General features: G+C 38.6%; 2 protein-coding genes across 2 annotated transcripts; one reads left to right on the plus strand and one right to left on the minus strand.

The window, feature by feature from the left end:
* The first annotated feature begins 18234 nt into the window (after positions 1–18234).
* On the plus strand, positions 18235–93684 carry LOC149256198 (aspartate--tRNA ligase 1, cytoplasmic-like). The gene is made up of 10 exons (XM_089460677.1): positions 18235–19301; positions 23536–23646; positions 24029–24142; positions 63230–63520; positions 63667–63777; positions 64056–64109; positions 77940–78019; positions 78117–78232; positions 92780–92894; positions 93043–93684. The coding sequence occupies exons 1-10, from the start codon at positions 18681–18683 to the stop codon at positions 93167–93169; spliced, it is 1740 nt and encodes a 579-aa protein (XP_089316803.1). The 5' UTR covers positions 18235–18680; the 3' UTR covers positions 93170–93684.
* LOC149256199 (uncharacterized) lies at positions 51529–54570 on the minus strand. Its single transcript, XM_089460927.1, has 4 exons — positions 54258–54570; positions 53115–54125; positions 52305–53021; positions 51529–52187 (listed from the first exon to the last, which is right to left on the minus strand). Exons 2-4 carry the CDS (start codon positions 54103–54105, stop codon positions 51529–51531), a joined length of 2367 nt encoding a protein of 788 aa, XP_089317053.1. The 5' UTR covers positions 54106–54125; positions 54258–54570.
* Positions 93685–143918: the final 50234 nt, after the last annotated feature.

The raw sequence follows: 143918 nt of genomic DNA on the forward strand, positions 1-143918 counted from the left end.
ATCATAGGTTGAAAAACACCTTATGATCGGCAAAAATGATAAGTACAAAAAACAAAAATGTCACATGTGCCCACAATAGGCGATCATCCTATCACTGGTGATGATCTCTATAAGAAACCACTGCACGGGCCACCTTGCAAAGGAACCTCCTAAAAGGTCCAGGGACCCTAATCACATAGCGCTGAAGTCGACGAGGAATGTCGTCTATAGTGGTCTCAGGAATATCTCCCCCAGAATCAAGACGACGAGCTGAGCACGGTGGTACCATTCACTTCTTAGTGAAAAAAATTTAGGCGGTCCCAATTTTAAAAAAACCTGGTTTGTGTATGGTAGAAACTAGAGCTCAAGCGATGGCCAATGAAAGGATGGACAAATTTGAAGAATCAATACACAACCTCCACCTTCAGCTTACCGGACTATGTAAAATGGTCGAGAAAATAGTCCCGAAGGGCAAGGAGCCAGACCACGAGGAGGAGTATAATGACACTGAACACAATGAGGGTGAGTCTAGCCACTCTCCTCACGTCTGGCACACCCACCCACCACCCAGTCAGCGACCTCCCAAGTTGGATATGCATAAATTTGACGGCTCTCACCCGTTGGCATGGATAGCACAAATGGAGCAGTATTTCAAACTGAATCGCATCTTCGATGATGAGACTCAGCTTATGTTGGGGAGCATGTACTTGGACAATGAAAGGTGGCAATGGTGGGAATGGCATCAACGTTGCAGTGGACCTTCTAAGACTTGGACCAAATTCACCAAAGCTCTTCAAGACCACTTTGACCAGGAATCATCTTTTTTGGGTCGTCTTACTAAGCTCCGACAGACTGGTACAATGGATGAATATATTACAGCTTTTGAAGCCTTAGCCTTCCGCACTTGGGGTCTCGCAGATGTGTTCTACACGGAATGTTTTATCAGTGGTCGTAAAGAAGCTATCAAAGCCCAAGTCCTACTGCACCACCCTCCCACATGGACGGAGGCTTGCAAGGTCGCTCGTAACGTGGAACGTGCATTAGCAGCCCAATACAGTCGCCCAAATTTCTCCGCTAAAGGTCGCATCCCACAGGCTCACAACACGACTCAAACACTTAAGGTCCAAAAGGTGTCACCTGCGGAAATGGCCGAAATAAGAAAGCAAGGCCTATGTTACTACTGTGATGAAAAATACTCCCCAGGTCATAAATGCAAGGAGCCCAAATTTTTTCAAATTGATGCCACTGACTACAGCTCAACAGAGGAAGATCCACCACTAGAGGAACATGAGCCGCTAGAAGAAGACAACCAAAAGGACAATGTCTCTGATGAACCAGTTATTTCGTTGCATGCTTTGGTAGGGATTTCTTCCCCTCAAACTCTCAAAATCAGAGGTTTTATTAAACATCGCCCAGTAGTAGTCTTGATTGATAGTGGAAGTACACATAATTTCGTCCATCAAAAAGTCACAAAAGCAGTGCATTGTTTTGTACGAGCAGTTTCTAACTTCCAAGTTCAAATTGCGGATGGAGGCACAATGAAATGTGAAGGCCTCTATGAAAATGTCGAAATTCAAATGGGGGATTATCAGTTGAAAACTCACATGTTTGCCATACACATGGGGGGTTGCGACATTGTCCTCGGCGCTGAATGGCTCCGCACTCTTGGGCCAATCACAATGGATTTCCAGGAGTTATATATGAGTTTTAAGCAGAACAACTACACACATACCCTTCATGGACTCCAGGCGGGAGCCCCCTCTATCATCAGCTCGCATAGGATGGAAAAATTGTTAAAAAAGGGCAATCATGGAGTTGTAGCTCAATTTAATGCCATCCAGGCAGTTGAAACCAAGCCTTTGCCAATTCATCCGGAGATGCAACAGATTTTAAATAACCATCTGCCGGTCTTTGACAAGCCTCATGAGCTTCCACCCTCGCAAGGGGAACATGATCATAGCATCACCTTGGTTCCAGGGGGCCAACCCCCAAATGTGCGCCCATACAGATATCCGTTCACCCAAAAGAATGAAATAGAAAAAATCATCAAGGAACTTTTGGAAGCAGGTGTCATTCGTCCCAACATTAGTCCTTATTCATCCCTAGTGGTCATGGTGCTCAAGAAAGATGGGGAGTGGCGGATGTGTCCCGACTTCAGGGCCCTCAATAAGTTGACAGTCAAAGATAAATTTCCCATCCCGGTGGTTGATGATTTGCTGGATGAACTCAATGGGGCTCAATTCTTCACTAAGTTGGATCTTCGCTCAGGCTACCACCCAATTTGCATGAAGGAAGTCGACATCCCCAAGACTGCTTTCCAAACTCATGAAGGCCATTATGAATTCCTGGTCATTCCATTTGGTCTTTGTAATGCCCCCTCTACTTTTCAGAGCCTTATGAACCACATTCTCAAACCATATCTCAGGAAATTTGTCCTTGTCTTTTTCGATGACATCCTCATCTATAGTTGCACTTGGGTCGCACATCTTCAACATGTAGATCTACTCTTGCATCTGCTCCGCAAGCATAAATTATTTGTCAAGATGTCCAAGTGTTCGTTTGGCATGGCAGAAGTAGAGTATTTGGGCCACATTGTGGGGCGTGAAGGTGTCAAGGTGGACCTCAAAAAGATCCAGGCAATGCAGGAATGGCCTCAACCTAAGACCTTGAAGAGCTTGAGAGGATTTTTGGGTCTCATAGGCTATTATCGTAAATTTGTCCGCAACTATGGTCGCATAGCGAAGCCCCTCACCCAACTCCTAAAGAAAAATTCATTCTTCTAGAATGAGGAAGCACAACAGGCCTTTAAAGCTCTAAAAAATGCCATGTGTTCCACTCCAGTCTTAGCACTGCCTGACTTCACCAAATATTTTGTCATTGAATGTGATGCTTCGGGTACAGGTATTGGGGCGGTCTTAATGCAGGAAGGGTGACTGTTGGCCTCCACAAGCCAACAACTCAGTGGGAGGAATCTGGGCCAATCTACCTATGAGAAGGAAATGATGGCCATCTTACATGCAGTCGAGACCTGGCGACCTTACTTATTGGGGTGACGTTTCCAAATCCGCACAGATCGTCACAGTCTTAAATATTTTTTGGAGCAACGCCTATCCTCCCCACAACAAAATAAATGGCTAGCCAAAATGCTGGGATATGATTATGAGATCATTCACAAAAAAGGGAAAGATAATAGTGTAGCAGATGCATTATCTCGCCAAATTGAGGAGGAAAGTACTCTGCTAGCAATTTCCCTCCCCATTCCAGAATGGATTGAAGAGGCTCGCAGGGAATGGTTTTCACACTCCGGGCTCTCCCAACTCATTTCTCAATTGCAGGTAGATCCTAATTCCACCAAGGGCTACTCATGGCAGGATGATATTCTTCGCTACAAGGACAGAGTCGTAATATCACCAACATCCACCCTCAAAAGTCGCATTTTGGCAGAATTGCACTCATCTCCCATTGCAGGACATTCGGGATTTCAGAAGACGTATGCTCGCACCAGAAGATCATTTTTTTGGACAGGCATGAAAAAGGACATCCTTAATTTCGTAGCAGAATGCGATGTCTGTCAACGCCACAAAGGGGAAACCGTCAACAAACCAGGCACATTACAACCATTGCCCATTCCGGCATCAATTTGGATGGAGGTTTCTATGGATTTCATTACAGGTCTTCCAAAGTCAGGGAACAAGTCAGTCATCATGGTGGTTGTGGACCGACTGTCGAAGTATGCTCATTTTTGCGCCCTACCCCACCCATTTACACCAACTTTGGCTGCCCAATCTTTCATGGATCAGATCTTCAAATTGCATGGCATGCCCACTTCTATTGTGTCCGACCGCGACCCGATCTTCACCAGTAATTTTTGGCAGGAACTCTTCAGAATACAAGGCACTCAACTAAAACTCAGTACTTCCTATCATCCGCAAACAGATGGTCAAACCGAAGCCGTCAACAAATGTCTAGAAACCTACCTTAGGTGTTTCACTTCAGAAAAGCAACACCTTTGGGTACAGTGGCTACCTCTAGCTGAATGGTGGTATAACACCAACTATCATGCCACCACCAAAATGACTCCCTATGAAGCAGTATATTGTCAACTCCCGCCTTCACCTACTTCGTATCTCAAGGGATGCTCAAAAGTACAAGCAGTGGATCAACTCCTACAACACCGCACAACCATGCTCGCCCATCTTCGAGAGAATCTTCATCAAGCTCAGAACCGCATGAAGCAACAGGTAGACCAGCATCGCTCAGAGCGCCAATTTCAAGGAGGGGATCAGGTCTTTTTACGGCTCCAACCATATAAGCAAACATCACTCAAAGACAAGGGGTGTCAAAAACTCTCTCCCAAATTCTACGGACCATATCAAGTACTTCAGCGCATTGGAGAAGTGGCCTACAAGTTGGCCTTGCCACCTACTGCAAAAATCCATCCAGTTTTCCATGTCTCATGCCTCAAAAAAGTGATTGGGAACAATTGCAGAATTCAGACCAGTCTACCAGAATTGGACGAAGAAGGGTCCATCTGGCTTCAACCCGAACAGGTCCTAAACACACGAGACAAGCAACTGCGCGGCCGCATGATTAAGGAAGTCCTCGTCAAATGGAAAGACACCTCTCCGGAAGATGCAACTTGGGAACCAGCCACTATTCTTCAGCAGTTTCCGCATCTTCAGCCTTGAGGACAAGGCTAGTCTTAAGGGGGAGGGCATGTTAGGGTCCCACCCTAACCCCCTTATTTATGTAATGGGATCACGTCATAGTCAAGAGTCAATAAAGCCCATATTAATAATTGTAAGTGGTTAATCCGCAATTAATGACGGAACCACAGTTAGTTGCAAATGGGCCGTAGTATTAGATAGATGGTATTAATAAAACCCACGGTATTGGCCCATGGTATTGCATGTATGAGTCATATATAAAGGATAGAGACTCCCTGCGAGGAGCATCGTGTCTTATTTTGTAGTCGAGCTTTGCTCTATTGGAGGTTGCTCCCTCGAAGAGGAAAGTGAACATTACTCTCTAAATAATAAAATCATTGCTATTCTGTGTTCTGGGTATCTTTTCTTCGCATATTCTGTATTTGGGTATCATTTTGCAGGTTAAGATCATAACACAAACAGAGTCAAGTCTTCGCCTCTCTTAGGCAAACCAGTCAAGAAATATATGTCCGCTGGCTCGATTTCGAGCTGGTGGCCACCAATGAAGAAACACTGGTCCTGTATGCTCCATCTGTCAACCAACCACTGTAAGAAATCCACCTGAGCCCTCATGCCAGGAATGGCCCAGTATTTGTACAGACCGCACGCCCTCAAAGCATCAAGTGAAGGCTGATGATTCCATGCGGCAGCATCCACGTCCTCATGCTCTCGTTCACGCCAATCTAGCATGATGTACTCTCTGCATCAAGTATAAAGACAAATTAAAATGCTAGAAAATATTTTGTGTGGTCCATTTTTGAGAATTTTTGGGTTAAAAACCCTTGCGACGGGGACTGCACCCTCCACGTTAGACACAGTGCGTGGGACCGCACTTTGTCTACATGGAAGGTGCGGACCCCGAGCTTTTTCCCAATGGAGAAAAAGTCGGGGTCCGCAGGCCCGCAATGGTAAACCTGCGGGCCCCCGCGCGCGGGTTTTGTGCCTAAAAACCCTCCCAAAAATGAAATAAATGACTAAAACAAGAAATTAAACGGTTAAAAATGAAGAGTGGGATGATGTGGATTACCTGGAGAAGATGACGTTCGATTCCGACGGTTGGATTTTCCGCAATCTTCACGAGAAGTTTTCTGAGCAAAAGCACTATTTTCTCACCCAAACTCAAACGGTAAAAATGAATTGACAAAGGCCCTTTTTATAAGTTTTTTGAGTAAATAAATTGCAAATTTGTTTATGTTTCACTTTGAGAAGGTATTTTTGCGACATTTTTATCTATTTCAAACAGGTATGAGTAATGTTTGTGTTTTTGTGCATAGTGAAGGATTATTCAGGCGAAACCTATCATTTTCGACGAAAAAACATGTAGAGTCATCTTTAAGCTCTTTTCTGACTCCTAAAACATGAAAATATTGCCGAGTGTTTCTTTTAAACTCGTTAAAACGGAATTAAAATACAGTCCACTTACAGCTCTTTTCCGACCGTAAAAAACATGAAAAGATTGCCAGATTTTTGTCGTTTCAAATTCGATATCGGTCATAAAATGACGTGTCGCTGATCACTTTTTTACTTTTTCGGGTCAAAGGCACTAATGACGAAAAGTACTCCTTGGTCGTAAAAGATCAAGCGGTTCTCTCAAGTATTATTTTATACCTTTTCAGGCTTGGGAGACACAAATTTACGAAAAAGGTCAACCCTGGAGTCTTCTTAAGTTTTTCAGACTCTCTAAAATTGAAAAACGCCAAGTTTCTCCTATACTGGACTCATTAAAATTTCACAGTAAAGGACCTGTTCAATTACAAACAGGAACGAACCACTCCTTCTTAGGGTTCGAATTTAAACTAAGTTGGACTCATCCGAAGGATGACTTATAATCAAGCAAATGTTATCCTCCTCAAGCTTGTCAAAAATAAAGAGGTACTTGCCAGAAATGGTGGGGGAAAAGAGAGAAAAATGAGCCTGTTTGTCATACTTTGTAACCACTCTTGAACACGACACTTTTATTCACCTGGGTTGGGAAATCCTTTGCCTAACAGTTGATCAAACCACATTGAAAGTCTTCAGCCGGTTTCTGGGTATTAACTTTGGGTCAATTGTCACCAAGCCATCTGTCGTGTCGTTATGTGTTCAAGAGGTCACTGCCAATAAGCCATTCATTTGCAAAATATCTGTCATCCATCTTGACCATCCCTGAGTCAGTCCTTGCAACTAAATTTCTTCAACTTGATCTATGATTTCGTGTTGTGGGCTTGCCTACGACGGATCGCTTTCTATCGACATCAGCTCATTATCTAGAAAGATGATCTAGAAATCGTCAGTACCTTGAGATCTGCATGCCTCAATGGCAGGTTTCTCGCCTTTGACGACAATTTACATCATTGACTTTCGATCAAAGGATTCCATGACATGTTCGACATCAATACATTTATTCGCATCTCATGGATTGTACTGGGTACTTTGAGAGCCATTGACATCACTAGTGGTTTCTCTCACACTTGTTAGCAGTTTACATCATTGACTGGTAATCAAGTGGTTTCTACCATGTTCGACATCAACACATTCATTCGCATGGATAGAATCGTACTGTTTCGGGAAGTAGAAATGAAGACCCTGGATCTAGTTTCCACAATCCACGCTGCGAGGAATTTTGTATTCATTATATAATGGACTATTCATAAACAGATGGCTGCGTCCATACTGTGTCCACACGAGTCTATACTTGTGATGTTATACAAGATCATTCCTGTATCAGAGCAGTAGTTAGTTTTTCTAGTCAGTTTTGATCTGAGTATGGGAATGCCTACCTCAATGATGATATGATCTCATATATATATCTTGCATTGAATGTTTTTACAGGTTCCAACCGGGCTCTCCACAAGATGATCCTCGAAATGATAAAGTGCTTCACTCTTCCTAAATGATAAGAAATCCTCATCTACTACAGACTTCGCACTTTAGGGGGAAATCTGTTACACAAAAATATCGTCACCATGATTATTTGCAGTCAGTATGGGTCTATCATCACTTGTACTGTCCTCCTAAGCAAGTCTCAGACCTTAGCTCTTCAAATCAAGCTTTGGAAATGAGAGAAAGACATTAAAAATCAATGTAACTCTAGTTCCACACTTTCTCTCATGGTCACCTGCGGTCTCGCACCTTCTGTGTACAAAAACTGCGGACCTGCCCGCTCTGTCCCTAACGGTGTAGGTGCAGACCCCTGTGAAAGTCAAAAGGTGCAAGTTTTATCTTAAAAAACTCACTTTGGGTTAATTCTAGAGGTTTCTAGAAGGAATTTTGACGTGGATTGTTCGCTCTGAGGTGGTTCATGCATTCCAAAAGAGAAGGAGTTAATCCCTTGATGAGAGGAGCTATTCCTTTGAAGGAGGGCTTTATCCCTTTGAAGGAGGACCTAGTGACCTCCCTCCATTGCACTATAAATACAGGCATTGGGCTGGTTGCTAGAGAGGTTAGAAGCTGAACATTTTTTAGGGTAAATGCTGGTGAAATCAAGACTTCCTAGTTGAGCTTAAGAGGAGATATCACACATCTTTTTTGCTTTATTGGGGAGTGAGTGAAACTTGTCAAAGTAGAGGAGACTTCTTGCTAGACCCTGGGAGGAGCTTGTACATCGTCAAGGCAAAGGTTGTAAAGTTCTTCTTCTTTTGAATTAATACAATCAAACTCATTTTTCTCAACAAGTATCTTATGTTATTTGTTTCATGGACTCCTTGACTTTCATGTTAAATATGTTTTATGCAATTGGCTTTTTAGGTGCTATTTAATTTGTTTGCCTTGTTTGTGTTTGCAGATTCGCGAAAAGGAGCTCATTTGGATCAAAGGAGCGAGGGCATCCACAAGCTTGCGTTGGACCTAAGGTAGGCCCTAAAAACACTTGTTTGCTATTGTTTATCAAAGCATATTTAGAGAAAGATAGTGTCTGGTTGGTTTGCTTGTCATTAGGTCTTCTTTAGATTCTAGGAAGGTCTATCTTGTCCGCAAGATCGACTCATTCCGTGTGACAACTACGAAAGAGATTTCAAGGCCAATAAATTGCATACATTTCTTCAATACCTCATAAAGATTCTTGAGCTCTCAAGCTCTCTAGACAAAAGCTTACCAACTCAAAACTCTAAAATCTCTCCAAACAGTCTCCAACTAGCTCTCCTTCAAAGAGTACATAAGATGGATTTATAGCTTTCAAAGATCCCTAAACAAAGGAGAAAATAACTCTTTAGATCCACTAAAAGAAGATGCATGATATTCTTGAGGAATAAATCTCTCAACTCCACCAAACTTGGACCTTATCCAAAACTTAAGGGATATGAAGAAATCCCATGAGACTCTCAATTACACCTTCATTTTCAAAATTAAAATGCTCATAACCTAGGATTCAATGAACTTTCCTTAGTCATGGCACTGTTTGGAAAATTGTGTCAAGATCCTCCTAGATCATACCTCCCCATGGAAGAAAGCTTTTGGCCCACCAATAACCCTAGGAGTTGAAATTGATTTTGATATAACGAACACTGATTTTCTGCATAATTAGGTACAATTCAATTCGAGAGACGAAGAATCTTCTCTTCCTACTTACGACTACATGAACAATGACCTGCAACTTTGTTCTTTGTTTGCAACTTTCTCCAATAAAAATGTCACTATGTTTGAAATTGAATTAAATTCAGCTATCTGATAACTCCCTGGATAATTTGATTGATGCATCATATACATCTGAAAGCTTCATAATGATGTGGCACAACATAAGCCTAGATTCTTTTTGTCCACTACTTTGTGGAAAGATGAAGGGTAGGAGTGAGTCTTGCCAATCTTGGCTTCGGTCTTCATAAACAATAATATATGAGTATTCATAATTCCAAACTCCAAGCCCAAATCAATTGTTTCCGATGTTGGCCTCAGAACGGGTTGTAATGTGTCGATTCATCCAAAACATGATACACAACATCCAAAACAAAGCCTCAATAAATTTTTCTTTTGGCATGGAAAAATTGGAAAGCTGGTGATTTTCCATGCTTGAAACGAAGCACTTGTATGATTCTTGCCTCCAATAATTTGCTCACAAACCTAATAAAATGAATTTCCTCCATCACATGGACCCTTACGAAAGGTAATCTAAACAAAATATTGTTCTTTGTACAATTCCACTTACAACACTGTTGAGGAATGTAAAAGGTATTGCTACGATTAAAATGCATACCTTTTCATTATATAGATAAGCCCGCTCCTCTAGTTGCAGGGAACGTATCACCCGAAGCAACCTGATGATGCAGGAGCATCGGAATAGGCCAGCAATGTGGAAAATCTGTTCACATGTTGTGGCTTGATGGAGTGAATTTCATTTACTGTTGGTCCATTTTAGTTACTGTTGAAGTCGATTTATTAATAGTTTGTTGTTATTGAAATAAATGCGATTGTTTTATTTGAGATTTAGTGATAAGATTTGTTACATAGGTGTAACCGTGAGTGAGAAGATAGGTGATTTTGCTGAAAATAGAAGATTATGTTATCTATTTGTTAGAAGGATTAGTGGAAGAAATATAGAAAAAAAAAATTGTAATAAGTGAGGGGGATTCTTCAGAGAGAATTAGTGAGGTTTGTAGTGTGGAGCGAAAGCTCAAAATGGAGTGAGGATTGTGTTTTGTAACAAAGATTTTCTTTTGTAAACTTGCCAAGGGTGAACTCTGTTTTCTTGTATTATGAATAAAATCGTTGTTATATCCATCGCTGTATTGCGAGTATAAATGATTGATTCAGTTGTCTTCTTTTGAAGTTGTTGAAGTAGGTTGATCTGTGTTTTATTTGCAAAGATTGTTGTGTTGAAACAAATCTGAAATAGTTGAGTCTGTGCGTATGAAAGTCATCAACAAAGAAAAATTGTGAAATAAACCCCTTCAGAACTTTGGAACGGATTTATAATGTATTTTGATTGTTTTATGATCCATCGGGTCCGGTAAGACCATCACATTGGATTAGACGGATGCGATCAGTTATAGAACAGTTTTAAAGGAGGTCGAGTCTGGATATCGCATCGCAGATTTGGAGAATCAAAGGCAAAAGTGAAAAGTGCGATTTGTGAAGTCCACAGTTGAAATTGCGATCTGCGATCTCCAATAACCATCGCATCGCATTGTGGAACGGGTGTTAGTCAAGCGATTTGCGATCAATCAGATCTAAGGTTGCGGCATGCATATATATATATATATATATATATATATATTATATCAGTATTGAAAGGAGAATTGAATTTTTTTTGTAATTCATTTAAGGGCTTCGGTTCCGATATATTTATAAAAGGTGATTATGGATTGTGAAATTTCCGGTGTGGGTTTTGTATGATACCATTGCTGCTGCTGCGTCAAATTTTTGGTATCAGAGCTAAAGAGACAGGTGTTTGCAGTAAAAAAAAAATGCCGCCAAGAAGGGGAATCGGTCGAGGAAGACCAGAGCCAAATGCCATTCTGTTGGAAGAAGTGTGGAACTTGCGTGCACGAATGGAGACAATGGAGACAGCCCAAAGAAGAGCGCCTGATGAGGGAGCTGAGAGTTCTTCAGAAGAATCTGATGCAGATGTGGAAGCAGAAGAAGAGAATGACAATGTCAAATTCATCAAGATGCTGGCAAAGGTTGGAAGCAAACCCAAAATGGAGATTCCTATGTATGAAGGGAGTCTGAATGCCGAGGAGCTTATGGATTGGATCAGATCCATAGATCAGTATTTCGATTATGAAGAGGTTGAGGAGAATAAGAGAGTGAAGTTTGCAGTCACTAGATTGAAGGGTCATGCAGCCATCTGGTGGGACGAGGTACAGACATCAAGAACGAGGAAAGGGAAATCTAAGATCAAGCAGTGGGATAAAATGGTAAGTAAACTGAAAGCCAAGTTTTTGCCTAAAGATTATCATTTGAACCTTTTTAAGTAGATGCAAAATCTGAAGCAGAAAGGAATGTCTATTAAAGAGTATACAGAAGAATTCTACAGGTTAAGCATCAGAACAGGGCATGTAGAAGATGATTTGGAGAAAGTAGCTGGATATGTTAATGGGCTAAGGTATGAGATCCAAGATGAGATTAGCCTGTTAAGTCTGAAAACTGTTGAGGATGCCTATTAAGCACATTTGAAAGCAGAGGAAAAAATGTTTAGGAAACAAAGTCAAAGGAGCAGAGGGAAGAGCTCAGTGAGAGGTGAAGGAGCTGGCAGATTTAGAGGAACACAGCATCAGTTTGAAGCAGGAAGTTCAGTGGCAGATTACCACAGACGAGTGAATCTAGTAGAGGAAGATTCACGCCTAGAGAAAGAGGGCGAGGAAGAGATGTTAGATGTTATGCTTGTGGAGAATGGGGACACATGTCGAGGGACTGTCCTCATAACAAATTAGCAAGCCAGAGGGGTGCAAATGTGGCTGAGGCAGAGCCAGAACCACCTCGACTTATGGAGAAGGAGGAACCACATGAAGAAGGTGAATCATTGCTGCTTAGAAGAACTTTGCTGAGATCAGAAAAGGAGATTGGAGAACCTGCGCAAAGGAAGAATTTGTTCAGGACTACATGCAAATCAAAGGGTAAGTGTTGTAAGGTTATAATTGATAGTGGGAGTACTGACAATCTTGTGTCTACAGAGATGGTGGAAAAGCTCGGGTTAACAAGGAAAGCACATCCTGCACCTTACAAAGTATCTTGGCTTCAGAAGGGTCATCAAGTTATCGTGACAGAACAATGTAATGTGGAAATGCAGATCGGCACATACAAAGACGTGATCTTATGTGACATAATGCCCATGGATGTTTGTCACGTGTTATTGGGAAGACCATGGCAATTTGATCGGAAGGCGATTCATGATGGGAGAAGGAATACATATACCATAGAGAAGGACGAAATTAGACACATGTTGCTGCCAGTGAAGGATGATGGTGATAAAGGATTGCTAGAGAATAATATTATGCTGATAAGTGGCAAAGAACTGCTACAGGAGGTCGATAAAAGCGAGGAAGTGCGTTTTGCTATCGTGGGAAGACCAAAGGTAATTTTAACCTCCATAAATTTAAATGATTTGCCTGAACAAATTCAAGCTGTGTTAAATAATTTCATGGACATCATTGTGGATGAATTGCCAAATGAATTACCGCCGATTAGAAGCATAAGTCACCATATCGACTTAATACCAGGAGCAAGTTTGCCTAATAAAGTTGCGTATAGATTAACTCCTCAGGAAAACGCAGAAGTCGCAAGACAAGTTCAGGAGCTGATGGACAAGGGGCTGATTCGAGAAAGTCTGAGTCCGTGCGCTGTGCCAACGGTGCTTAGTCTGAAGAAGGGAGGAGAATGGCGCATGTGCACCGATTCCAGAGCTATCAACAAGATAACAGTCAGGTACAGATTTCCTTTGCCCAGAATGGATGATTTAATGGACTGTTTAAGTGGATCCAGGTATTTTACGAAGATAGATTTAAAAAGCGGATATCATCAGATCAGAATTCGGGAAGGCGATGAATGGAAGACAACATTCAAAACAAATAGTGGACTGTATGAATGGTTAGTGATGCCTTTTGGGCTCACTAATGCGCCCAGTACATTCATGAGATTAATGAACGAAGTCTTGAAGGAATATACAGGTAAATTTGTTGTTGTTTACCTTGATGATATTCTGGTTTTTAGCAAAAGTAAAGAGGAGCATTTGGAACATCTGAAGTTAGTCCTGAAAACTCTGCAGAAGGAAAAACTACTAATTAATTTAAAGAAATGTAGTTTCATGAAAGAAGAGCTGGTATACTTGGGATTTGTGATTTCCAGAGAAGGTTTAAAAATGGATCCGGAAAAGGTACAAGTAATCAGAAACTGGCCTACTCCCAGAAGTGTATTCGAGGTAAGGAGTTTCCATGGACTTGCTAGGTTTTACAAGAAGTTTATAAAAGGGTTCAGTCAAGTTTGTGCACAAATCCTTGAGACAATTAAGGAGGTCAATCAACCATTTCAATGGACAGAGGCAGCTGATAAGAGTTTTTAATTTGCTGAAAAAGAAGATAACAAAGAAGCCAATTCTAGCATTGCCAAATTTCGAGAAAGTCTTTCAAGTGGAAACTGATGCAAGTGGAGAAGCAGTTGGTGCGGTGCTGAGCTAGGAGCAAAGACCGATAGCGTATTTCAACGAAAAGTTAAATGATGTCAAAATGAGATATTCTTCATATGATAAAGAATTCTACGCTATTGTGCAAGCCTTAAAAAAATGGAGGCATTACTTACTGCCAAAGGAATTCATTTTATTTTCAGACAACCACGCTTTGCAGTTTATTAATAATCAGCCAAAGTTAAATCAGAAGCATGCCAAGTGGGTGGAATTTCTGCAAAGTTTCACTTTTGTAATAAAGCATAAAAGTGGTAAGTCAAATAAAGTGGCAGATGCATTGAGCAGGGTAAGTTTTCTTTTACAAGAATTTAAAGTGGGTGTTGTAGGTTTTGATGAAATGATAGAAATGTACAAGGATGATGAGGATTTTAGAGACATCTACACAACAGTGCAGAATCCAGTGAGCCATAACAGAAGTCAGTGGATGGACTACCTTATTCAAGGAGGCCTGTTATTTAAAAGCAACAAATTATGTATTCCCAAATGTTCCATGCGGGAGAACATAATTAAAGAAAAGCACAGTGGAGGATTGTCTGGTCATTTTGGACAAGATAAAACTTTCGCTCAGGTGAATGCTTTTTATTATTGGCCTAAAATGCAAATTGATGTTAAAAAGTTTGTTGAGAAATGCAGGGTATGTCAATATGCCAAAGGAAGAAGTCAGAATACAGGACTATATCAACCATTGACCATACCAAATCGACCATGGGATGCAGTGAGTATGGACTTTGTTTTGGGTTTACCAAAAATTCAGAGAGGAAATGATTCTATTTATGTTGTTGTAGACAGATTTTCAAAAATGGCTCATTTTATTGCTTGTAAGAAGACTAATGATGCCACACACATAGCAAATTTATTCTTTTTAGAGATTGTAAGATTGCATGGTTTACCTGTGAGCATTGTATCAGATCGAGATACTAAATTTGTAGGGCATTTCTGGAGGACACTTTGGAAGAAGCTGGGAACTAAACTCAATTTTAGTTCAGCATACCATCCTCAAACAGATGGACAAACTGAAGTAGTGAATAGAAGCTTGGGAAATATATTAAGAAGTTTGGTACATCAGAATCCCAAACAGTGGGATTTGGCATTAGCTCAAGCTGAATTCGCTTACAATGATACACCAAATCGAAGCACTGGAATGAGTCCATTTCAGATTGTCTTTGGAATGCATCCGAGAGGAGTATATGAGCTTAGAGACTTGGGAAAACAGGAATCCAGGAGTGCAAGTGCTGAAGATTTTGTTGAACAAATGCAGAAGCTACAGGAAGAAGTTAAAGGTAAATTGCAGGAAAGCAGCAAAAGATACAAGCAGAGAGCAGATCTGAAAAGAAAGGAAAAGGAGTTTCAGGTAGGAGATTTGGTCATGGCATATTTGAGGAAAGAGAGATTTCCTACAAAGACTTATAATAAGCTGAAACTGAAGAAAATAGGACCCTGTAAAATCAAAAGGAAGTTTTCAGCCAATGCATATGAGATTGAGTTGCCGGAAGGGATCGGAATATCCCCCATTTTTAATGTTGCAGACTTATATCCATTCAAAGAAGCAAAGACTGAGTTGCAAACTGAAGTTACAGGTGATGAAGTTCAAACTGTAGACTGGGAGGAACAGGTACCAAAAGCATCTAAAAAGGAAGTTGAAGATATCTTGGATCAAAGAATATCCAAGAAAACTCGAGGGCAGACATATTTCCAGTATCTTGTCAAGTGGAAGGAGCAGCCAATGGAAGATTCCAGTTGGTTGACAACAGCTGAATTGCAGAGATACGGAATAAATCTTAAAAGTTTAAAGAACAAATCTTTTCTTCCCCGGGAGTCTGATGCAGGAGCATCGGAATAGGCCAACAATGTGGAAAATCTGTTCACATGTTGTGGCTTGATGGAGTGAATTTCATTTACTGTTGGTCCATTTTAGTTATTGTGGAAGTCGATTTATTAATAGTTTGTTGTTATTGAAATAAATGCAACTGTTCTATTTGAGATTTAGTGATAAGATTTGTTACATAGGTGTAACCGTGAGTGAGAAGATAGGAGATTTTGTTGAAAATAGAAGATTATGTTATCTATTTGTTAGAAGGATTAGTGGAAGAAATATAGAAAAAAAATTGTAATAAGCGAGGGGGATTCTTCAGAGAGAATTAGTGAGGTTTGTAGTGTGGAGCGAAAGCTCAGAATGGAGTGAGGATTGTGTTTCGTAACAGAGATTTTCTTTTGTAAACTCGCCAAGGGCGAACTCTGTTTTCTTGTATTATGAATAAAATCATTGTTATATCCATCGCTGTATTGCGAGTATAAATGATTGATTCAGTTGTCTTCTTTTGAAGTTGTTGAAGTAGGTTGATCTGCGTTTTATTTGCAAAGATTGCTATGTTGAAACAAATCTGAAATAGTTATAAGAAGAGCTTCGGCGTAAATCACATATAGAAAGACCTCTGTCGACGCGTTTCGAACCAACAAGTGTGGTTCATCGTCAGGACAAGTTGAAGAAACAGATCCAGCTTAGCATGTTAAATAGTCTGAGCAGAGACTCCAACGGCTAAATCGAACAACGACTACTTTTGACCTTAAGACCCAGGTCAAATTATTATTCATTAATTTAATATTATTATTATTTTTAATATTAATACATAAAATATTTTTAATGGTTAGTTTTAAAAAATTAATTAATTAATTAATAATTATTAATATATATATATATATATATTAAAGTTATAATATTAGGTTAAAATAAAAAAATAAAAAAAAATTAAATAAATAAAATGCTTTTAGAGTTTAGTTTAAGAAGATAATTTACTTATTTATTTAAATTATTTAATAATATAATACATATATAATAATAGGTTGTTAAAAACGAGAATAACTACAATGGTTAGCTTAAAAAGTAATTAATTAATTAATTTATATATATATATATAAAGTTAGGGTTAAAAATATAAATAAATAATTTAAAGGTTAGTTAGAATAGGTAATTAATTTAATTATTTATTATTATATATTAATTTTTTAATTAAATTATTTATTAAATATAATTAATATTATATTGATGATGATGATGATGGTTAACGTCCGCTCAGACCAAATAATGGTCTATCGGACCTAAAGAAACAAATTATCTATTTTGACTTAAGATTTTATTCCTATGCTCAAAAAGCTTGGAGAGAAGCCTCCCGAGCTCACTATAATTTTGACATTGTAAAAGGCTAGGAAGGTCAATATTGTAACAAAGATTGTGAAACTGAGATCTAATGTGGTTATACGCGGGGCACTCTAAGAGGAAGTGGTTTTCATCCTCGATGTTCCTATTCTTACATATATGGCAGATCCTTTCCGTCCATGGTGTTTTAGGAACTGCCCAACGACCTGTTTCACTATGGAGCTCATGAGAATTCGTTCTAATCTTTGCTATATTAATTTTCCTCTTTGAGCTAGTTAAAATAGAGAGATACTTTTGATCTTCTAGGGTGGGGTTGATGACCTTCTTATAATAACTTAATTTTCTTTTAGCCGCTAAGTCTTTCTCACACCACATTTTTTCTTTGAACTTAGAAGTAACAATATCTTTAATGTTATTTATGTTTTGCAATGCATCATTTTCGTTGATCTCCCAATAGTTTAACCAGGCCCTTGTGTCTTTATGCCACCCTCGATTGAGCCTTAGGTGGTTTTGGCTAGAATTTAAAGCTAGCTTAGGAAGTCTATGATCGTTTATGTTACTGATTTTGTGCTTGTACAACAGAAACCTAAGCATAGCTAGGCTCTCAATAGGGGAAAGACCTGCTTCTATAAGGAGAATAGGATAGGGTGTATTACTTTTAATTTTCAGGTTATAAGTTATAAAACGCTTCTGGATTTTCTCAATCTTTCTCCATGATTCTCTGAAGATGCTGCAACCCCAAACCTCACAGCCATATAAGATAACAGGAGTGACTAAAGTTTCAAAGAGGAACTTCTTTTTATCCCACATTACAAGGTTTGCAATTTTACAATTATTTTCAAGACCATAGTAAACTTTCCACCCCCCATTAATCCTTTTCTCAATGCTATGGTTCCAGTTGAGCTTATGATGAATATCAATTCCTAGGTATTAGTAATATAATCTTGATATTAATATAAAAATATTAATAGTCAAATTATTATTTATTAATTTAATAATAATATTATTATTATTCTTATTTATAGAAATAAGTTAAATTAGGTAGAAATATCTAGGTAGATAAAATAATTCAATTCAACAAATCTGAAATAGTTGAGCCTGTGCATATGAAATTCATCAAAAAAAAAAAATAAATAAATTGTGAAATAAACCCTTTCAAAACTTTGGAACGGATTAAAGAAAAATTGTGAAATAAACCCCTTCACAACTTTGGAACGGATTTATAATGTATTTTGATTGTTTTATGATCCATCGGGTCCAGTAAGACCATCACATTGGATTATTCGGATGCCATCAGTTATAGAACAATTTTAAAGGAGGTCGAGTTCCTATATCGCATCGCAGATTTGGAGAATCAAAGGCAAAAGTGAAAAGTGCGATTTGTGAAGTCCACAGTTGAAATTGCGATCTGCGATCTCCAATAACCATCGCATCGCATTGTGGAACGGGTGTTAGTCAAGCGATATTACAGTTTTGCGATTTGCGATCAATCAGATCTAAGGTTGCGGCATATATATGTATATATATATGAAACTGTTTTAAAAAGCATCAAACGCTTTTATAAAAGGGGTTAATGTTTTAAAAGAATTATATAGTATTGAAAGGAGAATTGAATTTTTTGTAATTCATTTAAGGGCTTCCGTTCCGATATATTTATAAAAGGTGATTCTGGATTGTGAAATTTCCGGTGTGGGTTTTGTATGATACCATTGCTGCTGCTGCGTCACCTGGAAGGTTAATAACGCTAGAAATGGCGTCGGAGGGTACAGAAAAGAGCAATCCTTCTCAAAGCGCAGAAGGGAGCGCCTTTGAAAACATAAAAAATGGCGTCGAAAGCATTACTATTGGCGCAGAAGGCACTGAATATGATTTGAAAGAAGCCGAATCCGCCGAAAATGTCTCGAATCCTCAAGATGAGAAGTCTTTGAGCAAAAAAGCTGCAAAGAAGGAAGCTGCGAAGGCAGAAAGGTTGCAAAAGCGTCAGATGGCCGCGGCGGCGGCTGCTGCAGCAGTCGTGGAGGAATCCGACCCTTTGGTTGGAAACTACGGCGATTTGCCATTAGAAGCCGTTCAATCGAAAGAAATTAGCGGCCGGAAATGGACCAGGGTAGGCTCCTTAACCCATGAACTTAAAGACCAGCAGGTATTGGTGAGAGGTCGTGCACATGCTGTCAGAGGAGTTAGTAGTAAAATGGCGTTTTTGGTGGTGAGAGAGGCAGGGTATACTGTACAGTGTGTGTTGAATGTAAGTCCTGGGGTTGTAAGCAAAGGAATGGTTAAATTTGTAACCGGCTTGAGCAAAGAGTCCATTGTTGATGTGGAAGGAATCGTGATCGTGCCTAATATTGCCATTACAGGCGCATCTCAACAGGTTTAGTTTCTTACTTTTCCGCTACGGTACTGTATTTACTTTGCATAGATGGGCATCGTGTAACTTTGTCAAATTGGATTCCCTTTTTTGTGCAAACGAAAAGCTAATATATACAGCATCGAGAATCAGGAATTTGTGGATTAAATGTTTAAAATCACAATCTGCCTTACAATTTAAGTTTTCAGATTTTTGTATTGCATATTATAGCGAGTTAAACAAAGGCCTCACATCGATAAACATTAACATTTTTTTTCCACCATGACGGTTATGTGACTGATCCGCGATTACCAAGCCTAGTCACATTCATGGGCCGTCATTTTTTTCTAGGACTTGCACCTAGTCTTGAATACAACGAGTCTGTAGCGTGTCTAGCGATGTTGAGACTTGAACCTGGGCCATCATTACCGTAAGCGCCCCAACTTGCTGCTAGACCACAGCCCAACGGATGCATTGATAGAGATAGTGACCTTGTTTGAAAATTTTGGTAAGTTTTGACAGGGCAAGGTTCTCTCAAGTTTGGGCTTCGATTTTTTGTTTTTTGTTTTTGTTTTTGGTACAGGTTGAAAATTAGGGAATTCCTTTTTTTGGTCAAGGAAAATTTTTGGAATCCTTTCCTTTTCCCTCGACATCTAGATGTTGGGTCGCTCAACTGGCAGCCACGATAGCTGCTGGTAACCCTGATTTTACTAGGTTTTAACCTGTGTGACCTCTCGCCTCCGTGTCAGCAATATGTATCGGGTTGATGGTTCAACTGATTGATCTAACCCTCAGGACTTGGAAAATATGGAACACATAAATTGTACTCCAGACTAAATTATACGTATTACTGAGAAATTCATATAATCGCAGAAAAACATATTGAAATTGTTGGCAGGGAAAGGTTTGGAAAAGCTCTATATTCCAAATCTTTTTTTGTTAAGGTTGGGAAATATGAAACATATAAAACTATACTGAAAATTATACATATTACTGCAAATTTCAAATAATCACAAGAAAATACATAAAATAAACAAAAAAATATTTAAAAGTATGACATTGGGAGCAGTGGGGCTTTAATGTTCCTTTTGTGTTTTTAAGGCTGAAGCTTCAGAGGTTTGGTCTGGACTGGTTCAACACGTCAGAAAGGTTTAGGATATGGCCAAACTTCCATATCTGGTAGCTATGCTGATAAATAAAGGAAGGTAATTTCCTCTTTTGTGCAGATCTAGTTAACTAGTTTTGCTTTGAAGAAATATTGAAAGAGCTGTGCCATGCCACCATCTGTAAGTAGAATAAAACACAAATTAAAGGTCAGAATGATTAGGTTTAATATTTGAAAATGGCTATTTTTAATTAAACCTGAGTGGGCTTAACGGTCCTTCAAATAAACCTGATAACAACTTTCCACTTACAACACTGTTGAGGAATTCCACAGAAGTGAAAGCTTAAGTGGAGTTAGCCTCCTAAAATTTAGGAGGATCCAGTTAACTAGTTCTGTAACCTGTTGACTTTTGTTAACTAGAAAAGCTCCAGGTCAATTCCTTAATTAGAAATTCACTAATTTTAACAATTCGAATTGCCTTTAAAAGGAGGAACTAAGGCACAAGTTTAATCATTGTTTTGGTGAGCACGAGTTGGTGAGACCAAGCAATAAGAAGTACAAGTTTGTGCGTGGAGCTTGTGTGAGGAAGAGTGTGCAAGAGAAACTTGTGCACAGGTCGGTAGAGGGCAGCATAGATCAACAATCTTGCAAGGGTTTCAAGCTTAGAACAAGCAGGAAAACAAGTGTTCTTTCAGATTGAAACAATTATTTTGTAAGAGATCTATTGGTCAGTTTTCCTATCAATAAAATTCTCATCAAGCAGAGGGTTTTCCCAATTGGGTTCCGTAGTAAAAAAATTGTCTTGAATTGTGTGACTGTATTTTATTTCTGTTCCTATTCTGCTGCATCTAGTAGAGAAATTTTGTGTTTATGTGAGAAGAAATTTTATTTCAGAGATCTCATATTAGCAAATCAGAATTTCATGGAAATTCTACAGGGAGCTACCAAAATGACCCCATATGAAGTTTTTTAATGGCCAAATCCATTGTCACTCACTTCATATTTTCTAAGCACTTCCAAGGTTTAGGCAATGGATCACACACTCCACATCAGAGAAGCCATTCTTTGCATTTTAAAGGATAATTTGATTATGGCTCAAAATAGAATGAAGCAACAAGAGGATCAATATTTCTCAAAATGTTATTTTGCAGTGGGGGATTAGATGCTTCTACACTTGTATCCCTATAAACAAACATCACTCAAAGACAAAACACTTTAGAAATTAGCAACAAAATTCTATGGACCCCATTAGAACATTCAATGCATTGGACATGTGGCTTACAAATTGGTTCTTCTATCCCTCTCCAAGATTCATCCAATATTTCATGTGTCTTGTCTAACCAAGGTTGTGGGATCAAAGTGCAAGGTGGAAAATGGCTTACTAGAACTTGATGGAAAAGGGGTCCATTGGGCTTCAATTGGAAGCAATATTGGATACCAAAGCATCAATTTCACATGATCAATGAATGGTTTAGTGGAAGGCTATGTCACATAACACGAGTACACGAGACATGGAGGACACAAAAATATGAGTATTTGACATGTGATATGAGGACCCTCCAGAACATATATTGAAAATATAACAAATTAGTGAATTACACGTAAAATATGAAATATATAAAACATAATACATGATGATGATAAAATTCAATCATCCAACTAATACATATAACCAAAATAGCCGAGTGCAATCCATCTCTGAACCAATAGTGCATCAACAAGGAGGCCCTAAATGGCCTGTAGAGTCCAAAAAATATCTTGCTACAACAAATAACTTGTACTACGTATTATCATATTATAGAAAAAGCTTAACATAGATAAGATAGAAAAGGATTAAAATTTCAATTCGAGATTCTGTTTGAGTGATGAGTACATTTTTACTAGGGTCATGAGAGGAGTTCAACAATCAATGCCACCAACATCAAGGTACATAGAGGGCTTGGTCCTCGTAATTAAATGCTACCTCACACATGACAGACACCATTGAAACCATTGCAATCCCCCGTCCTAAGATCCTAAAAATTGTTAAGTTTGCTAGATTTTGAGTGGGAACGAAAAGTTTACTTTCTCCATATGATATCCAATGAAGTCAGAACCACTCTCAAACATCCCAAGTCAATTAATGGTAATGCTAAAAATTTAATTTGACATCCTCCTTTATCTTTCATTTTCATCCTCTTACTTTAAGAATTTAATATTACCGTTAATTGCATAGCATTAGTAGGGCATGTACAAATCCACTTCTCAACAGTTGGAATCCCTTCTAACATTGCTTAATCACCCTTAGATGCACTCCAAAACTTTTGAGAGCTCCAAACCTGTGATTGAATTGTGTGAAAATGAGGCAATAAATCAATTTTAAGATGTTTTTTCATTGGACACATGTTTAAATTTCAGGACACTAGTAGGGCTCATGTTTGACACTAGTGAAACTCGTGTCCTGGGAATAGGACATGAGTCAAACTCATGTTGGACACGTGAAATGCGTGACAGCGGTGGGGGAGGACGTGTCACATTACTTAGGTGGAAAGACATGCCACCCAAGGATTCTACATGGGAATCAAACGCGATTCTGCAGCAATTTCGTCATCGTAGCCTTGATGACAACATTGCTTTTGAAGGGGGAGGGCATGGTAAGGTCTTACCTATTCTCCCCGCTTTAGGCAAAATGCAAGTTAGTTAATTGTTGTATGTGGCTATTCTTTTTGAATAAGGCCCGTTGGATAGTAGTGGATATCTGATAGTTAATTAATGTGAAAAGGTCCAATTTATAAGGCCTACTGGGTTGTAATGGATAGTTAATTAATGTAAAAGGGTCCACTTTAGTAGGCCTACTAGGTAGTTGGTACCCATTAGTGATGGGACCACAAGTAGTTAGGGTTTTTATTATTGAAAGTCTATGTAACGAGATAGGAGTCTCTTAATACAAGGGTATCTTCTATATCTTTCATCTTATTGTCTTTTGTATGTGATTATTGCAACTATATTCTGTGTCTTATTTTGTTGTGTTTCAAGTTTAAGGATTAATCAACAATATGAAAACCGCAAATTCTACTTTCACTTACACTGAAAAATGTGGAAATTTTGAGACTTTAGGAATCTAAAGCTCTTAAAATCTATGTAGCTCTCATGCACGTGGGCTTCTGAATTCAGGTGGAAATTCATGTCAGGAAAGTGTACTGTGTCAGCAAATCTCAACCAACTTTGCCCATCAATCTTGAAGATGCTGCTCGCAGTGAAAAGGATTTTGAGAAAGCAGAGCAGGTTTGGTTTCTATAAGACACTCTGTTTGCATTTGATCTCGTTAGCATTTTTCTAATATGAAGTATGATTATCTACATTATTTGGGAATTTCTTGCCAATGTCACTATTTGCCTTGCTTCCTCTAATCTCCCTGATTCTTGGAAATGTGCTTATTCACATGTATAACTTGAAGTATCTCTCTCTGAAATGGTGGCAAATATTAACAGATCTTTCTCTTCATTTTATTTTGATTATCACAGTTGGCAAATGTCAGAATGACACAATAATAATTTGTTGTTATACATTTCTAGGTGAAGTTCAGGTCACATAATTCTTTTTTCTTTTTCTTTTTGTGAATACATATAAGATAAATTTACACTGTTTGTTATGGTAGTAACTGCAGACCGGAGAACATGTTGTGAGAGTGGGTCAGGACACTCGACTGAATCACAGAGTTCTTGACTTACGCACACCTGCTAATCAGGGGATCTTTCGTGTTCAGTCTTATGTTTCAATGGTAAATCTTTATCTCTGCGACTTTTATGATATTTGAAACATATTTAAATCTTAAAAAGAAATTTTCTTGTTAATGTGGCAGTCATAGTCATTCTGTTTCATTTGTGGTGTTATCCATATTCTTATGCATTGAGGCAGAATTGATTACTAATATAGTTTTCTCGTTAAGAAACATCCTTTTTCTTTTAATACATATTTTTGTTATTATTGCCTTGCGTAATTGTAAAATGTTGGAAAATTTTAGACACAGCCATTCTGGAAGATGAGCGAGATAGTAAATATCTTATTACTCTAGTGTAAAGTTTGAGAAGATGGCAAGCTATCTTTTTTTTTTTTCCAAAGAAATTTCCAAAGAAAAAAATTGAAAACCTTTTATTTATCTCAGAGGATTAGATGCAAGATCTCGGCCATTTAGGCTCAATCCGGATAACAGGCAGGTTTCCTATCTGGAAGTGCCTTTCCACATGCAGAGGAATCAATCAGCATTTACAAAGGTGTTTCAACCTGTAAAAAAGAAGAGAACATGGGCATCTTGAGGGCTGCTCTGTTTTCAAGGTAGGAGAATCCACAAACTGATATCAGCAAAAAATGTTCGTCTACGTTTGCATTCAATGCCGGAAGAGATTTCATATCAGAAGTTGATATGCCTTGGTGGAAGTGTTTCCTCCCTACTATCTGTTGAAACTTTGAGTTGCAGAGAACCAGGTTCTCTTCTACATGCCTGCTTGATATGGTGTCCACCTCTTGGTTGTACTCACTATAGATGTGATCTATATCACAAGGTTCTCCAAACTTCAACCTTGAGGTTTAAATTCAGTGAACCTAAAAAGATTTGAGGTTCTTTGAATCTCATGGCCACAGCTCAAGCTTGTAACCTCATGTTACATCTCAAGCACGTAATCTATACTTAGAGTTGCTATGTCCATCATAAATTTTTTGTGTTTATTGATGTTGATGGCTTACTATTTTATGCTATATTTCATTTTAAAGTACTTTCTTGTAATTGAAGGCTCCTCTGACTTTTGGACCCCTGCATCAACTGGATGACCAATTTGGAATATATAAACTTCTAAACCCTTCTTCTCTTGTCAAAGTCATCGAAATAGTGGCAGCCTTTACTTCTGTGAAGTTCCTGGTTGCTGCCTGGATTTGGTGTCTGCCTCTTGGTTCTACTCTCTGTAGATGTGATGGAATGAGACAGAAGTGAAGAGTCTTTGTAATTGAATGCTTCTTTGATTTTTGGATCCTTGCATCCACTTAATGACCAATTTGGAATCCCCATAAATATATAAATTTCTCAACCCTTCTCCTACCAAACTCATCAAAAATAGTGCGGCCTTTATTTCTGCACTGCACCTAATCCATATTCAAAAGAAATATGGTTAGAGTTTATGATGATCAGGATTAACCTGGTCAGTTTGAGTGGTATCGCTTTTAATGCACGGTCAAGGAAACCGTGTGGTGAACTTGTAGAGATTTCTGGTTTTGTTGGATTCCCTAAGGCCCCATCCTTCTTTGGCAGTGCAAATCTCCTCATGCTTACTAATTGCCCATATGTATTTGAACACTACTTTCCGTATCTAATCCATAATTCCTCCTTTTGGGATGTAAGACATTGAGAGTGGGGAAGTTTCTATCACACTCTTGATCAAGGTTAATCTTCCACCCATGGAATTTTATTTTATACTAAAAGATGATTTTCTTCTCAATTTTTAAAATAGCCACAACCACTCTTCATAAGAATAGTTGTTTGTCTTCAAATGGATTACAAGGTTTATTGTACTATATGAGATGTCCTTGACTTCAAAAGGGAGGTGTAGCGGTGTCCTAAAGAAATTTTGCCTTAGGTTTCTTTCTTAAATAATTAGGGTTTTACAACAAAATTTCTTTTGCTTGGTTCAACAATGAAGAAAATAATTCATTAACACACCATATGAATGAGCAATATAAAATCCAATAAATAGCACTGTCCTCTCATCAACAATATTCCTTTCAACACAATACCATGATTCAACAAATCCACAGATTTAGCAACAGTCCCATTATAAACTCCAAATTCAACAGAGCTTGATCAATAAACAATTGTACCCTAAATGATCTGAGATACATTACACTGATCTGCAGACTATGCAACTGGTAATGTCTTGCAAAATGTCTGAATAGTCTTAGGAATGAAACCCTAATTTTGCTACATGGAATGCCCACGAGGTTTTGGATTGACGGTGAATGGGTGTACTGTTAAGGCACTCCTTGCGATAGATCACCGGTTCAAATCCCCGTGGGTGCTTATGTAGTATTATATAGGAAAAAAGATTTTGCTACATGGAATTAATAGAGTTCCACTGGACTTTAGGGCCGAATTACCTCAGGATGGTGAGCTAGCTGTTTGAAAGGATGATCGAACTTTGTCTTAAATCTGCCTCCGAAATCAACTCAGAACTCTTTCAAAACTGTCTCAGGGTCATTGTGTTGTCGCAGGGAGTTGCGGGTCTGCCATGTCTAACCAGACCATCAAAAATCCCTAGGAAAGTTCAATTTTCTACTTGAATGACTTCTATTTATGCTCAGAAACTCTCGGACTGTTTCAGGAAGAATGATGCTGGTCTGCCTTCGGAAATTTTTAAATAAGTTCAGCCTCAGAGGGGTTTCAGGCTCCTGCCTGCCACAGAAGATTTGGCTTGTTTGCCAGAGGATTTTCGGGTGCCACAGAAGTTTCCGCCTGCTAGCTTCTGAAGATTTTCGACTAGCTCAGGAATGTCCTCCTTTTGCCTCAGAGGAATTTCAGCCTACTTCAGAGACTTTGTCTAGCCTTAGATGACTCCTATTTGTCTTGCCTCAGATTTCCCATCACAGAATTCGTTGTCTTCAGATAGATGATTTCCCTGTTTTGCAGAACTGACTGGAAAAGATAAAAAAGTAAATTTACTAACTAGGATGGAATCTTTCTTAGAACCCTCAGAGCCACAACTCAAGAAAACAGATGTTTTTGATCTACAATTGATGATGCCAAATTGATTTCAACTCTCTTCTATTTATAGATTTCTCCACGGGCTCCCAAATGTGAGGGGTTGTGAGTGCAACCCCCAATTTTGGGTGTTTTTGCCCCAGTCAACCCAACTTTTGCACAATGTTGCCCCACCATTGGAAAAATTGGGTTTTACGGTTTACCTCTTTATCAAGACTATAGCCTATGGGGTCAGATACGCTATTTCGTCCTCTTCAACACATCAATTTCGAGAGGACATTACAGTCCCCCCTTCCTAAAATTGCTTGCCCTGAAGCAATTGTAAATTTGGGTGCTGTAAAATTTGTTCTCCTTCCCATGTGGTGTCTTCTTCTTGTAGGTATTTCCATCTAATAAGTTACTCTGGAATTACTCTGCCCCTTAGTTTCTTTTCTCGTACTGCTGTGATTGCTTTTGGGATTAGTCCCAATTGTCCCTCTACATCCAAAGGGGCCAGTTCAATAGAAGTAGTAACTTGCTGCCCGACTGCCTTCTTGAGGCAGGATACAAGGAAGACGTTATGAATTCTACTCTTCTCTGGCAGTTCTAGTTCATACACCACTTCATCAACCTTCCGGAGAACTTTGTAAGGTCCATAAAATCTTGGTTTCAGCTTTTCTGCACTGCTTTTCTTCAGTGTAGATTGCTTGTATGGTTGCATTCTCAAGAAAACAAGGTTTCCTACCTCAAACCTATGTTCTGTTTGGTGTTGGTCTGCATACATCTTTTGTTGATTTTGGGCAGCCTGCATGTTTTCTTTGAGTAACCCGAGAATGTCTTGACTTTCTTGTATCTAGTCTTCAGCTAATGGGGCTTTACTATCTCCAAAAACCATGTCAACAAAAGACAATGCGTCATACCCATATAGTGCTTTCAAAGGTGTCATCCCAATAGACAAATGATAAGTGTTGTAACAATGTCCCCTAAGGTACAACCATTTGATTAATGCTTTTTGCTGACCAATCACATAGTTACGGAAGTATCCCTCAATACACTTGTTCATGATCTCAGTCTGACCATTTGTTTGTGGGTGGTAGCTAGTGCTAGGGGTTAATTTTGTTCCCACTAGCCTGAAGAGTTTTTGCCAAAATGCACCCATAAATCTATTATCTTGATCACAAACTATATAACTCTGCTACCTACTTGGTTGAGTAATTAGTTGGAATGGAAAAAAATGTGCAAATTTAGTAAACCTATCAATCATTGTGTAGATGCAATTTTTGCCTTGTGCTTTGGGTAGTCCTGAGATGAAGTCCATCAAGATGCTTTCTCATTTTTTGCTCTCGAATTGGTAGAGGTTGGAGCAAACCTACAAGATGTGTGTGCACGACCTTATTTTGTTAACATGTTACACATTCCTTGATGTATTTTAATACCTCATTATTGAGACCTTTCCATGAAAACCGTTCACTGATCAGTGGATAAGTTTTGAAGAATCCCTGATGTCCTGCTAGCCTTCAAGATTTTCTCCTTAAGCATGGATTTAGGGACCAAATATATCCTGTCTTTATAGAAAATAATATCATTGATTATCTTGTACCTATCATCTTGAATGAGTTCGTCCATCCGGGCATAAGCAAACTTGTTTTTGGAGTATTCCACCACGTGAAGAGCCTTCTAGCCTTCTATGAGCTCTATGAAGGAATGTGTTGCTAGTTTTCTGGAGAGGGCATCGGTCACAACATTCTTTTTAACCTTTACATATTTAATATCAAAATCATAAGCTTGAATCTTACCTCCCACTTATGTTGTCTCTCATTTAGGTCTTTTTGCTCCAAGAAATGTCATAAGTTGTTGTGGTCTATCTTGACCACGAACCTGTTTCCCAACAAGTATTGTTTGGACTTTGCTGAGGGGTGCATAATAGCGAGCATATCTTTGACATATATGGAGTAAAGTCTCTTGGAATCTTGGAGCTTTCGACTTTTGAATGTGATTGAATGTCCCTTATGCATTAGTACTTCTCTTATTCCTTCTCTTGATGCATCACATTCTAATTCAAAGGGTTAACCAGAATTGGGAAGTGCCAATATTGGACATGAGCTCATTACCTCCTTGAGCTTATTTAATGTCTTGTTTGATTCTTCTGTCCACCTGAATGCTCCTTTCTTGGTCAAATCTGTTAGCGATGCATTGAGATGTGAGAATCCTTTGACAAACGTCACTAGTAGTTGCAAATTCTGAAAAATTCTCATTGCCTTATCAAATTCTTGGGGTTAGGCCAAATCTAATATTGCTCGAATCTTCTCTTGATGTATCTGCACTCCTTGCTCATTGATTATATGTCCCAAATAAAGAATTAACGTCATCTTGAATTCTCATTTGATGCCTTAGCATAGAGTGACTGTTATGTCATCATGCCCAAAATTTCGTCTAGATGCGTTTAATGGTCTTCCCATGCCTTATTGTATATGAGGAGGTCGTCAAAAAATACTAGTAAGAATTTTCTTAGCTACTTTTTGAAGATGTTGTTCATACAAGACTGGAGTGTGGTAGGAGCATTTGCTAGCCCAAAAACTCAAGTGCTCATAGTGGCATCGATATGTTGTTTTTGGCACATCTTGCTCTCGAACCTTGTTAATTTATGGTATGTTTTATGCTTAGTGCAGTTTACTTCGATTTCTTCTTATTAGCTACTGTTTAGCAATCACATAAACATAAAGTAAAAATGCTGATAGAACATTAATAGATCGACTGAAAACAGGCCAAGACAAGAGACACTAGATGTGGCGGCTAGCCAGGGACAAACCCCAATGTGGGGAAACCCTTTGATCAATTCTTCTTTAGTCTTCAATAGTTCAGCAGATAGAAATAGTACAAATACATAAATCTGTAATTTTATGACAACAACAACAAACCCTAACCAGCAAAGTCAAATCTGGTCAAACAAGATGAAATTGACCTTCAATATGCTTGGTCAATTTCCTAGTCGTCCAGTCCTCCAACAACAAGAAGCAGCCCATAAACAACCCCAAAACACAGTCAAATTGCAGTCAACTGAAGTCAACCTGCTGCCCCAAACTAGGGCAGTCAACGCTGGTCAAACCAGAGGTCAGATTGCCTTGGTTTGTGTGCCAAAAATTGCGGTCTTCCTAGGAGAGGCTGCCACACCAAAATCGCACTTCTGAAAAGTCAACGCTGTGCAAAGCGACTTGCTACAACTTTTGTGTCCTCCTGCGTCCTCCTTCCTTGCCCTTCTGCGTCCTCCTTCTTCCCACGTGTGAGCTTCTCTTCCTTGTGTAAACCTAATCAGTTAAGGAGAGAAGAATGTGTGAGAGATGAGATGAGTGAATAATGACTCAACCTCACTTGTATTTATATGATATGCTAGGCATGTATGCCACACATTTCGCTGCTGGCCGACCTTGACAATTTGTCAAGTAAATACAAATAAATTCATATCTCCATAAATACTTGTTGGAATTGGATGATCGTTAGATCAATCCTACACCTCTCGATGAGAGGAATCAAGGAAAAATATTAGCCTGCCATAAATAAGATGACCCACATGGAGTTTGGCCCTAGTTGCCAATTTTAACACTCTCTCTCAACTAGGGAGAACTCCATCTGTTAATTCATCTGACTGTCGGTACTATCTCAGCCATCAAATGCACTGCCCTGCACTACTCGTCTATGCTCTGCTGAACTATGAAGAAGAAGAAATGATTAAGGATGTATCATACCATCCTCCACTGACCCGAAGTCAGTCTCAGAGAGTGTGTCATACCACTCTCACTGATCCTAGACTAGTTTCATTGATCCCAGACCAATGGAGGTCATCTTAGCATAGGGAGTACAATAGATACAATGATGCATCCATCGATAGTACTACTATGGACCCTAACCCCATTTCCTTGCTCATTGATTAGATGAGAGGTACTTCCCATGAGTCCTAGATTGTATGGGTAGGATGCCTCGATAGGAGAACTAATCATCCTGTCCCTAAAAATTCGCCATGGGGTATCACAGGGGAAGGTTGAACCTTTCACCTTGTACATAACACACCACTAGGGGAGGGTGAGTCGCCATGTGGTCGCATGTCGCTACAAGAAGTACCCCAAGCCCCCTGGAGCTCCCAGAGCTCAATGTATGCATCATGCACGACCCTCATAAGAGGGTCTCTCAACGACACCAAGCCGTTCTCCGAAAGTCAAGAATTTGACCTTTCCTAGGGGCTTCGTCAAAATTTCGGTGACCTGCTCATCTGTACCGATATGTTGGAGCCTTATTGCTCCCCGCTGCACCATATCCCGGATATAGTGGTACTTGATATCGATATTCTTGGAGCGATCATGAAATACAAGATTCTCTGATAAATGAATCCCGTTCTGGTTATCACACAGGACCACGGTAGTATCCAATGTAAATCCAAACAACTCACTGAAGAGCTTTCGCAACTAGATCACCTCACAAGAGGCCATACTCCCAACAATGTACTCTGCCTCAGCGGTGCTTAAAGTCACTGACCTTTGCTTCTTGCTCATCTAGGATATTGAGGCAGATCCCAAAGAGAAACAACACCCGGAAGTGCTCTTTCGGTCCACCACACTGCCTGCCCAATCAACATCGGTATATCCATGTAGTCTCACATCTCGGGCAGTGTATCTCAACCCATGAGTGATTCTGCCATGAAGATATCTCAACAGATTCTTGGCACCAATCCAATGTGTGCGATGAGGCTCAACCATATGTTGACTCAACGTGTTGACTGCAAAACATATATCTGGACGAGAGTTCACCAAGAACATCAATGCTCTGATGAGTTGACAATACTCGGTAGCATTTTGTAAAATAGGTCTGGCAACACTACCACTTAACTTCTTGAAGTCAAGTTCCATTGGGGTAGTCATGGGCTTAAAGTAAAGGTTAGGGTGGACTTCACTCCTAGTGAATCCCAACTTCATCAAGTAGCTATCGATCCTCTCATACGTTTACCATCTTCAACCTTGGGGTGCTTGCTTAAGCCCATAGAGGGCTTTCTTCAATCTGCACACGTGAGATTCTCGATCATGAATCTCAAATCCTTCGGGTTGTTCCACATAGACTTCCTCTTTGATTGAACCGTGCAAGAACGCGGTCTTGACATCCATCTGATGTAGATTCCATCCTTGTGAAGCAACAAGGCTATGATCGAGTGGATGGTGGTATATCGAGCAATAGGTGCAAACATCTTGTCATAGTCTATACCTTTCTTTTGAGAGAAGCCACAAGCGAAAAAACGAGCCTTATACTTTTCAACACTTCCATCAGCTCCATGCTTTATCTTGTAAAGCCATTTCGAAGTGACAACTGCTTTGTCCTGGGGTCTGGGGACCACATCCCAGACACCATTCTTCATGATGGACTCATATTCCTCAGCCATAACATCCTTCCATACTTGATGCTTGACAACTTCTGTGAACGATGAAGGCTCATTTTGAATGATCGTGCTCATGATGGTTAAGTATCCCTGATACTTGGCCGACTTTTTACTTTCACGGAAAGTTCCTTTGGGTGTAATGTGTCCTTCGACATCATCAAGTGTTCTCCTGAGCCATGAAGGCCTCTTCCTAGAAGAGGAAGGTTCCTGCAGAGGGGGATCAATAGGATCCATAGGTTCTTCTACATCGGCCATCGTCTCATCTTCCTTTTCCTCTGGTTTCCTGGTGTCAACTTCACCAGATTTCCTTAGTAAAGGAAGATTGTCAACTTTGCTATGAGCCATATCTTCATCAAAGGTGACATCATGGCTCATCTCGACATCCCTTTGACCAACCACATAGATTCTATAGCCCTTGGTATTTTCGCTATAGTCCACGGAGATTCCTTTCTTTCCAGATGCACCCAATTTATTCCTTTTCTCTTTCGGCACATGAAAATATACAGGACTTCCAAAAATTCTAAAATGAGATATGTCAGGTTTCTTACTAGTGAACATTTCTTCGGGAGTCTTGGAACCCAATGCTTGATGAGGGCATCGATTTTGAACATATACGACGGTATTCGCAGCTTCGACCCATAAAAACTTTGGAAGTCCTTGATCATGGAGCATAGCACGGACAACTTCCACAATCGTACGATTCATCCTTTCTGCCACACCATTCTACTCAGGAGTATATGGTGTTGTAGTCTCCCTCTTAATGCTAGTCTCTTTGCAAAAGTCACGAAACTCATTGGATTCATACTCAGTCCCATTACTAGTCCTTAAGATCTTGATCTTCTTTTCTGTTTGATTCTCGATCAAGGCTTTGAAGTGACGAAACCAGGAGAACACTTCATCCTTCTTTTTTCAAGAAGTATATCCAAGTCTTGCGAGAATAATCATCTGTAAAAGTGAGGTAATATAAATATCCTCCTAAAGAATTCACAAGCATCATACCAAATATGTCGGAGTGAACCGACTGCAATATATCAGAGGTCTTGCTATGGCTTGAGGGGAATGGTCCCCTTTTTAGCTTTCCTTCGACACATCTAGGACATACACCTTCTTGCTCTAATTTGAACTCGGGCATCCCGGTCACCATTTGTCTCACATCGGGTAGAGCTTTATAATGAAGGTGGGCAAAACTTCGGTGCCATAGTTTGTATTGAGGAGATGTGTCACAAGTTATGACACCCAACGGACTTCCTCCGACATGATATAAAGAGAACCCGAAAACCAAGAGTGAAACCATATTTGAAATTCTTTTTCCATACAAGTACCTTGCCATCAATGAAGGTCACCTTGTAGCCTTTGTTTTCCATTGTCGAAAGGGATACCAGGTTCTTTTTGAGATCAGGTACATATAGGGCTTCTTGCAAGTGAATTGTATTACCCTGATTCAATTGAAGAGAGACATTCCCTACGCCTTTCACGGGATATTTGGAGTTTTCCCCAAGAACAATTTCCAGGTTCGTCTCCTTCTCTTAGAGAGAGCTTCTTTGTAACTAGTGAAGTGCCTTGAGGCACCACTATCAATAAGCCAATTTCCCAACGAGTCCGGGGGAGTAGTAGTAGAGAGGGCCGCTGGTAGATAATATTCCTCTTGCTTATTGTTAACAACGTTAGATTCATACTTGGAGTTTGTTGCCTTCTTGGAGGGTTGACTATTTACCTGATTTCCGTCATTCCTCTTTCCTTTGCCATTGAACTTGCCCTTCCTTTGATTGTTGTTGGAATTGCCTCGGGAGTGATTTTGATCATCGTCATTAGATGTGTCTTTTCTATCAGGGCACTCCCTCGCATAGTGGCCAATTTTGTTGGAAATGTAACATCTACATTTCCTTCCACCTTTCGGTCTGACTTTTCCCTTAGATTTTGCCCCAGAATTATTTCTACTTTTAGCATGAGAGGAGAATGCAGCGGGATTGCCTCTAAGTGCAAGCATTTCCTGCTCTTCCATCCTTGTTTCTTCTTGAATGCATCTCGCCATTAGTTCCTCAAATCCTGGGATTACATTATTGTTGAGAAGAGTAGTTCTGAATATATACCATTCAGATGGGAGCCCTCCGAAAGTTGTGATGGTCAGTTCCCTGTCAGGAACGACTTCCCCAATCGATAGGAGATCATTCTTGATCGCGGTGATCCTTAAGTAGTAGGTTTGCATACTCTCATCTTTGCCCTTTTTAATTTCCTTAAGCTTATTTCTAAGGAACAAAACTTGATTTGAATCACTAACTTTAAATAGGCTTACCAGTCTATTGTAGATTTCCTTGGAGGTGGTCAGTTCAGAAATGTAGGCCACCAAGCGCTTGTCGATAGAGTCCCGGATGATCTTCTTTGCTTTGACTTCTCCCCTGGTCCACTTGTTCCTGGTAGCAATAGATGCATTTGATGGAGGCTCAACGATTCTGCCTCTCACATGGTCCAACACTTCCTGCTCTTCCAATGTTAGATCGAGAGACATCTTCCATCCGTGATAGTCAGACTTCTCACGGAGCTTGTCTTCAGCGGGGAAGTGTGATGAGGACCCCATGAAGCTTTTAAGATTGCTTCAACAACCTTCGGTGATTTCTCTTGCTCTTGCTTGGGCTTTGTCTTCACCTTAGCTCTGATACCATGTTAATTTATGGTATGTTCTATGCTTAGTGCCAGTTTACTTTCTGAGGGATGAAAGGCTTGGATGAGAATTTCTTCCCTAAATGATATTTGCTAATTGAAAGAAGGTCAATGTGGAATTTTAAAGGTCGACCTCCATCCTTGTGGCAGTATAGTGTAGGTTTAAGCTTTGTCGCAAATCTCTTTCTTCTATGCAGCTTCTAGCTCCAAATAAAAGCACGTCATATGCAAATAAGAAGTGAGAAATATTAACCTCCCTTGAGATTTGAATTCCTTTAAGCTTGGTTGCTTCCTTCAAATTCATGTTGATTTTGCTTAGAGCTTCCACATTTCTCTAAAATGTTAGAGGTGACAATGGGCACCCTTGTTTCAACTCACTCGACAAAAAATAAAGTAGTGGGTGAACCATTTACCCAACTACATAAATCATGTTTGGAAAGTAGTCATCAATGCCTGTATTGAGGGTGTTAAATCTTAGGTGAATCATTAAGAGTTTGAGGAATGGCCAGCCTACTCCGTCAAAGGTCTTGGAGAGTTCTAGCTTACTGATTAGTGAGGGGATTTTTTGATTTTAATGGAGTGTAACATCGCTTTGGCCACCCCTCTTACATAGTGTCGTTGTGTTGCTTCTAGGAGAACAATTTTTTCTTTAAAGATTAGCCTTGAAAGAGTGGGTTTAATGGTAGGCAATGGATTAAGCAAAATAGTTGTAAGTGGTGTTGGATAGGGACATAAGCTCATAGGATTCAAAGGAGATGGGATTTTCAGTCTTAAGGACAGTGATAATAAAGGTGGTGTTTAGTAGTCCAAAGACTTTCCTAGAGACTCTAAACTCCTCTATGGCATACAAAATCTCCTTCGCTATTATTAGGTTATAGAAACTATTGAAAATGCTTGTGGGCCAACAATCTAGCCTAGGGAACTTCTTCTAGTTCTTTAGTAAAAGGGAACTTTCAAATAATCATTTTATTCTTTCAAAATTGAAAGATGGTAAAGGCAAATGATTTTTTGTATTTTAAGGATAAGTTGTTTCCCTAGGTCCTTGAAGATGATTTTGCAATACTCTAGAGCAACCTTTAAGATCTCGTGCATGGAGTGGGCATCTCCTTGCTTATCAATGATCTTCCATGTGGTGTTCTATGCCTTTCTTGCCTGAGTTTGACAATGGAAAAAAGTTTGGTACATTTTTCGCCCTCCTTCATCCGTGCTTATGCTTCTTTTTTTTTTTTGTCTCGAAGACGCCTCTTTCCATGCTAGGATTTTGTTTCGTTCTCCTTCTAGATTCTCTATTAGATTGGTAGCTTCATTTGAGAGATTGTTCTTCTCTATCTCCTTATATGCTATTTGTAACAAATCCTCTACTTCTATTAACGTTTGTTGTTTTTGGAGAGACCTTTGTTTTGTCCAAATTGTTGTAGTGATCTTGTGCTTTTTAATATTTTCATGCAACTATGAAATTGCTTTCCTTATTTTTGTTGATCATAAAGGTTACATTCTTTGGCAATCAATTTTTTGAAACCCTCATTCTTCAACCAATGTGGATTGAATTTGAATGGAGAGTTTTTTTTAAGCTCCACCGGTGTCCTGCCCCGGAACTGAAACAGAGAGCAAGCTCCTTAGGAAATCACTCTCATTATATATGTCATTACGGCAGCATCTGAATCTCTATTTTATTCACTTTCCCAACTGCTTTCTGATGCCGTTTAAAGGACCTTTAGGTGCTCGACCGTTTTACGGCTACTTTAAACGCCCAAGCTGGCCCTGGAGCTGGGGACCTAAGAAATAGCCTAATTTGGCCATTTGGGGGATGCGCAAAATGACATATCTCGAATGACGTAATTACGCATTTTCTTATTCCTTGTATTTATGTATGTATGCCTACTTTGATTTATGCCCAATCGAACCTTCTCTTTATCTATGCAATTAGCCAACCGAAATCAATATCACTAATAAAGATCCTCCCCCGATGCGGGGAAGTGGGGGGCCTCCTTCCTTTAGCTTTACGGCGAATTAATGCAGGATGGGAGGTGGTTAGATGTGATTTTTATCCCAACCCAAGCCTTGTCGCATTGAAAATGGAGTTTGAGAATAGAAACTTGTTTGGTCTTTTTGTAATTGCTGCTTAACTCTTCTCTCATTTCTCCAAGTGGGTTTGGGTTTACATGGGTTGACATCAACCAGGTTTTTCTCCAAAAAAGTATGTTTGAAAAAAAAACCTGTCATGGGATGTGCTCTATGTTCCTTACCCCATACTGCATCTCTGCTTAATGTTAAGTTGAGAGACTCCTCTCTCACTATGGGATTGTAGGGAGTCTTCATTATGTAGGAATTTACAGGGTAAGTTCCTTAGATAGAACTCCAAGGTACATCGCTCACAAACAGATCACAAATCACTACACCAGTATTCTTGACGTGGTTAAAACCCTCAAAGAGAGAAGCAGTGCACGGCCTGAGCCAACGCGACCACTTTAAGCAATTTATTAATGTAAAACAAAGAAAATTTACATAAGCTTCTCTCATGAACGGTCGCCTTACAAATGACCCTCCATGCTTTTTAAATAGAGATCATGGACCAATCGGGTGTTAAGCCATAGATCAAGTGTCGGTAATATCGGGGAGAGAATGAATTGTCAGATCACTTCATGTCTAGAACATATCGTGATCGTCAGATTGTAAGTTACAAAATTACATAGTAAAGAAACACACTTTACCTAACTCTACACTAGTCCAAGATATACTTAACTATTTCCTATGTGTTGGAATATCCTAACATCCCCCCTTAAGAACAACTTGGGATAGGATTGAAGGATGTACAGATATGACACAATAGGAGAAGGAAGGATGCATTAGAGCCTATCCCCCCTTAGTGACAACTCCAACCATAAATCGAAGTTTAGTAAACTTCGCCTCGGTGAGAGCCTTTGTAAAGATGTCCGCAATTTGATCTTCAGTTGAACATGATCATGGATGAGCTTTCTGATGAAGTGCATGTGTAGTTCAATGTGTTTGCTGCGCTCATGTTGGATTGGATCTTTGCATAGTTGAATGGCACTTTTATTATCCCACCAAAGTGTAGTCGGATGCTGCTGCTGAAAGCCAAACTTTGACAGGATCTGATGAAGCCACAAGGCTTCCTTACTAGCTTCTACGATGCCACGATACTCTGCTTTTGTTGAAGAAAGAGAAATGGCACTTTTTTTCTTGCAAGCGCATGTAATATGTCTAGAACCAAGAGTGAGGACATAACTTGTAGTAGACTTCTGATCATTAGGGTCACCAGCCCAATTGGAATCAGTGAAACCAACCAATAGAGGAGATGCTTCTGCACTGTAATGAATCCCAAACTGAACTGTACCTCGAACATAATGAAGTATTCTTTTAGCTGCTTTCCAATGATTTTCATGTGGGGTTTGCATAAATCGAGCAATAAGGCCAACAACAAAGGAAAGGTTAGGACAAGTATGGGTCAGATACAAAATTTTTCCTACAAGTTGACCATTTAAGGTAACATCAACATCAGGGGAAGTACAAGTGACTGAAAGTTTGGCTCTAGACTGAAAGGGAGAAGGGGCTGGCTTACAGTCTTCCATGTGAAAGTGGCGTAGAAGATCACAGACATACTTGGAATGGGAAAGGGAAATACCTTCCTTGGATTGCAAGACTTGAAGACCAAGAAAATAATGCAAGTTTCCTAAGTCTGCCATTTCAAACTACTTTTTAAGGCTGGACTTCACATAGTTTATAAGGTTGGGATCACTACCAGTAAGGATAAGATCATCGACATAAAGAACAAGAATGATAAAAGACTTACCCACTTTCTTGGTGTAGACAGTATTGTCAGAATGACACCTAGAAAAGCCAGTATCTAAAAGAAAGCTATCCATTTTGGCATTCCAAGCTCGAGGGGCTTGCTTGAGACCATAAAGGGATTTCTTAAGCCGACATACAAGGTTGGAGTCTGTTTGTATAAAGCCAGGAGGTTGTTCCATATAGATTTCTTCATGCAAGTCCCCATGCAAGAAGGCAGATTTAACATCCATCTGATGGACTTCCCATTTGAAAGAGGCAGCAAGGGAAAGAACAAGGCATATAGAGTTCATTTTGGCATCAAGGGAGAAGGTTTCAGTATAGTCAATGCCTTCAACTTGTTAAAAACCCTTAGCAACAAAATGAGCTTTATGTTTATCAACTTTTCCATCTGGTCCAAACTTGGTTCTGTAAACCCATTTGCATCTAACAAGTTTTCGTCCCTTTGGAAGAGGAACAAGATCCCATGTATCATTTTGCCTATAATGAACAATATTCTTCATTCATAGCTGCGTCCCAATTTGGATGGCCTGAACCTTGAGCCAGTAAAAAAGAGGCTCTATCGAACTGAGAACATGTACGTCGTTGATTTGTAGGATCACCTGCAAGAGCACTTGCTTCATCCCGTGTAGCACGAACCCATTTTGGAAGCTGAGGCGTTGAAGGAGGATCATGAGAAGGTGGGGGAGGATTGCCATCCTCGCTATCATCATCTGAAAAAGAAATATTTTCAAAAGTAGAAGGGATAGAGAGAGGTGGCACATCCGCCGAACTAGGTTCGTAGGTCGATATATTTTCAACAAACTTTACATCTCTTCTAATGATAACATTTTTGGATTTAGGTGGAAGAAGTCTATATCCTTTGACATCTTCAGAATATCCAAAAAAATAACATTTTTCACTCTTAGGTTCTAAGGCTTTATGTTTCTCATCTAGAATATGGGCCCATGCTTCACTTCCAAAAACACGAAAGTGACTTACATCTGGTTTAATTGAGCTCCATGCTTCTTCTGGAGTGATATTCTTTAAAACCTTAGTAGGAGTGTGATTTACTATGTAATTTGCACAGTTATTTGCTTTCGCCCAAAAATTAAGAAAAAGACCTTTAGATTGAAGCATACAATTAGCCATTTCCTTTAAGGTGCGATTCTTCCTTTTAGCTACACCATTTTGTTGTGGAGTATATAGAATAGTATGTTGCATTTGAATTCCATGCTCAGTGCAAAAGTTGATGAATTTGTTGTTAATATATTCTCTGCCATTATCAGATCTTAGCTTAAGAATTTGATGTCCAGATTGTTTCTCAACAAAGGCATTAAAGGCCAAGATCATGTTAAATACTTCACTCTTGAGTTTTAAGAAGTACACCCAAGTGCGTTTGGAGAAATCATCAATGAAAGTTAAGAAATACTTGTAGCCAAAGAATGAAACAACTGGAAGTGGACCACATAAATCACTATGCACAAGCTGTAAAGGGGCTAAGGCATGCCAAGAGGCACATTTTCCAAAACTATCCCGATGATGTTTTTTGAGTACACATCCAGAAAAAACACCATCTTTGCAGGATACCATAGGAAGACTTGTCACCATATTTCCTTTACATAGATTTTGAAGGGAGTGATAGTTTAAGTGACCAAATCGCTCATGCCAAAGTTTGCCCACTTCATCATTATGAGCAACAAATACTGAGGGAAGAGTTGATGACCCAAAGTTGTTAAACTTATACAACCTTGTAGAATCATCAGCATTTCTAGTAGCTAAAATTTGTCTAGGATCTCTTAGGTCCTTGATTACAACATCGTGAGGTGAAAATTCAACGATTTTACTTTGACTTGAATGAGTTATCTGATATACAAATAGAAGGCTGCAGGATAAGGTTGGAACACATAATACATCATTAAATTGACCATTGTCTAGATGAATAGTTCCAGTCCCTACAACACTAAGAGATTTATCATCACCAACATATATAATTCTGGTGTTACAAACATTTAAAGAAGAAAACATGGCTTTGTTTTTTTCCATGTGATAAGAAGCTCCAGAATCAATGAGCCACTCATGAGAATGAGAAGAAGAAGATACATTTAGTGCATAACTAGACCGAGATGCTTGACAACCACATGCAGAAAGTGTTATTCCTGAAGATGAAGTTGAAATTGTAGAGTGCTTCGAATGGATGTTATGCTTCTTCATTCCAGGGCTTCCATCTTCTTAAAGCATTAGGATTCTAAGTGGCCATCTCGATTATCAAAGTTGCAATGTCTATCAGTCTTCTTCCTTTTGTTTTTATTTGCCTTATCATTTTGTTGAATTGATTTTTCATTTTGTTGAGACTGAAAGTGCTTAGGACCCTTGTTTGGTTTAGGACCATTCTTTTTAGGATACTACTTAGGATTCTTTGAATTTGGTTGCTGTTGGGCTGTTAAGGCTTTCTTAGAAGAGTTTCTAGTATTAAGAAGACCAAGATGAAAGAGTTTTTCTTGTTCTCTTATTAAAGAATCACAAAAAGCATCAAAAGAGGGGGACTTGTAGGCTTGTCCTTGAGAAATAAAGGCTTCTCTAGTAGAATGGAAGGTGGAAACAAACATAGAGTAGGCTGGTCCTAACTTAGTAAGAATGGAATAGATAAGGCTACCATCTTTTTTTCTTAACCTTAACACCTTCCAAGGGAAGTCTAAGGGTCTTGAATTTGGACAAAAAAATTTCAATGGAAGAAAAATTATTGGGGTCCAACGTAAGAAATTCATTTTCGAGTTGATGGGCTCTAATTTCATTTTTAATTCCAAGAACTTTATTGAGTTGTTTCATTGCTTTATCAGGGGTATCATGTTCTGCGATATGAAATCTAAGGTCTAGAGAAATAGACATCCCTATCAACTCATGTGCTTGATCTTGCTTATTTTCCCATTTGATTGCCTTATTTTCATCTTTAGGTTTAGACTCTTGGCTTGAGGCAATTCTATAAAGACCTTTACTTCTAAATAAATCCTCCATGTAGGACACGCATTGGAAGTAGTTGGTGTTGTCAAGAATAACTTGGCATGGACTTTAACAGAAACTGAAGTTGTAGATGCTGAAACTAATTGTTCCAAAGGAAAGATCTCGAAAAATTAGGTCGATAAAAAAAAACGGCTTTTTGAAGAAAAGTTGTTGAAGATGTTGACGAAGTACGTGAATGTGCAGAAGTGAATGGTAATGTTATATTTAAAAAAAATCTCCTTCTTTCCTAACTTAATCTAATTAGCTCACTTTTAAAAAAAAATCTATGTGACCCACTTTTATAAATAAGTTAAAGTCACTTTTACAATGGTACTTTATGAGCTACCCACTAAATTGTAACTTAAATAAAAGATGAATAGACTTAAGAATTATAGTTGACTCACTTTTTATACTGGGTGAGAATACTTTTACATAAAGTAACTTTAAAACATAAGTTACATGTGCTTTTTGAAAAAGTAACTCAACAAAAGGAAAAACTTGAACCCAAGACCTCTATTCTCATAAAGTAACTTTGGACCAAGTGAGCTAGCTTAAAAGTTTAGTAATTTTTGGAAAAGAGGTTTTTTTAGTCACCAAAGCTTTGGAGTGCGTGCTTACTTGAGAAAGCCCTTTTTGCCTACAAAATAAAAAACCAAACAACCTAAAACGGACATGCAAAAAAAATCAAACCTTACGGTTTGAAGTTAGATTTCATCGGAAACTAAATATTTTCCTCAATGTTTCTGATTTTCTGAGATCACACTAAGGCGCAAGGGAAAAGAGCATACGCATGAGAAAAATCCTTCCTTTCTGTTTTGATTTGCCCAAATCGCACAGAATTGCGGGGCAAAGAACATACACAGAGATAAAAGGCATAGATGCGGTAATAAAAAACAGAGAGATAAATAAACCGAAATAAACAGAGAGATAAATAACTAAAACTACAAATAAAGATTGTATACCTCCAGATCTTAAAAATGACGTAGCTAGGGCTACCGGAAACCTTTTTGCGTGAAATGAAAAGGGATTCCTCACTGGAACAGATGCTCCTAACACAATAGAGCAGTCATCTCGGCCCGAAAGCGGTCAGAAACAATAGATCTAGGAAATGACAGTCAGATGCAGTTGTATCGGCTTCGGATTTGGATCACCAACGGATGCGGCCCTCAAATAGCTCTGATACCATGTAGGAATTTATAGGGTAAGTTCCTTAGATAGAACACCAAGGGACATAGCTTACAAACAGATCATAGATCAGTACACCAATATTTTTGACGTGGTTAAAACCCTCAAAGAGGGAAACAATCCACGACGTGAGCCAACATGGCCACTTCAAGCAATCTATTAATGTAAAAGAAAGAAAATTTACAAATGACCCTCCATGCTCTTTAAATAGAGATCATGGACCAATCGGGTGTTAAGCCACAAATCAAATGTCGGTAATATCGAGGAGAGAATGAATCGTCGGATCACTTCCTGTCTAAAACATATCATGACTGTCGGATTGTAAGTTACAAAAGTACATAGTAAAGAAACACACTTTACTTAACTCTACACTAGACCAAGCTATACTTAACTATTTCCTATGTGTCGGAATATCAAATATATTTCTTATCATGACAAGGATTGTAGAAGTTCACAAGTGTAAGATCCCTATTCAAATCTTTCACAAAAAATGCAACACAAAATTATCGAGTAGAAAATTTCATGGCGAATTAGCTTGGGTGCTTCAACCATTTGCTAGTTCTCTAGATCTACATCTTGCCTTTTAATAAACTTGATAATGAATTTGAGGCTTCTTCATCACTCATCAAGGTTTCTTATTAGATGAGGACGTTTGAGGAGAAATTTTTGATAATCCTCTTAAGGAAATTTTGTTTTAGGGGAGTCCCTAATCTGTTTATGTTCTTGCTTATTTGCCTTTGACATCTTCCTTGCTTTAAGGGCCTCTTGATAGGGTTTTTAGCTTCACTCATTTCTTCCTTTGCATTTTCTTTTCCCCATTGAATTAAAGATTTTTTTTAACTAGTATCTTTTGAAAGATGATCCTTCATCTTCCTCTAAGCCATGGGATATGCTTTTTCAATTTATTGGTCCTCAAAGGATATCTTTGATTTCCACTTTGAGAGGATTGCTCACCTTGTTTAGAGGAGGATTAACTTATGGTGATTCCTAAGAGTCTGGCCTTCTTTATCTTCTTTTTTCCTTTTGCATGAAGCTTTTCTCTTTTGAGTTACTTTAGATCCTCAATGGTGAACCCTTTGGGGATTTCAAAGATACAAAACTACCTATCATATGCCACAATATCACATATATGATTCAATTGTTGTGGTTAAATGTTTTCTATAGTCCCTATTAATTTAATGCTTTGGAGTTTTAATGAAACTTTGTCCCAGTGTGCTCAAATTGTGTCTTATAACTTGTAATTTACACTTTTGTACTCTGTACATTAATATTTAACCTTTTGTACCTTTGGATGACTTTGGTCCAAATTGATCACTCACATGCTTTATTGTAATATATTGGGAGTTGGGACATGGTCAACTTTGATAACTCTCTTAAAAGGAGCGATTGTACAATTTTGTAGTCTATATATATAGTATTAAACGTGAGTGCACATAATATGTGTATGTTGTGGCAAAAACTTTTCCAAGTGCATGCTTACTCGACTTTTGGGTTTCAATTTTGTGTGTATTCATTTTTTTCTAACCTCATTTGGGAATTTATTTGGTCAATTTTGGTCACTCTCGCCACAATTTTGCCCTTCAATGTTGGTATGATAGGGTCTTGGAGTTTTAACATTTGTTGGCATTATGGTGGATGAACTCCCTCCATTTAGATATTTCCTTGATTTATTTGGCCTGTTTTTACCTACATGATAGGAGATGAACACAACCATTAGAGAGGACATCTATATATAGTTTGTGCAAGTTGCTTGGATAAAGCCTCACCGTGGTTTGTGTTGGAAGATGGCCTTCTATGTTGAGCACTTCATGGTTATGAGGGATGGACTCATTACTTAATCCCCTTGTACACTTTGTCATTGGATGCATGCTCTTCAAATCCCCTTGCACTAGTTTAGAGCTAAATCTCATAGGTTATGATTGAGACTGATCACCCAATTAGCTGATCAAACATAATGTGCTAATTTTGTTGTCTCCATGATGTTGAGATCGAGGAGCACTCCATTTTTTTGTGAGAGTCACAAACACTTGGCCTTACACTTATAGGTGGCTCCTCATCTCCACACTTCTATCCTCTAACCATATCTTATCTTGGGACTAGCCCCTACCAAGCAACAGATGGACAAAGATGATTCTAGATTCATGAGGACATAGAGTTCTATTCCCACCTTTGTGAGATCCCAATGATGCCACTGGACCAAAGCAGTTGTGAGATGATATCTTCTAGACCATAGTGAAGGGTCCTTCCTTCCAGGCAGTTACACTACACTCATTAGAGGTCCTTGCTTGATTATACTTTGAGACTCCCGCGTTCTTCTAAATAGACATCTATGTCGAGTTTTCTCCATTCGGACTTGGGATGTTAGGAGAGAGGGCTCTAACAAACCAGGATCATGCCTTATAGCTAGTTCCAGAGGCTAAAGAGCCACCCTCATCTTGTACATATTTCTCATATATCGCCTCTTCATTCTTTCGAGTTGGTTGTCTAGGTTTTTAGATTGGACTACTATTTTACTTTATTTCTTGCTTTTATATAGGAGTCACTTTAACACTCTCACTTTGTGTAGATATCTTTGTACTTAAATACAATTCCATTAGTTCAAAGATCATTTTTTGGACATTAATACATTTATCTTATCTTATCTTCATATGGTTTTCAAATGAGTGTATAATGGAACTGATAAAACTTAGTCCCTGTTACCCCTCCTTTCAGCAAGGGTATGCCTCGTAAAATTTTGCATTAGGATGAGTAGAGCACTTTGGTGGCATGGCTTGTTGTATTTTGATTTTGGGTCAGTTTCATGTTTCCCAAGGTAGTTCACATGCTTTAAGGCACTTCATGTATATCAAGACATTGGTCACACCTCCTGAGGCACTTTTAGGGTTGTTTCGCACATGTGGATGCCTTCTTGATATGCCACATGGAAGAATTGAAATTGTTGTCTTGTTTGGTCAATTTTTAGAGCATTACTATTGTTTGTAAAGGAAGATTTTGCAAACATGGCAGCTATGGGGATTATAGCTTGTAGCGTTTGATGACATGAGTGCTGATATGGCATGCACTTGGAACTGCCTTGATGATATGGACTTACCTTGAAGCTTCATGAACTGGAAATGAAGGTCAAATTCATTATCTTTGATGTCACTTGGTTGGCTAGGGTTTTAATGACCAAATTTATTGGCTTGAAAGCAACAACCCCACAATTCATGGAGGCTCCCTAACCCAAGGCATGACCATGGGCCTTCATTTGAGATACTATTAGTGGGCGTTGGATTGTTATATTGCATGATTTATGGAGTTGTTATCATTGATGCGCCCCAATCATTGACTTCTTCTTAAGGCAGTTGCATTACATGAGGCTTGGACCACACGTTCATTGGATGCCTTTTGAATGAGGAGGTTACTTCAACATGTTTGGAGCACAGGACCACCATATTTCATGTAGGATGTTGACTATCTACAACAACCTTAGAGCTTTGGGAGGCTAGATATGGCACCATGGACCATTTCTTCTCTTCATAGATGGATCGACCCCTATTGTGGGGATTTAACTCATTTTTTCATTGTACATATGGTTTGACAATTTTATTTTAATGACGTGTTAAATTAGTTGATTTTAGGAAGTTAGATTTGGCTTTCTTAGACTAGATCTAAGGAATTGAATAAAACACTATTATTTTATTGTAAGGGAAGTTAGATCTCACTCTATAAAAGGAAGATAACTTCCTCATTTGTACTCATGGTTGAATTATGAGAGCATTCTTCTCCTTGGAGCTTAATGGATATATATTTTTGGGAGCATTTTTGATGTTAAGGGCTTTATCTATTTGGTGAATGTTTTCGTCTTTAAAGGCTTGTCTTTTTAAGTTATCTCTATATATTTCCTAAGTCACTGCGTTCGCGTTTGTGTTCTAGTTCAGTGATTTTGAACTTCTAATAAAATTCGACAGTTAAAATTTTGACAATAAAATTTGGCATTAAATTCAGCATACTAGAAATTTGAGTGTGTGTGTGTGTGTGTGTATATATACCTTCGTAGACTCACTGTGCGAAGTTGGATCCCTTGTCCTACAAACAAGGGGTTCTCATAACCAATGTGGTGTCTGGGTTGGCCATGTTCTTAAAATTAAATAATAATAATAATCAATGTTTCATTAATCGTTATCGGGATAATATCGGGGCGAGGAAAAAATAAAAAAAAATCGTAATTATCGGGAAATAATCAGAAATAATCGGGAAATAATCAGAAATAATCGGGAAATAATCATTTGGTACAAAAATATTCATTTTTTTTCATTTCTTCAATTTTTTTAATATCTAAACCATCTACAACATAAAATAAATACATTGACACATAAATATGATAAAAGAACTAATATATAAGATGTTTAAGATCATTTTTAGTGCTAAAATCACACATAACATTGAATCATGTCCTGAATAGTAAGTACTGACTTGAGTCCCAACTCAGCCTCAAAATATCAACAAAAAATATAATAATGTATCTCATCATGTCATCATGTCATATACAATAAAATGAAGAAAATAACTAAAGTATAATCCTATTGATTTCCTTTGCCCCTCTTGTGAGAAAATGCCACAGCTTTCCCTTTCCCTCTAGATGTAGATGCTGGTGCCCGTGCTGGTGGAGATGGCAGTGGAGTCTGATGTGCTCTACAAGCTGAAGAACTAGAAGTAGGAGCTATAGGAGGTAGACCACGTCTTCTACTAGTGGCAGGGGTAGCTCGGGCAGGTGGTGTCACCTCCTCCTCCTGTTCCTGTCGTTCTTCGTACTCCTCCTGCTTCTCCTCCCCCTCCACTACATCTTGCACTAACCAATCATCAACAGAGTCCATGAGAGGCCTCTCGGCCTCAACCCTCCATGCAACAGTGGTGTCAAGCCCATCCAATGAGATGGCATCCCCATCAGGTGTCCTCTCAAGTTGCCTCACCCACAATCAAATATTGTAGTAGACGTAGACCATGTCATTAAGTCGCTGGGACTCCAATCTGTACAAAGATCATGACATAATAATTAATAATTATAAAGAAAAACATTGTTTAATGAATTCAAAAATTTATTTGGAAATTTGCAATATTTTAAATGTTTAAGTGTTAACCTGTTGCGCTTCTTGTTGTGTATTTTTTCAAATACACTCCAGTTGTGCTCACATCCTGAGGAGCTACATGTTTGGCTGAGGATGCGAATGGCAAGCTTTTGCAGAAGGGGTACCCTGCCACCATACATTTTCCACCATGCATCTACAACAAAATTACAAATAAAATTTTAAATAAACATAAGAAAAAAATGGAATTTGAAGAGACAATGAAATTTGAAACAAAGTTGCAAACTAAAAAGTACCTGGCATTTTAATCATCCTATCAGTGACAACCATCTCAAAGCCAAATGTGCCACTTGCCATCCTATATATCTCAATTTGTTTAGATATCTCTATATGTTGTTCTGGAGATCGCACCATCTTCTGGACACAGGATAAGAATCCATCCATGATCTCAGCATCAAAATCAAACCCACATGCGTAAGAAAATGCAGGGTTCAGGAAAAGCCTAGCAGCATGAATGGGACGATGGAGTGTGTTGTTCCATCGCTCATCAATCACTCCCCATAGGAGGAGTTGTCTCTGAAACCCATCATCTCCCTTACCATCATAGTAGGCCCGAATGGCTTCTTTGGCCCTGTCCATGGCCTCATACAAATAACCCATTGTGGACTTCTCACCATCAACCAACCGAAGAACCTTTACCAAAGGTTCAGTAATGACGCACACCTCTTGCACTCTTGCCCAGAAGTCTTCCTGGTATGAAACTAGTCTGCATACGGTCTCTCCCTCTAGTTTGCGGCTCATTGGCAAAGCACGCCACTCCTCTGAAAGAAACATTCTCCTCACATCCCACATAGAATTCAAGAGGGGATTGAAGAGATATGAAACTGGTGGCAAACCGTGTAATGGCGGGGCGCACCAACTCTTTGTTGTTGGTGAATCTTCTCATCAAGCTAAGCACAGATGTATGGTTATATATAAATTTTGTAATGCTTTTGGATGAATCAACAATATCTTTGACAAAGGGAATTTTCCCTATGTCCTCCAACATCAAATCAATACAGTGTGCAGCACAAGGTGTCCAAAACAAAGTAGGATCCCTGTCCATAAGCATCCTGCCGGCAGCAGCATAATTTGTAGCATTGTCCGTTATGACTTGGACAACATTTTCTGCACCCACCTTCAAAATAAACACATCTAGCAAATCACATAAAGTTCTTGCATCTTTGATTTGTGTAGATGCATCAACAGATTTGATAAACATAGTCCCCTTGGGACAACTAACCAAGAAGTTTATAAGGGTTCTCCCCTTTTCGTCAGTCCAACCATCTGACCTCACAGTGCATCCTGTTTGTGCCCATGATGCCCTAAAAACCTCCAATCTTTGAGTGTAGTCACGCTTTTTATTTTGAAGAATCCGGCCTCTGAAATCATGATAAGAAGGGACTTTGTAACCTGGGCCAACACTTGCAATAGCATCAACAGCAGGTTGGAAAAATGGATTATTCCTTACAATGCTGAAAGGAATATCACTCCAAAAGAGAAATTTTGCCAGCAACTTGTCAGCTTGTTCTTTCTCAGTTCTTTTTAGCATTGAACTGATAGATGGCTGTGAACTAGGTGTGTTTCGAGGAACAAAAAATGATGTGGCAGCTACCGGATTGGTTGATGCTGCAGTAGAACCAGTGCCACTTGTTTTAGCTGACCTTTTTAGTTGCCTTTTGATTTCTTCTTTGGCCTCTCTATTCTGGTCTAAATTTTCCAATGCTCTCATGGCTCTTTGGATGAGTTCAGGATTTGTATTTGTACAAGGCCCCACATCTTTTCCAGGGATTTGTGCAAGGTTAAACTTCAACCTGTACACCCCCCCGGACATAGAGTGGCCACACAACTTGCAAGTCAAGTTTAGTCTATCATTCAGAGCATCAGGTTCACCATATTCCCAGAAAGGATCCAATTTCTTTGACATGTTTGTTTTTGAACTTTGAAGTTGCAAACTTGAATGGTGTTTCGGTGAAGTTGTGAACGTATGGGAAAATAAGGATTACAATTTAGTATTTAAAAAATTACAAGTTACAAATTTACAATTTAGTATTTTTAATTTTTACATTGTACAATGAAAACCCAAGTTACCCAACCAAAAACAACCATTCCAAAGTTCAAACCCAAGTTACCCAACCATTCCAAACCCAAGTTACCCAACCAAATGGCAAAAACAATGAAAAAAACATAAACAATGTTTAAAAACAATGAAAACAAAAAAAAAATTGGTTCCCATAGTCATACCAAGTTACCCAATCAAAAACAATGAAGAAATACAAAAACAATCTTTAAAAACAATGAAAACTAAAAAGAATTGGTGCCCATAGGCCATACCAAGTTACCCAACCCAAAACAATGAAAAAATACAAAAACAATGTTTTTAAACAATGAAAACAAAAAAAAATTGATCCACATACTGTTTCTATGGAGAAATCGGTCTCCTCCTCTTGATTTTCTCCTCTAAGCACTTGAATCAGCTTCAAACCCTCTCCAGCAACGTCTCCCAGCTCTCCTCTGCCCTCCGTGCGCGACTGTGCAAATGATTTCATAAAAAAACCAAAAAAAACTTTATAAAACCTCGCTACCGGAGACCCCCATGATAATTTCGATTGTTATCGTGATAAATTCGAATTTATCGTGATAATTTCAAATTGTCGTGATAATTTCATAAAAATTGGACAAAAAAAATTACCTGCGATAAATTCATATAAAAATCGCGATAAAATCGTTTTCTCGAAAAAAGCGCGATAAAACGATAAAATCGCGATTTTCACAACACTGATAATAATAATATAAAAAAATTCAATATTGCCATCAACTCCTATATTTAGTGTCAATAAAATTCAATATTCTATGTAACCCAAAAACAAACAATCTATAACATATATTATATTTTGAACAATGTTTTACAAAACGGACTCGGATTCGGACTCGGCCGAGGATCGACTCGGAAACGGAAACGGAAACGGCAATGACTCGGCCGGCTCGATTTCAATGACTCGGTCGTTGTAAAAAATACATTAAATATTTATTTTTTTTATAAAAAAACATAATTTTAAATAGTTTAAACATAATTTTAAATATTTTCATTCAAGTTTCCAAACACACAACATTATAATATACATGGAAGACAACATATGATCAAAGTAGGCTCATGAACCAATCCATTATATCAAAATGGTACGGTGTACCCAATGGCAATAGTAAATACATAGTCAACTGTAGTCTGTCATACATGATCAAAGACTCAAGAGTCAAAACAAAATACAAATAACCAAGGAGGCTAGTAGCTACTGGCTACTGCCAGAGGAGCCAAGATCATCTCGAACAATCTCTGGATCATCATCATCAGAGGCAGAGCCAGACAAGGGGCCCCATGGCTCCTCCTCATCATCATCGTCTCCAACTGCAACTGTAGAAGTGGTGCCAGTACCAGTACCACTAGGCTGTGAAGCAGATGCAAGCTGAGATAGAGTACAAATGCGGCTGCGCTTCTGTCGTGGCTGAGCAGAGGAAGGCGAAGCACCTACAACTGGAGTCCTACTAGCTGGCTGTGAGACTGAGGCTGGTGGATTGGGATCTGCATTCAACTGAACACGCTGCAGTGGATCTCCAACATCAAGTTCATCAAGATCCTCATCAGGATCAAACTCTGGTAGACGACTCTCCACTACCCAATCTGATGTTGGATCAATGTCTTCCAACACAATGGGATCTGAATCAGGTCTTTTGTTCAGCAATTGGTTCCGTCTGAGCCGAAGGTTGTATTGGACAAAAACTAGATCATTCAACCGTTTTTGCTCCAAACGGTTTCTCTTCTTTGTGTGAATCCTCTCAAAGACAGACCAATTGCGCTCACACCCAGATGCACTGCAAGTTTGACTCAAAATACGAATTGCAAACCTTTGCAATTCAGGGCACTGGCCACCAAAGGCCTCCCACCATTGTGCTGCAAAAAACATAGGAGTGTAATGAATTATGAGTTAGATGAAGGCTGAAGCTCAACAAAATTACAAATTATATCTAACTTGAAATTGAGAAATTGAAAATTGAAATTTTTGTTTACCTGGCTCATCTGCTTCTCTTGCAATCTTTGCTAGGTTCTTCCCAAAGGTACCTGTTGCATTGGTGAAGGATGTGACCTGCTGATGTATCAGTAGCTGATCAGACTCCGATGGGACCATGCGCTCAATGCAATCAACCAGTCCATCTCTGACCTCCCCCCTCAAAGCTCCTGACTCCTTAGCTTTATAATGATACCGTGGGTTCAAAAAATACCCAGCTGCATGTATAGGGCGATGGAGTTGATTGTTCCATCTTTCATCAATGATTGCCCAAATGGGCCCATACTTTGCCACTCTATCCTTGTATGCTGCCTTTATTTGCTCCTTTGCTTGATCCATAGCCTCATAAATGAAGCCCATAGCCAACCTTTCCCCATCCACCAACCGCAACACCTTAACTAGTGGCTCAGCAACCTTCACAATCTCTGTTGCCTTTCTCCAAAAAGTTTCATCATGGACTTTCCTTCTCAATTCTCTGCCTTCTGGTTTGTTAGACCAACTGCTATTATTCCAATCATCACTGGAAAACATCTTTTGCAAGTTTCTATGTTGGGAAAGCATAGATTGCAATGTCAAAAAATGTGTAGCAAATCTAGTGATGGCAGGCCTAATAATATCCTTGCCTCCAGTGTGTTTCCTCATGATACTCAAAACCAGTGTATGATTGTAGATAAATTTTGTTATGCTTTTGGCATTATCTACAGTGGTTCTGGCCCAATCTAATTTCCCAATATCCTCAAGCATGAGGTCTATGCAATGTGCAGCGCATGGGGTCCAAAAGATGGTCTTGTGTTTTTCCTCTAACAGTCTACCAGCAAGAACATAGTTAGAGGCATTGTCTGTGATGATTTGAACAACGTTAGCCACCCCCACACCCTGAATAACCTCATCCAATAGCTGAAACAACAAGTGGCCATCTTTTACCTTATCAGATGCATCAACTGATTTTAAAAACATGGTTCCCTGTGGGCAGAAGACAAGAAAGTTTATGATGGTACGGTTTCTTTGATCAGTCCATCCATCTGACATGATGGTACACCCTGTTCTTGCCCATGATTCCTTGAAATCTTGCAAATACTCATTAATTGATGTAATTTCTTTCTGCAAACGAACCCCCCTTAGCTCTTGCATAGTAGGGCCTTTGAAGCCTTTTCCAGCAGCATGTATGGCCTCAAACATAGGCTCATAATATGGTGAACGAGCAGCATTAAAGGGGATATCAGCATCATACCACCATCTAGCTATGTAGTCACAAGCAGTCTCCCTCAATTCTTTCTTCCAATGGTCATCTAAAGTGGGCTGAGAAAGTCCTTTACTAACTTCAGGACCATGTGCATCTGATGGAGAGGAGCCTGAGTGAGTGAAAAAACTTTTGATAGTCCCATCACCCTTCATTCTACCCTTTCCCTTATCTTGAACAGAAGCAAAAGAGGGAGGAACATAACGGAAAGGGTTTGATGCATCAGTTTGAGGGATAGAGGAAGAACCCTCAAACTCATAGTGGGGGTTGGCAGCCATCATTCTTTGTATCTCCCTCTTCCTCCCAATTTCAGCCTGTATCTCTTTTTGCCTAGTCTTATCTGCTTCAAATTTTTCAAAGCTTTCCAACAAAGTCTTTCTAATCTCCCCAATTTCGGGGGATTTACATGCAGTAATATTGCCTTTAATCCCTGCCAAGTGTTGTTTCAGCCTATGAATCCCCCCAGGACCTGACTTAATTTTCCTATGGCAAAACTTGCAACACATCTCATCATCAACCATTTCAACATATGCCCAAGCAGCATCTTTTGCTCTAGGTGCCATTTTTTGACTAGGAAAACAATCTGAAAATGAAAAAAAAAAATAAAAATTGATTCAATGTTCATTTATTTGACTAAAAACACTCTCTAAGCTATCTTTATATGCACCTAAAATTTAACAAGTAAAAACAGATTTATAGAGGTGGAAAAAAATACCTCCAGGCACAAACTGCCTCCTCAAACTTGCTCCAAAAATCAGCTCCTCAATGCTGCTCCAAATGGCTGCCCAAGAAGCTCCTCACTCCAGCTACAATGCTCCTCCAAGACTCCTCACTGCTGCTCCAAAACAAGCTCAAGAACTGCTCACTAACTCTCAAAGAAGACTCTCACTCAAATGCATAAGACTGCTGTGAGTGAAATGAGAGCATTTGGCTGTCTTAAATAGAGTTTGGGAGGGGGAAATGGACCCCAAATGCATTTAACTAATCACATAAACCTTTTCATGTCCACAAACCCTAACCAAATCAGCCAAAAATCAGCAAAAAATTAATTTTTTTCAAGTTAAAACGCTGCCCAGCGGGTTCCAAACGGTACGGCCGTTTTTTGACGTGACCCGGTCACCGAGCCGGGTCATGGGGCCGAGTTGAAATTTTTTTTGTTGACCCGGAACGAAACGGCCGTTTCGGAGTCAACCCGGCCGTTTCGTAAAACAATGATTTTGAATACCTAACAACACATAAGACTTCCACCAGATCTATCATTAGAATAACCAAACAATGCATGTAGCTATGCTATTTGTATTCCTAAAAATCTTGAACGCGTGAAACTCCCAATTGATTTATCATCATAATAACCAAACAACCAACGTAGCTATTATTCCTATTCCTAAAAATCCTATATAATCATAATATCGAAATAATGCTGGAGCCATTATTCCTATTCCTGAAAATCTTGAAAGCAAACAGTCAGGGTCAAGAACAAGAAACATGCCATGCAATAAATAACATGTGTAGCTACCCCTATTCTTAGAAATACCAAAAAGAAATAGTGGAGGTCAATATCAAGACCCTTGATGCATCACATAGCAAATAAGAGGTGTAGCTATTACTTTTTCTATAAATATTGAAAATAAACAGTTGAGGTCATGATCAAAACCCCACCCTTGACACACCATGTAACATGGAACCAATTAAGGGATCAATTGCAACTGTTGGAGAACCTATATCCAATAGAGAGTTAGTGCTCGTTTCTCTTCAGTGCCTTCTATTTGGGAAACCTTCATTACTCCTAAGCAACAATGACAAGTTTGCGACATTGGATGAGCTCATTAGCAAGTGCACTCAAGAAGAAACCAAGATGATAGCTAGAGGAAGGATTCAAAAGCATGAAAAAGGAGAGCCCTGTGCATTTGCTGCTCAAGACAAGAAGAAGAAAGGAAGAGGAAGACCATATGATATTAGAAAGCCTTCTCCTGAATCCAAGGATTCCAAGAGATGGTATAGAAAAGACAAGTCTCAAGTTGAGTGCTTCAGTTGCCACAAGCATGGTCATTGTGCCTGAGATTGTCCGGAAAAGAGAGGGTCTAACTTCAACAACAGTCGTGGCTTCAACAACAATAGGTTTAATGATAGAAGAAGAGGTGATGATAGAAGAAGAGATGATACAAGAAGAAGAGATGCTCTTGATGATCGTGAAGAAGACTATTGTCCGCAAAAGAGATTAGGAAATTCAAGGTACGAAAATAGTGGAGTTGCTACTCAATTTGAATATATTATTATTTCTGCTCTTTCTAGTTCCTCTCTCTCAGATTTGTGTGATAGTTTGGTTGGTAGATAGTGGGGCCTCTAGATATTTCTTTGAGTATCGTGAAGTCCTCTCAAATTTGGTTGAGAGGGAGACTAATTTGAAGATCATTCTTGGGGACAACTCTACTTATCTTGTGAAGGGTTATGGTTTTGCAATATTTCTTTTGGATTATGGGGAAACCGTTCTTCATGATGTTATGTATGTACTGTGATTAAAGAAGAATCTTGTATCTATATCTGTCTTGGAAGACAAAGGGGTGAGAGTTTCCTTCATAAGAGGAAAGGTCCTCACTTGGCCTATGGAATCTCGCATGAGAGATGCATTCACCTTGGGATATAGAATTGAAGGACCCTATAGTGACAATGGAAGACTGTTGTGAGCAGTGGTACATGATAACAATCATCAGAGTGACTGAATATATTATTATTTTTGCTCTTTCTAGTTCCTCTCCCTTGGATTCGTGTGATAGTTGGTTGGTAGATAGTGGGGCCTCTAGATATTTCTTTGAGTATCGTGAAGTCCTCTCAAATTTGGTTAAGAGGGAGACTAATCTGAAGATCATTCTTGGGGACAACTCTACTTATCCTGTGAAGGGTTTTGGCTCTGTCATATTTCATTTGGATTATGGGGAAAATGTTCTTCTTCATGATGTTATGTATGTACTGGGATTAAAGAAGAGTGTTGTATCTATATCTGTCTTGGAAGACAAAGGGATGAGAGTTACCTTCATAAGAGGAAAGTTCCTCACTTGGCCTATGGAATCTCGCATGAGAGATGCATTAACCTTGGGATCTACAATTGTAGGACTCTATAGAGTCAGTGGAAGATTGTTGTGAGCAGTGGTACATGATAACAATCATCAGAGTGAGCTATGGCTAAAGGTTTGCTCCTCTGCACTATGAAGCCCTACCTAAAGTAAGGAGGATGGTTTTTGGAATGCCTGAAGTTCAAACTAAGCATGATGGGGTATGTCCGGGATGTGCTAGTGGAAAGAAGTCGAGGGGACCATTCCCTTCCAGCAAAAGTAGGACCAATGATATTCTACAACTCATTCATTCTAATCTATGTGGACCCATGCCGGTAAAATCTTTGGGTGGCTATCTATATTACATAATCTTTGTGGATGACTTCTCCCAGAAGACATGGATATTCTACTTGAAGCACAAGGACAAAGCATTTGATATGTTCCAAGATTTCAAGGCTCTAATAGAGAATCAAACAGGGAAGAGGATCAAGGTCTTCAGGTCTGATAATGGTGGAGAATATACTTCTAATGAGTTTGTTGACTTTTGTAAGAAGGTTGGAATCAAGAAGGAGACCATTGTACCTTATAATCCTGAGCATAATGGTGTGGCTGAAAGAAAGAACATGACCATCATGGAAGCTGCCCGAGCCATGTTGCATGATTAAAAGCTACGGAAGTTCCTTTAGGGAGAAGCCACTAATACAACGGTCTATGTTCAAAATAGGATTCCTCATGTAGCCTTGGGTGACAAGATTCTCGAAGAAGTGTTCACAGGTGTGAAGCTTGATGTTGGACGTCTGAGAATATTTGGTTGCCCTGTGTACTTTCATGTGCCAAAGGACAAGAGAAACAAGCTAGAAGCCACTAGAAAGAAAGGTACGTTTGTTGGGTATTGTGATAATTCTAAAGCTTTTATAATATATATGCTTGGTCAAAGGAATATCGAGTTTAGCAGGGATGTGACTTTCGATGAAGATGCCGCTCTTGGAAAAGAAAGGGACATTACTCCTCCTTGTTGAAGAATGTAACTAGTGTCGGTCTTCATAATTGTATTCGAGTCATAGTGAAATATGTTTGTCAAAAGAAAGAAAGGAAATTTTATTATTAAGAACATTAATGGAGATTTGCTACTAAATCAAGAATAAATCATCAACATATAGAACCAAAATAAGAGGCATACCTTGGACCACTTTAAAGTAGAGGTTCTAGTCAGCATTGCTTCTTGTAAATCCAAGCTTCACCAGGTAGCTATCAATATGGGCATACTAGGGGGCTTTGAGACTTGCTTCAATCCATAAAGTGTCTTCTTCAGTCTGCAAACGTGAGGCTTCTTGTCATGTACTTCAAACCCTTGTGGTTGTTCAACATATACTTCTTCTTGTAGTATGCCATGAAGAAACCCAATCTTCTTCACATCCATTTGGTGAAGTGTCCATCTCTAGCTAGCAAGAAGGGCAATAGTATATCTACTGGTGGTATAGCGGGCAACAAGCGCGAAGATGTCATCATAATATTCTTCCTCTTTCTGGGAGAAACCTATAGCCATGAACCTCGCTTTATATTTCTCAATGCTCCCATCAACTCCATGTTTGACCTTGTACATCTATTTAGAAGTCACAACAAACTTCCCTCTGGGTCTCAGAACAACTTCCGACACATCATTCTTCATAATAGATTCTTATTATTCAACCATAGCATCTTTCCAAAATTGCTTCTACAAAGGTGAGTGGTTCAACATGTATGGTGGAGCTCGTAGCCACAACTAGTGTTGAAAATATCGGTATCGGCAAAATATCGGCGAGGGTCTAGAAAACATCTTATTGGCAATATCGACGAAAATATCGGCCAAATATCGGCAAGCATAAAAAAATGCATAATATATTCATTTTTTCAGATTTCTAAACATATAAAGCAATAACAACATGAACTAAACACATTGGCACATAAATATGAAGAAAGCACTGATATATATGATGTCAAATAGAAATGATACATCAAACTTCAAAGGCAATACCAAATCCTGCTGATCCCTGATAATTGTCCAATCAAGGACTCAAACAAAATAACATCACATATCCTGTTGATCCCTGATAATTGTCCAATCAAGGACTCAAATAAAATAGCATCATATATATAAAGCTTTAAAAGTATTTCATCATCATGAGTTATAAACTTATATGTTGCAAAAGTTGCAAAACAAATAAAACTAGCAGCTTTCTTTCTGTCTTGTTCAGCAATTGCTTTAAGAGCTTTTTGTATAACCTCTGCACTAGAAACCATACAAGGCATTACATCTACATCATGTGCAGGGAGTCTAGCCAGATGGTATTTCAATCATGTAACCCCACCTGACATTTGGTCCCACACAATTTGCATGACATATATGCCCGATTTGCCCCAGCCTTCCCATACTCCCAAAATGGGTCCAAGGCTTTTGGCATATTTGACAGTTGTAGCAAACTAATTCAAAACTAGGGCACAAAAAAAAACAAAAAATTGGCATTAACCCCCCCCCAACACAAAATAATAAGTAATAACCACCTCATTTAAAAAAAATTACTACATTATTTGCAATTTGCAATGTGAATGAAAAATGGCAATAAGAGGGTGCATAAGAAAGTTGAAAAAAATATGAAGCTTGTTATCCAAATATGGAGAAAACCCTTGCATTGGCTCATGGGCATGAAAATCATAGCAAATGAAAAAAAAAAGAAACAAAATGTTGGTAGGCAAAGAGGCAAACAAGCATAACCCTAAATCTATGAAAAAATCATTAACATAGAGGATTTTAAGAACACACCTGTTAATGGAAGAGCCTTTGTTGCTCGAGTGCAAGAGGGAGATGGCCTTTGAGTTTCAAATAAAAGACCTTGGATTGATGTATTATTTTCCGGGCTTAGAGCTATGGCAAGGGCCTGGTGAGATTTTCCTTTCTCAAGGAAAATGTTGTGAAACTATTGGAAAGATTTGGAATCGTAGAATGTAAGTCCATGGCCACTGCGATGGAGATGAACTTCAAGAAGCTTTGTGGAGAGGAGGGGCCATCATTTGGTAGCTTTTATCAATCTGAAAATTATACTACTGTTTGCTTGAGCTCTTGAGCCAAGTCAATATTGTGTGGTTCAGCACATGAGGTTTCCGAGGGGAAATCTCAACTCCTTCTTCGGTGGACTTTGAGTGCCACCCTAGAGGAGCCCTTGCTTTATTGTGGAGCTTTTCGGGTTGTAATTCTATAGGTTAAATTGTGGCATTTTGGAGCAGTTTGGGCACAGAGAGGTGCTGCGCTTTCTTGAGGAGAATGAGCTACAGAGCAGCAACATATACGGGAATTTAGGAGCATATTCCCTCAGGGCTCAGCAACATTTTTGCAGACGTTTGTCCAGTGGTTTGAGGGGCCTACTTTACTGGCCGAATTCTTCTCTTCTGGGCTAGCGCAAAAGTGATTGGTTGGGCCCTGCATAGTCATTGGTGAAGGTTGCTCATTGTGGAGGTTTGGTCGGTGATTTTGGGGCTGGGTTGGCTTGGGGACATAATGAGGATATTTTGGGGAGAATACTAAGCGTTTTGGAGGCAGCAAACAACAGTATTTCCTGGAGGGTCGAATTACCTAGCTGTTAGAGGAGCAAGCCACAATTAGGGGTAATTTTGAAGGTTGGAATTAGGCCCAACCCTTTCTGCTTTATTTTGGGTTTGTTGAGGAGAGGCCAAGATTAATTTGGCTGAATTTTCTGAGCAGACTAGAGGGTAAAAATAGGGGTTTCTTTCTGACCAGTAGTGCAGATTTTCAGGGCAGCACAAAGCATAAAGGAGGAGTCACTTCCCATGATCCGGGCACCTTGATTTCTCACCTGGGATTTATCTAGCTTGCCTTTGGAAAGCCCAAGTGCACTTGTTCTTGCCTATTGTACTCCTACCATGATATATAATAAAATGGCTGAGCTTCTTTTGGAGTAAATTGTTGATGTGCTGATATTTCTGTGGTGTTTTTGATTTTTGGTTGCATGTAAGAAATTTGTGGTTATTATCACTTAATGTTTCCATTAGGAATATTACATTTTGCTATTTTGAACAATCTAGAGTAATTTTCTTGGTAAGAAAAAGGGATAATTGTAAATTTAATACTAATTTGAGCCTTAAATATTACTAGTAAAGATGGATACTGCTCATTGTGATCTTGTGCTAGTAGGAATAAAGAAAATTCAACTGTTAACAACAACACGGGAGGGAAAAGTTTATTTGTTTTCCTAAAAAATGTGTTTAGCAGAAGGTTCTCTCAGTGAAGGATTTCTCCATATTGGTAACCATGATTCTTACTGTTACAAAAACACCAGATGGTCTACATTTTAGGTTCCATAATAAAATCATGATAGTGAATCCATGGGTTGAGGATGAAACACTATAAATAAATCAAAACCATGCTTCTAAGGCCACCTTTGACAATATTTCATGCAAAACATGAGGAAATGGCACAGCAAATTTAATCTTCTTGGCTAACTTCAATTTGTCCGAATAGATATTGTAAGAATATATATTATGCCAAAGCCAATTTGGTATAATTTATTATTAGATTAGTGGAGACCTTCAGAAACATTGTAAGATAGCAAAATCTGATTGCATTGTCAACTTTTAGTGTTCTTTGCAGTGTGAACATTTCGGGTGCATCAGATTGGGAGTCTTCAATGGAGACTAATTCTTCTATCCACCCCCTTTTGGCTTTGGCTTCTAGTTCCAGCACCTCTTGAAATTTTCTGGATGAGATTTCAGCTATGTATGCTTACATTTTGTCTCTGCCTCTTTGTTTCTTTGAGCTGGTTGTTTAGCTATGTGCTTAGATCTTTTGCTGTTGCTGTTGTCATAATGACCTACCACTATCTAGTATTTATTACACTGGTTGTACTCTTTTAGTCCCTATTGACCTACTCTGTGGTCTTTTGTTAAGTAATAATAAAATTATCTGTTAAGTTTTATGGTATGTTCTATGCTTACAGCAATTACTTCAATGTCTTTATTAGCCCAATAACAATTCACTTCAGATTTCCAATAGCAATCACAATGATCTTAGGTAGCAATCACCTTAGCATCAATTTCAGAAAACCATCGACAGTAACTGTAGATAGAACATCGACAGTAAATGAAGGAAGACCAGCCAAGACAAGAGAACACCGAGATTTAGGCTAATACCAGGGAAAAACCCCACAAGGGGGAAAACCCAACTGATATTTTCTTCTTGATAAATATCAAATGTTCAGAGAGAGAAAATCCGATAATGTACAATGATGATGAAGTCAAAGGCAAGCCTTCGACTGTCAAACTGACCACAAAACCCAGCCAACAGCTGTCCAAAAGATGAGCAGAAAACCAATCAAATGCTGCCAAGTGTCACCTCTGAAATGCCTCAGAAAGTCTGAATTTCAGACTGTTACAGGTCTCTGAAATTCGGTCAACTGTTGCAGAGTTGACCTGCGGTCAACGTAGATCAACAGGGAGGTCTGAACCTGTGGAAAGATGCTCAGAATCTCAGTGTTTGTGCCCTGGAGTTTGGTCAAAGAAGTCTCCCAAAACAGCCTTGCTGGACTCGGTCAAACAGTGAGAGAGAGAGAGCTCGGTCAACGAGAGTCCTCGGTCAACGAGAGTCAACAGAGAGAGAATGCTGGTCAACAGAGAGAGAAACCCTTCACACGTGCCTCAGAAAATTGTCTTCTTCTTCTGCCTCAGGTCTGAGCTGCCTTAGGAGCGGTGCCGACTTGTGTGAATGTGCCAAATGGGGTGAACATATAGCCCTATTTATAGTGGTTGGAGTGGGGTGAAGAGACATGTCTTTTCATCCATGAGCTGACATGAAGAGGAGCTGACCTGAAAATGAAGCATTTGGAGGAAGACAAAAATTCCAAAATTCCCAATGATGAATGATGCCATCAAGAGCTCTTCAAGGGTGAAGTGTGTCATCAAGAGGAGCCTTCCAAATGAGGGAATTGATCCCTAGTTGCCATCTTTAACATTATCTTTTCTGTGTGTTGGGACTCAGGCTGGAGGAAGCTCATTCTCTTGAGCTCTGCCTTTGTTGAGTTGGCATTGGCAGAAGTTCTGGGAAGGCACAGACTTACTCTATGTCTGCAACGTTTTTGGCTAGGGTGGCATTACAGATACAAATTCTTAATGACGAAAAGTTTGAGTAGAGCACAAACACAAAGCAGAGTACCGTTCATCAATCTTATTGTACAGTAACATTTTTCAATAATTTCTTAGTTCTATATCTTCCTTTATACAGAAAGTGGAAAAAATGACAAGCACTTTCTGGAAGTTCCAGTGAAAGTATAAATTCTACTGCTGGATATGGGTTTAGTATGTATTTCTGTCCAAGCTCAGACTGAATGATGTTTAATGCTTTGTAGTCCCCAATTGTAGAATCATATTATGCCATTTATCTTCTTGTGCCTGCACCTTTTATCTCTTTGGTGGGGAAGATGTGTAAAGGTAAGACTGATGATCTTATAGGATGATATTCTTTATGGTTTACATTTTCTGTGGGATTCATTTTTGTGCCTAATTCCTTCTTTTATGATCAATCAGCTCTGGTTTTACTTTTCTTATACACTTAGTTACTGAAAGATTACCTATGTTGTTTTGCATGGAGCAGCTTTTCAGACAGGTTCTAATCTCTGAAGGATTTGTTGAGCTGCATACACCAAAATTAATTGCAGGTGCTAGTGAAGGGGGTTCTTCTGTCTTCAAATTGGATTACAAAGGACAACCTGCTTGTTTGGCCCAGTCACCACAGCTACACAAACAGATGGCAATATGTGCAGACTTTGGACGAGTCTTTGAAATTGGCCCTGTATTCAGGGCAGAAGATTCATTTACACACAGGCATCTGTGTGAATTTACAGGGCTTGATCTGGAAATGGAAATAAAAGAGCATTATTTTGAGGTGGGGTATCTTTTTGGTTGGTTTCAGTCTTAAGATAATGTAATCGATGTTTTTTTTGTATCTATTTGGTGATATTTGGATGCCAAAACTCGAATGTTTATATATATATATATATATATATTAATTTTTTTGTGAGTGGGATGCAGGTATTAGACATTCTGGATAAGTTATTTGTTGCTATCTTTGATGGATTGAATGAGAACTGCAAGAAGGAGCTGCATGCCATAAATCAGCAGTATCCTTTTGAACCTCTTAAGGTATGAATTTTATCTTTACATTGGATTGCATCTTTTGTTGCTAAACAAACTGGATTTAGTAGAGTGGTTGCAGATATACTATAGTCAACCAATGGTTATTAGGAGGATACACTAGTTGCATGCACTATACTGTAGTAACCCCAGTACCATGTACATATTCTGTTAGTAGAACTGGTGCCTGAATCATCAAGGAAGTTTTGGTTAACATGGTTCATTGTAAATCTCTGTTCAGCTTTGGAAGAAATGAGTTTGACTAAGATTGCATTATTGTGCAACAGTACTTGCGGAAAACTTTGCGCCTTACATTTCCAGAAGGCATACAAATGCTCAAGGTATTTCACGTATTTGTCATTGATTTTACATTGGAGAGAAAAGGAGTGTCAGTTGTTGTCATGATTTTTAATTGGAGGGAAAAATAGTGTTTAGTGCTTTGACTGTGAAAATGATTTTTTTTTTTCATCGTAAATTTAGAAGGAAGGTACTTGTGCTTTATTAAAGATCAGTTTGTGGTTAGGAGCAAGCAATGCATCTCCAATGTTTCCTTATGTTCCTTTTTTTCTAAAGCTAAAGTGGAAAGTAGTCCATGAGAAACACTTCTCTGAAAGATGTTTTTTGTCTGTATACCTTGGACATGTATTACATCATTAGCATATATCTGATGGCCTTGAGACGTTCTATATGGCCTTAAGTTGTTGGCTACTATTTGTACTTTCAGTAATTCCTTTCTAAAGAAAAACCAGGGCATGGATAGCTTAATTGTTTCCACAATTGGACAGTTGCAAACCATGCTACAAGCTAATTGCCTTGAAAAGATTAACATTTTAATTAATTACCTCAAATCAAATTGCACTGTTGTGAATGCATGCGCTGGACTAATTTTATATCTTGTACTGCTGGCAATTCAGTAGGTAAAATGAGTCCATTCTAACTAGAAGTTTGGAGATGAAGCTATAGGGCCTAAGTTTACTTTTCTATTTTTGCTATTTAAGAAGATAAATCTTATCAAATATACAAAGAATTACATGCTGAGGAAACAGGTTCAGGATTCATGTTGTCGAAACTAAATGTCTGTTTTATAAGACTTCTGAACTCAGAATACCAATGCTGACAAGGACTTGGCCTTTCTAATGAAGGGCTGAGCAGGATGGGTAACTTTAAGCACAATATTTCTACAAAAGCTAAGTATGCTATGTGCAAAATGTTGTGTTGGCATCATCCCTCTCTACAGTACTAATATCACTGATGGTTTCAGTATCATGGCTTGTGGGTTGTCTAGGTTGTGGCTGCTATTTATTTGATGTCCATAATATCAAGCTTTCTACAGTCGTATATCCCTATGATAGGATGTTGTTCAGAGTTCCACAAAAATAGTCTTCTAATTTTCTGTGTTGTCAATAATTCCAAATGAATAACCCTTGGGAACCAGAGGTGGTTTGTAAGGCATTACCAACATTAAAAGTTTTTCCACTCTGTAAGCAGGGTTTGGGATGCAAGTCCCTATGTATTAATGTGTTAGCATATTCCCTCTCACTCAGGTATTAAAGTTGTCTGGGGTTTTGGTGTCATGCTTTGTGGGTGCTCTTTGGTTTGTGGCTGCCATCTATGTGAGATCCATAACTGAAAGCTATCTTCTGATAGTGGCCATTACCCCTCTGATGGGATTTTGTTCCACATCTACATTCTACTTGTAATTGTATATATTTGTTGTGAATAACCCAACATGGATGATTATCATGAGGCATGTGGTTTATGATTACCTATACCAAAAACTTTGCGAATCCTGAAAGCTGAGTTTGGGGTGCAAGTTTCAAGGTTGAAATATGGAAACTCAAGACAGCATGCTAAAGTCTGTAGCAGCAATTACATATCATGGTATCTCTCTTGTATGTCTGAAGTAAGAATTTACAGCAGTCTATACAAATCACAGGCTGTTCACAGTTTACACAACAGCTTTCACTCACTTAAGGTAAACATCGTGCCCTCCTTTTCTTTATATAACAAGAGCAGAAAAGGTTACAAAGATGCTTAGTAGAGCCTCAAGGATGATGTGCTCTACATGCTTATGTATGTAGTGGAACTTCCTAAATAACAATGCCATGTGCGAGTCAAATTCCCAGAGTAATTGTGCCATGCATACGTTGAACTCCAAGAGTAATTGTGCCTTGCATGCAGGAATCCCTCCCAAAATAATATTACATCACATCTAAGAGGGAATGTCTCTTGGAATAGTGTCACATACAATATGTAATCACATGATATATTTTCCTCAGACCTCTTCCTAAATATGCATATGCATGTTTGAGAATATCTCTCATGAGGCGTGTTGTCGCTCAGATTGTACAGGCATCGTGACAAGTGCTCAGGTCAGGGGCTCTCACCCTGATCCCCGACCTATCCATTCTAGATGTCTCCCAACAGCAGGCTATGAGGGGTAGTCCCTATGGAAATGAGATGATGAGGTTTCCAACTTGTCGGGGAGACACAGTTGAGTGGCCTAGCTACGTGGTTAAATTTAGGAAGATCAATGATTAGATTAGATTTAAGCATGAGACCAGTGCCTTATGGTGTCAAAATTCTTGCTTATTGTAAATTAATGGCAACTAACTGGATGGACAACCGCTGCTTAAATGATTGACTAACTTGTATGCTTATGCAAATCCTAGGATCTAGGTGTAATGCATGGATATTGGTTACTTTTAATTATATGCCTAATCTAGATAAAACCTTCCCTTAACTGTTTTGAAGCTAGGCTCCAAGGTAGGTTGTGGGAAGGAGGCCAACAGGAAGCAAGCAAAGGCTTAATTAACGATGCCTTTTGTTAGGCTCATATCACCTGAAGCCTCCGGCGCTGCAGAGATTGTGGCTCTGATGACTACAAGGTCACCGTGTTAACCATCGAAGAGTTGCTAAGCCCCTCAAGCTAGATCAGAAGGGTGGCCCTAGGTTTCTATCAACCAAACTTATGTTTGGAGGTAAATTATTAAGTGCAAGACTAGTCCTAGAATGAGATGCAAGGCTTATGAGTGAGTTTTGAGTTAAGATTGTTTAAGTCATTAACTACTTAAGGTATGATCAACCTTTAATGACAAGAGTACTTAACAATAATTAGAAGACAATCTTAAAACAAGACAAGTGCTTAATGATACAAGTGCCAATGTTAAACAATAGATCAATCCACAAGATGCTTAACCAATGATAACAATTAAAGGAGCTTAGAGCACTTATCAATTAGCCAATGGTTATCAACACAACATGCCAATCACAATTACTCAAGATATTCCAATGATGATTCTATAACAAGATTACCCATGATCTTATGCTAATGCCACAATGCCAATTAGATTTCAAATGCCCAAAGTTACCTGATTAGAACATAAATGTGTGTTAATTTTGGCAACTAGGGCCAAACCTCACATTGGACAACTCATATGAGGCAACTCATATTTTTATTGGATTCCTCCCTCCAAGAGGTGCAGGATTAATCTAAAGATCATTCCATTCTGACATGTACAAATGGAATTACGAATTTATTTTGATTATGAACAAATTGTCAAGGTCAGCCAACAAACTCATGTAGGCTCAGAAGCCCAACAATCACATCTATTCATCCTCAATGTTTGCATATAAATACAAGGTGCCTCTTCATTTGGACACTTCATTAACTCACACATCTCTCTTGATTGGGTACCTATTTCTAAGGTTTCTCTCTCGCCACACATGCGAAGAAGGGACTATTCTTTTGTTGTCCTTGCGTTGACCAGAATTGACAAAAAATTGCAGAAGGTTGTTTTGACCAACGTTGACCATCTTTGATTGAGGTTTTGTGTGAGTGATCGCTGTTTGGGTAGGCCGCAGTTCTGGGCATGAAATCCGAGGCAATTTGACCTTTGTTTGTCCAACATTGACTATGCTAGGGTTTGCTACAACGTTGACTTTTGTTGACCAGTTTTGATTGGACTTTTTCAGACTGTCTTTGGGCTGATTTGACTTGCTATTGGAGGCCGAGTTGACTGAGTTTGAACGAGCTGAATTGGAGGAATAATTATGCCCTGTTGACCAACATTGACTTTTTGGTTAGGGCTTGCTGTTACCGTTGTTTCACTGATCAAATTTCACTTTGCTTGGACAAGTGAAAATTGTATATTGTACTCTCTCTTTGCTGAACTTTTGAAGAATTGATCAAGGGTTTCCCCATATCTAGGTTTGTCCCTGGATGGTGCCATATCTTGTGTCCTCTTGTCTTGGCTGGTCTTCTACTGTTATTGTTTATGTTCTATCCACATTTTACTATCATGATGATGTGATTGCTAAACTGGATATTGATATTGGGTTAATAAAGAAATTGAAGTAAAATTGCTCTAAGCATTGAACATACCATTGTTATCTGAAATTAACATAGAGCTGAGGTGAAGACAAAGCCCAAGCAAGAGTGAGAAGAGAAATCACTGATCAAAGACAAGATTCAGTAGCCCCCACATCCTACTTCAAGTCTGATGATAAGCTTCATGATAAGTCTGATTATCATGCATGGAAGATGTCTCTTGATTTGACATTAGAAGAGCAAGATGTTATGGATTATGTGCAGGGAAAGGTTTCAGAACCTCCTTCAAATGCATCGACTGCTGCTAAGACAAAATACAAGAAGGGTGAAGTCAAAGCCAAGAAGATCATCAGGGATTCTATTCATAAGCATTTAGTTGCTTACATCTCCGATTTGAACACATCAAAGGAAATATATGATAGGTTGGTTGGCATGTTCAAATCTAGCAATGCAAACCAATTTTTTTTCGTAAAGAACAAGCTGAAGGATATAAAGAAAGGAAGAAATGAAGATATTCAATCCTACTTCATGAGGATTACTGAGATAAAAGATGATCTTCTTTTGATTTGAGAAGCTATTGTTGATAGGGAGCTTACTCTCATTGCCCTTGGAGGACTCCCTCGTGAATGGCTCATGTTTAACACTACTATTTTTAACAACGACAGGATTCTAGGTTTTGAAGAATTGCTGACTAGATGTTCTCAAGAAGAAACAAGGATGGTGGAACTAGATATGCCTTCAAATAGGAATGATCCCACTGCATTCTCCACTCATGCCAAAAAGAAGAACAATGCAGGTTCAAAGAAGCAATGTCAAGGAAGGCCGGGTTTCAAAATGGAAGGAAGGGAAGATGCTTCATTTGCAACAAGTTTGGTCACTCTGTTAGGGAGTGTCCTAATAGAAGGGATACACCTTATGATGATGACAACCACAACAACAACAACTTCAGGGGAAACAACAATCAAAGGAATGGCAAATTCAACAACCAAGGAAAAAGGAATGCTCCTGCTGCTCATCAAGGAAATGGTTGCCCTTCCAAGAGATCAAGAAACACCAGGTATGATGAATCTAATGTTGTTGATCACAAGCAAAAGGAATTCTATTTTATATCTGCTCTTTCTACTGCATCTCCTCGGGACACTTTGGGAAATTGGTTGATTGATACAAATTGGGCTGAGATATGGACTGAGATACACTGTCGGGAATGTGAGGCTCCATGGTTACTCTGATGCAGATTGGGTTGGCAATGTGGTGGATCATAAAAGCAGATCTGGATGTTGCTTCGCTCTAGGTTCTGCTTCAATATCCTGGATGAGTAGGAAGCAGAAGTCAGTGGCCTTGAGCATCACTGAAGCTGAATATATTGCTCATAGTTTGGCCTCTTGTGAAGCTATTTAGTTGAGGAAGCTCTTTAGTGAGTTGTTTGGACATGTGCTGGAAACCACCATGATCTTTTGCGACAACCAAATTGGGGTTCGTCTTTCTGAGAATCCCCTGTTTCATGATCACTCCAAGCATATTGATGTCAGGGACCACTTTATCTGGGATATGGTACAACGGGAAGCAATAAGGATCCAACACATTGGGACTGATGATCAAATCGCCGATATTCTTACAAAGCCTTTGGGTAGGTCAAATTCTTAACCTTCCATGAACAACTTGGTCTCATGGATAGACCATCGTATGAGGGTCCCATATGAGATGGATGTTGAGCTCTGGGAGCTCCGGGGGGCTTAGGGTACTTCTTGGAGCGATGAGCGACCATAGGGTGAGTGGCTCACCTTCCCCTAGTGGTGCGCGATGTACAGGGTGAGTGGTTCACCTTCCCCTGTGATACCCTATGATGACATATGCATAGGTTGAGTGGTTCACCTTCTTTAATGGCATATGAGCAGGATGAGTGGTTCATCTTCTCCTGTTGGCACATCCTACCCATGCAGCTCGAGACTCATGGAAAGTACCTCTCATTTGGTCAATGAGTAGGGAAATGAGGATAGGGACCATAGTACTACTGATGGGCGTATCGTGTACTATTGTACTCCCTATGCTAGGATGTTAATATTGACTTGGGATTAATGGAAACTGACTTCGGGTCAATTAAAAGTGGTATGAAACTCTCTTTTATTGGAGATTGACTTCAAATCAGTGGAGAATGGTATGATACATTCTCAATCATTTCTTCTTTCTTCATGGTTCAACAGAGCAAAGCAGAGACATGGATGGTATAGATTGTCAGACAGTTTAGCAGTTGAATTTCTCCCTAGTTGAGAGGGAGTGTTAATTTTGGCAACAAGGGCCAAACTTCACATTGGACAACTCATCCGAGGCAACTCATATTTTTATTGGATTCCTCTCTCTGGGAGGTGTAGGATTAATCTAAAGATCATCCCATTCCAACATGTACAAATGGAACTATGAATTTATTTTGATTATGGACAAATTGTTAAGGTCGGCCAACAAACTCATGTAGGCTCAGAAGCCCAACAGTCACGTTTGTTCATCAATACAAGGTGCCTCCTCATTTGGACACTTCATTCACTCACACATCTCTCTTGATTGGGTGTTGATAACATTCTACATTAGGTGTTGATCTCCCTGCTCGTTTTTGCAAATGACTTGGTCTTGTTGGCATCTACTCCCGAGTGCTTATAGAGACAAATCGATGCCTTGGTCAGTTTTGTGATCTTCGACATTTGACAGTCAACATAGGTAAAACCAAGATTATGATCTTCAATTCTTTGATGAAAACTCTTATAGACTTGCATTGCTACTTCTGCGGGAAAAGATCAAGATCACCACTTTATACATCTACCGCAGAGTACAATTCACGGGACCTCGCTTTGGTATGCAGTATGCCCTCTAGCCTTGTCTTAGTAAAGGGTATGGTTCCCTGGCCCTTATTGAGAGACACTGCTTTGAGAGTCAGTTTTAGCGTTTAGGACATCTCGTCCAAACTCTACCTCGAATGCGATTATTATACCTATGGTCCTCTGTGGCTTTGAGATTTGGGTTTGAGCTTGGTATAGATAGACTGGGCCCAAATGGAGAGAGTCCAGACATTGCTTCTCAGGTGCATCTTTGATGCAAACATACAATCCCTCAACCCATTATTCAAGCAGATTTAGTGCCCACCCCTTCTGCCTCAATGTCATCTTTTGCTTGGTTTCTTTCCTCCACAATCAGATCTTTTAGAAATTCAGTTGTAGGGAGAGATTGGTACCCTTACTTTGCACTTTTTTCTTCAGAGGCCCTTGCTTCGGCTCATCCCTTAAGCTAGACACGAGGTTGCTTCTCAAATGTCTCTTGGCTTCTCTAGAAATTGACCATATTCCCAGTGCGCCTTCCCCCATTCAGATTCTCCCTTGCTACATCAAGCCATCTCATGTTGCCCAGATAGGTACTGAATCAAGCCTTTAGAGAGAGGATAGCTACATATTGTACATTTAAGTCACTTGGACCCCCCCCCCCCCTCCAAAAAAAAAAAAAACACGTCGGGGCCTGAAGATGTTCTTTTACATTTATGCAAAAATTGGATCCACTCACTAGGATCCGTTTGAGCTAGCTTCAGGTTGGTTCTCATCGACTTCAAGCGAAGACTGACCATTGTATACCAAGGTTTGATAGGATTTGCCAGGTGTGTCACCTCCAAGAACCAGAGGTAGAGCAATACCTCATTTTTAGGTGCCCCTATATTATGAGATCAGAGGGCGCTACCACTACCTCTATAGAGATTCAAGAGGATTCCTCTCTTCCTTATTTTGCTATCGTGACCAGAGATGCCTAGCCCTCTTCATCATGGAGATATTTAGACATAGATCTCAGATCCTACATACCTTGCCTCACTTGGGGATGATCCAGGCTATCACCCCCCTGCCTGCACCCCCTTGGGAGGCCAACAGATAGCCTCGGGACCGTGCGGAGGTGTCGAACAACACATCAATTCACTCACATGCATATCATCATAGGGGTTATTTTCAGATGGTTCCCAAGCAGGGTATCCCCTTGACAAACTCCTCCCCAAACCTAACAAAGCAGTTAGAGTCTGATCTAGAGCTACTTTCCTTCGACCTTGGATGCTAGGAGTATCCCTCGCACTTACACCCAACCAAGATTGTGTAGCCAGACACTTCATCGGATTTAGAGCAAGGTTACTTGGGAGCGAGAGCGACATTTTTAGAAGCTGCCGGTCCAGAACTGAATCAGGGAGTGGATTTTTATATAATATATATATATATATATATATATATTTATGTTTTGATGCATATATGTCAACAAAAGCATGTACAATGATGAATTAGATGTAAAAAGCATAAAAACATAGATTGAAACATATAACATCAATCATCTAGAAGTTATAAGCTAAGTGTAACCATTAAGTGTAACCAAAGTTGTACTTGTAAGCTAAGTGTAACCATTACAACAAAGAATATCTAACATGAAATGAAATGAAATGAAACAACTTTCAACTTTCACGAAGCATCATATTCATAATTCATTACCAACGAGTTGTAATTGCCAACTTCAAACTTAAATTGTCATATATTGTTTACAAAAAATATCATAATAAATATGAAAGAGTCAACAATTATAAAAACTACTAGAAACTAGAAAAGACAAGTAAATCTATTACCTATAGCTTCCTCTTGTCGCCACGAGAAATGTTTAATTTCTGAGCAGGTCATGGTGGTCTTCTAGGAGTCTCCTCTTGCATAGTTGCACGACAAGAACCAGAAGGCACATACCCTCCACGTGAGGATGTAGATGGAGGCTGCGACGACAAAGGAACAATAGTTGGAACTCGAGCACTGACACTGCTACTGGATGGTGGGGGTGGCATGGTTGTTGTTGCTTCATCATCATCTCTCAAAAGTTCTGCTTCCAATTCTTCAAGATGTATAGTGCCATCCTCCAAATTATCGTCCTCTGGGTTGTTATCCCAAATTTTATATTCTGGATCTTCATAAGTCCAATCACAATACTGACTCAACAACCTCTAGTTGTAGTGCACATAAACCAAGATTTCTGTGCGGTTTTCATCGATTCTGTTTCTTCTCACATTAGTATGAAGTTGTAGGTGCTCCAACACCTCTCTGCAGAAAAAGTATTTACAACCTGTGAGAGATTTTTTTTTGCCAATTAAGGCAAAAGTCCCATGTCGACATATGCTTACCACCACGTGAGAGCATCAAATCTGTCTCGATCTTCCATTGCATGCAAAGAACCAAACAAACCAGTGCAATTGAAGTATCTACCTAATTTAAGACGCAGATTACCACACTACTTGTTAGGTACCAACTTGTCTAATGCTTCCATATATCCTTTAGATACTGTTGTCGCAGATTGTCACGACAACGCTCAGACTGGGGGCTGTCACCCTGATTCCTGATCTCTCCGTTTAAGGCTTCTCCCGAGGCTAAAGGGGGTAGACCCTATGGGACAAAGGAAGACCAACTGTGGACCAGTTGGGTTGGGAGACACAGCAAGGCAATACCAGTACTTGATTGATTTTAGGAGTTAATGTACCAGTGCCTTATGGAGCTAATGACTAAATAATTGTTTATCAAATGTTGCAGAAATATGAACTTTGTAATTCCACCATTAACAATCATTTATCAAATAACCCAAGCACTGCAAGATATCCAGTAAATTCACAATGCTTTAACGATGATCCAACAATTAAACTTCAAGAAAAATTAAATGCTTTAAATGATCATAAAATTTAAATGCTGACCAGTTACCACTTTCACATAGCCAACTTTAAAGAAACATTAAGTGCATTTAGCTATAGAGAAATGGAACATAAATACCACAAGAGACTCCAAAAATGAATTTTCAATTTTTTTAGTTAAGCTTTTTCAAAATATTTCTAATTTTTATAGATTAAAAAAAAAAAAATTTAAAGTCTAAAAATAAAGCGAAACTAAAATTCTAATAAAACTAAAATCTAATCTAAACTAAATTTAAATTATTTCAAGTAATGGTTTTGTAATGTTGATATTGGTCTTGAACTTGTCTGAGTAATCATATGCTGAAAGGAAGATGGTACCACTAACAGATAGTGGACACATCAAGAACACTTATCAATGGCTTGCCTTTTACATTTGTCCATCAATCAGATACAATGGACACCCCATGCTCATTCCAAGAATTTGTCATTTTACTCAGAATGTGCTATTTTTGCTTTTTCATGATCAAGTCCAACTGTTCTAACCTTGTCATACCTAGGGCTCTTGTATCCTTTGGGGTCATCATTTATGGCAAAAACCATTTCATACCAATAAGGTGAAGGAAGAACATTGAATGGTATCCCACATGCATAGAGAAGCCAATAAATTTTTGAATCCACATCATTCCTACACCCTTCATCAAGGAAATATGATATGGTTCTACGCCTTAAAGAGATATTTGTTCCTGTGCCTCCATATCCACTACCATGGGAGGAAGTTGATGTAGTTCTTTGTGCATGTGATCGTGAGCTATGTTCAAAGAAACCCTTTGATTTTTTAGATCAGTATTGGGCTTCCTCCTCTTCCCTTATGTATTTGGCTCTTTGTGTTGCTGACACACTTAGACAAGCTTTGATTTCTATTTGTTTATCTCCATCCCATGGCCTTTTCCCACAGAGGTGCCTTTTGGCACGAGTGTATGAACTTGTGTAAGTGTTTTTGCAATGGGGGCATGTAAATTTAGTGGTTCCACCCCCTTTCTCTGCTTCAGGCCTAGAAACATATTTCCACAATGGGGTTTGGTCTTGTTTAGTTTTTGTTCCCTCATCATCTCCACTCTCTTCCTCCTCACCAAGGTACTCCTCTTCATGGTTTTCATCAAATCCACTATAATCCATTTCTTCATCCTCTTCATCATGATCAACCCCTCCTTCTACTCTCCAACACCATATTAACAAAAAAAAGGAACCAACAACAAGAAAATGGCAAGCCATATAGGCATGATGTTTGAAGTTTTGAGTCTACAAAGAAATGGAGGAATGGGAATGGGAATGGGAAATAGAGGAGAACATTTTTATTTAGCAATGAACATATAAAAAACAAAAATGCTAGATTAGAGTGTAGATCCTACCTCTTTGGCCTTCAATCTCAAGCTCCGATCTCCCTTGCAAGCTCCTCAAGCTTCTTTAATCTCCCTCCTCAAATCAAGCTCCAAGCTCCTCTTTCTTGCTCTCTCCAAGCTCCAAATTCTCTCTTGCTCTCTCTAACAAAGACAAATGGTAAATAATGGGAGGGGAGAGGGCCTTTTAACCTTTTCCCCCTTCCCCTAACCTCCCTTTCCTCCCTATCCATCGACTGACCCTCCTCGTGCGTCGCGCGGCCTTTTTGCTTGCCGATGGGAGCAATCGTTGCTCGACTGCTCCCTCTTTTAAATTTTCTCTCCCAAAGTGAAAGGGAGCGGTCAAGGAGTGACCGCTCCCTAAATCGCTCTCTAAAAATTAGGTAGCGGATTTTTTTTAAGGGAGCGTGATTTGGGACCTTGATTTAGAGGACTTCGATAACGAGCTAGTGCCACTGTCGCCCCCCACCACTCCCACCCCATAGTAGAGTGAGTATGGAATCTGGATAGGGGGATATGGATATGGATATGGATATGTCCCCACCCCATTTCTTCAACCCAACAATATAGAGTTGTCACCCCTGACATGTCTATGGGGGCCCTACCGAGGTGATAGAATCTATCCATTTGGGGGAAGAAGGAGATGTATATATTCATTTGACTAGGTTTTTGCGTTATATATGTAATAGTGGATTGCTCCACTGGTTGATAATATCATTGCCACTAGGCCTTGGCCAAGCACCATATCATCCCATATATCTTGTTGGGAGGGGTTGAGCAACATCCATCTTTTATATGCATGACATACTCTATGTACATGGTATTCGACACCAACCATATATATGGATGTTGTTTGTTCAACTCAACTATATCCCGTGTCCTATAAGGGTATAGTTGAGGGGCTGTCTGTTGGTCTATTGATTGGAATATCATTGTCACTAGCCCTTGGTCGAGCACCACATCATCCTATATATCTAAAGGTGAGCACCTCAACTTTTTCCTATAGCCAGTAGGGGTATGGTTGAGGAGCTGTCCTAGTCTAACTCCAACTAGAACTAGATATATAACCATACTTGTAGCTTAGCTATATATGCACTCTCAACATAGCTTAGCTATATATATGCACTCGCAATACAGCTTAGCTTGGGCTGTAGCATCTCAAACCATTATCTATCTTCAGTCATCTCCTTGGGTTAGGCCCATGGCCATCTATTTCTATATTGCAAACTCTGCTATGCTAGCCTATCTTCTAGCATAGCTCTCCTATACATCTAGGGAAGAGGCATCCAGTGAGCAGCCCTATATGTGTTGTGGAACCAACCTTGTGAACTCAACTCCAACCAACAAAAGGTGAAGGACCAATATTCCATCACTCGATCTTAGGGAGAGGAGAACATTAGGTTCTAGTGTATATACAATGTTTGGTAGAACATCAGTCTGATAGAGCATTGGGTTATAGTCCATAGTTTCTTGCATCCGGTCTTATAGTATATAGCTATGGCCTCTAGCATCTTTTGGTTTCACATCCTTTCCTTTTGTCTGATTAGAGAACATGACAATACCCATTGCTCATTCTTCATTCTAAATTTTTTTGCACTATATGGATTATGGCTCCAATGGAGCCCTTAGATGAGAGGAGTAAAGTAGGCTGGACCCTTTCTTTATAGTTTATAGAGAGACAGGAGCCATAAATCTGTTCAAGTAGTATCTAGTTTTTTCTCAAATCACTTAATAAAATCTTTACCCAATGTTATGTTAACTCAGCGTGCATATCCGGCACTAGAAATACTATATCACAATGAGAACATAAATTGAAAGGCTTCCTATCATGGGTTTTCCTCATAGCTTACAACTCACTGTTTGTGAGTTTTTCCCATCTCCAGTTTCACCATATTGCCAAAATGGGCCCAAAAAAGATGAGAAGCAAAAATGTTATTTTAGTTCTGGAGAAAACTTTTCATGAATGTCAAGTGGAAAATGTTCTTCCCAACCATCTTCTATCAGATTCCTGGATTTTACTAAATGGAGTTCAGAATTTTTCTTTGTAAAGGCTGTGCATGCTAGGCAATCTGCAAGCTTGTTGGTCTTTCTTTGTTCATGGGCATATTTGATGCTCATGAGGTCTTGTATTGTTTCCCTGATCAAGTCGCATTGGCTTTCTAAATTCCAAGCATTGTGATTGTTGGCTTTCTGTATCTATTTATAATTGTCATGGAGTTTCTTTTTGCTATGATATTCCTGTAACCTATTTTGAGGCAGGGTTTAAGACCACCAATTACAGCTTTGGCATCCATGTGTTTGTTTCTATCTATACACATTGTTGCATATAGACAGTTAAGCTTTCCCCTGAATGGTTTCTTAGAACTTCTCCAGCCCTTGGAGTTCTGGATTACCTTTGCTGCACCATCAGAAGCTTTTGTTTAATTTTACCTGCTTGAGGAAGATTCCAATTTTGTTTTCCTATTCCCGAGTATTTGTTAGTTGCTCATTATTACAAAGAATGCACAATTTTTATTAAATATACCTGATGGACATTATTTTTTTGAAGTTAGCTGTGTTGTGAATAATTCCTCCAATCTGACTTCGACACCTGAATCTATTTCAGTTCTGAGTCACGGTTTTTGATGTTTCACAAAATTTTAATCTTGAAATATTTTTTAAAAGGCTGGATAAGTTACATGTCTCCTTTAGTTGATTTCTAGTTTCTCATCTGGAGTTGGCAACTTCTTGATCAACTTGTTACAAGTTTCTTAACCAAAAGTTTTTCCATGGACAGGAAGCTGGAATTGAAGTTGATCCACTTGGTGATTTCAATACGGAAACTGAGAGAAAGTTGGGAAGATTAGTTAGAGAAAAGTAAGCCCCCAAAAATTTGCGTTATGTTTTGTGCTTTATTTTTTCTGTTGGTGGTTTGGATAACTGAGTTCCTTGGAAAACTGCATTTTGGACTCAGGTATGACACTGATTTCTATATTCTTCATCGGTACCCTCTTGCTGTGAGACCATTCTATACCATGCCGTGCATAGATGATCCACGCTACAGCAACTCATTTGATGTCTTCATTCGAGGTGCATTCTTATGCATTTTCTTTTAACAGAAGCTTATTTACTCATCATCTATCATCTGATATTGTGTTTGTATATATTTCATTATAAAAGCAATTATATTATGTTTCGAGTTCAAGCAACATTTTTTTATGTTGTAAGGCATTATCTGTTGTCAATTGGTTGTAGCTTGAGTGGTTGGGAGAAATTTGTTATCCTTCACACCCGGTTCAAATCCCGAATGTGACATGTTGAGCTCATAATGAGCACATCCTTCTGATGGCTTCGGGTCTTGTTGTTTGAGAGTCCATTGAGGACTGTATCATGTATATTCCTAATATGGAATATCAAGATATTTCCTAGAAGTTAAAAAAAGCCATCGTCTGTTGTCATGTTCTTGTTTATATCCCTACTCGACTAGCTGTTTATTTGCCATATTCATCTTGTGGCAACTGGAACCCTAACTAATTTGTATTTTAACAGATAAAATTTACTAATTTGTATTTTAAGTCCTGTATAAAAGAAGTCTTGGCCTCTACGACATGCCCAAGGTAAGCCTCATAGCTTCACCATTCTGAAAGGATGTTATGGCGTTATCAATATATAAAATTACTGAGTAGTGAATATGCCTTGATTGTGGTTTTCTTGGATAAGATAGACAAAAATATGTGAATATTCTTTATAGTGCCTCCAATATTTTGTTCCCTAGTTCATTTGATGTTGATTCTGTTGAAGAATGTGCAACTAGGTTCGGTCTTCATAAGTATGAATGCATTTTTGTAAATAATAAAATGAAAAGAAATTATTATTGAAGCATGGGTTTCATGCTCAAGTTATTTTATTTTATAGCTCAAGCACCCATTGAGTGCTTCTAGGGTTTGTCCTAGGTTAAAGAGTCATTGTCATATTTTGAAGACCCTATGGGCACATTGTATCTTGTAAATACAAAATTATTTTGTCTTTAAAGTGTCGAAATACCTCCAAGATCAAGTCGGCCTAAGGAGCTGCCAAGTCGGCCTACATGAAGAGACACGTCTACCCCTTGGAAGAGCCTATATATAGAGAGGAACTCGTCCTCCATTAGACACATTCACTCATCTCATTCTATACGAAGAAGAGGAAGAAAAGAAGTCAAAGAAGAGGGTACGAAGAAGAGGAAGTCAAAGTGCTTGGGCAAGATTTCTTTCTCTTGAGAAGGTCGAAGTTAGGGTTTTTGCGTTGGGACTATCATTAGGTTCGATCTCGGAAGAAGAAGAGAAGGAAAGGCAAGTGAAGGCCTCTTAGGGTGTCTCATTAGCCCTAAGACTCAAGGAAAGGTAAGCGAAGGGAAAAGAAGGCTATTCAAGGGAGATCAAAGTCTCCAAGAGAAGCAACAGCAGTTGCAACAATTCCTGTGAGCTAGAATTTCGGATCTACAGTGGGAGGTCGAGTTGATCTTGATCTTGAAGGGTATTTGTCTGAGTCACTAGGTCATGGTATTTGCCAATTGAAGAATCTATAAGAAGAGAAGAGATTTACGAGTTTTCCACTCAAGAGGAGGGGTTTTGACCTTGGCTTGTAGCCTATATACTTTGTCACTGTTCTTATTGTTTTGGTAGTTGTTTGATGTATCACACTCTGTAATAATAAGGAACAAAGCTAATAAGTAAAAAGGTAACACAAACAGTTATCAAGTTAAGAGAATTAACCTACTTATTGCCCTATTGAATTCTCAAGATGGTTTCAGAGCTAAGGTCATCTAAGGGCATCATGAAGATCTCCTCTACAGTGAAGAATTTCATCAAGAAGATTTCAAGCCATCTCAAGAAAGGCATTAAGGAAGCATGGAATTTCTTATTCTTTACTAAGAAGGTATCAATCAAAGAAAGGGATGAAGGTCTTTTCTCGGCTCTCTCTGGTACATTTCAAGATGAAGACATTTGGGTAATTGATAGTGATGCATCAAGACACATGATTGTCCACTCCAACTTATTGAAAACCTTATCAAAAAGAAAATCTGCTTATTCAGTGGAACTTGGAGATAACAAGAGCTATCCCGTGAAAGGCATTGGATCAACCTCCATAGAGCTAGAAGATGGAAGCACCATACACCTCAACAACATTCTATTTGTTCCAAGTTTTCATAAGAATTTTCTTTCTATTTCAAGTCTAGAAGATAAGGGTGATAGAATAGCCTTCATTGATGGAAGGGTTGTTCTCTGGGGAAAAGACTCAAATATAAATCAAGCCAACGTCATTGGCATTCGAGAAGGAAGACTCTATAGATTAATATCTTTGGTGGCCCAAGCCCTAGTTCACATTGAAATTAGCCCATGTGAACTTTGGCATCAAAGATTTGGTTATCTACATTTCAAAATCCTTCCAACTTTAAGCTCAATAGTAAATGGAATTCCTAATTTTAAGGAAGATCATGAAGGTCTCTGCAAGGGATGTGCATTGCGTAAGAATACCAAGATACCATTTGGAAGCAATGCTTCATGGTCAAAAGAAATCTTGGTGCTCATTCATTCAGATGTATGTGGTCGTATGACTCCTAAATCACTTGGAGGACATCTATATTATGTCACATTTATAGATTACCATTCAAGAAAGACCTGGGTTTACTTAATGAAAACCAAGGACGAAGTATTTACAAAATTTCAAGCATTCAATGCTGAAGTAGAGAAGCTTACAGAAAGGAGAATCAAGATACTAAGATTTGATAATGGAGGGAATATACATCCAAAGAGATTATAGCAATTATGTAGGGAATCTGGGATTAAGAAGGAGCTGATAGCCCCATATAATCCCGAACAAAATGGAGTTGCAGAAAGAAAGAATAGATCTAGTGAAGAAAGTGTAAAGGCAATGTTACACAATTAGGATCTACTTAAGTTTTTGTGTGGAGTAGCCATGAAGATAGTTGTCTACATTCAAAATCGAAGTCCCCACAGATCTCTATACAACAAAACTCTGAAAAAAGTGTAGATCATCTCTAGATTTTTGGGTGCATATCCCAAAAGACAAAAGAAAGAAGCTGGAGCCTTCCGGTATGAAGGGTATATTCGTGGGTTTTAGCAACTCATCAAAATCTTATAGGAACTACATGAAAGATGGACATCACATTGAAGTTAGTCATGATGTCATATTTGATGAGAGCATAGCATTCCAGAAATCAAAGGAACTTTCCATAGACTCTAATGACGAAGAACTTCCGATATTTGAGGAAGAAGTTGACCAAGGGAAAGAAGAATCACACCATGAAGAAGAAGGTCCCAGTGAACCTGTTCAACCTGTGGTCATTCCTGAAACAAGGAAAATACCTAATTGGTTGAGATCTACACTACTTGATGCAGAAGGTCATGGAGCAACGACAAGCTCATTCAGGGAAAGCAAGAAACCAAAGAGATATTCTAGGTATGCTGCATACATGACAAAGCTAATAGAAGCAAAACCATCCTCCTTTGAAGAGGCTATAAATCATCGAGAATGGAAGGATGCCATGAATGAAGAATATCAATCTATAATGAGGAATGGAGTCTGGGAGATTGTACCTAGGCTCAAAAACAAATCCGTGGTTACTTCCAGATGTATCTATAAGATCAAACATGCAGTTGATGGAAGTGTAGATAAGTATAAAGCAAGATTTGTGGCTAGAGGCTTCTCTCAACTTGAAGGCGTTGACTATGAACAGACATTTGCTCCAACATCAAGATATACAACAATTTGATAATTAGTCTCTTTGGCAACATCAATGGGATGGAACATCCACCAAATGGATTTCAAGACTGTGTTTCTGAATGGCACAATAGATGAAGAAGTTTACATAGAGCAACCCTTAGGATTCGAAGTCAATGATAGAAAGACATATGTTTGCAGATTGAAGAAAGCATTATATGGCCTCAAGCAAGCACCAAGGGCATGGTATGCTAGAATGGATGCATGCCCACAAAGAATAGGCTTCACTAAAAGTTCTGTTGATTTGAACCTTTATATCAAGGTTGTAGATGGATAACCTGTAATTATTCTTCTATATGTATATGATCTTCTCTTGACTGGTGTAGAAGGATGAATTAAAGAATGTAGGAAGCTACTGGCAAAAAAATTTGACATGAAAGATCTCAATCTGATGCATTATTACTTGGGACTAGAACTCTGGCAAGCACCTGATGAAGTTTTCTTGGGTCAAGGAAAGTACGTGATCGAGATATTGAAAATATTTGACATGATGGACTACAAACCTATGACTACTTCGATGATCACTAACTTGAAGAGACTAAGAAGTTTCGAATCTAGCCCTGTGGATCCTTCCAAGTATAGGCAACTCATTGGCTCACTGATATACTTGGTGAACACTCGTCTAGACATATGCTTTGCAGTAATGTTCTTAGTTAATTCCAAGTGTAACCAAAGCATGATCATTGGGTGGCAGCAAAACATATTTTGAGATATTTGCAAGGAACCATCCACTACTATCTGAAGTAGGACCGAAGAAATGGTGTCCAACTGATTGGGTATGCAGATTCCTACTGGGGAGGTAGTGAGCAAGATGGAAGGAGCACTATAGGAGGATATTTTAGTTTGGGATCCTCCATGGTCTCATGGATGAGCAAAAAGCAAGACACAATTGCTTCAAGTAGTGCCGATGCTGAATACGTTGCTGCCAGTGAAGTAAGCAGAGAAGCAATATGGTTGAGGAAGATGCTATCCGACTTGTTTGAAGGATCGATGAACCATATAGTGATATTTTGTGATAACACTGTTGTATACGTTTGTCTGAATATATTAACGAAATCACTTCCAAACAAGAAGCTTGTATACTTAAGAGAAAAGCTTGGTTTGGTTGATACATCCTAATTGAGAGGGAGAGATAGACACTACATTCTTGTCTTCACTTGGGAAGAAAGAATAGAGGATTGGGTAATCATCTGGCATTCAATACTCTTTAAGAATATGGTAGAGCATTCAGGACAAGAGTAGTCATGGACCGATATTCTTTAAGGATTAGCTACCCAATAGAAAAATAGTCCAATGGAAGTTCATACTCTGTGAACACCCGGGTGCGGTATGTACCTTGAGAGACAATGCTTTTGGTGTCTATGGATCATCGATCTCGCCATCATTGTGCTCTAATCATGTGGATAGGGCTGTTAGTCAAGGCCTTGCTATGTAACAATGCTGATGAATATGATGGTAAACAGATGGGTTACCAATCTGACTCTTTTTATGAGATCTCTTTAGATTGAGAATGATCATGTACCTCTTATGAATAACTCCCTAGTTAAGAGGGAGTGTTGAATGATGTGTAGCTAGGTTCGGTCTTCATAATTATGAAATGTATTTTTGTAAATAATAAAATGAAAAGAAATTATTATTGAAGCATGGGTTTCATGCTCAAGTTCTTTTATTTTATAGGTCAAGCACCCATTGAGTGCTTTTAGGGTTTGTCCTAGGTTAAAGAGTCATTGCCATATTTTGAAGACCCTATGGGCACATTGTGTGTTGTAAAGAAAAAATTATTTTGTCTTTAAAGTTTCGAAATACCTCCAAGATCAAGTCGGCTAAAGATTTGTCAAGTTGGCCTACATGAAGAGCCACGTCTACTGCTTGGAAGAGCCTATATATAGAGAGGAATTCGCTCTCCATTAGACACATTCACTCATCTCATTCTATACGAAGAAGAGGAAGAAAGGAAGTCGACGAAGAGGGTACGAAGAAGTCAAAGTACTTGGGATAGATCTCTCTCTCTTGAGAAGGTCAAAGTCAGGGTTTTTGCTCTGGGGCTATCTTTAGGTTCGATCTTGGAAGAAGAGAAGGAAAGGCAAGCGAAGGGAAAAGAAGGCTATTCAAGGGAGATTGAAGTCTCCAAGAGAAGTAGCAACAGTTGTCGTGAGCTAGAATTTTGGATCTACAGTAGGAGGTCGAAATCACTACAGTAGGAGGCCGAGTTGATCTTGATCTTGGAGGGTATTTGTCTGAGGCACTAGGTCATGGTATTCGTCAATTGAAGAATCTACAAGAAGAGGAGGGGTTTTGGCCCTGGCTTGCAACCTATATACTATGTCACCGTTCTTATTGTTTTGGTAGTTGTTTGATGTATCAGACTCTGTAATAATAAGGAACAAAGCTAATAAGTAAAAATGTAACACAATCAATTATCAAGTTAAGAGAATTAACCTACTTACTACCCTTTTGAATTCTCATCATGGTTTCAGAGCTAAGGTCATCTAAGGGAATCATGAAGATCTCCTCTACTGTGAAGAAGTTCATCAAGAAGATTACTAGCGATCTCAAGAAAGGCATTAAGGAAGCATGGAATTTCTTATTCTCTACTAAGAAGATATCAATCAAAGAAAGGGATGAAGGTCTTTTCTCGGCTCTCTCTGGTATATTTCAAGATGAAGACGTTTGGGTAATTGATATTGATGCATCAAGACACATGATTGGCCACTCCAACTGATTGAAGACTTTATCAAAAGGAAAATTCGCTTAATCAGTGGAACTTGGAGATAACATATTTATCCCGTGAAAGGCATTGGATCAACCTCCATAAAGTTGGAAGATGGAAGCAACATACACCTCAACAACATTCTATTTGTTCCAGGTTTGCATAAGAATTTACTTTCTATTTCAAGTCTAGAAGATAAGGGTGATAGAATAGCCTTCATTGATGGAAAGGTTGTTGTCTGGGGAAAAGACTCAAATATAAATCAAGCCAAGGTCATTGGCATCCGAGAAGGAAGACTCTACAAATTAATATCTTTGGTGGCCGAAGCCCTAGTTCACATTGAAATTAGCCCATGCGAACTTTGGCATTGAAAATTTGGTCATCTACATTTCAAAATCCTTCCAAATCTAAGCTCCATAGTAGGTGGAATTCCTAATTTGAAGGAAGATCATGAAGGTGTCTGCAAGGGATGTGCATTGGGTAAGAATACCAAGATACCATTTGGAAGCAGAGCTTCATGGCTAAAAGAAATCTTGGATCTCATTCATTTCGATGTTTGTGGTCATATGACTCCTAAATCACTTGGAGGACATCTATATTATGTCACATTTATAGATGACCATTCAAGAAAGACCTGGGTTTACTTAATGAAAACCAAGGACGAAGTATTTACAAAATTTCAAGAATTCAAAGTTGAATTAGAGAACCTTATAGAAAGGAGAATCAAGATACTAAGATTTGATAATGGAGGAGAATATACATCCAAAGAGATTATAGCATTCTGTAAGGAATCTGGGATTAAGAGAGAGCTGATAGTCCCATATAATCCTGAACAAAATGGAGTTGCAGAAAAAAAAAGAATAGATTCAATGAAGAAAGTGTAAAGGCAATGTTACATGATCAGGATCTACTTAAGTTTCTGCGGGGAGAAGCCACGAAGATAGTTGTCTACATTCAAAATCGAAGTCCCCGCAGATCTCTAGACAACAAAACTCCGGAAGAATGTTCAATGGAAAGAAGCCATCTGTAGATCATCTTTGGATCTTTGGGTGTCTTGTATATATGCTTATTCCGAAAGACAAAAAAACGAAGTTGGAGCCTTCCGGTATGAAGGGTATATTTGTGGGGTATAGCAACTCATCAAAAGCTTATAGGATCTACATGAAAGATGGACATCACATTGAAGTCAGTCGTGATGTCATATTTGATGAGAGCATAACATTCAAGAAATCAAAGGAACTTTCCATAGATTCTGATGATGAAGAAGTTCTGATATTTGAGTAAGAGGTTGACCAAGGGAAAGAGGAATCACACCTTGAAGAAGAAGGTCCCAGTGAACTTGTTCAACCTATGGTCATTCCTGAAACAAGGAAAATACCTAATTGGTTGAGATCTACACTACTTGATGCAGAAGGTCATGGAGCAATAACAAGCTCATTCATGGAAAGCAAGAAACCAAAGAGATATTCTAGGTATGCCACATACATGACAAAGCTAATAGAAGCAAAACCATCCTCCTTTGAAGAGGCTATAAATCATTAAGAATGGAAGGATGCCATGAATGAAGAATATCAATCTATAATGAAGAATGGAGTCTGGGAGATCGTACCTAGGCGCAAAGACAAATCTGTGGTTACTTCTAAATGTATCTAGAAGATCAAACATGCAGTCGATGGAAGTTTAGATAAGTATAAAGCAAGTGTTGAAATTGGCAACTAGGGCCAATCTCCATGTGGGTCATCTTATTTATGGCAGCTGATATTTTTTTTGGATCCCTCTCATCGAGAGGTGTAGGATTGATCTAAAGATCATCCGATTCTGATAAGTATTCATGGAGTTATGAATTTATTTGTGTTATAAGACAATTCGTCAAGTTCAACCAGCAACCAAATAACCCACACGTGCTCAACGTTTTAGTATAAAAGGAGATGACTTGAGAGTCATTTCACACACACTTCTCTCTTGATTACTCTCCACTTGTCTTGGGTTTTAGTGTGAGAGAAATCTTGGAGGAAGTGCCCTAAAACGCAAAAGGAAAGGAGGCTTAACAATTAGCCCTAACTGTAGTCATAGCCCTAGCTTCTATGTAGAACCTAATCACATTCTAGAAGAAGATCTACGTTGCCCTAATCTAGAGGACGTAGTCAAGTGAGAAGCCCTAACCCTATCAAGGAGGACAACCCTAACGCTAGTATCTACGCAGTCTAGATTTAATGATTGTTTTGTGCATGGTTTTGGGGTGTGTATCTCTATCTATAGGGCCACAGTGAAGGATTGCTACAACAACAGTTGGGAGGTAAAGTTTAGATGGCCGAGAGGCCTAAAAAGGCCATCCTAACCAGGCCGCAGTCATCTCAAAGGGACAACGTGGGGAAGCTTAAGGAGCATTGTGGAGGGCTGTGGTAGGAACAACTGCTGTAGGTGACAACAGATATGTGAAATGCTGATATGCATCCTAAGGAAGCATCGTAGCTATGGAAGAAGCTTGCCAAGGTGGGCCGTAGTCCTCGAGGGACTTGTTTGATGATTGTTAGGTGGAGTTAGGGCTGGCTAGTGCCCTAACCAGATCAATCATGAACAACATATTGGGACATCACAATGCATGGGACAACAAGGCGACTAGTACAGTAGTGCAAGTAAATAGGACAGCCGAATAGGACAACTAGGCTACATGGTGCTGCTAACTAGTGCAGCAGAGTAAATGGGACAGCTGGGCTACATGGTACTGCTAAGATGCATGGGACAACAAGGTACATAGTGCTGCAAAGGCACATAGGACAACAACAAGCATGGACAACATGGCAAGCATGGTGTAGCATCGCAAGCGTGGACATCATTGATAGCAGTGGAAAGCATGGTGCATCATGGTAAGCATGGACATCATGGATAGCAGTGGCAAGCATGCTGCTAGCACATGAAACATGCTGCATGACAACATGGTTCAACAATGACACATGGGACAACAGTACAACATAAAGTTCAACAGTATGATGTGTACAACATGGTCATGAGGTCTTGCATTATGGTGATGGGTGCAACATGGTGAGGTGCATCATGATGACGAGATGCAACACAATGATAGGTGAAGGAGTCACCTTGGAGAATCAATTGAAGCAACATGTCTTCAACTGATCTCATGTATCATCTTCTTAGAGATGATCTATGCTCTTATCTAGATAAGTGAAAGTGTTGAATTCTGTTGTAAAGTACTCTCTCTCTCTCTCTTTGCTGAACTATTGAAGAACATATAAGAAGAATTGATCAAGGGTTCCCCACATTGGGGTTTGTCCCTGGCTAACACCACATCTTGTGTCCTCTTGTCTTGGCTTATCTTCTGCGATTTATGTTTCTCTTCTATCTGCGGTTTACTTTAATGCTGATATGATTGCTAATCTGGAAAAGATATTGAGCTAACTATGAAAATTGAAATATATTGCTCTAAGCATAGAACATACCTAAAATTAACAGCCAGATTTGTGGCTAGAGGCTTCTCTCAACTTGAAGGCATCGACTATGAAGAGATATTTGCTCCAAGTTTTCTTGGGTCAAGGACAACACGTGATCGAGATACTGAAAATATTTGACATGATGGACTGCAAACTACTCTGATGATCACTAACTTGAAGAGACTAAGAAGTTCTGAATCTAGTCCTGTGGATCCTTCCAAGTATAGGCAACTCATTGGCTCATTGATGTACTTGGTGAGCACTTGTCCAAACTTATGCTTTGCAGTAGTGTTCTTAGTGAATTCCAAGTGGAACCGAAGCATTATCATTGGGTGGAAGCAAAACATATTTTGAGATATCTGCAAGGAACCATCCAGTGCTATCTGAAGTAGGACCGAAGAAATGATGTCCAACTGATTGGGTATACAGATTCCTACTGGGGAGGTAGTGAGCAAGATGGAAGGAGCACTACAGGAGGATGTTTTAGTTTGGGATCCTCCATGGTCTCATGGATGAGCAGAAAGAAAGACACAATTGCATTAAGTAGTGCTGAAGCTGAATACGTTGCAACCTGTGAAATAAGCAGAGAAGCAATATGGTTGAGGAAGCTGCTATCTGCCTTGTTTGAAGGACCGATGAACCCTACAATGATTTTTTGTGATAACACCAATTGTATATGTTTGTTTAGAGATCTAGTGTTTCATGGGAAGACAATGAATATAAATGACAAGTATCACTATATTCGAGAGCTAGTACAAATTGGTGTGTTACAGCTACAATATATATCCACTGATGAGTAGGTATCTAACATATTGACGAAATCACTTCCGAACAAGAAGCTTGTATACTTAAGAGAAAAGCTTGGTTTGGTTGATATATCCTCCCTAATTGAGAGGGAGAGATAGACTACATTCATGTCTTCACTTGGGAAGAAAGAACAGAGGATTGGGTAACCATCTGGCATTCAACACTCTTTAAGAATGTGGTAGGGCCATTAGGACAAGAGTATTCGTGGACCGATATTCTTTGAGGATTAGCTACCCAATAGAAGAATAGTCCAATGGAAGATCATACTCTGTGAACACCTAGGTCGAGTATGTACCTTGAGAGAATGATTTTGGTGTCTATGGATCATTGGTCTCGCCATCATTGTGCTCTAATCATGTGGATAGAGTTGTTAGTCAAGGCCTTGCTATGTAACAATGTTGATGAATATGATGCTAAACAGATGGGTTACCAATCCGACTCTTTTTATGAGATCTCTTCAGATTGAGAATGACCATGTACCTCTTATGAATGCCTCCCTTGTTAAGAGGGAGTGTTGAATAATTTGTTACTAGGTTTGGTCTTCATAAGTATGAAATGTATTTTTGTAAAACAATAAAATGAAAAGAAATTATTATTGAAGCATGGGTTTCATGATCAAGTTCTTTTATTTTATAGGTCAAGCACCCATTGAGTGCTTCTAGGGTTTGTCCTAGGTTAAAGAGTCATTGTCATATTTTGAAGCCCCTATGGGCACATTGTATTTTGTAAAGAAAAATTTATTTTGTCTTTAAAGTGTCGAAATACCTCCAAGATCAAGTCGACCTAAGTAGCTATCAAGTCGGCCTACATGAAGGGCCTATATATAGAGAGGAACTCGTCCTCTATTAGACACATTCACTCATCTCATTCTATGTGAAGAAGAGGAAGAAAAGAAGTCGAAGAAGAGGGTACGAAGAAGAGGAAGTCGAAGAAGTCGAAGTGCTTGGGCTAGATCTCTCTCTCTTGAGAAGGTCGAAGTTAGGGTTTTTCCGCTGGGACTATCTTTAGGTTCGATCTTGGAAGAACAAGAGAAGCAAATGTAAGCAAAGGTCTCTTAGGGTGTCTCATTAGCCCTAAGACTCAAGGAAAGGCAAGCAAAGGGAAAAGAAGCTATTCAAGGGAGATCGAAGTCTCCAAGAGAAGCAGCAGTAGTTTCCGTGAGCTAGAATTTTGGATCTATAGTGGGAGGTCAAAGTCACTACAGCAGGAGGCCAAGTTGTTCTTGATCTTGGAGGGTATTTGTTTGAGTCACTAGGTCATGGTATTCATCAATTGAAGAATCTATAAGAAGAGGAGATTTACGGGTTTTCCCCTCAAGAGGAGGGGTTTTTGTCCTGGCTTGCAGCCTATATACTGTGTCACTGTTCTTATTGTTTTGGTAGCTGTTTGATGTATCACACTGTAATAATAAGAAACAAAGCTAATAAATAAAAAGGTAACACAAACAGTTATCAAGTTACGAGAATTAACCTACTTACTGCCCTATTGAATTCTCAACAGATTCTGATACCAAATATGCCTGCTTTGGAAAATAATATTTTCAAATTGAATTTTAGTTTTTAATTGTAGCCTATAGTCTCAATGAAATTCTACTTTCCAAATGTTTGTGGACTCTTGAAAAAAAAACACAAACAGAGCTCTCCAAACTCTATCTTATCTGCAAACCCTCAACCAATGTGAAACAACAAAAATGGAAGAATGTGCAAAACAATTTGTTTTGCCTTCGAATCTCTGCCAGCCAAGTTTTCATGATAAACTTGTCATGTGTACACTTTATAGCACTTCAAACTCTCTCTCATTTGCAGACGCTCTCAAGCAATGTGAAGCACCAAAAATTGAAGAATAATGAATAAGACTGTTTATTTTACTTTCAAACCTCTGCCTGCTAAGTTTTCATGATAGACTTGTCAAGTTTGATCAAACCATGGAGCTACTAGGTCAGCTCATTGTGATTGTGAAAATTGTTGATTTTTTACTAAATGTGATTAGTTGAACAAGAGTATTTGACTTACTTTGGCAAACCCATGAGCCTGGCAGGCCTTGTAAGATGGGGAATGTGTTTTTTCTTAAGCTAACCTTCCTCAGATCTGGAATATAAACTGCTTCGTTTTATCTTGATATGTCAGCTGTTTTGAGTGTTATCATCGAATTCTTGATTTAGTTTGTTTCTGATCTATTCTCATGGTAATTTTGAGGGTTGCATTCCTGCTAAATGATTTTGCTCTCAATTTCTGTTATTCTAAGATGCTGTTATTATGTTTTGATGAAGAGATGCATTTAATTATCAAATTTTCAATTTCTGTTGCACTTAATTAGTTATGTACATGTGAAACATCTATAATATTTAAAACTTTTAGGGTAACAATTAAATACATTTTATGCATATAAAATAATCTGCTGCATTGTCAAATTGGGACTCATATGCAGGTTCTTGTTACTAGGATATCTAATCCATAGTTTTAAAAAGTGTCTGGTCCAAACCAATAACTAGTCAAACTGGCCGGTCAGATAGGGCTCTGTAATGAACCAGTAGAAAGTCCTTGTTGGAGAACCGGTTTGTACTGGTTAGGTACCAAACCAGCAGGTGTACCTAATTGGTACAAACCAGCCCTAACTGGCCGGTTCCAACCTTAACTGGCCAGTCAGATCTCACATGTGGGGGATGTCCAGGTGATGATTTTTCAGGTGGTTTTGGAGGAAAGCAGAAGCTCTTTCCCTTCCAAAACAGCCTCCCATTGGCTACAATACCAATCCTCTCCTTCCTAAACCCTAAGCCTAAACAAAAAACATAACTCAACCCTATCAATGTTGGCAAAATGTTAAAATTTGAAACATTTCCTTTATCTTTCCTTTTTATCCTTTTACTTAAACTTTTAGCATTACCATTAATTGTTTCAAGATTTTTGAGAGTGGTTCCAACCTTATCAGACTTCATATGGAGAAAGTAGAATTTCATATCCCACTCAAAACTCAGTAGACTAAACAGTTTTCAGGATATCAGGTTTGGTAGGATTGCAACATTTTCATGGAATTCTATCATGTATGAGGATATGGGATTGACACTTAATCAAAGAGCTTGATGCCCTTTTAATGTACCTTGATGTTGGTGGTGTTGATTGTTGAACTCCTCTGATGTTAGGTGTATTGATTATTGAACTCTCTACTATGGCCTTAACAAAAATGTACCCTTCCCAAAAATGCAAATAATTGATTATGCATGTTAAGCTTCTTCTACCACATTATAAGGATGAGTAGATGAACCCTCCACTCAAACCAAAATCATTGTTTAGGCATGTTAAGTTTTTCCCATTTCTTACCATATTATAAATTTGAGGAATTTGAGTCTGAAGACTTTGAGCCAGATGATGTTTATGTAGCTCTTGTTGATGATCCCATTTCTAGTAGTAGTGAATCAGTGATGAGTGATCATGTTGATCAATGATTTGTAGTTGGCCAGTGGTCTAGTAGTTTGTAGCATCATTTTTGGACTCTAGAGGCTATTTAGAGCCTCATTGATTATGCTGATATATATTACATTCAGTGCCATTTTGATATATTCACCTTTACATATATAGATGAACAAACTTCGTAGCATTATTTTTGGACTCTGGAGGCTATGTAGAGCCTCATTGATTATGCTGATATATATTACATTCAGTGCCAATTTGATATATTCACCTTTACATATATAGATGAACAAGCTTTGCATATTTTGTTTTAATAGGTTGGAAACATGGCTTGAGATTTTTTTAATTTTTTCATAAAAGATTATGTTTTTTTCAAAACTCATTTGATCCGGTTCTGGTTTGAAACCTTGTTAGATAAGTGGGCCAGCTTAAAACCTGGTTCTGGTTTTTAAAACTATAACCTAATCATGTACTGTCATCTCAGGTGAAGAAATCATCTCAGGGGCTCAGCGTGTTCATGAGCCAGAGTTTTTAACCAAAAGAGCAAAGGAGTGTGGAATTGACGTTAACACTATCTCAACATATATAGATTCTTTTAGGTTTGTTTATGTTCAGATTGAAACCACAGATTTGTTCCAAATTTTGATTAAAAATGGATTCTGCTAATGTTCTCAAATTCGTTAAGAGCCAAATTAACTGCATTGCCTCTACATGCCAGCAATTGAAAATTGTTTTTACTTCCTGCAGGTGGGGTGCTGTTCCTCATGGAGGTTTGGGAGTGGGTCTAGAGCGTGTCGTCATGCTGTTCTGTGCCCTAAATAATATTCGTAAAACTTCACTTTTCCCTCGTGATCCACAAAGGCTTGCACCGTGAGAGTTTTAGTCATGGTGTAGTGCCTGACCAAAAGTGACAATATATCAAAGCTGTCCTTTTGCTTCACTGAGTTCGTCTAAGGTCAAGAACAGTCACAAGTAATTTTAAGTCTTGTCGGAAGATTGATTATTATGAATTGAAGTAAAAATGTGTGCCCAGCGAGGGGTTCATGTGTTTTAGACTCCTGCCTGTGCATTTAATTTTGAAGCATCCTTCAAGATAGATAACAAGGAGGCTTACAATTTCGTCTATAAAAAAAATACTGTGGCAACGACATTAGCATGGTAGTACATCACAACAGTTGAACTAAAGCTGGCCTATTGTTGAAGATTACAATCATGCTTAACATTAAGTCTTCATCTTACTGGTAGTTTCATCTCAATGGCAGATGCGCTGATACATTTTGAATGATCGAGTTGTGACACAATATCTGATAATTGCAAATTGGCATCGTTGGTTTTATATGAAAGAGAACAGTATTATGAATGGAAAGTAACACAGATTTTTGAAGTTCAGATCGCTGCATCAAACAGTTACTTTATACAAAATGATGCTATCCCTTTCCAAGTTTCATAATCTCTATATATACACTAAGGATTAAATGTTAGTTTATCAGTAGTGATGAATTCGTTGGTTATGGTGATGTGGGATGATGGCATCGTCCCACCTTGGTTGTACTTAAACGGTTACAGTAAGAACTTGCCTCTGTGGGTAGCTATTCTGCCCGCTGAAGTGGCTTCTTCTCTTGCAGAGGCCAAAGATTAACAGAGCCATATTGTCCATTTCTGTTTCTGTGGTTCTAAAATTTATTTTATTATTTTCTTTTGATGACAAAGAGATAAACACTTCTTGAAAAGCTATGGGTCTAATTTGGTGAAGGATACCGTCCCCTTGAGCTACAGTGTTTGGTCATTTTGTGCATGCTCGCTTTCTCAGAGGCAGCTTGTTTTTTATGGAATGATTAAATGCTTCTATGGGGTTTGATATATGAATTTGAACTTCAGTTGAACAAGATTTTGTCTTTACCTTGTAAGTGCTATCATTTATTGTTGGAATGATAGTTTTCTTCCAATCTAATTTTTTAAAGCTATGAGAGGTTCATTCTTACAATGTACATGTATTCAATGGTTTTGGGAGAATAAAAGAAAGGAGATAACTATTTCACAAATGTTTGATGACTAGGTTTCTTTTTGGTAACATTGTAGCTTCTTATGGGTAGGTATATACAAAGAAGAGATGTGATGAAGAACAACCAAAAGGGAACATTGACAAATAAATGCAATTGTGTTTGTGAGCAATGCTTTTGCCTTTTTTTTATGAATCCAATTGAATGCAACATATCATTTATTTGTCTACGGTTTCTCATTCTATTTTTTAAATCTTGAAATCCTCACTGTTTCATCAGTCATGTTATGTCTCCCTGATAGTGGTCGTATTAAGGCTCTCAGGCGCAACAGGTAATATGATTGGCATACTCGCACCCAGAATGGTGAAGAGGAAGGAAGACATGGGAATGAGAACCATGCTCTCCACCTGTCTTGATCCCATCCAACTGTGGCATCCTCACCGTCCTCAGCGTCACACTTACCTACCCTCGTCATATCGCTTTAAATGCGGGCATTTGGTGGTAGCAGGGTCTCAGTTTGACATTCCCTTTGTTTATAGCTTCCGCCCATCACAGTTTGTTATGGCTTGACTCTCCCAGGGAGGATTGGTCACAAAGTGTAGTGCCTTTGACATAAGCAAGGCACATCACACCTAGGAGTACATGATTTGGTTTTTAATGACTCTGTTAACATGCGTGCCATGACACACTTGTCCTTCTATGGTTTTTGCACATTCATGTTTTCTCTCCCACCCATTCGATCCCCCCACGTTTTCACCCCTTTATAATATACTAGCCTTGTCTCAGTGTGACAAATTTTAAGCGTTGTTCGTTTGAAAGTGGAAGGTTTCCAATTGTCGTCGTACTCCTGGATTCCAAGGTGGGAGCTTAAAGCTTTGAAGGAGGGTTTGTCTCTGTATTACCTAGCATCACAATTTATTTCTTTGGTTTATGTGCGTCATCTCTCGTTTGTAGGCAATCTGGTCCTGGCAATGTTCTGTGTTGTTTTTTCACAACACATCGATGAGTCCCTCTTTTGAGTTGGTCGTTGTGCTACCCACTTCACCCCAAATCATTGTTTCCGCGGGTATTTCCTTCAATTGTCTTGTATTGGTATGTGGCGTTTGGTACCCTGGTATATTTTCGATATGGTTTTAATATAGTTCTGGATCGAGTTATAGTCAGAGCTAACTTGAGTTTCCTGCGCCCAATTTGTTTTTTTTTCATCTGCAAAATCTGCTCCCCTGGGAGGTTGAATGCGCAAGCCAATTTGAGTTTCACTATTATGGGACGTACTCTCCACGGAATTACGGTCACTCCTCCATTCTATGGTTGATGACACCCTCACTCAATCCCACTACTTTTGTAACATTGCTTGCCGATCGTCGTCGTCTCTTGTTCACCCCTCTATTCGTCTATAGTCCTACTCCCTGCTAATACATGGCCCCCAAGCAACGTCTACCCAGCTGTCGAGGTGGTGTTTCAGGCTCATCTTCCTCTCGTCATCGACGTCTCTTTGGTTGGGACTTAGTGGCTTACCACTTTGATTTGGTTCCCCTTGAAGTGAGGAATGAAATTCTTCACTTAGAAGCAAAAGAGTTTGGGCACCAACTATATTTTTTTGACTTTGAGATCAACGACAACACTTTTAGGTGGACTCTTGGCCCAAACAAATTTAGAAATAGGAGGCTCCATTTCTTTCACTTGGTGTCTGTGCACCATTTGCTAGAAACCTTGCTTCACATGGTAATCTGTCATAAACAAGTCGACAATTATTAGTTATTTGTAGGTTAGGAGGAAATCTAGAGAATTCTCTAGGACATTAGATACAATCTGGATAACATCGTGGTCAGATTAACACAAGTAGAATGTTTTGTGGTGTCTGACTCGGGTTCTCGATCTGATACACAACATGAAGCACTAATAGTTATCAATGCTCTAGCTTGGATCTCACCCCAAGGCAATTTGAATCCACTCTTTCCAGTTGTCATATCAAATTAATAGTTTCTCATTGTGTTTTGCATCTCATTTTGCACATAGGTTACTCCTAGTTTTTATGTGCTCGTTTCTTCATCATGGTTTCTTGGTATGCCATTTTCAAACACTAGTTTTTTTTGCATGGTTTACTCGAAATACATAGACACAATGTAACTATATATGGATAGCGGTTATAGCCATGCTCATTATATCTTTAAACAAGCCATATCCCCCTAGTTTGATCCTTTGTAAGTCTTTTGAACAACCCTTTGGGAAGTTAACTTTGGTACCTAAGGTCTTTACCGACAGGAATGGTGAATTTTGAATTCACTGGTGGGAATATGGGATTCTAGAGTATTTTTTGGTAAAAAGAAGCTATCAATATAATATCAATTATCAATAATAGAATTATATTTACGAAGCTTACAAAAAAAATCAACCATGTTGTATTTTGCCATAGGGATGACATAGGTAAACTCTTTAAGAAGATAATTATTATAAAATTAAAGAGTATTTAAGAAGTCAGTGCCTATCAAATGTTAAGAAATTAAAATTAGAGAGTAAGGCATATTTAGAGGTGAGTTGTCTTATGATGTCTATAATAAAATGGCTTCAACACCGCTTGTAATGTACCTTGAGGTATTAACGAAATGCCCTATGAATACACCATCGAAATATCCTATGAATACACCATAGCATAAATATTCATACGCACAAATATAAACATTGTAGGTCACGGTGAAATGTACTTTGAGGTATTAATGAAATGCCCTATGAATTTATAAATAAAGTGATCTTTGGGATATGAAAAGGAGGAGCAAAGTTGATCTTCTATGGTTGATCTTTGGTTGCTGAATTCTTGTTGTTGCAACTTCTCTTGCTATAATTCTACCGAAAGTACATTGTTTCAACTCCACCACAATTTAGCGACAAGAACGCTTGTTGCAAGTCATGTCGCTCCAACTTCTCATTAGAGAAATTTTGAGGTAAAAAATGGGTCTCAAAACAAAAATGTACAACAAAAATCAACTTCATAAGAAACAGTAGGACTCAATATTTTGATCTCAACCATGGGGGATGATTCACCATTTTTGGATTAAAAAGACAAAAAAATAATTAAAAAATAAAATGTTATTTCAATTTATATTTTCAACTTATCTACTTACAATTTTGCTCAAAATTCGAGTGGGAGCACCCATTGAATGTGAAATTTAATTTTGCATCCAAGGAGTATTTAAGTTACATACTTTTGATGGACCCTACTATACGATAAATGTGAAATACATTCAAAAATACGATAGATTACTTTGATTAGGTAATCGAATTTTATTTTATTATTTTCACTATTATTTTATAATATTCCTTAGGAAGCCCATTTTAGACTTTAAAATTTCTCTAATGAATGTTGTAACCACTATTGTTGCAACGTTGATCTACAATGCTACTGCTAAAATTCTAACAACAAACCTTGCCACTAATGTTGTGACTATTTGTTGCTGCAATTCTCAACGAGTTTGTGGTTAACACTAGTTGCAACTTCTGTAAGTGTAACTCCCATTACTGCAACTCTATGCTTGTTGTTGTAACTTTGACGAAAGCGCAAAACTCACTTGATTTGTGGGGCCAACCACCAATGTAACACTTGTACGAGGGTGAGCTCACTATGGTAAGATAAGATAGGTACATTTCTTGATGTTTTGTGTAATGAGTAGGCATTTAAGTGGCACTTCATTTGTTTGATTATTACCACCATTGCCATTGCCCTACATTACATCCTATCCATTACAAAGCTGCAAAGTCCCCCAAAAAATTGTAGTGCAGACATTTCCCTTTGCAATAGTGATAGTTGGGAGGAAAGAGAGAATAGAGACACCATGGGAGGCTTTCTTATTTGCTGCAAACCTACTGAAGCACTAATACTGGAAATGTATGGCCACGTTCAAGTCATCTTTCACCTGGGGGTTGGATGGAGTATATACAGAGGGTGATATGCTTGACTAGGAAGAGGCAACCCTACATACACATCTTGAAGAAGAGAACTAGGTACACGTCTACTGCAACTCAAAAAAACCCCTAAAACGATTGTTGCTCCACAAGAACCAGTGGAGACAAATGGAGTTGCAGAGCACGAGACAATTGACACCCCAACTGATACACAAGAACCAACAAAGGAAGGTGACCATGTGGTTGGAGAATTAAGGATAAAGGCCAATGTGGCTCGACAAGAACTAGCAAGAGGCAATCTTGGAGGGGGATTGGCTGCCATATTTGAAGCTTACTCTAAAAAAGAAGAGTTGGAATTGGGTGTTGCTATTCCCAAGGAAACAATTGTTGTTTAAACTAGGGAACACAAAAAGGTAATAAATGTGCATTCCTTTCCTCTTTATACATTGCTCATGAGGTAGAATAAATTGTTGTGGATCAAAAATAGGAGAATGCAATTGACTGTTAAATTGTTGAAAGAAGAGTTGAGTGGAGAAAAAACTTTTGGAATGATGAACTGCCTAACCCAAGAAAAAAAAATTCTTGTTTCCAAGGAACCCTCTGATAAACAAGAAGGAACAACCCATAGCATGGAGAGGAAAATAAAAGAAGTAGCAATTTAGGCCCCAAGCCTTGTACCCACCTCTATTGATGAAATCACCCAAATGGAAGTGGAAATCAGGAAACTAAGGACAAGGAGATGCAAATTGACACCCATAAGGGTAGGGTGAATGCCAAGGAGTAAAAATGGAGATAGATGATGGCCTCTTATAAAGAGGGAGTGATGCCCCTTAGGGAGCATCATAAAATTGTTCAGGAAATGAAATACAAGTGGCAAAAGACTGTGTAGATTCACCAGATGAAATGGGAAGCTGAGAAGGAGAATATGAAAGAAGTACCCTAGCTTGAGCAACAAATTAACAAATTGGAGGTTCAAGCATGTTGGTGGAAGAAACCCTCAGTTGTAGACCTCCATCTCCTCACTACAAAATGTCTTTAGAAGAGAAATATCTTATGTTCAATAAAAATGCACTCATGATTGGTAAATCCTTTTGAGATCACCAATCCATTTACTTTTCTGTAGGTATACTCTCAATGTGCCCATAAAGAAAATAATCTCCTTTGTGAATTATATCAACATAATGCTTTTCTATTTCATGAATTATGGAACCACACTCAACTTTGGGGGGTTATTTAGTTGAGAGCTTTTACCACCTACTTGATCAACCGTGTTGACTAGGTTGCATCCTACAAGGTTGCAAAAAATAACTTTGAAAGTAACTTATGGGTGAGGGGAGAACATCCCATACCTCTACAAATCATTCAGAATCACAAGGCATGAACTTCTTCTCCCTCCGAGGCAAAGTTTGCATTAAGAAACAAGCAGGAAGCCATTGCACATTGCTTGGCACAAACCAACATACTAGGGTATTCTACCAGGGAAGGATGCATAGAAAAATGGAAACATGCTCGGGATAACATTATATAGAAAGATCCCTTTAACCCTAGCAACTTGCAGTCTACCTTGGAAAGGATGTAGATATATGTGAAATGCATGATGGAACATGGGGATAAGTGGATTGGAATGAATTTCTATTACCCCATGTTTTGGTTCCTTGATAGGCCATACAAGAAGTACAAATTAGCAAAAATGGAGGAAATGGCCTGCTAGAAGGAAATCTTGGAAAGGGGAGGGTGCCTTCTTTGAAATAAATTTTAACATTAGAAACCTCCATGGGGATCTTGTTCTCTCTAATTCCAATTGACTTGAGTTGCATAAGGGACATGCAATAGTTTTGGCTAGGGGGAGATGGCGAGTGTCAAAATTGGCATAGTTTTGGCACATGTCTAATACCTTTTTCATATCATTTTTCCACTTTTCATTCCTTCCTTGTACCTTTTCCACACAGTTTCCCCCATTTTTGGCGAAGGTATGAATGTTCTCCTTTGTGCCACTTTTATGCATATTCTTATGCATTTCAGATTGGAATTGTCACCTTTTATAATAACACTACTGGACAGGCACAAAAGTCAGTGGTTGCGACTCCCTATAGGTGTTGCAACTCTGCAACAACTCCAAAACAAGTGTTGCAACTCTATTCAAACACTACAACTCTATACAATTTTAGCAACAAGTGCTACTACTCGATATTACAGGTGTTGTAATTCCTCAAATTAAGCCAGGCACAAGTATTGCAACTCGCAGTGTGTGGATTCAACTCCAACTACAATCATTGTTACTACAACTTTAGCGCTAACACTTGCATAGATGGTCACCTTGTGATTCGCCCTAGACACGATGAAGCTAATACAACTATTATACTACCACTCCATTGCTACAATTCCTAGATTTTGTCTTGCTACAACTCCAAAACAACTTGCTAGCACAATAGTCAGTGATCTAGTTGCACAGTCAAAAGTACTCCTCATGCCAGAAGAAAATGAAGGAAGGAAGGTACCTGAATAAGAAAGAAAACTCACATGTCAATCATTTCCCAATTGAATCCAATCAACATTTTCGCATCAATTGCTAAATTCTGAAAAAATTGTTGTATGAGTGTGAGCCACTTGATTTTCTTAGGTTGCCCATTCGATTTTTCACTTGACTTAGACATTGATAGTTTTTTGTAAGTACTATGATTCTCGAAGCTAGGGTAAGAGGAGGGGAAAATGATGTTAGCAAGTGCACCGTAATGTAATTTTTGAGCTCTTTGTGATAAAAAATATTTTCTTTTCAATTGTCCAATGGTGTATTTTTTTTTTGTAAGCTTGGTACGACTACATCTTCATCATGTCCAACTTCTCACCCTGATCGGGGGGATAGCACAAGATTTGAACCCAATACTTTCGGTTCGGTGAGACTTCATTTCCATGGCCATTGCCAATTGAGCTACCCCAAGCGGACAATTGTCCAATGATGTTATTATAGTAGAGTGATTTAAGAATTAAAAAATACCTTGTTTAAGGAGGTAGGCCACCTCCTTCACTTGGTATTGCTTGTAGCATTAGTATATAGTTCATATTTTATTTTTTTCCATTATTTGTTTCATAGTAGTTATTCTTTTCCTTTGTTGCAACTTTGATATCTCTTATATTGCAACTCCATTGACTAATCATTGTTGCAACTCAAGGTTATATAGTTCTAGTTGTGATTCAAGCATTAGCATTGTGATTGATCGATAGCCTAATTGATTTCGTGTAGATTCATGTCATCTTATGCATCTCGATAGTTGCTACAACTCCGCATGTAGCTTACTTTTCACTCTATTTTCATATTGGTTACAATTTTATGATAAGAACTATGTGAATCTGATATTTTTGTAATTGCACTTTATTTCTAAATCATTATTTCCTTGAAATCAATTAATTGGTTTGTCATTCATTGCATCATAAAGCACATGCTATTGCATAATTGTTACAACAATCAAGAATATTATCATAGTTGAACATGTCACTATTGTAATCTAGTGTGTTTACCCTCATGCAAGTGTGATCTACTTTCCTTGCAATTTAATTTCCTACAAGAATGCTTTATTTTTCCTACTAATTGTATTGTGTTTTGATTAGTTGATACTTGTGAAATCATATTCATTTTGTATTATGACAACTTTTAAATTGCTACAACTTCAAGACACATACTAGATTACATTAGCATATATGGTGCATGGAAGTGTTGAATTTATAACTATGGTAAGTCTTCATAATTTAAATTTGGTCACTTGATTTAATTGTATTTATCATTGTAAAGCATATTTATAAATGTTTGGGCTGAATGAATTTTTTTTTTTTTTTTAATTTTTTAATTTTATTTTTAATTTTTTTATTTATTTTATTTTATTTTATTTTTATTTTTATTTTTATTTTATTTATTTATTTATTTTTATTTATTTATTTATTTATTTTTTCTTTTTTCTTTTTTTTTGAGTCAAAGTCTCATTGCGACTTTTTAAAGATGAAAATTTGGATTTTTGAAATATAAATTTTGGCTCCAAAATTTGACAAATTGACTTTCCTCCAAGTCAAGTCGGCCTAGGCCAAGAGACATCTCCATTCACCCAAGACATACTATTATATAAAGACAGTTCGATCTCCTCCATTTGGGCATTTTCATTCTCTGACACAAGACAATTTTTGGGAAAGCAAGCAAAGGTCATGAATGACGAAGTAGGATGAAGAAGAAGGTTGAAATCTCTCTTTTCTCTCTCTGTTACAATTCGCACTTGTGGATTAGTATCTCTCTCTGTGATTCACTTTTTTATAGGGGAATTTTTGAAGGGGGCGACATTTTTGGGTTATTGGGTCAAAATTTCTAGAGCAACTAGCTATTGCAGGAAGGATGAAATTATGGGTTAGACAGACAAAGTGAATTTTAGGATCATATTGGGTGACTAGACTTGGAGGAGAAGACCGAGTTTGACCATAGGTCTAAGCTTGTCTCTCATTGAACAAGAAGAATTTCTCTATTGAAAGGTCATTGGGTTTTTCCCCGTTATGGGTTTTCCTAGGGTAAATCTTGTCTTCTTTTGTGTGCTGTGATATTTACTATTCCATTGTTGTTTATGGTTGAATTCCTGAATTATAATTGTTGAATGATTTATTTGAATAAATTAAAAGAAGATCCACACCAAAAATAATGATCAAAATTTTAGAAATATTGTGTTAACCCTAATTGCACTAAGAATATCAACATGGTTTTAGAGCTTTGGTGAAGGAAGAAAGGAACATTGAGATCACCTTGACAAAACCCTAGAGAGCATTTTGTTCAAGTCCTTCTTGCATGTTGGTTTCTATAGCCTTTTCTATGAAATCTAAAAACAAGCTAGAGGGAGCATATAATTTCAAAGCTTGGAAAGTTAGAATATATATTCCTCTTTCCAAGAAGAAGGTTTTGGACATTATGAAAGGAAAGGTTGTTGAACCAGAAGATGATACAGGAAAATCAAAGTACGGGGAGGATGACATCAATGATATGAACATTATAATGGACTCTAATAGGGACCATCTAGTTCCCTACATTGCAAAACTTGATCCTTCAAAGAAGATTTCCCTAATGAATCTCTAGACCATCAAGAATATTGATCAATCAATGAGCTTGAAGAACGAACTTTGAAATACAAGGATGACTAATGATAATACCGCAGTTTCTTACTTTGTAAGGATTTCTCAAATAAGATATCAGATCCAAGCAATTAGAGAATCCATTCTTGCTCAAGAACTGGTGATTACCACACTCAATGGTCTTCCTAGATCATTGGATGATTTTGCAGCAGGTATAAGAAGTTGGAAGGAAGCTCCTACATTTGAAGAAGTATGGACATTGTGTTCTCAAGAAGAAGCAAGATTAATGACTAGAGATTGTCAAGATGAGGAATTTCAATCCCTTGCAACACGTTTCAAGAACAAGGGAAAGAAGAAGTTTGGATCTCAACACAAGAAGTCAAGAAAGGGATCTTCTTCCTCTAAGAATAAGAAAGACTTGTCAAAGATCCAATGTTATGGCTATCAGGAATATGAACATTTCAAGAGAGATTGTCCTAACATGGCTAATAACAAGAAGAGAAAAGGGAAACAACATGCTTCCACAACATATGTTGAAGATGAAAAAACAAAGAAGACCAAAGGTGATAAGGATTTCTTTTACTATTATGCTTTGACAAGTTCCTTTGCAGATGATGATGACATGTGGCTGGTAGAAAGTGGAGAATCAAGGCACATGACAAGAGAGCATGGGAAGCTTTCAAGCATTACAAAAAAGAAGTTGTCTCAAAGGGTTGAACTAAGAGACAATAACAACTATGCAGTCAAAGGAGTTGGAAATGCATCCATAGAGATGGAATCTGGTAACAATGTACATCTCAACAATTTTCTTTATGTACCAGGTTTGAAAAATAATATTTTCGTTGTTTCTTGTTTAGAAGATAAAGGAGATATATTTGCTTTTGTGGATGGAAAAATACTTGTTTGGTCCAAGGGCTCTAGTATAGATGATGCTAGGGTTATTGGGATTTGTGATGGAAGACTGTATAGACTTGTAAGTCAGCCAGATCAAGCACTAGTACATGAGTTAAATCCAAGTGAGTAATGGCACATAAAGTATGGACATCTTCATCTTAGAGCATTCCCTAAATTGAGTCAAATAGCGTCGGGGATTCGTGACATGTGAATAAAGAACGATGGTGTATGCAAAGGTTGTTTTCTTGGGAAGAAAATCAAGAAACCATTTCCGAACAATGATAATAGATCTAAAGAAGTCTTGGACTTGATTCATTCTGATGTATGTAGTCCAATGCCTGTGAAATTTCTTGGTGGTTTGTTGTACTATGTGACATTTATTGATGACTTCTCCCATAAGACATGGATATATCTCTTGAAGACTAAGGATGAGGTGTTCGAAAAGTTCTAGGAATTCCAAGATGAAGTGGAAAACTTGACAAGCAGGAAAATAAAGATAATAAGATCTGAAAATGGAAGAGAATACACCTCAAAGGATCTTGTTTCTTTCTGCAACCAAGCTGTGATTAAGAGGTAGTTACTTTTCCCCTATAATCCACAATAGAATGGTGTATCAGAATGAAAGAACATGTCCATTGAAGAATTTGTTAAGGCCATGATGCATAATTTGGATTTTCCATTGTTCTTTTGAGGGGGAGCATCACAGAAAACAATGTACATTCAAAATAGAAGTCTTCATAAAGTTTTGGAAGGTATGAATCTTGAAGGAGATTTCTCTAAAAGGAAGCCAAAGGTTGTCCTGTATATATATTCATGTTCCTAAGGATAAGAGGAACAATTTTGATCTTTCAGGAAAGAAAGGCATACTTGTTGGATACAACAAATCATTGAAGGATTATAGAGTATACATTCCAGAGAAACGATGGATTAAGGTTAGTCAAGATGTCACCTTGGATGAGAAAGTGGCATATTGGAAGTCTAAGTAAGTCTCTACAGATGCTTTGGATGATTTAAAACATGAGGTCTTAAGGGATGAGCATTCAAATTCTACATAATGTACTAGAAGAGACCAACATGTCTTAGATCTACATTAGAAGAAGCAGATGGACATGCAACTCTTGATGGCATAGCTAGAAAAGTTAAGAAACCCAAGAGGTTCTCTAGTTATGTTGCTCTCATGACAAAACTCATTGATGAAGAACCCTCCACATATGAAGAAGCAACTAGCCAGGAGGTATGGAAGGAAGCAATGGATGAAGAGTACCAATCAATCATGAAGAATGATGTGTGGGAGATTGTGCCAAGGCATGAAGGGAAGTCAATGGTGAATTCCAAGTGGATATACAAGATTAAGTATGTTGCATATGGTAGTATTTACAAATACAAGGCACAATTTGTGGCTAGAGGGTTCTCCTGGAAAGAGAGAGAAGACTGTGATGAGACCTTTGCTCCAGTTTTTGGGTACACCTCTATTAGATCCCTGATTTCTCTTGTTGCATAATTGGGATGGAAATTGCACTAGATGGATGTGAAGCTTGCTTTCCTCAACGGTGTGATTGAGGAAGAGTTGTACAAAGGCCAACTTCAAGGCTTTGAGGTATATGCAAAGGAATATCATGTTTTAGGTTGAAGAAGGCCTTTTATGCACTCAAGCAAGCTCCAAGAGATTGGTATGCTCATATTGACAACTATTTGACGAGACCGAGATTTAATAAGAGAAAAGTTGATCCAAATCTTTACTTTAAGGCTGTGAAGAATGCACTTGTGATCTTATTATTATATTTTGATGACTTGTTTCTAAGAGGTGGTGAGTCTCTTATCATTCAGTGCGAGAAGCAATTGGATTCTGAGTTTGTTATGAAGGATCTTGGGTTTGATGCACTATTACTTGGGACTAGAAGTATGGAAGAAACTTGGAAAAGTCTTCCTTGGTCAAAGAAAGTATGTGTTAGATATCCTTCACAGATTTGGTATGATGGATTGAAAACCCATGACGAATCCCATAGTGACTAACTTGAAAAAGTTAAGAGGCTCTGACTCCATATTAATAAATCCATCTATGTATCAACGACAGATTGATTCGTTGATGTATTTGGTCAACACTAGGCTGGAAATATGCTTTGTTGTGAACACATTGAGTCAATTCCAGGTTGAACACTAGATTTGAACAAAACACATTTTGAGATATTTGTGTGGTACATTGAATTATGGTTCGATATTTGTTGCAAAAAAGGATGTACAACTTCAGGGATATTCGAATATTGATTGGGTAGGAAGTGTTGAAAATAGGAAGAGTACCTCAGGAGTGCTTCAATTTGGGATCCGTTATGATATCATGGATGAGCAGGACGCATAGGTTGATATCACTCAACATTGTTGAAGCAGAGTGAATTGCAACTAATTAGGTTTGTACCAAAGAAATGTGGCTCTGAAAGTTGTTTGTAGGATTATTTGGCCAAGAGTTGGAACCGACAGTGATACACTGTGATAATAAAAGTTGTGTAAAGATTTTATAGAATCTTGTGTTCCATGATAGGTTGAAGCATATTGAGATAAAGTGCCACTACATTTGTGGCATGGTGTAGAGGCGAGTAATAATGCCCAAGTACATATCCATTGATGAGTAGACAATTGATGTTATGACAAAGTCATTGTGTAGAGACAAGTTCGTGTACTTCAAAGACAAGTTGGGGCTCGTGGGGATTACCTAGGCCTCTCGTTGAGATGGAGTGATGACATGTCTGCAACATGGATGGACATTCTCCCAAAAGGGAAAATGGGTCCAAGAGACCTAGAGGGCTCAACATGAAGAGTTGAGTTAGTGTCTCTTGGAGGAGGACCTTGGCCACACACCAAGAATAGTGGAGTGAGTTTTTGGACCCTAATTACAAGCCAGACATGGTGGAGTGAGTTCCTTCAACATCTGGACCCTGATCACACACTTGAAGGGTGGAGTGAGGTCCTAGACCCTGATCACACATTGGGCAGGGTGGAGTGAGTTCCTTTCAGCATCTAGACCTAATCACCAACCATGAAGGGGATGAGTGAGGTTTTGGCCTAGAGTGCTCATTAGGAAATGTGAGTGAGTGCTTTCTAGTTGAGGGTTTTAGCATTTTTTCCTAGGTAGAGGCCATGGGATTCGAGGACCGATCACTTTGGAGGAGTGTGTCTTAATATGTTGATCACATTTCCATGGGTTTGGTACTGCCCCAAATATGACCAATAGTGGATTCTAATGATAGATGATGATGATGTTAATGATGGATAACTTTTTTCTTTAGATAAATTTGTTCAATATGAGAACACCTATGATAGTGATTGTGAATACCTTCCTAGTTAAAAGGGAGTGTTGAATTTGTAACTATGGTATATTTTCATAATATAAATTTGGTAACTTGATTTAATTTATTTATCATTGTAAAGCATATTTATAAATGCTTGAGTCAAAGGAAAAAATATTTTGAGTCAAAGTCCCATTGATACTTTTTAAAGATGAAAAGTTGAATTTTCGAAATGTACATTTTAGCTCCAAAAAATGACAAGTTGACTTCCCTCCAATTCACGTCAGCTTTGGCCAAGAGACACGTCCATTCACCTAATATAGACTATTATATAAAGGCAACTCGACCTCCTCCATTTTGGAATTTTCATTCTCTCACACAAGATAGTTTATGGGCAAGCAAGTGAAGGACAAGAAGGACGAAGTAGGACAAAGAAGAAGGTCGAAATCTCTCTTTTCTGTCTCTCTTGAAACTCGCATGTGTGGATTAGTCTCTATCTTTTTGGTTCACATTTGTTTGGTGAAACTATTGTAGGGGCCTGAAATTTCTAGGTTACTAGGGCAACTGTTGTAGAAAATTTATGGGGCAACTGGGTATTGCAGGAGGGTCGAAATTCTGGGTTAGGCAGGCAAAGCGAATTACAGGATCAGACTAGGTAACTTGACTTGGAGGAGAAGACCAAGTTTGACCATAGTTCTAGACTTGTCTCTCATTGAAGAAGAATAATTTCTCTATTGAAAAGGTTGTTAGGTTTTTCCCCATTATGGGTTTTCCTAGGGTAGATCTTGTCTTCTTTTGTGTGTTGTGATCTTTACTGTTCTAATGTTCTTTAAGGTTGAATTTATGAATTATAATTGTTGAATTATATATTGGAATAAGTTAAAATAAGATCCACATCAAAAGTAATTATCAGAATTTCAGAAATATTGTGCTAACCCTAATTGCACTAAGAAAATCAACATGCAATTCACAAGTTCCAAATGGATCCTGGATTTTGACAATTAAATGAGCAGACTTTTGTTTATCTTTCTAAGAAATTATAAGTGAAATTAAAAGTCTCTTAACATACCCTACAAATCAATTATAGTATGTTAGAAATTGTTTATTTTCTAAAAGAATTGTATGATAGTGTCATCTTGAGAAAATTATTTGCGTAAATGTTATGAAAGGGCTTTAAATTTATCATGTTAGTTGAATAATCAAGTATAGTATTACAAATAGATAGATGGACCAAATCATAAAATGTTAAGTATGATTTAGTCACATAATTAAGTAGAAAAGAACATACACATGTTAATACAACATTATATTATAAAAATACTTTAGGCAATTATAATGTTATTCACCTCACTTATGTAAAGTTTGAGACATGGTATTTGTCCAAAACCCTAAAATTTAATAATAATTGAAAAATATATCCTTTAACCTAAGTCATTAAGGTGAATTTATTAAAAAAATAATTTAACACCCTCTCTCAAAAGATTACAATATTGAAAACAAAACCCATTAAAACAAACACACTTTCACTATAAACACATACTAAAATATAAAACCACATAATCAAACATTCTTCAAAAGCTACTTCTTTGAAAATGGTGCTTGAACCAGTACAACTCCTTCGAATTGCTCCCTATTCCTCCAAAAGGTATAGTCTCCCAACTATAACCTAAGTTCCCAATTTCATAAAATTTCACATACCCCTCATAAAAAGTATGATATTGATCTTGCACATCCAATATCTCCCTGGAACAATAGAGCAACAATTCCCACATGCATATCTCAACCCCCATGAGATTTAGTTTCTTTGATCCACAAACATCCTAAATGATTGAACAATGCGTGTCTTCTTTGCATCACTTTTTATCTTAAGAATGTGAACCTCTTAGAATGAAAACAATTCAAGGTCTTTAGTGGGTCATTATTGTTGTTAGTATCCAATGGATCTAAAGCAATGGTTATGTTCACTAATTATTTTTCTTTCCTTTGAGGTCATTGGCATGAGTTTTGCAATCAATTGTTTTATGACCTAATTTTACATAATAGTAACACTCAATCACGCTCTTACATGTCATTCTCTTTCCCATAGTTTTCTTTAAATATATTGTAGCCACTAGCTAAGAATCTCCTTCCAAATTAGTGGCAGTTGCTCTATTTACTTCAACTAAGAGAGATGAAATCATGTCCCTTAAATTTTTTGAAGGGATCTCTCTAAGGAAAAATGACATTGTTTTATTTAGAAGACAAACTTTTAATAACATGGATTTGGCATCCTCGTCATCTACTATAGTTTTGACTTTAGCTAGTTGTCTAATGGTAGATCCATATGGTTTATGTGGTTAAACATATTTACTTCAACAAGCATCTTGAACCTAAATATCTACAACTTTAGAAAACATCGTACATTCATTGCTTTTGCTATGAATAGTTTATTTACATTATCATGGATTTCCTTTAATGATTTTCCAAAGTTACATTGTTGGGTCCCCATAATACTATTGATTACCCTATTACTATTGTATTTATACCCCTTATTAATATTGTTGTGCCCCTATTGCCCCCATATTGTTATTACTGTGCCCCATAGAAGCCCTCTATTGTTATTTTTGTGGCTTTATATTATTATTTTTTTTTTTACAATGACGGCTACTCATATATTAGAAAAACTTTCTGAAGTAAGATCTAGTACATGGCGAGGAAAAGAGTAAGAACTGAGGTACAAAACCGGGTACGCAGACCCATAGTCCTCAAAGTTTCTTTTGATTGAACACAAAACGGTAGACAAACGGCAATACTGCCTTACATAAGAACCACCTAACCAGGCAAATTTGTAATGCATAAGATCAAGGATAATGAGCAGTGACCGAGTCTTCCTTTCGAACGCTGGCTCTAGTCGAGTTTTCTGCATGTTGGCTCTCAGTGAGAGTGCGCAGATGATCAATAACCGCCTCCATGTGGATGCAGCGGTCTTTAAGATCTTCAATTTCCCTTTTTCTTTTTTCCAATTTCTTTCTTTTGGAGTTTCTATCAGCATGATAGTCTTCTGTTAGTTCTTTAACCTGAGCTATAAGGTTGTTAATCATCACAGTATGTGCCTTACACATATTACATTCTTTGTTGTTGAAGATGTTCCTCATTGGGTCTTTGGTCTGGGCCTGGTTGGAGGTCTGGCCTTGCTGACCCGCCATTGGAGTAACCTGAGGGAAGAGAAGGGAGAGCGTGCTTTTGAAGAGGGAATCAGAGTTCGCCTTGAAGAGCGCGGGACCGCAGAGGAGCTGCGAATTTGAGAGGAGGCGAAGGGGCCTTTCGGTCTTCTGGCAATCTCTGCTTGGGGAGCAAGAGCGACTGTTAGAAAAAAACGAATTCACATATAACTGAAAGTTTCTTACCACAGGCTCAGGACCGGTGAGGATCCTTGAGGAGAAGTGTGCTACCCAAGTGCACCAGGAACTTGCTGTAGAAGATCGATCGCTGACAGAGGAAATGTTATGGAGCTGCCCACTGTTTATAGGTGACGGAAGGTTCTGCGCGCTGATGGATCGGATCTGAGAGTGCTCAAAAATAGAGTGAAAACGATCAGTTTCCATGATTACCATTTTGACATACTGATTGCAAGAGGTATGGACTTTGCTGTATACGCCCAGAGAGCCGGCCTTGGAAGGACAAGGAGTCACGCGGGCAGTTCGGACGCTGAGGGGTTTAGATGCCCGAGGTTGAGATGCTCCATCATTGAGCCGGAAAATGCAGAGAGATGCGACAAGGTGGCTCTGATGTCTGAGTTGACTACTCCCTTGGTATGGAACGACGGCTGGCTTGTGCTCACGGGATTTCCTTGGCATAGAATGAATTGTTTTCTCTGACCTGGCCGATCCTCCTTCTGACCGCTTGGTTAGCTTGCTGGTCAGCCTCCTTGTTGAAATTCCTGAGGATATGATTAAAATTGACTTCTCCTAACACTCTGACGTTCTCCATGATTCGATTCTTAATGTTGTCAAGGGCCAATTGTTTGAAGTCTCTACCTGAATTCATGGCAGCTATTATAATAGCTGAATCTCCTAAGATGAGCAGATTCTGAAGGCCTTTGCTCTTTGCAATGAGAGAGCCCAGAAGGAGGCTATAGGCCTCGGCTTTGTTGTTAGACATTTGGCCTAAGCCCCATTCAAAGGAGACCATAGTGTTCCCCTGCTCATCCTTAATGATCCCACCAGCCCCAGCTTGGCCTGGGTTCTTTTTTGAGGCTCCATCAAAATACAGGGTAGGCCTTTTTTGTTTCCTGATCCAGGTACTAATTTCTTCTTCGGTGCCGCGGAGCTTCCAATTCTGATTGCCATTCCTCTCTCTGTTGCCTACAAAAGGTCTTGGAGTAAGGTTGAATTTTCCCAGCCAGTCTTTGAGCCTTTCATCCTCGACCTCCAGGTCTTTCTCAGAAACTCCTGATGCTTCGAAAGACTCTGCAATGAGGGCAATGGATTTAGCCACGATACCTGTAATGGAAGGCTTTTGGTTGTTGAAGATGCATTTGTTACGTGCAATCCATATTTGCCAACTCAGATTTGCAGGGATGCTGTTCCAGATCCTATGCACTATGTGGTTACCTTTTTTGGGTTGATAGAGTCTTTTGTCCCAGTTTTTGTGGAGGGTCGAGATCTGAGGAGGGAGGGCTTCTGAAGAGATAGCGCCAGAGAGAAGGTACCAACAAGCTTTAGATGTCGGGCACTCAACAAAGAGATGAGTTATGGATTCTTCTGCTGACCTGCAAAGACAACACATAGATGGCCCCTGGATACCTCGCTTCCTGAGGTTCTCAGCAGTTAGAATTTTGCCGTGGAGAAGGGTCCAATTGAATAATTTGACCTTTGGGGGGCATTCAGGGCGCCATGCAGCTTTGTACAGGGGCCAATTGTTTACCACAGAGATGTCTTGGAGAGCTTTGTATCCTTCTTTAACTGAGTAATTGCCCCCATTTGGGTCCCAAACGAACTTGTCTTCATCCCTTCTGCTGGTGGGTGCTGAACCACTGAGGGAGCTTTTGAGCTCATCCCAGAGCTTGACTAAATTTAGAGGGAGATTGGGGAGGAACCAGCCAGCCCAGCTATCATGATCCCATAGAGAGATATCAGAGAGAGAGTTGAAATTCGAATCAGCCATCCATCTTTGAAGGGGGACCATGTGATGGAGGATTTCTCTGGCCTGAGACCCCATTATTCTATCTTTCCAGATGCTTATTTCTTTGCCATTCCCCGGAGCTCTAGAGATGAACGGCTTGCAAAGGGGGATCGTTTTCTTGATAAGGTTCCAAGTTGGAGTGCCTTGCCTTTCTATGATGTTTTCTGTTAGGATATTGCTGTTTGGGCCATTTAGGTATTTTTTCTTCATTATGGAAGTCCACCAAGCCCCTTTTTCATTTAAAATCCTCCAGATCAACTTGAAGCCCAATGCTAGATTTGCTAACCTAGGAACCCTTATTCCTAGCCCACCCTTTTCCACCGGAAGGATCACCTTATCCCACTTTACCAAGCTGAACTTCTTGGTATTCTGCTTACCACCTTGCCACAGAAAACTCCGAATTATCAACTCCATATGATTGTGAATGCTTGCCGGAGCAAGAGCGATAGCGAACTGATATATGGGAAGAGAGGCGAGGACTGACTTGATCAAAATCGATCTGCCTGCTAAATTCAACCAGTGCACTCCCCAACTTTGCAATTTGCCTCTGAGCTTTTCAATAATCTTGACCCAAATCCCTGAATTGATTTTCTCTTTAGCCAGTGGGAGCCCCAGATACATGAAATGGTTCCAATTCAGCTGCGCTGGAATTTCCATGATGAGGGATATGCGCTGTAAGATATGGTTAGGGATGTTCCAGGAATACAACATGCATTTTTTATTGTTGAGTTTGCCTCCTGAGGCAAGAAGAAAGAGGTCCAAGACTTTTTTAAATCTCCTCGCCATTATGCTAGATGCACCTCCTATGAGAAGGGTGTCATCCGCAAACAGAGAATGATTGATACCTTTCGATCCTCTGACAATTTCAATCCCTGTTATTTCTCTTTTCTTCCTCAGATTTTCCAGCTTCGAACTAAGAGCTTCCGCCATAAGAATGTAGAGGAAAGGAGAGAGCGGGCACCCTTGCCTCAGGCCCCTAGAGCTTTTAAAAGCTTTGCTGGGCCTTCCATTTATGAGGGGGGCGGTCCAATTGCCCGAAATGCACTCCCGGACCCTGCTTATAAAGAGCTCTGATATTCCCATCTTTTTAAGGACTGCCTGGAGGAAAGAGTGATTTACTCGGTCAAAGGCATTGGCCATGTCCAACTTCATTATCATACCCTTTTCATTCCTAGTGATGCTACTTTGAATTGCCTCCTGGATGAGAATTACATTGTCAGCAATTTGTCTCTTCGGGACAAAGCCCCCTTGGTTCTCAGAGATAAGGGTAGGAAGGATGGATTTGAGCCTGTTAGCAAGGATCTTAGTTACTATTTTGTAGGAGACGTTGCAGAGGGAGATAGGACGGAAACGATTAAAGGAGAGAGGGTTGGGATCTTTAGGAATTAAGGCAAGGAAGGAGGATTTTATTCCACTGCCCATCTTGCATCTTTGGAAGAAATTTCTAACAACTCTGATGTAATCCTTTTTGATGGTGTCCCAGTGTGTCTTGTAGAAGTCCACAGTGAAACCATCGGGTCCCGGGGCCTTGTCTGAGGCCATATTGCGCATTGTTTGCTCGATCTCTTCCTCAGTAATTTCCTTGTCCAGCTCAGAATTTTGATCCTCAGAGGTTTTACATTCCATCGTGTCAAGAATTTCCATGCCATCACTGCTTTGCTGGCCCGCGGTGAGGAGATCTTGGAAATGAGCAGACGCAGCCTCCATGATTTCCTTTTGCTCTTTTATTTCTACTCCATCAACAGAAATTTTATCTATATTATTACCTGCTCTCCTGATTTTCAAGTTGTTGTGGAAAAAGGAGGTGTTCCTATCTCCCGACTTGAGCCATAGACATCTTGACTTTTGTCTTTGTTCCTCTTCCTCTTTTCTGTTCAGCTTGTACAGTTCCTTTTGGAGTTCCATCTCTTGGATCTGCTCCTCTTCCGTGTCTTGTCTGCTGTCTTTCCCTTGATCCCACTGCATGAGTTTGGCTTGGAGTGCAGATTTGTTTCGATTTTCTTCTATTACCTTGGTTTTGACCCACTGTTTGATGGCCCAACGCAGAATCTTTATTTTGGATTCCCAGACATAGTGCGGGGACCCTCTGATCTCTGTTGACCAATGTTCTTTAATCAGAGTTCGGAAATCTTCCTGATCCTCCCACGCTTTGTTGTATCTGAATGGTAGCGGACCCAGATTTTCTCCTTTATCCAATTTAAGTGCTACAGGCTTATGGTCTGAGAAGCTCCCTTGGATAATGAGACTTTTGATGCATGCAAATTTAACCACTATTCTGTCTTGGACGAGAATTCGGTCCAGTCTTTCCTTAATATTGTTTCTACCTGCTCTCTTGTTGGACCAGGTGAATCTCCCATTCTGAGGAGGGAAGTCCACTAAATTGTGATTTAGAATGATTTCCTCAATGGCATCCCTAGAGGGATCAGCCAGGAAGTTTCCCCCCATCTTTTCATCAGCATTCCTTATTAAATTTAGGTCTCCCCCTAGAAAAAGGTTCCGTCCTTGAGTTTCTTGGAGGTCTGCTGCAATTGACTTCCAACAGGCATCCTTGTCTCGATAGTGTGGGGGGGCGTAGACATTATAGATAGTATATTCTTCTGTCTCTGTTATGTTTTGAATATCTGAGCGGATCCACCAGCTGCTTTGTTTTTTATTTAACAATTTCCATTTTTGTTTGTTCCAAATGGTCCCTATGCCCCCTGAGGCACCAGCTGCGCTAACTGCTATTCCTTCATAAGTTCTGTTATTCTTTAGGTAGTTTTTGAAGTCCTGTTCATTAATTTTGGTCTCCTGGAGGAGGAGGATGTCTGGGTGTTCTGATTTAAGAAGGTCACGGACTGCGTTGACTTTGAGGGAGGAGCCCATCCCCCTACAATTCCAAGAGACCAGATTCATTACTTAAATAATTTGTTTTGAGGACCTCCTTTCTCTTTCCCTTTCTCGCCATTTCCTTTCATCTTATCCAGATAAGTATCCATTGGCTGTTGAATCCCTGTTGTCATTTCTTTTGCTGCCGCCTCATCCCTTACTTCCTTATTTGTTTTCCTTCCGACTTTCCTTGGTGGTTCTACGGAAGTGTTGCTTTCCTTAGACTTGTTCCGGGTTAATATTCTCTCTATAGTGTGTGGGGGGGAGGAGGGAGGGGGGGAGGAAGGCGGGGGGGGCGGGGGTGACAGGAGGGACTCTAGGGGAGGGGGGGGGGGAAGGAGGGTCAGCTTCTGATAAGGTTTCAAATGGGTTGGAGGATGCGGGCATGGTCGGCCTTGGAGAAGGGGGGAGAGGGGGGGCTGTAGGGTTGATGAGTTTTCCTTTAGGAGGGTTGGGCCTCTTCTTTTTGACGGTTTCCCAGGCTTCCTCTGTTGTTTCAGGGTTAGAATCAGAAACATTTGCATTTGCTTTACTACATCTATTGGCAGAATGTCCATACTCGTGACATACCTTGCACTTGAAGGGGAGCTGTTCGTAATCGACTTGCTGAAGGTGCGTCCATTGGTCAACTCTGAGCTTGATGGCTTCTGGTAGTCCCTTCCCGAGGTCCACTTCTACACAGATTCTTGCGCATGCGTGCATGTTCTCCTTTGGTTCCGATCTGTCAATATACTTCCCTATTCCGTTTCCAATTGCCTTCACTGATTCATCTCCCCAGCAATGTAGAGGGAGATGCGGGAGCCGGACCCAGACGGGAACTGCATTGGGGACATCCATCTCCGGGTCAAAATCCGGTGTCCATCTGTTCAGGTAAAGGCCTCTAGTATCCATGAAATATGGGCCGTTCCGGAAGATTAGGTTTCTGTCTTCCACTGTTTCGAATAGGAACGTAAAAAACCCTCTTCCGCAGAAGCGAATCGCTATCTTGCCTTGCACGATTGAGTTCCAGTTTCTTTCCACCCATCGCTGAACAGTGCGTGGGGAGGGCCATAAACCTGTGAACTGACCAACCAAACCTCTATCAGCTAGAGCAACTGCCGTTCTCCGGGGAAGGGCAGGGGGGAGCGGAATTTCTGGGATCTCATCCATTTTTTTGACGAAGCGAGAAGTAACTGGTCTGATCCTCTCCGAGGAGTTCTCCTGGGTGAGGGAGGCAAAAGATTTCATAAGATCGACCTGATCCGGTCCAGAAGGGCCCAAGGCCGCCATGGTCGGGGAACAGCCAGAGGCAGGCGACCTAGCAGCAATAGCTGCTAGGCGCAGGAGCAAGGAGAGGCAGGGTTGAGGTCAGGAAAGGCGAGGGGGAGAGAGGAGACACGGGGAAGGGGGAGGGAGGGAGATGGCGGGCTCAGGGGCGGGAGGCCCGATCGCAGACAGACCTCGCAGCCAGGCTGCAAGGCACGGGGAGGCAGGAGGGGCTCAGGGCGCGAGTTTGACCCATACACTATCGGCAGAAGCACATAAGTTATTGAAGTATCCCAACGATAAATCGGCTTTATATTATTATTGTTAGGTCGACTGGATTATATTGTGACTCCTTAGACTCCTATATATAGAAAGGAGGTTTTGTCATTTGAATCATCCAAGAATTGTTCATTTATGTAATGTAAAGGAGGTTGCCCCCTCGAAGAGGCTAAATTCTAAGGCGTTGATCTATCTTTTCTATCTTTTCTTAAGCTGGTTTCATAACATTTGGTATCAGAGCTTTGGATTCTAGGGTTTCGCTGCTCCAAACAGGTCATCATGGCATTTTCGCTATAACTTTTTTTTCTGCGACGTTTCAAAAGTTGAAAAAAAACCCATTTGAGAATAAATCACGCTGAACCTCGGGTCCGAATTTCAGAGCTTTTCACGCTATATTTGCGGAGATATGATCTGAGGAAGTTGGTCTTTTTGCAGACTCTTGAATTACATTCCAAACAGGTGACCTGGGGAAAATCGTCATAACTTTCTCTCTGGGGATCAGATTGAAATTTAGTAAGAAGGTACAGAAAGAGGATAGACTCTAGTTTCTTGTATGCATTTTTCAGATCCAAAGGTCAAAATAGTGACTCGGGCCACGTCGTACAAGTTCGCTCTACTGAACTAGTTTATAATCAAGTCACTATGGGAGATTTCGCATAACTCTTCTGTGGAGAATCCAATTTGGGTCAGACTTGTGGCATTGGAAAGAGGACACAGAGGGCTACTGCAGGTCAAAAATTCAGAACTAGATGATTGAAAAGTACAGAGATACATCAGAGGCAATATCGAGCTCCTACAAAGTGAAAAAAGGTGTGTAGATTTTCTTAAATTTTTGCTTAAGACCGGTTTGAAAATTATTTTGAAGGAATTATTATCGGTAACTGATGCCCCAAGGAAAGAAAATGCAAACACCTAGTAAGGAACCTGAAAGCTCTAGCATGACTCATGAAGAAGAGGAAGAAATGCTACATGATATATCAAAATTACAAGAACAAGTGCAACAAATGTCACGCTCAAAAAAGCTAATAGAAGCTAAGATAAATGGCATGAAATCTAAGATAAAGGGCGTGGAAGCTAAGATGGATGATTGGAAGACAGATTTGAAGACAAACATGGAAGAATTGAAGATAGATTTGAACACAAACTTGAAGACAGGCATGACAGATATGAAGACAGATTTGACAAATTTTCTACAAGAAATACTTACTAATGGTGAAAAGGTAGTAAAGGAAACTCATGATGCGAACAAAAGAAATGTTAATCATGATATCATAGACTCTAATGTTGGATCGAAGACTCACCATATTCCAAAAATCGATATGAGGAAGTTTGATGGCAAGGATCCCGCCACATGGATATTACAGATGGAGCAATTCTTCGATCTCAATAATGTGCAAAACACACAAAAGGTACGTATGACAACTTTATATTTGGAACCAAATCAGTTTGTATGGTATCAATGGCTTTGCTCTCGTAAACAATTTATCACTTGGGCAATTTTTACGGAAGAATTGATAGCACATTATGAGGATACAAAAAGCAACACTTTTTTTAGCCAATTGATAAGTCTCAAACAAAAGGGTTCAATAATGGAGCACATTGAGGAGTTCCAAAAATTGAACATAAGGGTAAAAGATATTCCAGAGGAGCATAGGATTGATGTGTTCATAGGGTCTTTAAAGGATAATATCCAACATGATGTTCGCCTTTGGGAACCTGATTCATTAGAGAAGGCATTCAGGTTAGCAAGAAAAATGGAAAGCAAAATTATGGCAACCAGGAAGCATACCACTCACAACTATAAAGACGGAAGTGTTGTTGCCCCTAGTCTTCCACAACCTATAAGGTTGACACCACAACAATTGGAAGAAAAAAGAGCAAAAGGGCTTTGTTACAGTTGTGATAGCAAATACACTAAAGGTCATAAGTGTGCTGAGAAGAAATTATTCTACATAGATTGTGAAGAGGAAGAAGAAAAGGAGCAAGAAAGGTCAAAAGAAGAGGATATATTCCAGGAACAAAGCCTAGATGAAGAACAAATAAATCCGACCATATCTTGTAATGCATTGGCGGGAATTACCACTCCTCAAACCATCAAGATAGAAGGACAAATCAAGAAGAAAAAGGTAATAGTGTTGATTGATTCAGGAAGCACCCACAATTTTATTCATTGTAGGGTAGCAAAAGAATTGAATTGCTTCCTATATCCAGCACCAGAGTGTCAAGTGATGATTGCAAATGGAGGAACAATAAATTGCTCTGGAAAGTGCCATAATATCAAGCTATCCATGGGAGAATATGTATTGACTAGCCCAATGCTTTCCATTCCAATGGGAGGTGCTGATGTTGTACTAGGAGTCCAATGGCTACAATCCTTGGGTACAATAGCTTTTAATTTTCAAAAACTTTTCATCAAATTTTCTACGGAAGGAAAGGAAGTTGAATTAAGGGGTATTGCAGGGAAACCAGGAAAGATAATCAGCTCTAATGGTATGACAAAGCTTCTAAAAAAGGAGCAAAGAGGTGTAATTGCACAATTATGTTCGCTAGATGTTTCCACATTGGAATCATCTATTTCTCCAGATCTCCAAAAAGTCCTGGACAATCATTCCAAGGTATTTGAGACTCCCAAAGGTCTCCCACCTATGCGTGATCATGATCATGCTATTCATCTGATTCCAGGAAGTGTTCCTCCAAACATCAGGCCGTACAGATATCCCTATGTCCAAAAGAGTGAAATTGAACGTATGGTTGCAGAAATGCTAGAGGCTGGTATAATTCAACCGAGTCAAAGTTCTTTCTCTGCTCCAGTAGTATTGGTGCACAAGAAGGATGGATCATGGCGCATGTGTCCGGATTATAGGGAGCTCAACAAGCTCACTATTAAAGATAAGTTCCCCATTCCTGTCATTGATGAATTACTGGATGAATTGCATGGATCAATTTACTTCACCAAGTTGGATCTTCGTTCAGGATATCATCAAATCAGAATGAAGATTGAAGACATTCCGAAAACAACATTTAGAACTCATGAGGGTCATTATGAATTTTTGGTCATGCCTTTTGGCCTTACCAATGCACCTTCAACATTTCAAGGTTTGATGAATTCAATTTTCAAACCATTCCTTAGAAAATTTGTGTTAGTATTTTTTGATGATATACTAATCTACAACAAGTCTTGGAAGGATCATGTTGAACATGTTGACAGGGTGCTACAACTATTGGAGGAGAAACAATTATATGCAAAAAGATCCAAATGTTTCTTTGGAGTCCAGGAGGTGGAATATTTGGGTCATATTGTATCTCATGAAGGAGTTAAGGTAGACCCTAGCAAAATTAAAGCCATTAAGGAATGGAAAATCCCCACATCCATAAAGCATCTGCGAGGATTTCTTGGGTTGACAGGGTATTATCGCAAGTTTGTTAAGAATTATGGGAGAATAGCAGCACCTCTAACAACATTATTGAAGAAAGATGCATTTTCATGGACTCCAGAAGCAACAAAGGCCTTTGAACATCTTAAAGAGGCAATGTGCCAAGCACCGGTCTTAGCTACACCGGACTTCACAAAAACCTTTATTGTGGAATGTGATGCTTCAGGAAATGGAATTGGTGCTGTTCTAATGCAAGATGAAAGACCCATTGCTTTTGAAAGTCGTCCAATCAAGGGAAAGTTTTTAAGCAAAGCTATTTATGAGAAGGAAATGTTGGCAATACTCCATGCACTTAAGAAATGGCGACCCTACCTAATGGGAAGACACTTCAAGGTAAAAAAGGATCATGATAGCCTTAAATACTTTTTAGAACAAAGATTATCCTCTGAAGAGCAACAAAAGTGGGTCACAAAGATGTTGGGTTATGACTTTGAAATCATCTACAAAAAAGGGAAGCAAAATGTGGTGGCAGATGCACTCTCAAGAAAGGATGAGGATGTGGAAGCATTGTTGTGTGCCATTTCTATTATCCAACCAGATTGGATAAACGAAGCAAGGGAGGAATGGAAGAATGACGAAGAAGTGTGGGCACTTATTCGAAAGCTACAACAAGATTCCAGTACGTCTGATACATTTAGCTGGAAAAATGATTCGTTATGGTACAAAGATCGCTTATACCTCTGTAAGAATTCCCAGCTAAAACAAAAGATTCTTATGGAATTGCACACTTCTCCCTTAGGAGGGCACTCAGGATTTTTAAAAACTTACCACAGGGTTAAGAAGGAATTTTTTTGGGATGGCCTTAAATCAGATATTCAAAAGTTTGTGGCGGAATGTTTGGTTTGCCAACAAAATAAAGTTGAAACAATTAAGACACCGGGTCTATTACAACCTTTATCCATTCCAAGCCAACGTTGGGAGGAGGTTTCAATGGATTTTATCACAGGTTTACCCAAGTCTGAGGGAAAGAGTGTCATCATGGTGGTAGTTGACAGACTTACCAAGTATGCACACTTTTGTGCATTATCACATCCATTTAAAGCCAGTACAGTTTCTACTGCATTTATGGAAACAATTCAAAAGCTACATGGAAACCCAAAGATTATTGTAAGTGACAGAGATCCCATTTTCACTGGAAATTTTTGGACAAAATTATTTTCTTGTCTTGGTACTCAGTTAGCTCATAGCTCATCTTATCATCCTCAATCTGATGGGCAAACTGAGATAGTAAACAAATGTTTGGAAGGATATCTTCGTTGCTTTGTATCTGATAAACAGACACAATGGGTCAAATGGTTGCCTCTGGCTGAATGGTGGTATAACACTTCCTTCCATACAACAACAAAAATGACCCCATTTATGGCACTTTATGGGTATCAACCACCATCCATCACATCATATTTAAGAGAAAATTCTAAGGTTCAGGCAGTGGAACATCACATCGAACATCAACAACAAGTCCTCCAACTCTTAAAGGATAACCTCGTGTTGGCACAAAATAGAATGAAACAACAGGCAGATCAACATCGCAGTGAAAGAAGTTTTGATGTAGGTGATTGGGTATTCCTACGGCTACAACCATATAAGCAAATGTCCCTCAAGCAAGCTAAGAAGGATAATAAATTATCACCAAAGTATTATGGTCCGTACAAGGTGTTGCAAAAGATTGGTACTATGGCATACAAATTGGAGCTTCCTGCAGCTTCTCGATTGCACCCAGTTTTCCATGTTTCATGTTTAAAGAAGGTTATAGGCGACAAGCTCCCAGTTCAAACAATATTGCCAGAACTTGACGAGGAAGGAAAAATTATATTGGAACCGGAAGCAGTCATAGAAACAAGAACTCGACAGCTACGAAATCGATCAATTTCAGAGTATCTTATCAAGTGGAAGAACTTATCTGCTGAAGATTCCACATGGGAGGATGAGAATTTTATGCAGAAGTATCCAGAACTACTCAAGCATTGAGGACAACACTTTTTTGAAGGAGAGGGGCATGTTGGGTCCCTATAATACTAGTGATTACCCCATTACTATTGTAGTTATACCCCTTATTAATATTGTTGTGCCCCTATTGCCCCCATATTGTTATCACTGTGCCCCATAGAATCCCTCTATTGTTATTTTTGTGGTTTTATATTATTATTGTTAGGTCGGCTGGATTATATTGTGACTCCTTAGACTCCTATATATAGAAAGGAGGTTTTGTCATTTGAATCATCCAAGAATTGTTCATTTATGTAATGTAAAGGAGGTTGCCCCCTCGAAGAGGCTGAATCCTAAGGCGTTGATCTATCTTTTCTATCTTTTCTTGAGCTGGTTTCATAACATACATAGTGTGACTCAGGCTTTGAGAGAGAAAGGGCAACGATAGTTTTGGCTTCATCATATCTACGAGACCATTCCAATAATTTATCTGAATTTGCGGGTGATTTTTCATTCATATTTAATACTCGTTGCTAAAACAACACCTACAACAACACGTACTACAACTACCTAGTGATTGGATATGTTGCAACTAAGGAGATGGTGACTCCCTCAAAAATCACCATTAGCAGTTTACAAAAATGCTTAGTGGATTTATTCCTTGATACGTGGTTCTATTTTACATGCATTGACAACACCTATCATGATAATGTCTTTTATACACAATGATATTTGACAAAGCATAGATATATTAACCTAATAAGTGATAACTCATTTCTCTAATGGACAACCTAAATTCATGCTAGAGATTTGTAATGAATATGAAAAATATAATAGAGCCTAACCATTGGATAAAGAAATGGTGGCTATTTTGATCACTAGCACATATGATGGCTACAAATATTAATTACACAATTTTTTCCATTGATATTTGATTAAAATCAAGGCTAGTTTAATCCTTGTGAATAAAAATTTAACCCTCTTCATCCTTGTGAATGATTTGATTAAGAATATTAGTTTGTTGTGCTAAGATCCTCCTCAGATTAAAAACAAAATGCTATTCATGTGTTTTGATTCATGAGTTTTGCAAGTGAAAATGAGTTTTTATGTTAATTTTATGAGCAATTTTAACATAGATAAGATACTGAGCAACGACATAAAAAAGTATAGAACATCACCAAAAACACATCAAAATAGGAACATGATGAAGGAGTTCACCCCTCCTGGGCTAAGTTTCGTTGGTCCAACTTCCAATGGCTTGGGCCTCTCTATTATGCTCAAATGTGTAAAAAAATGTGCTTACAATGCTCAAATGCTTCTGAAACCTACTCCAATGAGTCCAGAATGTCAAAAAATGACTACCTAGCCTCTTTCTGCACTCAATTTGGCTGAAAACTAGAGAATTTATGACCTTTCATAGTTTCCCCACTATTCGCTTCACAATTTGCACAATTTCTGTCATCGAACCACCAATTCGGCCTAAAAATTTGCTAACTGGCCCACAAATCCACTGGAATCCGGGTGGATTAGTTAGGCAGTTGAAAATTCTGCCAAGGGTTGCTGAGATTGCTAGTGGTTAGCCTGGTGCTCACATGTCAAACTTTACATGTTGCGGTTATGCTGGCGTATAGCTGGCCTAATCGCTTACCTCTTAACTTCGACGGTTAGTAAACTTTCGACGCTCGTTCACATGTTTCAAACCTGGTGGTTGACGTTCATTCGACAATTACATTTTATATGCTCGTTTATGCGTTCACATGAAACTGTTTTGGGGACCGCCAGTCGAAGGCCTGGCCGTTAGCCCCACCCACGCTCCTGATGAACTTTAACATTAACTCGTTCCACCATATGGTTAAGACCCATGGTGTAGGTGCTGTGGTAAGATGTTGTGTTGTGCGTTGGAAGGTTCCAGTTTCGAATCCCATGGCATTCTATTGGTTGTTGAACCAAATTTTAGTGGCCTCCTGGGTTTCCATGTGGCGGCCTCTAGCTGGGCCATGTGCAACCCATTGTTGGCCACTATTCCAACCAATATAAACCATAATTTTTGACCAATTGGAGTGTGCCACTTGGCATGATCTAACTCGCCATCAATAAACCAAGTCAGCACCACGTCACCATGCCCTATCAACGCCACCTAGGTAGTTCACTCAACGCCACGTCCACAGTACAGACTGCTGACTGCATTGTCCATTTCTTTTAAAATTCGCATGTTTGACAAAGTAGACAAAATTCATTTCTGGAGTCATACGGAGTCTGTTTCGTGTGAAACAAGTTGCACCAAATTCAGGATGACGAGCACTACGCGGTCATTTAAGTTCCATGCTATTCTGACAAATTTGATTTTTAAACATAATTCTGAACACCTGATCAATGAATAAAACTCTAAATGAAATTTAATACTTAACCAAATATAAAAAAATACACAAAGTAATATTATGAAAATTATTTTAGATCAATTAAAACCAAATTCCCGTTTATTATATAAAATTTGAAAAATAATATTTTTCCAAAACCTTAAAATCTAATAATAATCTTTAGAAAAACTTTTAACTTAAATAATTAAAGTGACTTAAAAAAAAACATTACTTACTTTATATACTATCTTAAAATCCCAAAAATTTCTTCATTTCTATTTCTCTCATTGTTCATATTTTCATACATCCCCGGTCAGGAAGTTTGGTTCAACTTTTGAGACAAAGCATATATAAAAATTAACATTGTTTCCATTCCGTTCTATTTCTCTCATTGTTCATATTTTCATACATAAATATTTTTATCCCCGGCCGGGAAGTTTGGTTCAACTTTTGAGACAAAACATATATAAAAATTAACATTGCTTCCATTCCTTTGGTTTATTATTTTAAACCTGAAGGATTACCCACAAAAAGAATATTTATATATATATATATATATATAATTATAATTTTTCATTTATAAATCATGTTTTATAATACTTTCAATTTAATATAAGAAGCAATATCTCTTTATATGATAACAAGGATTAAAAAAACTTTAAATATTTTAATAGTGCTAAAATTATTTTAATTTATACCATATTAAATTATAATTTATTACATTAATAATTATTAATAGAAATTTTAAAATGTAAATATAAGTGGACGTCGTAAAATACGTATAAAATAATAAAAAATTATTTAATATTATGCTATTATACTCATTATTTAATGAAACTAAAAAGATATTTTTTCATTGATGATACTTTTCATAGGTATAGAAAAAGACATTTAAAACAATAAAATATATTTTAAATTTTCATGGATGCATAATTATTATGTGTTTAATGATATTATGTTATAATATTTTTATTTATATATTATTAAATTATAATTTAAGGGTAGTAGATGTGAGGTTATTAGTGTTATTTGAAGAACAATTACAACTATCTTATTTATGGAGTTTGGGAAAGGCTACTATTAATCAAACAAAGGTTTATGTCCTCTTTCAAGGAATTCTCTAATTAGTTTCATTTCTTACTCATAAATTGGTCATAGTAGGAGACTTCAAGAACACAATCCATCTTCATTTTGAATCATCCCCTTTAGACCTTAAACTAAATTCCATTTTTAAAAAAATCAGATCTTTTCTAAGCTCTTTGGATGACTTCAAGGTGGTGCATGTCCTTGGACATAATAATTCAGAGGTGAACTTAGCAAATAGAGTGATTTCATACGAACTTAGAAGCCTTATTAATGACCAGGAGACTCGTCATATGATTCCAAGATATGTGGACAACTAGTAACTAACATATGTGTTGAAAAAGGGTAGGGGATGATATGTTAATGCTTCCTCGATTAGTTGACATGCTAGAATTATGAATTACATTATGAAAAATGTGAGAAAGGTAAATCATTTAGTGATGGAAGTTATGGTCTAATACGCTACTATGCTAAGGAATTTATGGGGGCTTAATGTGTATTTGACACTAAAGAAGAGTCACACATTACAAGAAATGGACTCGAATATCATGGAAGCAATAAATCCAGACTGAATTGAGATGGTTTCTAAAATCTATGGGTTCACAGGGTGGCTTTAGGTCATTGGTCTTTTTCTTCATGTGTGAGAAATGGTTTGCGAATTTGGTGTTCTTTGGCATGCTAGTTTTAGGCCATTATTTCGATTCCTTTCTACTCCCTTATGATGTTATTTGTGGTTGGGTTCTTCTACAGTTGTGGCACATTGGTATAGTTTGGGTTCTTTCTGTTTGCATGCATAGCTTTTGGTCTTATTCCAATTCAACATACTTTTATCGGTGTTGGCTTTGGGCTCTAGCATTTTGGCATGAGGTAGATTTTTGGGGGCATTTTACTATTTTGATTCAAGGAGGTTGGTTTCCACAATTATTATTACCAGAAAGAACAACTCTCTCATTTTGGTACAAGAAATCATAGACTTTCAAGAGGTTATGCTACAACTACAAGTTATATACAATCAATTGGTCTTTGAAACCATTTCTACCATGGACATACTTTTTTGCATAAATTATGTAACATTTTATTATCAATCTGGAGTACATAAACTTGCGAAATGCTAACAAGTTATATGCAAAATTAAATAATTTGTAGTATGAAGTAATTCTATCCTATTTAAGAAACAAGTAATATTAATAATATTAAGCAAATGGAAGAACTAATTAAATTGCAATTTTGATTTACACAAAAACAAATAGTTCTTGAACCATCACCCAATTACGATTACAATTGTAGAAATTTATATTGCAGTTATGAGTTCAATTCCCAGATTAAATACTTCGTTTAATACTACTTTGTTTTAATCATTTCAAACATAGCTCAAGGAACACATGTTTTGTTTATAAATTTGAATATGAAAGCTAAAAAGCAAAGAAACTAGCCAATTAATCATTCTTGGAAATTGACCATGTACTACAACATTGTTCATGCTACTAGGGCCCCGTTGTTACCAAGTTATCTCTTAACATGATTTAATTAATTCTTCTTTCCATGAATAATTATTGGTAAATGAAAACCAATCTATGAGAAAAGAATCATTGTAAGTAAATAAACACACTTTCATCAGTGAAAAGATAATTATGAAATTGAATTACCACGATCTTACAAAGTGAGCTTAATAACCAAAGGATCAAGGCCACAAACTATATTATGAACATCTAAAACTAAAGAAAATAACATTTTATATTAAAATGGCTATCAAAAAGGCATATTTTATTCCATCATGAGTTGGACATATGCTCCAAAAGACTTGTTTTTGAACAAGAAGGCACTCTTATTTATATATAAACTTGATATAAAACTGAAATACCAAATATTAATTGTAGATCCACAAGTTTTTCATGTGATTACAATAATTCGTTAATAATTAGCAAGTTAATAATATCTCCGAGATATTTACTAACAAATCACAACTAGTCACTTCAAAAACTCCAATATTTTTTCTATATCTTAAACAATTGGTTAATGATTCCAAAATCAATGGCAAATTTTCAATGGTTGAAGAAATTCGAATTTGAAGTTCACTGATAAAAATTTGTACTATTACAAGCTCTAGATGCTCATTTAATCATCAACAAATTAATCCAATTGTCAAAGATAAGTGAAAGTATGTTATTTTTCTAATATTCAGTCATAAATTCACTTAAAATACTAAAATAAATGCATTGAAAAATATTGAGCCTAATGCCACATAAGAATAAAAATGGTGTAAAACAAAGTTGCAGAAAAAGTGAAAAAATGTTGAAAGTCATTGGAAAAGAATGTGAAAAAATGGTATTTTTGTGACTCAACAATATCCTTATTGAACAGAGAAATCATATATAGAGTGTTGAATACGAGATCAACAGGGTTAGAGGATAAGGAATTGCATCAAGCCAATATTATAGGTACTCAATACTCCATTTCTTCAACTAATTTTGTTATTATTTTTGTATTTTGCATCCTTGATTTGAATGTAACTATTCTAATTATGGAGCTAGCGAACTCTCTGGGTGAGGAACATCATCCAAATAAAGTCTAGGTCTATATGGAAGTTCAATATTGTGTAATATTAAAGCTTTATTCTCAAGTTTATACTTATAGTATAATTTTTTTGCTATTAAAATTATGTTATAGACTTATGCATTTTGAACAACTTGATTCTGATAACTTGAAATTTGAACATTTTATTCCCCTAACATAATGTTGTGTATTTAGACAATATATTTTCAATACAATATTTTCACTTACAATAAAAAATAAGTAATATTAAATTATAATGTATTTTTGTACATGGTTAGTATTTTATGGAAGATCTGCAACTAGGGTTGAAATTTTGTGGATAGGGCATTCCAAAAGTAGGTTGCAGGCTTCACCGAATATTGTGTCAACATTCTTTCCTCTCACAGGGAAACACTTCTCATAGACAAGCCTTTCGACAATTAATAGACGCCCACTTGTCTTGCTTCAAGGAATATCATTGACTCCTACAACTGGACGTTATACATGTTGAGGTAGAATCTTGTTGGACGAGTTAGAAGATGACTTGTCAGTCACCAACTTGAATAACTGATGGAGGACAAAGATTTGCTCGACTATGAGCTAGAAGAAAAAACCACCAAGAGATATGGGCTCGTTTGCCAACCTCACTCATGAGTAGTTAGAGGATAGGGAGGTGGGTAGGATTTCTTGGTATCCCCAACCTAGCCCCCCCCCCCTTGAAGAAACCCCAAACAGGGATGGGAAACATCCGAGCAGCTCATAATTCCTTACCATAAGTTTGTTCTTGTCGACCTTGGAAACATAGTGGAGGCAAAGCCTCAATACAAAGGATTGCTAACAGGGCCTTATTGGGTTCTCACGGGGTCTTGCAAAAACATCCCTTCCAATGTTGTTGAATTCATCTACCACAAATTGTTATCGGGATAAGTGTCTATTCAGAACGACCCTATCCCACTAAGGTGTGATAGTGACCTTAGAAACAAACAGAGAAAACTACTTTTGTATTCTTTTTTATGAACTATAAACAAAGAGAAATAGGATGAACCAACCTGTGTCTTGCGCTAGTCCTTTGATCCAATCTCTCTTCTCTTTGACAGCTCCCAGCTACCTGCTCCCTTACTTGCCCAGCTTCACCAAGTACCTGCAAGATCACAGAAGAAGGAAACTATACAAAGACATGGGTTCATACTCATAAAAAGCTTGAGATCAGATTTAAGCTAAACATACAAATGTAACAAACATCAATGATACACAAGCATGTAGGAGAAACTCAAATAGTTTTATTGATATAACAAGAAGATCCAGGAGGAGTTACAACCGATGATTTCTGATCCAGCATCAACCTCCCAGCAGAGAAGCCCCTTCTTCACCTCCAACAAAGCACAAATCACCCAATACTCTGATATCTATCTCAAAACCAACAGCAATTCTCTGCAATGTACAATATTCCAGCCTCCTGGATCTCTTGGCGAGGGATCCATATATAGATGTATGCAAAGAGGATGAGTCAGCTCATGAATTGATTAGTGGCTTCTCTCTGTCAGTTCTTGCTTCCACTTGGAGACTGAGAGCCTCTTACTCATCCCTGGTCGAATTCAGTGAGGCAAGTGTCATTGGAGAAGATTCTGGAAGCTTCCATTGTCTGTCCACCTCGTGGAATGACTCTGCCACTTGTCATTTCCCGCTCAACGCACCCTGGTAGTGAATTTAGGTGCGTTGCAACGCACCTAGCTAGTGGAGCAGCTGAAATGATCCTGATTTGACTAGTTCTAAGCAGTTTCTGGTGGAGAAATTCTGGGAGAAGCTGTAATTTGTTGACCTTGTTCCTTTAGGAGTTAGAACAACACTTTTAGGGACTTAGGAGCCCTTGGTTTATGGACATTTCATGCTTAGAGCTGTAAGGCACAAAAATGTCTATAACACAAATTTGGATTTTGGGTTTGATCCTTTCCTTTCATCAGTGAACCCTATTTTACCTAAGGGTTTTGGAAACAATGAAGGTATATTCCTCTAGGAGGTGCCCACTACTACTCTTCCTCCCCAAATACCCCAAGCTTAACCATATATGAGCAACTTCCTATGAGATTTTATAGTGTTGATGGAGGAAGAAAGTCAGAATAAAGGTGTAACATAAGATAGAACCTTAGGAAAGGAACTTCTATCTACATCTGGGAGAAACCCAAACCTTAATGTGGGGTGATAGGTGACAGGAAAATGAAAGAAGAGTCGTTGTGTTAAGAGGGCTAGAAAAGATAGGTTGTCTTTGGTGTTAGGGGTGGACGTAGTTATGCAGTAGGTGGAATAACTAGTTGCGAAATCATTGGTAGGCCAAGTGAGAGACAAGAAATTTATAATCCATTTCATTAAAGCATGGGCTGAAAAGCACTGATTTTCAAGCATCCCCAGGAAGTCGCATTACTAGCCTGAGAATGGATACATTTGAAATTCAAGGATGAGATTGATGCTCAAAGGGCCTCTATTAGGGTTTGGAAGATTGACTCCACTCTAGTTATTTTGAAATTTTAGTCTCCCCTCTTTGATGTTAAGCAAGAAAAATTGGATACAGTTCCTATTTGGGTAAGACTTGCAAGCATTTCCCTGCACTTCTAGCATAAATTAATCTTAAAATATATCAGGAATTAACTAGGCACATCCTTGGAGAACAACTATTCTTCCTTGGTTATAAGAGATATTACACTAGCTTGCATTTTAGCGAATATCAAATTCTGCAAGGGTTTAGCCGAAGAAATCGACATAGGATAGGGGAATGAAAGACTTCAATATTGGACTACGAAGGTGTCCCCTTCCGAGGTAGGCAGTGTCACAAATATGGACACCTAGTTAAATATTGTGAGCTTCCCCTTCATAAGAAGGTGAACAAATCCTTCATAGCGGTACATGATGGCGGTTACAAGGTATCCTCTCACACTATGTAGGATCTAGAGGTTCAAACATTTCCTAACATCCAAGACTAGCTGGAAAAGCTCCATTTTGGGAGAAAACAAGAATCATAAACAATGTCTTGGTACCAAGTGAAGTAGCTAGGACCTGTGAAGGTGCTTTCTTTAATCCTTCCCTATATGTAATTTTCCATGATTTTAATGATGGAAGCGTAAACCATGCTCTCAATCATGTAAGCATTTATGAGATTTCAACTGAAGATAATGCATCCCTACCACCTTATCAGTCATCCCCTTTCAAACCCTCTCCCACTTTGGTTATATGCCCTTGCCCTAATTTGAAGAATGATCATTCCTCACCTATGTCCATTGTTCCCCTCTCCCTCCCTAAAATATTTGAAACTGATGTTGTTCTATGTAACATTCATTCCTAGGTGGTGGTACCCTAGAAGGAGGGCATTCTCTGGCGTCATGGCCAACTTTCCCTCTCTACTATGTGATGAGCCCCAATTTTGGTACAATTTGGGCTCATTTTGGCCTATTCTACCTGCTCAAACCATTCATTTTTTATTGCTTATGCATGCATTTCTTAGTTTGTTCATGTTGTTTGTAGGAAGAAGGGTAGGCACTCTATCTACGTGACTAATGCATTATGATTCCAGGTTTTGGCATTAAAAGGGAGCAAAAGACAACGAAAAAGGAGACAAGGAGACAACGAGGTGGCACTGCTGGTTTTTAGGAGAGGATGTCCACGGTCTTGGGGACATTCCTCGTGATTCCCACCAAGAACTCCGAGCTCCAATCCATCTCCCCTCCGAGCTTAGAAGCAGCCAGCTGTTCTACAGGAACAACAGTTACAACTGTTCTACAGGAACAACACTTATGACTGTCCTACAGGATCAGCAGTTAAACTCTAGTTGGACAGCCGAGCTCCTAAAATCAAGGACACTTGTTGGATCACTGTTTTGCATAAGTATAGAGGCCGTAGCCTTTGATAGGTTGTTGAAACTTTCGCATTACTATTGTAATTTTGGAGCACAGCTCGGTGTTAGTTCTTGTTGTAAGATAGTTTTGGCATAACATCAGATTATGAATAAAGAAAGCATATTTTGATCTAGCTCTGAGTTTTCTTAAGGAGACTATAGCTCTCAGGTTAGGGCCCAACCTGAGAGCCATAGATCCCCTCTGTTGTAGTGTTGTTTGCATTTCGTTTCAGCACTCTGAGTTTTCATTTTCACATGCAATTTGAATTACAGGTTGTTGAATTAGTCTTTTTCATGAGCATAGATAGGACTAGTTTATGGTTGAATTGCTTTCGGTTGTTTAGTTAGATTAGCAGGTTGATAATACATTGGAGCTCCAGCAAAAAAAAAAAGGTTGAGGAAGTCTCCACTGCCATCTCCGTTTGGAGATTGGAGTGCAACCTATACCAGCCACAAAAACACGCAGTTCTTCACTTCATACATGCTGCAACATAGTCTCGTTATGATAGATCTTTCCACATGATTCACACCTGCACACATGCCTTCATCACAGCTTCATGCACATTCTCCTTCGCGTTTTGGATTGCTGTTCATTGAATTTATACGCACAGGTAGTTTAGGTTGATGCATTTTCGGTTTGGTGACAGTCATAAGCATTTGTTTCACTTACACTGCTCTCTCTCGTTCCAGTACCTCATTCTCCATCTTGATCACGCATGCAAATACATCGTTGACCCCTGCTCCGCTCTGTTATCTCCCAAAGTCTTTCACTCCTCACATAGCTTCACTCTCTAGCCCTTTCGTTGACCTAGTCCTCTATCTTCCAACCTACTCCCTACACTCACTCCCTATCCTATTCTTCCACTTCTGAGCCATCACCAGCCTTATTCCTACCTTACACATCTCCCCCTACCATTCCATCACTCCTCCATCACTTCAAACACTCACGGTAGGTCATCCTGTAGCAATTTGTAGACATCCTGTAGAAATCTCTGCGTATCCTGTAGGATCCCCTGCAGACATCCTGTAGGAGGCCACTCACTCGGTTGCTGAGCATCTGAATGCGAGGAACCTCTGTGGATGGATGCTAAGGATCCCTAGGGACCTCTCCTAGCCTCCCCAACCTGTCCCACGCTTTCCTTCCTTCTCCATCCCATCTGCACAACCAAACCCTAGTTAGCACAAAATCACAATCATTCCATCCACTTAAGGGAAAAATACAAAAACATGTCTTTTATGATGCAAGTAGCTTAGATCCATGCATTTCCACTTATTAGAGGTAACAGCAGCATTGGTAGAGGTTTCATTCACATTCTTTGCATTATAGAGGTTAGACTAGTTAAATTAGGGTTTCCTAGGTTTACATGCTTTGATTTGCTTTCAGTCCATTTTGTCAAGTAGAGTAGTTTTCCTTTGAGAATAACTTTCGTCCATCAATTAGCAAGCTTCTTCTGAGAGCCTATAGAAGTTGGCTTGAGCCCTAGCGGACTTGTGCCAGTTGACCAAGTGACAACTGCGACAAGAGCTAATACTTGTGCATATAGCACCGTCGCTTCCAAGTTTGTACGAACTACCGGGTTGATAAAATGAGAGACAGGAAGCCCCAGGAGTTGTAGCATTATTGCTACAATACTGGAGCTCACCACTATGAAAGGTAGAGATCGGGGTACAAAGTCACACCCAACTAAATCCAAAGAAAAAGCACGCGCATACCTAGTTATTGGTAAGAAATTATCCATCAAAGGGGCCCTTAAAGAAAATCCTACCCCAAAATGGGTTCCTAAATGAATAAACTCTCTTTCAACTATTGGGGTTTAACATGTTACCATATAAAAACTTCTCTCAAGCAGCTTGTGGAATTTAGTGATCCAGATTTCATCCTCCTTTAAGAAACCCTAAAAAATGGTGACTCTATAATCAAATTCCTTGAAATTCTTTTGGTTGGGTGGAGCTTGTTGACTTCTGATGCTTGTAGATGATCTAGGGGGATAGTCATGCATTTGAAATCTAGACACATCCAATTTTTAAACCTATGGAGCTTATATTCAGGCATGGCAGTTGAGGCTTTCTCTAAGGATATCAATAACCATTTCACATTGTTAAATATCTATGGGCTATCTCAAACCGAAAGGAGTTGTGGGACAAGCTCCTCAATAAATAATTTTTCAAGTCTAACTCTTAATTATCAATGGTGATCTAAATTTCTCCCTTGGTCCTTATGAATCTTGTGATCTCAGGGAAAGGCCAAAACCCCTCGCTGACCATTGCAATAATATGTTGGACTGGAGTAATCTGGTGGATGTAGAACTGACCAAACTTGTTGCCACCTGGTGGAACCATCGAAAATGGGATGATAGGGTGGCCAACAGAATTGATCGGTTCCTCCTTTTATAAGCCTTGGTGGATAAGCTTACCCTAATCAAATTGTGGACTAACATAGGGGAAGATTCATACCACTCCCCCATATACATGGAAATTAAAGGAACATATCTCAAGTTGACTAGCCCCTTCAAGATGAACTCCTAGATAAAAGATGAGGATTTTTTAACCATTATTAATTCTCACTCTAGCCCCAAGGGTTAGCTTAGTTGGTCGAGTTCCCGTTCATAAGTACCTTGCCAGTTGGGAGGTCACGGGGTCAAATCTCCTCGAAGCCCTTAGGGTTAGGCCTTGCTTGTTTGGTCGGCGAGTAGATTCCTTCAGGTTGATCTGCCTGGATTTTTCCAGTGGATGTAGTGGCTACCTAGTGTCCGTGAATCACCCTTAAAAAATTATTATTTTTCACTGGAAATCCTTTGACCCCAACTCAGGATGTCCAGTTGCTACCTAATTCAAATCCAATTTAAAATTGATCAAACAGAAAATGAAAGAGTGGGAAAATATGAAGAAAATGTATGAAATCCAAGATTTGGGGGCGATTAAAAATCAATTTTAACCACTCAAGTCGAGGAAATATTAAACTCTCTAGGCACCTAAGAGGCTCTCGTCAACCTAGAAAAAAGGGAAAAAGAACTCATAAACATTAGGGAGGAGGAATGGTGCCTAAAAGGTAGGGCCATTTGGCTGGAAAGGGGAGATGAAAATACTAAGTTTTTTTAGGCTTTTGCAAAGGGAAGAAAATCATCTAACATCATTAGGATCCACCAAGATAATGTTGGCATGGAGGTATCAAATTTCGAAGGCCTAATTTCCATGTGGAAGAGTCACTTCAGAAACCTTTTTCGTGCTCCTAAGGGTGTCGCAATTGCAGAAGTTATTTGACTCATCCAACTCTTTCCTAGATTGGTCAATGAAGAGGAGAGTAGGGAAATCATGGAATGAGTATCAAAGGAGCAACTTAAATTGGTGTTGTACATATTTTAGAAAGAAAAGAGCCCGAGTCGAGATGGGTGGGCTATTGAATTCTTTCTGGGTCTACATGATAGATTGGGAAATGATCTCCTAGCAGTGGTTGAAGAATCCATAAAGGAAGGGAGAATGCATCCTACTTTTAAATCGACCTTTATTTCCCTTATCCCCAAGGTAGACCATCCTATAACCTTTGTTAATTTCTGTCCCATTTTCTTATGCAATGATATACAAGGTCATAACCAAAATTATTGCTTCCTGGCTCAAGCCTATCCTCTTTAAATCCATATTCTTAGAATAATGTGCCTTTCTGGAGGGGAGATAAATCCATGAAGCTATTGGAGTGGCCCAAGAGGATATAAATAGAATTAAAACTCATATTTTGAAGAGGGTTATCATCAAAATTGACCTATCAAAATCCTATGATAAAGTTAAATGGATTTATATTAGGCTTCTACTAACCTATGTGGGTTTCAGTCTAGATTTTATCATGTGGGTTATGAGTTATATTCAAACAGTCTCCTTTGTTGTTCTTATTAATGGTTCAACATATCCCTTCTTTCATGCCCAAATAGGGCTCTATCAAGGGTGACTCCTCTCCCCACTATTGTTCTTGCTAGAAGCAGAGGGGCTTAGTTGTCTTCTGGTAGAGGCAAAAAGGTGTGGGACTTCCATGGAACATTCGTTGTAAGGACATTGGATATCATGCACCTCCTCTTCATTAATGACATTTTTGTCTTTTGAAATGGGTCTCTAAGGGAGGTAAACATGTTATTGGAGACTCTCTCTCTTTATGGGAAAGCCACGGGTATGACCATAAACAACCGCAAAGCTACAATATCTTATCAGAATTTGGACGAGGAGGAGATTTATTATATTTCACAGCTCCTCCCATATTAATATAAGCTTCTGGAGGAGGGCCTAAAGTACTTGGGGTTTCAACTTAAACCAAACAACTATAATGTAACACAAAAACTTACGCTGAAACACGAAGACTGATAGCTTGTAGACTTAATTGTTAAAAATACATGAGAGGTATTTAATAATAATTTATATATATATATATAAATGTATAATATGATATGAATGTTACAATGATGCCCTGCTTTTATACTTCAGTAGGTGACTTTTCGTGAATGGGCATGTCTTTTTAGACATGCCTTTTCACCTAACTTAATGACTATTTAACCTAAATAATATTTAATTATTTAACATTTATATTTATTTTATTTATTTAATTGTTATGAATTATATTCATAACATAGCCCCTTCCTTCAGAAGCTTTATCCTCAAAGCTATATTGCTGGCAATTCTTCTTTAGTTGTTGTTGTCTCGGCATATGGAAGGTGGAAGGTCTCCGTCACTGGTGGCTCGATAGTAATTCTATTTTGAGTCCAAGGTTGTATTCCATTTATTATTATTATTATTATTATTATCTATATATATATATATATAATTTTTTTTTTAATAACAAGTCTAATTTTTTTTCTTTCTTTTTTTTCATTAACTCATTTTTTTTTTCACAAATTATATATCTATATATATATATATATATATATATATATATTTATAACTTACCAAGCCCTGACCAAATCACCCTTTCGGAATTGATACTGGGCAGAAGACGCGTCCTTTGAAAAACCCAACACTTGAACAGGCCACGACGTTTATGACTGGATGAATGTGTTAAATGGCGACAAAGATAGTTCCAATTCCTAACTATTTAGATGACACCACCTTGGGGTGTTACAGGCCCAGAGTAGACACCGCAGAACACAGTCATGACCCACCGTGACAGAACTCCTCGACAACGAACGGGTAAGGCGGTTACGATCGACGGTAGCAGGTAAAGTAAAAAATACAATGGGGAAAGGGTGTAGTGGGTATGTCGACCACAGGGAGCAGCAAACAATGGGGAAGGAGCTGGGATTTTGCAACGGAGACAGATAGGTGTGGGTGAGGACAAGCAGCGGGAATGTGGATGAACATACACATATACCGAGAAGCGACACACAGTCGCTTTAACAACTACAGCAACAGGGTTCCCTATCGACACAACGGTGGCCAAATGGCGACGTTGAATATCAGGTGTTGTCAGCGGATAATCCATGCGGACGGAGTCGGGGCAAGCAGAGGAGCGATAAACCGCGCAGATTGGAGTCGGGGTGGGCTGAGGACGGTAGACAGACAAACGTGAATAGGACAGTGGACGTCGAGGTCACACATAGGGAGACACATGGTGTGAAATGGTTATGGGAGTTTCGACCTCATTAATTCTCCCAACTTTGTTAAATTTTCATTATCATCTAAAGAACTAAAATAACTCAAAGTCTCCAATGCTCGTATCAGAGTTTCTGGAGCAGGTGGGTCCATAAAGTCAAAGTGTACTAAATCGTCAATCCCTAACTTTTTTAGATTAAGAACCACATTTCCTAGATTGGAACGTAAAATCTCAGGGTATGTCTGTGCTTGAAGACCATTACGGAAACTCTTTTTTGTATTATGTTTGAAGCATTTTCTTGGTTTTGTTCTAGCTGCACGCCCTGATATTTGATGAGAACTTGCCTTCAATATCGTTGAAACTTGTAAAGACTCCACATGTATTCTAGGGTTGTACACTTTTTGCTTCGCAAAACCAAGATCAATAACATAAACTATCCCATCAATTATCAAGGATGTTTCTGCAATGTTAATTGATACCACAACTTTTCTTCTCGGAGGACCACTTTTCCTCAATGGTGGTGGAGCTGGTTCAAAAATATTTTGCTGCATTGCTGGGGGTAGGGTTGAATAGTGTGGAACTGATTTCATAGGCCCAACCTGATCAACCATGTTCTGAATCTCTTTTGTAATTTTCATGCATGCATCTTCTATTTCCTCTTGTCCAGTAAGAAAAACCAGTATGTCCTCAGGTGTCTCACACGTATGTATCTGTACAACTATCCTATGTGCTCTTATGAACTCTTCAACCATGAGACTAAGATTACCTCTAGTTACACGATGACAAGAGATAGTGAAAGGATGCAATGGAGTGATTATGGGTATTGCTTCAAAATCAATTGCAACTTCTATTTTAACTTGTTGCTGTACATTTATTAATCCACTGGTTTCTTGAGAAACCTGTAGAATATCAACATTTTGATCAAGTTCTTCTTCTTTTTCTTCTTCCACATTTTCCTCTTCGTCATCTTCACTGTCTTCTTCATTGTCGCTATTATCTTCCTTATTATTGATTTCCTTTGGACATGCTTTAACTTCTACAAATGATTTTTCTAAATGCTCAAATGCTTCTTGAATTTCACTAAACTGCTCAACGCATTCAAGACGTGAACGTAATGGTACATTGTGTGGTGAACAACTTTCAAAGACCCGCATGATTATATCGCGTGCCATGTCTCCGGTACCACTGTAACCAAAAAACTTACGTTGAAACACGAAGACTGATAGCTTGTAGACTTGTTAAAAATACACGAGAGGTATTTAATAATAATTTATTAATATATATAAAAATGTATAAGGTGATATGAATGTTACGATGATGCCCTGCTTTTATACCTCAATAGGTGACTTTTCGTGAATGGGCATGTCTTTTTTAGACATGCCTTTTCACCTCACTTAATGACTATTTAACCTAATTAATATTAATATTTGTTTATTTTATTTAATTGTTATGAATTATATTCATAACATACAACAAGGAAGATTGGTATTGGCTCATTGCCAAAGTGGAAAAAAATTTGAAAAATTAGTGTCTAAAATGGCTATCTATAACTAAAATATGTTTTAATAACAATCCCCATATATTGGATGTCTCTTGCATGGATCCCCAAAGATGTCATGGAAAAAATTAGAAGAATTTTCTCAAACTTCCTTTGGGCAGGGAAGCAGGAACCTTGGGTTAAATGGGATAAAATTATTATGCAAACACTCCTGGGAGGTTGGGACCTGAAGCACATTCTCTTATTTTAAAAATCCTTAGTTGAAAAATGTGGTTGGAGTTTGACTTGAAGCAAAGCTAAAGACATCAATATTCATTCAAAATTACATCACTTAAAGCTCGGTGGAAGATTGGATAAGAAGGGTGGATAAGCCAAGGGCCAATATCTTAGTGATATGGAGGGTTGTCCTTATCTCTTTTGATACCAATGGCAATGGGATGGCATGGAGGGTTGGCAGAGGTGACAAAGTGATACTTGGTCTCAATCCATGGCATGGAAATGTTAGAGTTCATTTGCTACCCCTTCCTCTAACAAATTCTCTTAGAGATAGAGGATACTCAAAACTTGCTCATATTGCTAGCCCCACAAATTTATCGATTTGGAGTCAAGGATGGCTATCTACTAAAGATCTGGGATTAATGGAGGAGTGAAAAGATGTATGGAAAGGCTAATTGCAAGATTTTTCATATGGTCATATAAGACTGACATAAAGAGATGAAAAACTAATTTGGAGAATCTCCCCTACAGGAAAACTACACCCCCAAGCTTGGATATATCTCCCTAATGGCTGATCGAGTTTTAGTGGATTAGAAATGGTGGTAGAAAGCAGTTTGGAAATCTGAGCGTCCTACTAAATCAAAATTTCTCGTGTTTTCTAATGGAGAAGAAGGTCCCCACCTGGGATGTCCTACAAAGAATATTTATGATTGGGTCGGGATGGTGTTCCTTATGTAAAAATAATGATGAAAATGCAACACATATGTTCATGACATGCCCATTCTATCAGTAGGTATGGAAAGAGTGAAGAAGTGCCCTGGATCACACAAGCCCATGAGAAGGAGAGGATTTGGAGGATACCTAGAAGGCATGGCTTTCAAGTCCAATATGTCGTGCCCTCAAAGCTCTCCCCCTAATCATACGTTGGGGAGTGTGGTTGGATAGGAACAAGGCCATTTTTCAAGACAAACTCTTGGTACCTAAACATATAGTTGTTGAATTCCTTGTTATCTTAAGTCATTACCCATAAGAAAAAGGCCTTCCTCCCCCTCGGAGTGGTAAGGACATAAATTATCGATCAAACCAGGTCATGGCATATTTTGATGGAGCCTCTAGCAATGACAAAAAACATAGTGGAGGAGGTTTCGTCCTCTTTATTTCTAAAGTTCATTATTTTCAGGTAAATTTGGGTTTTTTCCAAGGGAACAACAACCAAACAGAATTCCTGGCTTGTAAAAGCTTGTTTCTTTTTGTTCTTGAAAAGGGATGCACTCAAATTCATGTTTTCGAGGAATCTATACTCACAATCAATTGCCTCAACAAAACACAAGTATGCAGGAACATATTACTCGTGCCTATTCTGGAGGAAACCATGCGGCTAACTGATTCTTTCATTTCTTTTACATGTTATCATATTTACATCGAGAGGAACAGGGTAGCAGGTCACCTCTCAAAAGAGGGTATAAGGGAGAAGTATAATGAGTAGGCCTATGAGTTTTTTCGTGGATAATATAGGGACAATCCTTTCGAGTCAACAAGAGCATAAAACCCACAGGCTCCAAATCATTATTCTCATTTTGTGTTTTATGTTTCAACTATACAATCAGTCTTTTTATTACTGGGTGGATCAGTTTCTCACCCCACCTCAGATGTAATTAATAATACTTATGTTTTGTTTTAAATTTTTGGTCAATGGTTGAATATTATAGATAAAAGAATCTCCTTTTTATGAGCTCACACAATATTTTTTCAACACAAATGAATACACATAAAGTGTGTATATACAGATTGCAATTTTCAATCATTTCTCAAATGAATGAAATTACAATTTTTTTTTCTCCTTCGAAAAATAACTAGTATTTTACATACTTAATTAAAAATAAATAAATAAGTATATAAAAATATTAATTAATATTTCCTTATACACTCTTTTATAATAAAAATATACTTTCTCACTCTATATAATTTTCATAATAAAAGCATGCTTTCTTGCCTCCATTAAGAAATTTAAAACAAGCGCTTTATATATATATATATATATCTATATTCAAAAATGTTTTTTCATTACATAACACTCAACATAATTTGAAATATTATATCAGTCTAAATGTATTAAGGTAGATGGTGGGGTCAGGGGGCACCACCCACTCCATCGAATCCCAAGGCTCATAAAGAGGGGGGGTGGCATGGCATGCCCCCCACCCCCCCCCAATGCACCATACATGTGGCATTGAGATTTAAATCACGGTGGGCCTTGATTGTAGTTTCATGATCCATCCTTGCGGCTACTTGTCGTGAAGGTGATCTGGTGCATTAAAGGGTGGCAAGTTAGGCTTAAGGATGGCCCTATAAGCCATTCCCAAATTATATGAAGGCCATTTCCTATTCCAGTGGTTGTATTCCATGAGACTTTGTGGCTAGAAAAAGCATGAAGGTGACGGTAGGGGCCCTAGTGTTGTGAAAACTTTGTACTCTTGGAAGGTGTTGGTTGTGGACGAGGCTTGGCAGAAGGTTCATAATTGTGTTGCGAGCCTACACTTGAGCTTACCTCTCTTCACTTGATTTTTTTTATGAGGTAACTTAGATACCCTAGATGGCTTAGTATACAATTTATGTTGTAGTGATTTGTTGGTTGAATTTTAGGTTCTAGCTCCTCCCTTATTTTATTTTATGTGTTGGATTTTGTGTTGTACTTGGTTTACTACATTTGGATTTGTGTTCTCTATATTGGTTCAAGTCTTGTGTGTTCGGCCTAGAAGACAAGTTGCAGGTTGTTGGGTTTTCTTTTATTGGATATCTCCTCCATGGCTTCACATTAGCCTGGTTGAAGCAGTGTTGTTTGTCTTGTGTTGGATTTATTTGAGGTTAGGGGGATTTCACCTTTATTTATTTCATCGGGACCATTGAAAGTTGTGGCCCATAGGCTCTGCTAGTGTCAAGTTAATCCTATGACATTACTATAAACTGCAAAAAGTAAACATTTTTATGTACAAACTAGACTGCTGATATATCAACAAACTGGATCAAAATAATGCTTGAGCATCCGACCATTAACTGGTCCCTCTTCTGTTCCTGTGCCATCCAAGCTCTTTAAAAAATAAGTGTTGTTTCCTTGTACAACTTGGATGATAAATGGTCCTCTCCATAGGAAGTCAAACTTCCCATGTTTCCCTTTATCTTCTCTTCTCGAGTCCCATTTCAAAACCTTGTCTCCAGTATAGAAATCCTCTGCCTTGGTCCTCTTATCAAATATTTTTTTCAACTTTTCTTGTAGTACCTGAGACCTTTGGTACACCTCTTCTCTAGTTTGCTGCAAATGAATAGTTTGATTGATTCTTCTCTGAATGTCATTGGGTTCTGCCTGCAACTCTTGTAGCAATTTTATCACAGGGATTCCCAAAGATGAAGGGAATCTAGCCTCCATGCCATAAACCAATTCATATGGGCTGGTTCCAATGGATCTCTTTGTCGTCAATCTGTCTGCCCATAGTGCATTGATAAGCTTTTTATGCCAATTTTTCTTGTTTTCTTCCAATACTTTCTTAATGATATTGATTAAGCTCTTATTGGATGACTCAGCTAAACCATTACCTTGAGGGTAATAAGCTGTGGAATGGCCTAAGGTAATGAGGTACTTGTGACAAAAATTAATCATTCTCTTGGATTTGAAGGCAGCATCATTGTCTGTTATAATTTTTTCAGGACAACCAAATCTGGACAGTATGTTGGTTTCTAGGAATTACATGATCCCTGAATCATTGGCTTGTCTACAAGGGATGGCCTCTATCCACTTATTGAAGTAATCAGTGGTAGTAAGGATCCTCTTGTGTTGGCCAGAAGAGGAAGGGTGAATTTCCCCAATGAAATCTAAACCCCATTGTTGAAATGGTCTTTCAGTGGAAATTGGCTTGAGGGGTAGAGGAAACAACTTCTTCTTGCCTTCAAAGATTTGGCATTTGTGGCAAGAAGTTACAAACTTTTTGACATCAACAAATAGGGTGGGCCAATAAAATCCAGCCCTTAGGATTTTATCAGCGGTTGATTTCCAGTACAAATGTCCACCATAGTCCCCTGCATGAAATTCTTTTAGCACTTTGTTAGTTTCATTCTCTGTTAAACAATTTAGTAAAATGCCTTCATGGTTTTTCCAAAATAAAACATCATCTATAACACAAAACTTTGAAGCTTTCATTTTCAGAAATCTTTTCTTAGTTCTAGATAACCCTGGAGGAGCTTGCAGGTTTAATAATACATGAATTATATCAGCATACCAAGGTGATTGTAAAAAGGCTTGATTGATCTCAGGAGTTGCCATCTCCTGTTCATTATCTAGTTCATTGATATCAAGGGCCTGAAAATTGGTTTCAGTCATAAGTTTTGCCAATCCTTGTCCTTTTA

Source organism: Pinus tabuliformis, chromosome 7, assembly GCF_031772625.1.
Source record: "Pinus tabuliformis cultivar Carrire ecotype Pingquan chromosome 7, CPIR1, whole genome shotgun sequence".
NCBI classification, from domain to species: Eukaryota; Viridiplantae; Streptophyta; class Pinopsida; order Pinales; family Pinaceae; genus Pinus; species Pinus tabuliformis.

Excerpts from the sequence above, each read along its gene's own strand:
- LOC149256198 (XM_089460677.1), top strand. The coding sequence starts at position 18,681 with ATGGCGTCGGAGGGTACAGAAAAGAGCAATCCTTCTCAAAGCGCAGAA. Across the intron at positions 19,302-23,535 it reads TTACAGGCGCATCTCAACAG|GTGGAAATTCATGTCAGGAA; the intron begins GTTTAGTTTCTT and ends TTCTGAATTCAG. Across the intron at positions 63,778-64,055 it reads ATCCTTTTGAACCTCTTAAG|TACTTGCGGAAAACTTTGCG; the intron begins GTATGAATTTTA and ends ATTGTGCAACAG.
- LOC149256199 (XM_089460927.1), bottom strand. The coding sequence starts at position 54,105 with ATGGCACCTAGAGCAAAAGATGCTGCTTGGGCATATGTTGAAATGGTT. Across the intron at positions 53,022-53,114 it reads CTCTAACTATGTTCTTGCTG|ATTGGGCCAGAACCACTGTA; the intron begins GTAGACTGTTAG and ends TTGGGAAATTAG. Across the intron at positions 52,188-52,304 it reads AAGAGAAGCAGATGAGCCAG|CACAATGGTGGGAGGCCTTT; the intron begins GTAAACAAAAAT and ends TGTTTTTTGCAG.